The sequence below is a fragment of the Falco punctatus genome, assembly GCF_963210335.1.
Source record: "Falco punctatus genome assembly, chromosome: 3".
NCBI classification, from domain to species: domain Eukaryota; kingdom Metazoa; phylum Chordata; class Aves; order Falconiformes; family Falconidae; genus Falco; species Falco punctatus.
The window spans coordinates 62,770,238-62,914,416 of NC_137582.1; the positions used below are offsets into that span (position 1 = coordinate 62,770,238).

Genomic DNA, 144,179 nt, shown 5'->3' on the forward strand with positions numbered 1-144,179 from the left:
CATCTTAAAGCCATAGTGTCCCTTCAAGTCTAAGTTTGTTGTCATTTATCGCAACCTATTATCATTAATCTACTGTCATTCCTTATTACATTTGGGTACAGCACATCTAGTCTTCAGATGAGGTCTACTAATGAAACACATGCATTAGTTTGTTAAACGCTTGCATATTAAGTATGCTTGCAAATTATGCAGAACACAGTGAAGTGATCTCTGTGGCGTGTAACAGCAGCTCCATCAGTTGCTATGGAATGTAGTTTACAGTTTGTAAAAATAAACGCATTAAACGTCAAACCCAAACTGCCAGGCTTACTCCACAAGCAGTTAATGGTTTCTTTATAATTCTGTTAAGTATTTGGACATTCCATAACAAAACCTCTTCACCAAGCGGACAGAATTTGACTCCCTATTGCCATGACCAAACATGGTAATTTTAAATGAGGGGAGAATCAAAAGTCCTTTTTCAAATGGTAAAAGTAATCTCCTGATAAAGGTGGAGATACAAAAAATGTTCTAGAAAAGGTCTGAATTGGACATGAATCAAGAGAATTTGATATGTCTGATTTCAGGAAATTTTAGATTTTATTCTCTTCCTTAATCACTTAATATATGATCTGGAAACTGCATCGTAGCTATAGGGCAGTGAAGGTGTCCTAATGACTTGAGTAGTTTTGAAACTGAAATAAAGCACAGTTAAATACAAGCGTGTTTGCTGTCACTTATTACCAGCATCATAATTTCATTATTTGTCTCTTAAATCTACTAATTGCATTATTACTATTTGGATTGTAGCAAATTAATTATTATTTTTCCTTTGTCAGTATTTATCATTGTAATTAGCTTCAGAATAGCTAGTAAATACCATGGCTTACAGATGAAACGTGCCTTAAAAACAAGACAATGGACAAAACTTGTGCTCAATGACATGATGAATGAACGGTATTTAAAAAATACTAGCAGCAAGAGCTGCGTGATCTGGTGTCTGGTGTGTGAGCTGATACTGCAGGATACAAACTAGAAGAAAGGGCTTCTGCTACTGAGGGACTCTCTGGAAGTTGGTGTTTCAGTGGTGAGAGTACTGAGCCCTCAAGAGCTCGGCTGCTTTGGTTAATCTGTTCGGTGCAGCCTTGTGACTACGCACTAGTCGTTAGTGGTCTACAGTTCCCGCCCAGACCTCAGTCACTTGTGATGTGTTTTCTACCTCGTGCAAGTCCCTGTTCTGCTTCATCTGCTTCACCCTCCGTGATGCTAGCCAGTATCTACCATGCCTCACTCGGCGCTTCCAGATGGACTGTGGATTCCTTCACTGTCTGCATTGTATATCACTTGCTTCACCCTCCCTACGAAACCTTCCAAATTTAACCCCTACACACCTGTCCTCGAGAAGCAGGTCTCAATCTTTTGCACCACAGTATTCTTGACAGAATTGTTTACTTCGAAGAAGAAAAAAATGTAGAAATCTATAATGGAAACCAAGAAAAATTTAAAAACAGAGGATGTTAATTAATCCTTGCAAATAGTTAACAAGACATGGCCTTGGAAGAAGGAGTAGACATCATAAATAGGTCAAGCTAAGCTCGAGGAGAACCAAATAGTTAATGAGACCAAACAGAAAATTACTTCAACTATGTGTGAGCTACCCTGATTAGCATACTAAAAGATCCACCCTTGAGCAAAGAGCCTCCCCGCTAAGCCCCTGGAAAAAAAACAACAAAACCACAACCCCAAACCACTGTACCTTTAAATGGAGCGAGGCTCGTCAGAGCCAGTGATAATTGTGAATAAACGTAATTGTAAACAACTGTTCAAAGCGTATAACATGCTTCACGATGCGTTAAGGGATGTGCTGGCGTTGTGGATTACCGCTGAGCGCCCATCTCCGTGCAGACAGGCAACAGACGAACGTCCGTGTGTGGATCGCCTCTTCCACACGCGGCGACTTCACCCAGATTTGGGGTGACTTCACCCAGATTTGGGGTGACTTCACCCAGATTTGGGGTGACTTCACCCAGATTTGGGGTGACAGCTTCAGGGCTCATCTGACGGTACTCGTCAGTGCGGTCAATCGTAAACTGTAGGTCAATGATGTAAACACTACGCTGCCGTGTTGGCAGTTTCCTCTGCCCGCTTATTGATTTGCATCATTACAGCGAGCTCCAACGCTGCAGGTAAGGTGAGGTAACTGCGCCCAGCCCCCACGGCGCCTGCTCGGCGCGGGAGATGGCGACGGCCCCGGCGGCAAGAGACGGGAAGACGGAAACGGCAGCAGCGCCCCTCAGGCCCAAAGCGCTCCGGAGGACAGGGGCGAAGGGGGGACAGCGGTAACACAAGGCAACCGCGATCACCCGGGTGGGCTACATGGCTGCGGAGGGTGCCTGCGGGCCGGGCCAGCCGCAGCGCCGCGGGGAGGCGGCGCACTGCAGCGCGCGCGGGCCCGCCCAGCCCGGCCCCCGCGGTAGCGCGAGCCTGTCGCTTGTCGCCCCCTGCTGGCGCGTAGCGGCCCCGCCAGCCGCCCGGCGCCCACACCGCGGCAGCCGGCCGCTTCGCGTACGCCTTTACAGGGGCAGGTAGCAAAAAACCCTTCGTAGGGCCCAGCCGTAACGAAGGCGGCAGAAAGGTGTCACCTCAGAGGCGACGCAGGCCGGGGGAAGCCGCCCGGCCGGGGCACCCCGGCTCTCGGAGCTGCCGGGGCCTCTGTGCCTCCCCACGGCAGCCCGCGCCCCGCCGTTACCTGCGGAGGAATTAACGCCCCGACGCACGCGAGCGAGCGCTCACGCGGCGCTGGGCCGCTTTGCTGCCTCGCACGCCAGACTCGCCGTTTGAAGCCGCGCCGGGCGGCCCGACAGCCCGCCCCGGCGCTGCCCCCGGGGCGGAGCGGCCGGCGGGGGAGGCTCCCGGCGGCGGCGGGCAGAAGGGCGCACGCGCAAAGCGGCGAGGGCGCGCGGCGGGCTCTGGCGGCTGCGCGCGAGCCGACGGCGGCCGTTGCCCCGCCCCGCCCCGCCGCGTGAGGAGGGCGCGTGCCTGGGCCGGCCGGGCGGGCGGGAGCGTGGCGGCCGCGGCGCGATGTTCGTGGCCCGCAGCATCGCGGCGGACCACCGCGACCTCATCCACGATGTCTCCTTCGACTTCCACGGGCGGCGCATGGCGACCTGCTCCAGCGACCAGAGCGTCAAAGTGAGCGGGAGCCGCCGGGCCTTGCGCGGGGGGGGGCGGGGGGTGCGCGGCGCCTGCCTGCGCGGCTCCCGCGGTGCGCGGCCTACCGGGCGGCGGGGCCGGGCCGGGCCGGGGCGCGGCGCAGCCTTCCCCCGCGCAGCGGGCCCGCGCCTCCCGGCGGGAGGGGCCCGTACCGCTCCGCCCCGCCGTGCCCGGGGAGCGAAGAGCCGCGCTCGGCGCCCGCGACCCGCCGCCGTGGGCACGTTCCGCCCGAGGTCCCGGCTGCGGTGCGGCCGGCGGGGCCGGGGTGCGTTCGCACGGGGCGCGCCTTGTGTGTGTACGCGCGGCTGCAGGGACGCGGCTGCTCCCCCGACCCCGTGCTGAGCTGGAAAACATCCTTCAGCTGCTGCGGCTGCAGCGGTGCGGCTTGTCTTGTGATTCAGCTGAAAATGCGTGTTTATTGACGGGCCCAGAGGGAAGAAGCTACTTTTTCATACTGAAGTACCAGTAAGCAAAAGGCTGAAAAGTTCTGCGTGTGCTCTGGCAGACTAGGGAAACTGTAGAATACTAGAAACCTTTATTTTTCATCCCTTTACGGGAAAATAAGTCATAGTAAATGAAAAGTTAACTGCTTTTATCGTTTTCTCTGCATAGTGGGAAGTTAAGACAAAAATTGAGGAGTTGCAGAGTTAAGATCTAAGGAATGTAATTTGCAGAGAGCAGTCATATCTTTTGTGAGGTCTTTTCTGTAGAAAGTTATGTCAAATGCATATCAGGTGTAAAACTAAACAAGCAACCCTTCTTCCTGAGGTTATATTTAAAAGTGACAACAAAAAGTAAGTCAAAATGATGTCACTCTTTGGTCTGAACTGATCACTTAAAACTTGCAGCCTCAAATGAATGTTCTTAAGCAAGTTGCCAAGAGGTAGGTAGAAATCAAAATCGATGTTCTTTAGCGAAATAACCTTACTTTTGCATAGTTAAAATATACTTTGTGAGACTGCCTTGTTAAGTTTCACTCTAAACAGAGTTTTGCAACACTTGTAAAGCAGTGCTATTTGTGGCGTAGGTCCTGTTCTCACTAGGTGCGCCCTGCAGAATAGCAGGCCAGGAAAATTTACGGAGTTGGGCCGTGATGGTCACAACAAGGGTTGTGTTAGAGATCCAGGATGGCGCAATGAGGTGACTTTCAGTAAAGTTATATAGCGAGTGAATTACAAATGGGAGTGGATGCCAGACTTTTAAAAGTATTTTTCATGTGGTTACATTCATGAGTGACTTCACAATTTTTCAGAAAAGAAGTCAAAAAGGTGATAAAAATATATGGGAAATTAAGAAAAAGGAAGGTTAAATGGCTTGCGTGTGGTTATAAATCAAGGCAGAAATATCAGTAACAGAAACAAGATCTGTTCCCCCAGCAGTGTCACTTTTTGTTATCCTGCTCTGCCTCTGGGATGATTGCCAGGAGCCATACCAGGGGTTTGTGACCAGATGTGAGCACGTGCGGTGGTGAGGACTGTGGGAGCTCTAGAGTGAAACTGGCCAGTGCTGCTCATGGAACAGAGCGAAGTGTTGAGATCTGTAAAAATTTGTCATCTGTGAATAATGTATTGTTTAAAAAATGAAAGCTTTCATACAGTAGTGGATTTTGTAGGTGTATGCCTCTTCTCCCTACCTGTAGTAGGGATGTTTTTGAGTGAAGTGCAGTTGTGTACTGAGCCAGGTAGAGTTTTCCAGATGAAAATGTTTAGTGATATATATATATATGTATGTATGTATGTATTACTTCTTTAAATGGCTGTGTTTTTTAGTACTACTTGGTAAGCTTTATATACAAATTGTATGATTGTATTTTGATTTTTCAATAGGTCTGGGACAAAAGTGAAAATGGGGATTGGCATTGCACTGCCAGCTGGAAGGTTTGTATTTATAAAAATTACATCGTTATAACCATAATTTCTCCTTTGTTTTTGAAAAAACATGCTTAATTTTTGCTGACTTAGTAGAGCAGAAATACTTCTGATTTGTTGTAGATCCTGTATTTCTTAATGGCAAAATATTTTTTCTCTGCTTTTATAAAACAGCTCTAATATCTCTTACCTAAAGCAGAAGCTAGCATGCAGCCTTATATTAGCACTTAGGAATGTTGGTAGACTTTGTATCAGTAAACATAGCAGTAACTGGTGTTTAGGGAGTTGGAAAACAGTACCTTAATTTTTAATTGAATATTTAATTTTTGCATATTGTAAGACTTAAAAAGAAAAAAAAAAAGCCAGACCTCTTCCTATTAAATGTTACAACCTCTGACCTCTGTGTGCTTGTTGTTTGTTTTTTTTAACCAAACCTTTCTGAGAACTGTCACGTACTCTGCTTCATCAGGGTAATTAGTGCATTCAGCTTCTGAATTGTTTTTAAACTTACTTTTAAATAACACCGCGATACAGTAATCCTTGTAAGTGGAAATGCAAGTGAAGCTTTTGAATTTTCCTTCTCTAAAAAGAAAAGCATTAGGTTGACTAGGTATGAAGGATGAGTTTCATGTAAAAAAGGAGAAGATAAGTAATGCTCTGCATATGCTTTGGAAGAGTATAGACAAGCTAGAAGTGAGCACGGTAATGGATGAAAATTGTAAAATGAAGGTGTACTTTTGTGTCAAGGCAGAATCTTATCTTGGAAGTTACGGTTTAAAGGGAGTAATAAGAAATGCCTTGAAATACACTTGTAGTAATTACCTTTTAGCTATTAATTAATAGCAACAAAACTTTGCAGTGCTTAAGGAATAAATGCAAGAGCTGCTGTGAAACTTAGAGCTTTATAAAAGAACACAGGTTTCTAAGGATTAGTCTTACTACTTCCTAGAATTTAATTTTGCTTCTGCAGAAAGTAATGAAAATGTATGATCACTTGGACTAATACAGTAAGTACATTACTCTGTAGCGTTTTGGTGTTATCTTGCAGACACATAGCGGATCTGTGTGGCGTGTGACATGGGCCCATCCTGAATTTGGGCAGGTCCTGGCTTCCTGCTCTTTTGATAGAACAGCAGCTGTATGGGAAGAAATAGTGGGAGAGTCAAATGATAAACTCCGAGGCCAGAGTCACTGGGTGAGACTTCAACATATTAATTACAGTTTATATATGTGCCCATATAAACAGTTTTACTGTGCCTTACTGATTTGTTTGCTTATCATAATGGGCTGAAGCTGCAAACTGTTGAAATTTCAGAACTAAACAGAAGACTGAACATGCAAATTGTTCTAATTACCAAGTTACTGGACATTACTGGTTTTGCAACATATTTTCTATTTCTGAAACAGAAAAAGCACACTCTTTTTCTTCTGTTAATATGGAGTGTCCCTGATTTTGCCTGAAGTATTTGGGGAAAACAGCTAGATGACAACATTCAGGCCCGATTAGTGTCACTGCTGTTGGTGTTTCTTAGTAGGATGTTCCCTGGCAAGCAACTTGCAGACATGAATTTCCATCTGCAGTAGAATCAAAGTTGTACATTTTTTTCTGTGACAGGAGCTCATCTGAAACTGTCTCATGCTGTTCTTTTTCATCTTTCAAACGAGATCAAGTTTTGAGGGGAAATTGTTTGCTTGGAAGTGGATTTTCTAGGTAGCATTTCATCAAGAGAATTTTAGATTTAAACAGATTTTCTCAGCTATTCTTCATGTGTACTCTTATATAACTCAGTATAATATTCCTGCCTCAAACATTTTGTTTTAGATTGCTAAAATATCTGCAGTTTTCTACTGAAGTTTTCTAACATTAAAATACATAATTACAAAGACTTAAGTTGTCAGGAGTCGTGGGACCCGGTGGGGCGTGGAAGCTCACTCCTGGGTGCAGTTGTGATACATAGCTTTCAGCTCAAACTCATACTTTCTTGGCCAGGAGAGGATACAACTTGAAAAACAAATGTTTATAACTTTTTCCTCTTTCACCCTAGCTAATCTTCCTGTCAAATGTCTGCTGTACTCACCCATTCCCTTATCAGAAATAATTGTTTTGATGCTTCAGTTGGAAAATGTTTCATGGTAAACTTCAGCAGCACTGAAATTAAAAAGCAGTGTTGCTAGGCATTGCAGTTAATATTGTCACCGGTATGAACGAAGAGGACAGTTTCAAACTGCCTGTGGCCAGTATTCTTCTATTTTGTGCTTTTGTTATGCGGTTGGTGGTTTTTTTTTTTCCTAAAAAGCGTAATCTAAACAACTCTTTTTGGCATCAGAACTTTGATACCACTATGAGTATATTTCTTGATGCTTGAAATGGCATTAGTGCAATGACCTGCCACTTTTCCACTTCATTGGTGTATAAAGACTTGTTTTTTTAAGTTCTTGATGGAAGAGGTAAGTGATCCTATGAAATGGTGTTGTCAGACTTTCATTAGGTTTCCTTAGGGGATAATTTTTTAATGGAAATTTCTAGCATTTCCTTCAAGAATTTCTGCCTTTCTTTGCAGGTGAAGAGGACCACTCTAGTAGACAGCAGGACATCTGTTACAGATGTGAAGTTTGCTCCCAAGCATATGGGTCTTATGTTAGCAACCTGTTCAGCAGATGGAGTTGTAAGGATCTATGAAGCTCCAGATGTGATGAACCTTAGTCAGTGGTCACTGCAGCATGAAATCTCATGTAAGCTAAGCTGCAGTTGTATTTCTTGGAATCCTTCAAGGTATGTTATTAAAACTGTAGGTTTTGCTTTATGACTGTTTAAGCAGAAGATCTAAAGAGTTAGTTCTGAAGTTTTGTAGAATAAATTCTAAAACTGCATGTAGAAGATTGAGTGTACTTTAGTCAGATCTTAAAGAAAGCTGCTAACAGTTCTTTTAATAAAGCAAGAGCCAGAGGAGTGTTTCAGAAAGCCCTCTTGTGCTCTGTGAGGTAATAGTCCCAGCTTAATTATTTTTAGCAAGTAATGAGCTAAAGAGCTATGGAGTGCTCTTTATTTATCCCACAAAACTTAACTTGGATTTTCGTAAGAGAAAGTGTTTATAAAGGGACAGTTACATTCTTAGGAGCTCAGTGATATACTTAACCTTCTTGAACAGGAAGGAATCAGAGAGGAGTTTGGTTGGGTATTCCTCAGCCAGAACACATACATGTAGAGGTTCTCCTTAGCTTTTCATCTTGTATCCTCCCCCAGCAATAACAGGAAGGGAAAAAACAATCAGAACTCCTTTGGATTCTGTTTGTCCGGAAGCGCTTAGTTGGCTTTCCCTATAGGCGTAGTGGTCTGTGGCCTGCTGATCCAGTTGATCTTCTCTTCGTTGGTAGTAGTCTGTCCTGAAGATTGAGAGTACAGGCTTTCACTTTAATGCATGGGATGGGGTTAAAAGTTGATACAAAAACTAGAACTCATCCACGTTTAGCTTTTGTAATCCATCTTCCAAAACCTGAATGAAATCCCACTAAATCAATCATTAAAAGTACTGCAAAGAATGCAGACTGTGCCATGAAACTTGTGGCAAATACTTGACCGCAGATGCATATATAAAATCAATCCTGTTCTCTGGGACCATCATCTTGAATTGCTAAATAATGTTTCCTAATGATTTCATCTTAGTGGGTGTATAAAGTGGGCTTTCAAATCAACAGAACAGAGATTGTACCAGTAACTGTGCATAGTACTTATTTCTGTTTCCTTGTGATCCCCCTGCCTTGTGATATTTTATTTTTGTTATGTTTTGATTTCTTTATAGATTACACATCTAAAATTTAAAACAAGATTTGGTGTACTTTCTGTGGAATCACCTGTAAATATAACAGTATTTATTTTCACCTTTTAGCTCTCGAGCACATTCTCCAATGATAGCTGTAGGAAGTGATGACAACAGTCCAAATATACTGGCTAAGGTTCAAATTTATGAATATAATGAAAATACCAGGTATGCTAAATGACAATGTATAACACTTCTGGGATCTGAAAGTAGTTTTTAATTTATGGCCTTTCATTTTTTTCCTGTTAATAGATGTGGAGGGGGTTAGTAAACAGTAATAATACATTAATTCTGTCTCTGAGCTATTAGATGGAAAAGGAGAGGGAGACCTCGGAATGGTAACTGATGTTAATCAGACATGATACTGGTAATTTTGTTCTGTCATGGTGCAGAAATGCCAGTGTTCCTACCAGCATTTTAACGGGAGGCTTACTCTGCTTTTGCTAATTTATATGCTTAATTTTGCACAGGGAATTAATAGGGCAAAGTTGAAATTTGAATTGTGTTGCACTTGGCACCATTTTGTTCAAGGTGACCTTAAAATCCTTTTAAAAGCACGTTTATAATGACAGAAAGTCCTGTGAATTACCAGCATTCTGTGAAAGTTCAGTTTGTACAGTTAAGAATTCAGAAACCGAAAAGGCCAGGAAGTGTGTGCACAACCACTTTCAACTAAATGATGAGAGACAACTTGTGTTTCAGTCAGAATGATTGGTGTGGGAAAGGAGCCAAGGTGTTTTGTGGGTTTATGCCTAGCTTCAGACAATGTTCTCTGTGCATTAACAGTAAAGAAAAGTTGTTGTAACTTACCTGGTAGTAAATAAAAAAATGGGACACATGTTTATGATAACAGTGGAGGAGGCAGATAGTGGTCTGCTTACAAGCACAGAAAATGTAGTAAGTTACTGAGATGCAAATTTCCTTTAGATTTGTGAAAGGGAGAATGTCTATGTCCCTTTTTCAACTGTAGACAGTAATGTTCTTTGTTGTACGATTTAGCACACTGTGTTGTTAGTAGTTACTGTATCTGATGTATTCCATTTCTGAAGAAATCTGCTTGTAATTGTTACTTAAATTTATGTTAAGAAACTTTTTATTTTTACAAGTCTCATTGTGTATACTAATCCCTTTTCCCCTGTTCTACTATGTCTGGTTTATATAACTTGCATCACTGGTCATTTTGATGGTGTTAAAGGTTAATTTCTTATGCTGTACAGGAAGTATGCAAAAGCAGAAGCTCTGATGACGGTCACAGATCCTGTACATGATATTGCATTTGCTCCAAATCTGGGAAGATCTTTCCACATCTTAGCTGTAGCAACTAAAGATGTACGAATTTTCACACTGAAACCTCTAAGGTGAGCTTAAAAGGAAGATTATTTGGTGCGATGTGGTGCATACTATATAGTCTTATTTTAATAGTATCTGCAAAGCAAAAGTAGTAACAAGTGCAGGACTGTTTTTAGCAGTCTGATTTTTAAGGTGACAAGACTGTGAGCAAGTCTGTTATTTTGTCTGAATATCTCAATACTCCTAATGTAGTAACAATTGTGATATAAACTTCTTGAAAGATGTAGTCCTCTCTTTTTGTCATCATGTTCAAGCCCAGACCTTTGAGCAGTTGTGTGCAGAAATGTCACTTTTTTTCTTAAACAGGAAAGAATTGACTTCATCAGGAGGATTAACAAAATTTGAAATTCATATCGTGGCACAGTTTGATAATCACAACTCCCAGGTGTGGCGAGTGAGCTGGAATATTACAGGCACAGTGCTTGCCTCCTCTGGTGATGATGGCTGTGTTAGGCTCTGGAAGGGTAAGGTCACCCACCTGAAATCCATTAGCTTCTTTGCATGCTGAATACACTTGAGAAATTTTACTCAAAGAAATAACCTTGGAGTAAAAGTTCATTTTAGATTTGTGAATGATAAATATTTTTGTATTTCTATTTACATGTCAGAAAAAAAGGAAATAACTTTCTGTGGTGGAACACTTGCATGATTTAGGCTGCTGTGAATAGTTTTAACTGTACCCTTAAATTCTTTCACCAAACTATGTAAAATTGTCATTATAAAAATTAACATGGCTACTGCATTACTAACTTTGCCTGCTGCCAAAACCAGAAAATCTACATTCAGTCACAGTGTTCAGGGAAAATGGCTTTTTTCTGTGTAAATTTCCAAAATCAACAACCACCACCCAGTGGCACTTTTCCTGGACTGTTCTCGTTTGTTTTACAGTATTGTAATTACTGTAAAAAGGAAAATAATTGCCTGCTGAACAAAACTGAGTTTTAAATTGTGGATAGGCAGAGAATGTCAGACAGCTAAAGGGCCAGATCCTCAGCTGTTTAGAATTTATATATTGGTATTGAAGTTCAAATCTAATTCACACCAGGTGCAGAGCAGTTGAAACATCATAGTTGTATCAAACGCTGAGCTTCAGAAGAGAAACTAACACTTCTTGTATGTCTGTATTTGCAGCTAATTACATGGACAACTGGAAGTGTACTGGTATATTGAAAGGTAATGGGAGTCCAGTGAATGGTAGTTCTCAGCAGGGAATTTTTAATGCCTCTCTAGGTTCAGCCAATACGAGTCTACAGAATTCACTAAATGGATCATCTGCCAGCAGGTAGGTTAATTAGTAGACTTACTTTCAGTAAATAGTCTCTTCTCTGAATCATCTCAATTTTACTTAGCTTTCGTATTTGTTTTATAATTTCTTTATTGAAGTGCACTGTGATTTATTGCATGAGTACTTCTACAAGCTCTTCTAGTGTTGCTCTGTGATGGTGTCTGTTATGCCAGCGTTAAGAGAAAAATGAACAAAACCATAAGCCATACTGAATCATTCCGTATAAATAAGCAATGTCATCAACTATTTTCACTTTGAGACCTTTCACATTATTAAAAGTAACTTTCTGAAATAGTTTCAGACAAGGAGAAGCTTGATTGTACTGCTGTGTAACTGCCCTTTTGTTTTAGATGCATGTTAAACAGTGAAGCAAAAATACCAGCAACAAATTTCTGTTCTTCACTGGGATAATGTAGCAGAAAGGAAGGAGGAAAAGATACTCCATAATGTATGGTTTCAACAATCATATACTAATGTTAGTTTACTTGCATTTTTGCAGGTGTACTATCAATTGAATAAAAGTTTTGGGTTTTTAAAATCTTCCTCATACGCAATTCTTATTGCAGATTAACTTGTTCTCTTTGTTATGTTTTTATTCTGTAGTAATTGCTGTTCAGTAGGTAAATTTCATTGCCTCTTCTGAAAACCATTTTGATCTGTGCACACTGAAATCCTGATATCTGAGGCCTGCATTTGTATGGTGGAGTGTGTACAATCAACTTCACAGGATGTGTTCTATGTAAGGACTGGATGTGGCCAGATTCCATAGCAGCAGCTTCCAAGTTTTGTGGCCACCTTTTATATCTTTCAAATGCCTTGGGTTAGCCTCCATTCTCATCCACACAGAGCTACTAAGATGGCTTTTTTTGAGTTTAAAATGCTTATCGTAAAGTACTATGACAGTTTGCTTTTGGAGAGTAGCCTTCAGCCCCTGCCCTTCAGCAGTCAATCCCGAATGGCAGTTCTGGCTTCCAGATCCCTAGCTGTGTTGAACAGAGAAGAACTTTCACATTTTCATCACAAGATAAATGGGAAAGCGAGAAATGGTAGTGGCCCAAGCCTGATACTGGTCATCTGGTTCCAGGTGCTACTTCCAGTGTAGCAGAAAAATGCTGAGATGCAGTCCTGTCTTGGAAGTGTGATGTCCAAAGCTATGTAACTATTTGCTTGGGCTCCATAGGGAGATACAGGATACTTTATACTTCCCTAGCACAGGGTGTGGTTGCACCGTCTCCTTGTCTAAGACTGCTGCTGCCAGAAGGACTCCCTGAAGTCGGTAGTAAGCCGTTGTAAACCCGAAACTTTTAGCATTATTTTAGGCTCCTTCCATTGCACTGTATTTCGAAAGTGGGGTTTTTTTTCTGTTTTATTGTTTGCTTGTTTGTTTTCATAAATTATTCTTGGCTCCAATTTGGAATTAACATTTTGTTACAGAATTAAGTCTGTGGAATTTCAGAATACATGGTGTCTTGTCCTAGGATTGAGCCTTACTATACAAAAAGATGCACTTAACTATACTTTCTTTTGTAATTACATTGGCTTGAATTGCATAAGCACAGTTGCTAACTTTTGTCTTAGTGTATTAATGCTTATAATAAAGACTCATGTACTGACACTTGACTAAATTGGTATGCCACACAGCGTTTATTTGGTCTGTGACTGTGGATGCTATGTTTCAGTGTCTATACATTTAAACGCTTAGAACAGCTGAAGTATAGGCAGATCTGGAAAACTTAAAGCACAGTTACCAGACTGGATTTGTAATCAAAATAGCTTCCAAACTGATGATGTAGAGTGCTGGAAAAAAAGTCAGTAGGGCTGTATTGTTATGTTGATGTAATTGTGTGTCTAGATCTATGATACAATTTCCATTCTCCATTTGTATTATGTCCTTTTTAACAGAAAGCAGAGCTGATACCAAGCTAACTGGAGTAACTTTGGTGTTTTGCTGCTTGTTGCATGCACACAGGAATGGAAAATGAACTCCTTTTTCCCCTCCCCAACGCCGTTTGACCTCTCCCAAGACACCAGCAGCCTGCTAACTACTAAATGCTATTCAAAAAGCCTTTTTAAAACACATTGTGTACGTTTTTTGTACTAGCCTGCACAGTTTGATACTGTTGGAACTCCTGATAGAAAAATACTTGGAGAGGCTTCTTGTTCGGGAAAAAAAACCACAGCCAACCAACCCAAACCCTAAAACTTCCATCAAAACACTTTTTTTTTTGAAAGCTTGTCAAATTAAAAGACTAGTTCATGACTAAAAGTGAGATTATTTTTTTTTGTCCTTAATTGGGATGGGAGGAGGGAAGTGACAGTTAAGAGAAATTTCATTAAAATTGTTTTGATAAATGATCTGTTTCGCATTTCATAATGTTCATTGTTTAAGATTCCTAAACATCACAAGTTTGTAACTGCTTTGTAATATATGCAGCTGTTAGTTTTAAAGGAATAAGAAAACTGTGTTTTGACAATTGTACAGATGGTAGCTTTTGATAGTTTGGTATTGCTTCATTTATACCTTAGTATGACTTCAAATAAATGTTTTGTAAGTACTGTCATACTTTCTTCATCCTAAGAGAAGTACTTTTTCTGATGTGTATTTGTACATTCCTATGGTAATAATTCCATGGAGTAACTAAAATTCTCTAAGCGTAGTATCCTAAAAAATGCAAACACTTGAGCCATACAAACATAGAAACCAAAATGCAGCTTGCTGTGAATTGTCCCTTAATGTCATTAATTGTATAGCTGTTTATTTATGTAAGACCACAGAACTGTAAACAGGACAGAAAATATCTGTAGGTATCTAATATAGTTATACTAAAATGCACAAGTATTACGGGTAAGTTCTAATAAAAACAGCAGAAAAATGACATGAAATGGCATAATTCTGAGTCTTGCATTCACCAGGAATCTTAAATTTACTCTGAGGATTTTGCAGAAAAATGTAAATACATACAAAGACTGTATTTCACTGAAAGTAGTTATTCTCTGTAAATGTATATTATTAATTTTAAAGCATTGTAAAAACAATGATGTTTTTACATCTATTTTGGAAGCGCTGTGAAGTTAATCTGAATTAGATGCATATGCAGAAAATGTACTTAAATAATATTTAATGTATATTTTGTGTCACAAATGAAGCGTTACTAAAAGCTCTGTTAACAAATTGCAGGAATTTTGGGAGAATTAAAGCCTGTTAATAGCTGTGCTACAACATCCTTTTGATTTCCAAAGCAATCTGTTCTTTTGTAAAGATGTATACTAGGATTCTTTTTATGGTATTCTTTTCTATGAATTTCAGTGGAAAAGACTGTATTATTTTCCTTTGAAGAACAGTTTCCAGATTTGTCTTGTTTTGAATTACAAGCCTTGATTTCTGCTATTATGTTCTATTGGTTTTGGCATGGATATACTAAAGCCTTTTTTTTTTTTTTCCAGCATGTCTTTTCTCCTCTTTGGTTCTCCTTGTATTTACTACCTTTCTCTTTTTCTTGTTTTGTTTTTTTGTTTGGTTTTTTTTGGTTTGTTTTTTTGTTTTGGTGTTTTGTTCCTTTCTTAATTGTTTCAGGTATTTCTTTCCCCCTCTGGATTCCCCACGGGCTGGATCGAGATGGTCCAGTCATGCCCAGCTCCTTCCTCCTCCTCCTCTGATAGAGCACTCTTGCGATGCTGACACTGCCAACCTCCAGTATCCTCACCCTCGCAGACGATGTGTATCTCGGCCTCTTAATCTATTACCTGAGAATGAAGGGGTTTAACATGTTACTTTAAATAAACTCTGAAGGGCCTTATTTTGGTGTTTGTGAATGCTTCCATTTCTGGCTGCCTTTGATATTTCTTCTCTCGTACAGAAGATTTTTAAAAAAATTGGGAACTTCATGCATGTTTTGCAAAACAAACTACAATATTTGGAATATGTTATTTATGTTTGTGTGTCAAAGGAACATTTTATCAGTACCCTTTGAGCTATGGCAACACATACAAACAATATTAACCACAAACTATGGAGTAGCTGACTTTTAATATGCCTGTCTTTTTTTGTCTTTTTTTTTCCTTTTTTATTTTTGGAATCAGTTTAGTATGGTCTTGGATTTTTTTTCTTTTTGTATATTGCACTGACAAATGTGAAACGTACTCTCAAAATTAAATATGCCTTCAAGAAGTTGCTGAGTAACTAAAGGATGATATTGGATCAACTTGTAAAAGTAACAAAACCATTCCTGTGTATACTGCAGCAAAATAGTTTGGAATATTTGGTGACTTAAGAATTCCATCTTGCTGTATAAATATTTAAATTTTATAATTGTGGTTGATTAATAAACTTATTCTAAAAGGTCTGTATTGGTATGCTTTTTCTTGTAATAGGCTTTTTTTTTTTTTTTTTAAACTGGCTTCTGATCAATGTGCTTTTTTGGTCCAGGTGTCCATTCTCAGCTTTGCTTTTGTGCCATTCTGGATGTGCCATTGCCTGTTAACGTTTTTGTGCCACAGGGTGTGCTCAGACTTTTCTCATGGGTGTGTGTTGAAGATCTGCAGAGACTACTAGAGTCTTTAGGTTTCAAAATACCGTGTAATTCTTTTTCCTGTGATGGAATAATTTACTTAGGACATTGTGAAGAAATAGTACTGACTTGAAAGCCCCCTTTTTGATGTGTCAGCATGAACATCATTGCTGTGGATCAGCATGCTGGCATTGGCTCAAGCTTTGGCTGGTGTGGGACAGGTGAGAGGCAAAGACTGGACAATGAGTGCGTGGTATTGCTAGGGAGTAGTGTTACTGTGCAGGATGTGATTGCTGAGCTTGTTCAGCTAGATCTTAGGGGGAGGAAGCATAAAGGTGGGCTCTGTGCAGAAGAAATCATGTATTTCAATGTGCCTCAAAGTGGGCTCATGCTACTTAGGGCTACAGACCACTGGCATAAAGAGAATGGAAAGGGCAATGTGTGTTCTTCTAAAATGATAGCAAGTTCCTGTGAATTTTACTTGTATTGTGGAAAAAACACTAGAGGTAACAGTGATGTTAAGAGTGCTTGCTGACTGTGTGGAGGTAGGCTGCTGACAGTTTTCACCAGCAAGAACAGAACTGGGGAGTGGGGCTGGAGGTAAAGGTTTAGACCAGGGGTCCTCAAACTACGGCCCGTGGGCTGGATACGGCCCCCCAGCGTCCTCAATCCGGCCCCCGGTATTTACAGACACACACACCCCCCCGCCGGGGGTTGCAGGGGGAAACCAAGCAGCCGCAGATGGCTGCCTGCCACTGCATCCGTGTGCCGGCCCCCTGGTTAAAAAGTTTGAGGACCCCTGGTTTAGACCTTTTTACCAAAAAGCTAACTTTTATAAAACCATGCCACACTTTGTATGGTAAACAACAGAAATGTTACATGATTAAATGTATGGTTTAAAGGGGGGTTGGAAATATTATTTCTCTGAGGGAGAATGAGTCTGGGAAAATTACTTTGGGGGGGAATTGAAGAAAACTGGGACCTAGCAGAAGTGTAATAATACCGGAAGTTTTTTAGGATAAGATATAGCTTATCACTTTCAGGATGGTTGGTATGCATGGATTCTACCCCAGCTCCCTAAGCAACACATACTACCATCTCAGCACCTGCAGACAGGAGTAACTTGGAAGGGGAACTTGGTGGTCTGGTAAGCTGTACAGTAGTTGTCACATGAAGAATATATGAGATGTTCGCTGCTGAGCCAACCATTGTGGCAAAATTACTTTCCTCAGATGAAACAACCTCACTGTAATACTAATGCACACCTCCATCCCAAAGTTACCCACTTCCCAGGTACTACACCTCACTGGGCATGTGATACCAACCAGTAACAAAAATATGTACAATTAGAGTCACTCAAGCTCCAACTAAATGTAAAGAAAGTGGACTGGTCCTGGACTGAAATAACTCTAAAGGCTGGGGCGGGGAGGGGAGGGATTTTTGTCTACACTACCGAATTGTGTTGAACACATCTGTGCATGAAGTTGGGTCAGGCTGACCCACTCGTAAGTTGTTATGAGTGAAGTGACTTCTAATCAAGGGAGTCAGCCTTGGAAAGGATGGGGACAAAGAACGGATGGTGAAAAGACAACCCCTGTACATCAACAGAAAATCAGTTGAAAGTAGGACAAATGTAATTGTGGTAGTGGGAGATTGTGACTTCCAACTCAAACAGCCCCCCCCCCCAAAAAAAAAAAAAAAAGAGGGCAAAACCCCACTTGGGGAGCATGCGCAGTTAGTGAAAAACTTCAGCAGTGCTATCTGAGGGTGCGCGCTAATCAGCATTAAAAGCCAGAAACTTGTAACCAATCCTGTGTATGACACTGGATATGCAATGTACTACAAAGTATAAAAAGTGAACAAATGAGGAGAGGAGTTAGGGAAGACTCCATCTGGGATCAGTCAACAGGCCAAGCCTGTCTTCTCCGCCACTGAGACACCTACTGGATAAGAACTTTATTCTATGACTAACTCATGCTAGCTGTTATCAGGTGTATTATTGTAAGCTCGCTTTGCAGTCACTCTGTTATCACTGGCAATCTTTGAACTTTAATTCTGTCACAAGCTTGATAATCTTCAGCTGAAGTTAACTTTGTGTAAGCCTCCAGAAATCTGAGTAGTTGTGATAAGGGATTTGACTCAGCGATGCTGTCAGTGGGGGCCCCTGAATGGGTCAGTCAAATCACGTTCCACCCCCCTCCCCTCCCCGATACCATGGGCTGTCAAATGCAGGTAGCGGGCAGGCTGGTTGGACACAAGGGTCTCATCTTTCTTGGGAAACTGACAGGCTGATCAAATACAAAGGGTTTGAGGAAACCCCTCTTCTTAATGTGAGAGTAATTTGAAAAAAAAAGACAATTGAAACTATGATACTAAGACTCATTCCTAAAACAGAACAAACTGGTTTTGGGTATGCAAGGAGCAGAATACACTTTTGAAGGTTTAAGCCACTTGCAGAATTTCTGTCTTAACCATTTAAAAGGTCACTCCCTTCAATACAGTAATTGATCATTTTCTTACTGTATGTCTACTTGTACCAGGAAAAAACCGTAGGGCTCCTTCCTAAGCAGCCATCAGGAAAAGCAAGGTGGCAGTGTCTACACACACCGTTGTTTCCCAGTGCTAAAAGTTTGTGCTAAGACCCTACAGTGTCTGTTGGGTATGCCTTAATTACTGCAGTGTAACAAAGTGTCAAATATATTCAAAGATAATTCTTTATGTGTAACTATCCTTGATATGGCAGATCTATGGGAAAGATTCCTGCTTGCATTTTTTTTTTCATTAAATTTGCTTCTGTTATTCTTTTGGAGCCCAGAATAACCAGTTATGATAATAACATAAATGACCACTTTTTGCAGCTTTCAGTGTGTGTTTTTATAGTTAATTCAGCATGGTCACATTATTTTCCTCTGTGCTGAACATGTATTATTAGATATCCTGACTAATCTCTGTCAGACTCCTGATGGAAAAACGCTGTTACAGTTTCAGCGCAAACAAGTCGCATTTCCAATGGACTGGCCAAGTATTTTGACTTCAACAAATGAACTTAATGCTGGTTTTGTTGCCAATCCTTGCCTTTCCCCCTGCCTGCCACTTCCACTGACATCTCTCCAAACCCGGACCTTGCATTCCGTATCCTTGACCTTTGCTTCCTCAAACTCATGCTTTCCTCTGTATTCCTCTGCCTTGCTCCCATGAGTCAGGATTGTGAACTGGACTTTTGTGCAGGATCTGGGCCCCTGAATGTAAGCAACAGAACCCCCAGGAGGGAGATTGTAGAAGGGCTTAGAGAGGGGTGATGAGAGCAGGTACTTGCAGTATTTTAAATTTATCTGGCACTTTGAAGTCTGATGTCCCTTTTATTCTTCTGAAAGAAGATATGCATTATCTTGTATACTGTTTATGGGCTTGGAGCACATCTCAGCTTGAACTTCCAGGGCTAGAGGGGTTTGGGTCTTGCAGTAGTAGCCAGGAGGTGGCTTTCTTGGGTTGTTTGGTTTTGTTGTCATTTGTTTTTGTTTTGAACATATTTGAACACAGTATGAACTTCTGATGAGGCTGAAGGTGTGAATGTTCACTCTCTTTCTAGCTTTTTGCAATCTTCATACCAGGAATATGACTGTAGAAGTGCACTGTGAAAATGTCCTGGAATAACACTGAATTTGATCTAAATCTTTTAAAGCTGTCATACACACATACACGTGTTTGGAAGGCATCTGCTGCCTTCTCATCTATCCTCATAAATGTGCCATTTTTGCTTCAAAATGGAAATAAAATTTTCCATGTACTGTGTATAAACTGCACGTTGCTCAACCTCATTTACGTGACTCATATAACAACACCACGACAGAAAACATAGCCAGTTAATACAAACAGCGCCTGTCATGTAAATACAAGCCGTCACCTAAGTAAATCCCGCTGAAGCTTTTTCCTCTTCACACGGCTCTGCCCTGACCGGGGCCGCAGGGCCGGGCACGCAGCACCGGCGGCTCAGGGGCTCCGCCGCTCGCCTGCGCGACCCCGAGGTACTCACCGGTACCGGGATTCAAACTCGCCGGTCCGCAAGGAAATACTTCAAATAACCGATCGCCCCCGCCGCTGCCGAGCGCCGCCCCGGGGGCACGGAGGCACCGCGCCCCGCCCCCGGGCCCGCCCCCGTCCCGCCGAACGGCCTCGCCCAATCAGCATTCCCCTCTTCGCCCCCTCCCAAACTTTTTCTTCCTGCCGTCCCCCGCTGGCCAATCGCCGGCTCGGGTTGCGGCTCGTCCATTGGCTGGCAGCGGGGCTGGGCGGGAGCGGGCGGGCGAAGCGCGCGCGGGCTCGGGAAAGTTTGGGAGGCGAGCGGCGGCGCTGCGCACGCGCTGCTGGCCAGCGGTTGGTCTGGGCGGCGGCAGCCGGGGGTGTGTGGGGCCTGTGTCTGTCTCGCTCTGGGTGAGCGGGTGGGGCCCGCCCGCCCTGTAGGGGGCGCTGCGCGGCGGAGCGGAGAGGGGCGGGACGGGACGGGGCAGCGGGCGCCGGAGGGCGCGTAGCGGCGGGAGCGGCGGTTTGAAGTTTTGGCGGTTGGGCCGCGGTTCCTCCCGCTCCTCTCAGGCGAGTCGCGGCGCTGGGGGGGCGGTGGCGCCAGCTGGCACTTCGGGCTTCCCGCGGCAGCTACGGGTAGGGCCGGGCCCATGCGCTTCTCTGGGGGGAAGGGGGTCGGTGCTTCGAGCCGCTCCCCGTCCCGGCCTGCGCGGCCGAGGGTGCCGGCGGCCGCCCCCCCGGCGCAGCCATCGCGGCGTTCCCGAGCCGTGGCGTGGCGGTGTCTGCGCGGGGTGCTGAGGGGGGAGGGCCCGGGCCCAGGCCTTCCGCCCCGGGATCGGCAGCGCTGGGCGGCCGCCTGCCAGGTAGCGGCCCTTGATGGTCGCGTCACGGGGTTTGTGCTCCCCAGGTGCTCGCCGCTGGGGAAACGGAGGGGGGCCGTCCTGGTCCGACTAGCTTTATAGGCTAAATATAGGCTGGCACGTCGTGCAGCGTCGATACTGAACGTGTAGGGCTGTTGCTCTTTTTAGAATGTCCAAGAAGGCTGTAAAACTGTGGCCCCCAAAAGACTTTTGGGGGAAAGGATTGGAAGTAATTTTTAAGCACGTTTGTGGACAAAGTGGGGCGACTGCCAAAGAATATTGGCTGTGATGTAGAAATCACGCATTTTTGACAGCATTATTGTGACTTGTGTAACTGTATAGTTGTTTTGTTCCAGCTTTCAGATGTTGCTGGGCCAGGGCTGACGGCGTTGCCAAGCAGAGTGCTATTTTGAGCAGCTTGTGCTGGATGATGGAAGGCTTCAGAAATATTGCTGATGAGACGTTTCCAAGCTTCTTGGGCCAGTCATTGAACAGCAGTGCAAGTGTCATTTTGGAAAATGTTACTATTTCCTCAAACCCTGGCTTACCTGTTGCAGCTTCAACTGTTGCCAGGAATAAAACGGGCTGTGACAACAGGTGAGACTATCAGTTAATACCTCTTGGTATAAAAAACCAGTTGGCCAGGTTGAAGCATTCCACTTTGGAGAGGAAGAATTCTTTTCACAGATTATTTGGTAGATGATTAAAACTATTTGGTAATTAGTAGCATACTAATCAACAAACATAGAATTGATTGTATTAGTGGTGAAAAATCTGCATTTAATTCATAACTCATAAATTCCTTACATTAAAATTATCCTTTAAAAGAGTAATTTAGTTTTTAGACTGATAACAGTCAAGTTTAACTTGACTCTTCAGCTTAGTATATTCAGGTTTGAAGCTGTATAGAGAGTAATACATTTTTTACATGTGTATTCTCTTAGCTCTATTAACTACTTCTTTAACTTGCCTGGATCTGGCTCATTTTAAAAAGGGTAGTGTAAGAAATAGTGTTATGGATACAAATTAACATTTAACACAATTTATAATGATTTGTTCAGCAAGGAGTAGAGTAAAGAGTAACAGTTGGAAGCATTTGCTTACTTAACTACTGTCCTGTGACTTGACAAGGAGTAAGATCAGACTTTAAACCCTTTCTTTCCAGAATGGTGTGTTCCAAGTGGGACAGCGCTAGCCACTAAAAAGGATAATGTGGTATTTCACTAAAGAACTACGGAAGACTGGAGAGGATCATTCTGGGTACATATGTGTACCTTTAAATACAGTTTGGCTTGAAATTGCTAAGATATTCAAATCGGTGAACTTATAGGAGATGAGTGGCCATCAATATGATCCCCCCCCCAGTTCTTTGGAAAACAGGAGTGGTGCGTATTAGAATGATTCTGTTGTGTGTTCCTTCTCGCCCTTTACAGGCTTTCTGATATCTGTGCATCCTATTTAGAAGGGAAACATTCACCTCTGTCAGGATCTTCTTGTGGTAATCAGTCAGATCTTGAACCAATGGGGAGATTTGCCCTCAGCTTCCATGAAGACATGTAAGTGAAACAGTTAAAATCAAATTCTGTCCCAAAATGCACATACCAGTATATAGTATGTAGATCTATACGTACTATAAGCTAATTATGGAATACTTCATAATCAAATTGCCCACCTCAGCAGCAGCTTCTACTGTTGGCCTTTTGATGGCAGTAACTGGAGAGCTCAGCTGTGCATTAGTTTGTTAGCTTACAGTGTTGGGCAGCCTGGGCAGCTTTTCCTGCTAAAACGCTGCATGCTTTCAGAAGAGGGATAGTGGCAGGCTACCTGTAAACATCCTGTGCAGTGCTACAGCTTGTATAGCCCTATGTAAACAGTGTTTGGCTGTTTAATTGACTCATTGGGCCTCATGTACATGACAGGAATGAATCTTAAGTGGGTTTTTTTTTTCAACTACGATGTTTTGTTTTCTGTCACACTAATTAAGAATTTTCTAAGCGTGATTAATTGACTTACTTGAATCTGGCTTGTATTTACATAGTGTACATTGCATAATCTAGAATTAAGCTAATGTTTCTGGTTCATGTCATGTGTGTAAATAATAGCTTGCTCTGATTTAAATCTGTTCCAACTAAATAACATGCAGTGTGCATACAGAAAGGAGCATCAATTTCTATTAAATTTAGCTTCCCTACAGCATCAGTGATTGCTATTTCTTAAGAAATAACAGGTGTTAGAGAAATACTTTAGCGGGCATTACTAAGTGTTGGAAGTTGTTGCATAGGTTATTCTAATCAAGGTTGAATTTGTTCCTATTGTTGTGATAGAAACCGCAACATGTTTCTTTTTGAAAAAAACTGCATGATAGCCAGTATGTCCCTATAAAAACAATATAGGATTTAAGTGAGGGAGTCAGTGTCTTGATTGTACTGCAGTAAAAATACTACAAAACATAGAATAATTGCATTTTAGACCTTTTAAAATGTTAGTTTCATTTATATATTTAAAATACTACAGCAAAAGTGTGGTTCATTTCTCTCAATGTGGAAATTTTAACGTCTTACGTGATTATCTTATCTGCCTGTATGGAAGTCCTGTGAAACCAGAGGTGAAAAATAACTTTTAAACAGAATTATAAAAACTGTTATTTAACAGAACTACATGGAATTTCAGCAAGTTGTGTTCTTTGTGATTTAGTCCCTAATTTAATGTTGCAAAAGGCATGCGGGTGTTATGGACTAAGGAACATCTTGTCTAGGGTTTGACTTGCTCTCAAATGGATCATGGAACTCGCCTGGAATAGACCCTTTTCCCCTTATACTTCCCCCCCTATACTTTTTCTCCTTTTTGCAGAAATGGGAGAAAGAAACAGAAAGAGAGACATATGTTGCATTATGTTTCACACTTCAGTGAAACTGAAGCCTTTGTAGTCTTGATGTTTACTCATTTATTGTAAAATGACAAGTAATAGGCCTGTACAATCTATATTAATGGGAACAGCTGAGTTCCTAGAGACAAAGGCATTAAAATCAGATAATTTATCAAATTTTTATATGGAGAGATGTTGTATACTAATGTTGATCTATATCTTTCACAGTGATTTTTCATTGAAATAATTGTGTTTCTAGGGAACTCGCTACACAAGTTAAAGAGCAAACATCTCAGCCAACATCTGTTAGTTTGAAAGAACCCCATTCAGTATATGGAGAGCAAGATCAGAATGTCATTGAGCATTCAAGTCACAGTCAAGATACCTTACTTGAGGTGTTGCCACTTCAACGATTGGAAGGTATTAAAATCTGAGGAAAATTGTATACTTACTCTCAGTGTAGTTAGCTTTTCATGCTGTAGATGTCTTCTCTTGACTCTTCACTGTTTTATGGCGTAACATAAATGAATTTTGAAAAAGAACCTCTTAATTTTGAACAAACTGAAAACAGAAAGCTTGTGGTTGACATTGTTCTAAGGTTTCTTCCCAAAGTACGAAGCTAGACAGGAAGCTGGTGAAAACAATGTTTGCTATAAAATACCATAACTAGAATCTGGATTAATTTCAGGAACTTCACTTTTAGAAAAGTATGTGTAAGCTGTTTTCTACCCCTTATCTTTCAGTAGGCTTAAGTCTATGACACTGTTTTAACTTATATCTCTTTTCTTCCCTTGTTCCAGCCTGAAATAGATGATCTTTAACAACAGCTATAGAAACTGGAAACATACTTTTCTAGTGAGATAACGCATGAAAAAGTAGTTTGGTATACTTTCTGTGAAAACTATGCTTTTTTTTGAAGTATGACTATATAGTACGGGAAGCAGAATAATATTCTGTAACTTACTTTAAGAGCTTGGCTAGTAATGTTAAATTTGCTAGGGTTTTTTGCTGATGCTAGTCCTGTGATTAAATTCTGCTCATTCCTTAAAATTCATTAAACATGAAGTCATTACCAAGTATATTTAATCTTTTCTAAGCTTTATCTGAACATTTGCGTAGGTTTTTGTGAGTTGACTATTAATAATTTAATGGAGAACATGTTTGATTAGAAAGTACTATAGTTTGTAATACAAATGTGCCCTTATAAAACATGCTTCTAGTGGTGAAGTGTTGGCTTCAGTCGCTTATTGTAGTCCTGGGGAAGTGGCAGTAACTATGGCAACAAAAGTCATGATGCTTTTGAAAACTGGGACTGCCCAGTGTTTGGACTTGATAGCACCTAGTCATATTTAACTAGTTGGTTTTAACTTGATGTTTAATCAAGATTTACGATTCTAGTCTGGAAATTGCCTTTTATTTCCATCTATTACTTAGGAATTAGGAACTTCTTTTGATAAAATTTGTATGTGCATGTCTAAAATGTTCTCTTGACTTGTGGGACTTGCAGTTGGATTATAGGTGGATATAACACAAAGACAGGTAGAAGCTGTTTGCAAATGATCCAAAAAAAGAATTGGCTTAGTAGATGAAGTGCAACAGTGGAACAGAACACTTGTTTCCCACTTCTGCTAGTCTAACCTGGGACTTCTTACTTGTTTGCACTGCCTTATAGAAATCCTGAAGGCAGTATTTGTCTTTCATTGTTTTTACAGTTTTAGCCCTGGTGAAGCCCTGCCTTTTTAATTGTTCCCAGATACTTTAGATCATTGCTATAAAAACACGTGAACTTTGGCTTTGTGATAACGTGTATGTTTCAGGGTTATTTTTGTGGTGTATTTCAGACTTTCAGGAGGCCCGGTCTTCTATCTTGTAGAATAGTCAGCACTTAGTAGTGTAACATGAGAACATACTAACGTTATTGATTTGATATGAACTGATTACGCTACATTGTTTTGTTTCAGATTTGTCAACTGGAATGTGTTTGCTTCCAGACAGTAAGAATAACAAGGTGAAAGCTTTTCTAAATATGGTGAAATTAAAGGTTTTCTAATATTAATCTCATAATAGACTTACTCTGTGAGAGGAGGAGGGAGGCAATTGAACTGTGTTTATTGTCTTATGTATCCCTTAAGTTTGTAACGATGCTAGCATGCTCAGCCTGTGGTGCCTCACTTTTGCTTCCTTCTTGCAGATCATTTAACATAATTAGTACTATGGGAGCATGTCTCCATTTAATCTTTCTCAACTGTGAAAATTGTTTACTCCTAGTTGTAATTCTTTGTCAGTGTAAGGAATTCACATTTTATCCCAGTTGTAGTTTAGCTTACTGAAAAGCCAGGTGAAACTTGGTGAAAAGTGAGGAGCTTTTTGGAATGCTTTTGGAAATTGAAGTAGACAATACCAACCTGATTTGACTTGTTCCTGTACTTGTTAATTACTTTGAGGAATATTAGTTTAGATGACTTCTTCAGTGTACTCAGCATTAAAAACTGCACCATTTGGAAGAGCACAATCTTCCTGCTGCCTCTATTTTTTTTTTCTCTTGTGTGTGTCTGTCCCAGAGCTAGCAAATAGCTGCAGGTATTGACAGGTAGGGCTGTGCTTCAGCTGTTTTTACCTACTGTGTTAGAGAAGCTGACAGTTACGGATACAGAGATACAAGGCAGACAGGAATGGGAGATCTTGTGGCCTTTATAGAAAATGTGCCTCAGGCTGCAACCAGATGCTGTCCGAAATGTACACCTTAATGTGTCAGCTGGTGTTTACTAAAGTGATTTCATTTTCTTTCATTTGATTTTTTTAGGGGCCACAGGTGTCAGTGAGTTGCAGCTGAATGCTCACAGGCTGTCATCTGAAAACCATAATTCAAGTTCTTTTAAAATTCTTTGCTTTCTGAACTTTAACATTTTTGCTGTCAAACGTGATCTGTTAAGAGAATGTGAGAGTAAATCCAAAACAAATGTTACATGGTGCTGTTTTTAAAAATCATTCAGGTATATAAAAGATACAACATTAACAGTTAGATTCAGCTGAAATACTACTTTATAAATAAATTAGTACACTCATTTGAAGACGACATCAACAAAAGTTTGATCTGGCTGTACAGCTTCTGAAGAAGCACTGTTTTAGCAGCGTAGGAAACTGTTGAGAGTTATTTTTGTACTTATAAGTTGTGATTGCAGCTTAATGAATGGGGAGCAGTGTTTTATTCAAGTGTAAATTCTTTAATGCTATGGTTTGGTACTTTATTTTTGAGGTCTTGTAAGTTTGGTGTCTTTCAGATGCTTTTTTTCCTCTTTCCCCTTTATGATCCCTGTATTTCTTGCATGTGTCCACTCTGGAAGCTAGCAGGCAAAGTCCATTGGAACTAAAATGTCTGCTGGAATAAGTAGGAAAAAAAAAAGGGGGGGGGAAGTTTTGGAATATTATTAACCTAATGAATTGTTTATTATTAACTGAATTTATGCAATAGCTAGTTACTTCTAGAAACATTTCTGTATGGCTGCTTTTCACAGGTTGGTCCATCTGAACCTTCTGAAAAGCTGGTAGAAGGCGAAATTTCAAGTGATCATCTTGGCAATAACCTTTCAAGTTTTTTGGAAAATGAGAAACTCTTGTCTCTTGCAAGCTCAGCAGAAGATTCTACTGGTGAGTGTGTTTATAACTCTGGGTGATTGAGTCTAGAATTCTGACTCAATGTTATTGCGTACTTGAGAAGAAAGGTATTGACAGGTCTGTAGTTGTTCAAAAACTACTATTAGGAATATTAAAGAAAACTATGTTCCTTTGGGAAACTGGCTGTTATAACATTTTAGTAGGAGTAGTTGGCTATGGAATTTGTCAGAGAAGATCTGAATTAGAAGTTCAATCTCGGAAGTTAAAGAACAGTCTTCAGTTACTGTGAATCAAAAACGCAGGTAGAAATGTGATCATTCATTTAATGAAATGGTAACCCTAGCTGCAATTTCAGTTTAGATCAATAGAGATAAGCTTCTATGATGAACACGTACGTGCAGTTAGAATTAACTTTTACTTGAGTTTTGGTTCAACTCTCTTTAGATGCCACACATGCAGGATGATACCCAAGTTGGAAGTCTAGCTTACTCACAGGGATAAAAGTGAGACCTTGAGTTCTGTGCAACTAAACAAAACTTTTGAAATTTCTGTGCCCTTGCAGTGGCTGCTGCTGAAGGACAAACATGCTCTTCTTTATTGATGCAGTTGACTTTGCACATAATGTGAAGGTTGACAGGGTATGTAGTCAGATGCAGCAAGCATGAGGGACACAGTGTGATAAATAGGTTTACTGCTCTCTTGAGATCAAGCAGTCCTGCATTCAAGTAGGGTTACTCAGTTCATCCCATGACATCTACAGATGTCATGACTGCCTTTGAAGTCATCTTGTTCATTCTTGTTGTCACTTCACTTCTTCACTTCACAACTTCACTTGTGCATTAAGCATATAAAAATGAAGTTAATAGTTTGCTGAATAAAAATACTGGGTTTTTTTTTTTCACCTGAGGGGACAGAATTACTTTTAACTGCCCTCCTAAGGAGCTGGAAGTATTTGCCTATTCAAGGTTCCAGTACTGGTGGAGCTAACTGATCTTTTTATCTTTCCTGGTCAGTGTGCAATGTACTAATTTTTGTAACGCAATTCTGTATTCAGGGTAAATTTTGCAGCTGATTATTTCTAAAAATAAGGAGGAAGTCTCTACTATCTAAAGTAAAATACATGAATCAACTTTCTCATTACTTGGAAGGTAGCAGGTTATTATTTCATGAAGAAGAAATCAAGACATAGGTAATACGATTAAAACAACTGTTTGTGGTGTTAATTTCAGTTTGAATTGTAGGTATTTGTCTACCATTCAGGTAACCAAATAATCCTCCAATAATTTTTGAAGCATTCTATAGACATTTGTTCTGAGGATAGGTATTAGTCCTCTTTCAAAGACTGAAGAAACTTAGCCTGCTGCAATCCCTTCACCTTCTCCAGTGTTATATATGGAAACAGCACCATGATTCAGATTTTTCATTTATCGACTCTCAAATGTAACAGATGCTGATTGCTTCACTGTAATATCAAAGTGGCTGAGCATCCATACCTTCCAATTCAACTAAATCTCATTTTGTTGAAAGAATGTGCTTCTGTAAATCAGGTTCTGTACAGGGCACTGGCGAAATGGAACGCAAAAGTAATGATGACTTACCTGTGTGTGTATAGATGTACTTTCTTCCTGTACATTCTTGGCATTGTACAGACCTCTTTGGCAGAAGGAAATAAGAAGAATATTCTTCAGAATTATCTTTTTGAGGTGAAGAATTGAAATATACTCCAAAGCCAAAAATTGGTGGAGAATTCTTAAACAATCACCAGCAACCTGAAAATGAACATTTTCTTAATTACGTGGGGAAAAAAAATATGTAGTTTTGAACTTATAAATGCTGAGTTTATAAAGTTTGAGTAAACTGGTTTTTTTTGTATGGGAAAACGCAAACAAGGTACTGTTTCCTAGAAATGAAAGAGTGAAAAGTAAACATGTCAAACTTCTTGGAATATATTTTACAATGGTTTTAAGAGTGTTTTTAACAATGCCCTAAATGCCTGACTGGTGTTTGAGCCTTAAAAATAAACAAACATAAGCCCTAGAAACTCTCCTCTCGCCCAGTCTCCACAAATGAAAAAAACTGCCCCAAACGAAGAAAAGTTGTCTCTTGGAACATGTCTCACTTGCCAAATAGGAATAATACTGTTCTTAGTAATAAAACTTAACCTGTTTCACCGTTGAAAGATAGAACTATGCTTCAGCCATGTTCTGTGAAGTTTGAGAAATGTTACACGTATACATACTCATAAATGAAAAGTGAAATATGATTTGCTAGTTGGAATGTTGTCGATTATAGATCATGTGAAGGAACATGAATCACTTGATAACCTGGGAGTTAAAATGCTAGTTTATGGTAGTCTTGTTTTACTGTGTATCACTAGTCACAGAGTAAGACAATTATATGTTTCTGTGACCCACTTATTTAAAGGGAAAACCAGGATAATTATGCTCTGAGTGTGTGTGTGTGTTGTGATACTCAATGTATTAAAAATTATGGAGTTAGTTTGATAGTGTCAGGTGATATAAAATGTCCATGAAAGGTGGTGAATAGGATACTTTCTTCTCTTTCAATAGATGATGATATTGATGATGAAGAGTTCTTTGATAACCAACTAGAAGCCTATTTTGAACAGCTGATACAACCAGAAATGACAAGAGGAGACACTGACATACAGAAGCTCTCAGAATGCAGTACAGCGCTGAAGCTTTCTCAAAATGGCTTACTTCAAGTAGGTTTAAAGTTAAGTTCAAAGCTCAGCATGCCCAATGGCCCTTAAACACGTTAGCATTATTGGGGATTGTCTGCCATGGTGAGCTAGGTTTTATTTCTGGCAAACCTAAATACTGTCCAACAGGTAGCCTGTAGAGCAAAGGATTCATTTTAAGTTTAAAGATGGGAAATACAGCTCTAAACTAGAAACAAAGTTGTTTGATCTTTTGACTTTTTCTGTTCCCTCAGCAAGGCTTTCCCTGGGAAAGAAAAAATGAAAGAAGCTAGGTAGCTATTTTTGTATTTCTTTTCCTTTTCCTTGTAGTGCAGAGCTAGCAGCTGATTCATCTGCTTGTTACAGAAGGTCTTGGTGTTTATGAGATAAGGTGGAATTATGTAAGTGGCTGGCTGTCCCAAGAGTCAGGAAGGTTCGCAGCAAAGCTGAAGGAAGTTACCTATTATGGTGTCTCCTTTAAGCTTCCATTCAGGTTTTCCACCTCTGTCTAACCCTGCTCCTCACACTTAGTCCTGTGCAGTCTTCTCCTTTCTTCTGAGAAGTAGCTGTGGTAGAGAACCTTGTGGAGTCAATTCTGTTATTCAATCTTGCAAAAAGGAAAAAAAAAAAAACAACCCCAAATCTGCCACCCCACCCCAAACTTCTAAGACTGGATTTCTGCCCTTTCTCTGGGGTGATGGAGATTTGTCCTCAGAGAAATCCTGTAATTAATATAGCATCAGTAGTACTTCCTGAAGATGGACTTTCTCTGCTGGACTACTTACTACTGTATTTCTTAGTCTGTATTAGAAAAGTAAATTGCTTTGAGAGTTTTGGATTGTTGATGTTTATCTGAACTTATTGTACCTCTGAGGCATTCTTTTGAATGCTTTAAGGTGTGAATGTTTCTTACACACCTTGCTTCCCATCTCAGATTCATAATGGTAGCTTTTAGTGTCAGAGATGGTAAAATATTTGTAGATAAGCATTTGGGATCCTCTCAAGTCTACTAAGGGAAATTATATCAGTAACGAAGCAGAAGCATCTACTGATAACATTGTCTTGTCATGGCATGATACTGATTTTGATTAACAGCTTCTGAACTTAGACTTTTTGATGAAAGGTAAGTGCCGATAAAACAGCTAATGCCTATAAAATACTTGCTTTACCCTGTCCCCTCCATCCCCAGCAAGCTGGTCAGCTAAACTGAAACTAAGGTTGTCTTTTGATCTCACTTATAATTTGCTTGTAATAAATATCCAGGAGATGGGCCTATTGTCTGTGTAGGAATTGCTTAATTTTAATCTGATGGTTCTGTGACAAAACTACTTTCAGTATTTTAACTTGTTCCTATTCTTAATTGGAGTTCCAGTTTTAATTGTAACTGGTTCTAGTTTTGTTTTTTGTTTCTATAACTACTAAGTTAACATGCTGGCGCTTCTTTTCTATGACACAACTAGTTTATAAAATCTTTTTAATCACTGGTTTATTATATTGGATAGCAACGTCCAAGCCTTGAAGTGTATAGCATCACAGAGACTCGGTTTTCCAGGAAAGTAAATAAATCTAGGTAATGGGTCTGCGTGAAAGATTAGCATAGAGCGGCAACTAGCTGGCTTGTGGTTTGCCTTTGAGCAGCAGTTAGCTTCATTGCAAACAGATTGCTGGGGATTTAAGTGCCTTTTCATTTTCCTGGCTTTGCAACAATGCATGCAATCCTGGCAGTTGCACGCTTGACCAGAATGGGAAAGTGTGATTGATTTAAACAATTAAATGAACTGTAGCTTCTGAAATTTCAGAAAATTCCCAACTGACATTGGGATTTCCAAGCTGTGGAAAGTTATATGTTAGCCCTATAAAGTAGTCTGCGTAGGCTGCTAGTTGCTGATCTATGGCTGTATGTGAAGAAGGGGATGGGTGGAGGTTTGAAGAGTGAGAATAGCACAGTTCTGCTGTCTGACCTCAGGTCTCTTCTATTTGTGTAAGATGTTCCTGCTTCTTTGCTATTGTAGATAGGCAGTAGGTTAGGTACAACAGGTTCTGAGTTAGATTTGGAGTCCTCATCCAGCAGTGGGTCAACCAGAATGGGAAGAGGAGTAGCATGGTGCCCTTGTTAAAGGGAATGAAAGGATGTAGAAGGAGTAAGAAGAGATCGTCCATATTCTTGCTGTGTATGCCTTTGGAGGCAGATGTGTGGATTGGTGTAGCCAGAAACCATTATCCTTGGTGGTGGTGCTAGCAGCTGAAGATGCCTCTGGCAGTGGCACAGAAGCAAACAAAGTATGGCAATTTCTTTACTAGTGAATTTTTTAACATTGTAAAAACAACTGTAGCGTTATTTTTTTTTTCCTTTGGTGTAGTTGTTCTAGTGTAACTTGAATCTTCCCCCCCCCCCCCCCCCCCCCAAAGGAGAACTTCCAGGTTCCTGACACTTACCAGGCTGTGACAGGAGTAGATTCTGGAAATGCTAGTGATGAAGATTCACAAAATCAAGGAATAACTGGATATCCTGTGCAAAGAGAAACGCTGCCCAGAGCAGTACAGCAAGTGGTATGAAATTGTCATTTAAATTTCTGTTTATCATGTAAAGTAAGACTGTAGTAGAAGATGGCAGTTTTTTTGAAAACTTGCTAGAGGTTGAACTAACAACCCAACCGTCCTTTACAAAAAATTAACACCATCACTTTGTTCTTAGATGTGTTTTCCAAATTTTTCGTAATAGTTAACTTGGACTATTTTGTACTAGAACTGTTACCACAAAAGGTTAACAACTGCACTTCTGACACTTCTCAAATGATTATTGTTTGCTAAGAATTCCATGACTATTGGAGATGGGCTACATTCCTGTGCTGCTGCTGAGGTTTGCTCAGATTCACTGTGCCTTCAGTGCATGGACAGCAATAAAGCTGATGTCTTGGATGTCCTTCCAAAGCAAGAAGTACTGTCCTCCGAGTGTCAGGCTGCTTCTGAAGCAGAAGTACTACATGCAGCAAGAGGACTTTTGGGGCACTACACCACTCCTAAAGTTCTTGGTGCAAATGCACCTCAGACAGATGCAACTGAATGTGAAGCTGGTCTTCCCGATACCTACCTGTCGCCATCTGTAGACAGCTGTGAGAACACAAGTTCAGCTACAACAGACAAAGGTAGGTTGCTTTGAATATAACCCATCTATGCAATTATGACAAGACTCAGTTGCATGGAAAAACAAGTAAAATTGTAAGCTATGCATTTTTCTTTAGTTGTGCAAGTTGGTGATAAAAAACAATGTATAATGAATAAATTTTGACTTGCTTTTGTTTTAAAAATACTGACACTGTTTTATATTGCACTTAACTGTTGTTTATTTGATGATGAAACCAGTTTAAGCTTGCAATTGCAGCAACTTGAGCTATGTTTTTTTTAACTTGTTGCTGACTTCTGGCAAGTGAATCTTAATCTATTCTTAATCTAGACTTAAGCGACTTTGCCATACTCCTTTTTATTTTATTCAGCAGTGTCGCATTTGATATATCTTTCAGGTGACTTACCCCACAGCATTGTCTATCAAAATGAAGAGGGCAAATGGGTGACTGATCTTGCATATTATACTTCGTTTGATGAAGAACAAGATCTAGATCTGTCTGAAGATGATAAAATAAATGAAGAATTCATTACTGGATGTATGTAATCTTTTTCCTTTAGTTAGCTGTTGTTATTTGTAATAGTGTTAAGTAAACTTTATTCTTTTTTTTTTTTTCCCACTTCAGCAAATCAGTATTTGGTGTTGCTAAGCCTCCAGGTTTTACATACTACAAATCATTTGAAAGCTGACGTTGATAGTAGCCTATAATGATATCATCATTAGTTATAGTTGATAATTTCTTTCCACGTTTCCTACTCTTCCCATGAAGAGTCTTTTGTTTCAAAAAGCATTCTAACATGTGTCACTGGTACCTATTGCATGAGCAAAAGTAACTCCTGTAGCTGTCACTTCCACAGTTTTTCTTTTGGACTAATCAATTCCTTGGCAGCAAAATGTCATCGGTTCTAGTAGACAGATTCAAGCAATGTGTGCTGCAGCATTTCTCCTAGTCTCTAAAGTTGACATATGGGTGGGCTAATGTATTTTAAAGATGTCCGTGGTCCACTCAAGGTGGTTCTTTCAAAAATAATGCTGTATATGTTGCTGCCTAGAGTTGTTTATTTTGAATGAGTAATCAAACAGGGTTGGTGGGTTGAAATAGTTTTTCAACACTAGGGGTTTTCTGCTGGAACAAGCAAATACAATTCAGTTTGGTAGAAACTTCCTTATCTACTATGTCAGTAAAGCAGATCTTCTCCATTATTTTTCGAATGCCAGCATATTTCAGACACTTCCTGCATCTCAGACTCAGGTTGTCGAGTGATTAGAAGAGCATATTAGAAGATACAGATACTTGACTGTTGTAAAATTTTCCATGGCTTTTTAGCTTTTTCCTACCTGATGGGTTTTTAAAGCGATTTTGCTTTCAAGCAGATTGGCTTACCTCTTCACACAGTAGAAGACGTGCTTACGGATTTAGTATAGTTAACATTTTTCTGGCTGCTACGTTGCCTGTCTGTCTGCATTGCTCAAGCATGGTGCTTGACAGCTGAGAAATTTTATTTGTAGGGACAGAAAGGAAATGTTACATTTGATGCTTCTGAGCCTCATTTATGACATGTCTATCTCTGTCAGCAAACTGTGTGCACAGTGTATTCTTTTATAGAATAATGCAGGATTGCTCACTTGACAGAGTTTGTTGCTTCAGTAAGTCTTCAGAGAGCCGTATGGCTTATGGAGAGGATTAAGTAAAAACTGATACTTCAAGTGCAACTGTATATAATGTGTCATTGATAGTGCTAGGTTGCCTTTAGCAAGTGTTGCTGGATTGCTCAATGAAGATGTATTCTAACTTTGTTTCTTTCCTCAGAGTATGTATTGTGACTTCCCATAGGTAATTTTATGGACAACAACTGTTTTCACTGTATGAGTTTGTGTCCATTCTTAACTTATTCCTCCATTTGCTCTTTGTCCTATATGACGAGGGATTCTGTATACACAAAGCTACATATTTTATAAGTTTTGATGGGGTTAATAATACATTAACATTGAAATAAGGTGGTAGAGCAGTATTTCTTGATCAGTAGTTTCTCACATCATTTTGGTGAAGAGATTTTAAGTGTTCATTGTTCTGTAAATGGTAACTGCGGAAATAATACAAGCATTTGAATTTAAAAGTATTGATTTATTTGGCCTGTTAATTTGCACAGGTATTTAATGAACTGGTACAAACCAATTTGTTGCTTTTGCTCCAGTTCACAGGTACCACTTTCATGAAATTTTCAAAACCAGATGTAATGAAAGTTTTGTTTGGAAGTAGCCATATGATGCTCAATTCTAGCTACATGGGTAGCATAACCTATGAAAAATCATAGTTTGGTTTGGGGTTAAGGCTGTAAGCGACTTCATTCATCACTTGGTTAGCTACATGCTGATATTACTTTGGCTCCTGAAGGTCCAGGAAGTACTGTTTTTAAAATGAATTTTGTATCAACTTTTTATTTACCATAATGGGCTGGAATAACTCCTAGTGTGTCCCAAACTCTGAGATGTAGAATTAAATATTCCAATACCTGTCCCTCAAAATTTAGTGATAGAAAATAGTAATGACAGCACTTAATAACTTAAACCTTATTTTAATAAACATTCTTTTTGGTTTTAAGCTGAAGCAGCAGCTATGATTGCGCAAGACCAGGAAGAATTTGAGAAAGCTCACAGACTTGTGCAGGTAACTAATTATCTCAATGTAAACAGAATAGTTTAATTTATTTGCAAGTTACAACTTCTGAAATCTCATTCTCTGCAGGCAGAAAAAGCAGATATTCTAAATGCATCTGAAATAGCAGATACTTCGTGGAAATCTGCCAGTAGCTGCATTTTGCTGAGAACATCTGATCTTGATAAAGATGCCAGTTATTTACGTTTGTCTTTGGGGGAGTTCTTTGGTCAGAGATCAGAAGCTCTTGGTTGTCTTGGTGGAGGCAGTGATGTGAAACGGGTATGTATCTTAATGTTAATGTTAGCACACAAGGAAAAGACAAGAACAACAGCCAGCACTACTTCTCTTCTTCTAATATTGTAACTAATTCTTCCTGAGAACTACTTTTCTGAGTTTACTTGCAAAGGAAATTCTCTGTGTGACAGATCTGGTTGGGCTTTTGTTTCACACCTGGAATTTCTGATGTGAAGGGCTCGCTGGTGTTAATGATGAATCTTGATCTTGGTCTTTTGGTCGGGAACTAATTATGTGTAGTGTTAGAGAGAGAAAAGTACAGCATATACAGGGTGCATGTTAGAGGTCTGAGCAAGTGATCCACGTAATGGAAATGAAATGCTGCTCAGACAGGGGTATTTGAACAGTGAGTGGGTATCTTTGAATGGCTGATGTGCTGTCTAGGAAAATGCCCAACTTGAGTAAAAATGTAGTCGTCTAGACTCTTAACTTACCAACATACTTCTGTATGTTTTTTGCATCTGTCTGATACTTGTCTCTTTTCTTATCTGCTGTTGGTAGATGGTATCTCATCTGCAATTGCAGACAAAAAGAAATGTGGGGAAGTGTGTGCAGTGGGAGGAAGAAGTCGAATATGTTTGTGTATTTCAGTTGTGTCCTGGTGAATTGGTAAAGTTGGCAGGTTCTGTCCTGCTGCGTTCAGAGGCTGAGCGGTAGAGCATGCCTCCAGGCAGAGGTGATGAAAGCATATGTACTTCCTTTTGTCTAACATATAAGTAAGTTGTTAGTTTATTTTATGTTTACATTGGAAGTGTATGTATTTGGATTAGGCATTTGCAGTGGTAGGAGACATATGTTATTTTTCAGTGGTATGAGAGCCAAACAACAACTGGGGAGGCTCTGTGGCTGAAACTGCTTTGCAAGCCCACTGAACTATTTATTAATGATTAATTTTACTTATGCTGTATTCTGGGCTATTTTTTTTTTTTAGCCATCTTTTGGTTACTATATTACATCTCCGAAGAAAAGGCAACCTGTTGCTTTGCTGAGGCAGTCTGATTCATCAGGAGGTGACACCGTCCAAGAAATTTCACAATTGTCTGAAGTGTTTCGAGGTAATTCTAGAACAGAAGGGTCAGCCCTAGACACTGGTTATAATGGTAGTTAAGAATTACTTGTATATAGCTATTAAAGACAAATAAGAGTAATCTGTGATAGGAATACGCTAGTTCTCATTCACCAAGTATCGTTTTTTGCCGTGAGCACCTCCCCCACCCTGCTTTCCCCTAGAAAAACACAGATCACTTACAAGAGAGAACATTCCAATACCAAGTACTACCCTAAATTGTCTTGCATATTTCAGCATTTCCAGATAATGGATGATTACCAGAACGTCTTGTAATAATTTAAGTCTATTCAGAGTTTTCATGTTGAAAAAGCTCTGTAAATGTGTTGCCAAAAAACCAGCAACCCCCCCCGAAAATTGGTCTGTTTGCTTGTATAGGTATAGAGGATATAGAGAAAGAAGGAAAACCATTTGGGTTGTAGCTGAGCTGAGAGTGTGTGTGTAAAACATCGTCTACAATTTTTCCTGCCATCTTTAAAAAAAAAAAAAAAAAAGTACACTCCATGGTATCTGCTTAACTTGAAGTAATAATTTAGGAGATTCCTCCAAAAGTTTATATGTAAACATCACAGCATGCATTTTGGTGCATATCTATGCCTATCAACTTAATTAGGTATGTATAGGAAAGGATGAGTTCATTTTAAATCATCTCCACTGCTCCTCATAGAACTGTGGCAATGCCAGTCTTTGGGAACTTGCTTGTACGCTCAGTGCAGTGACTTACACTTTTTTGCATTGGTGAAAAATACCATCAGGCTTTTGTGGAACCCGCTTCACTGGAGCAGCTTTACAGCTATAATTTTCCTCAAATATTTTTATATTGCAAATATTTTTAAGGGTTCTCTAATGATTATTATTTCTTTAAATCTAGTGTTACTGTGCTTAAGTTCACTATACAGTAGTCTGGATTTTTGTCAAAAATTACCAACAGTTCATTGAGTTTATCTCTGTCAAGTTAAATTATAGTTGTAATTGTTGCTTTGAATAATAGAAAAATATACCAATATAATCTGCAGCTCTTTTGATAAGAGGGTTGCTGTAAATGCTAGAGAAAGTAGGTATCTGGATCACTTGGTGGCTGAGATACTAATAGTTACCTGCCATTTGGTTTTCAGTAGTACTGGCGATTAATAATCTTTATCAGCAATAGCAGAATGCAATCCCTGCTTACGGAGCAGCAGATGGAGAGGAAGCTGAGAAGTCAGCAACCTGAGAAGGGTGTTACTTGAAATACAAAGTATGACCAAACCCCAAATATCTACTATAACAACAGAAGTAAAGAAAAACAACCAACCAACCAACAACCCAAACAGGAAAAAAATCTACATCCCCCGACTCCCACCCCCCAAAAAAAAGAAAACCAAACATGTTTGTTGGTTACTTACTTGTTTTCTCACTGATTATAGCATCTTTAAAAGTTGGTTTTAGTGTTCTAGGGAGGCCAGATGTTTTCCTTCAAGGAGGAACTAATTTGTTGAAACAGTAGCTTCTAGATCTCATGTGAACCATACCTCTTAGTTTGGGTTTGGTCTTATCAAGGAGATCGTTTGTGGTTTTGATGGTTTCAGAAACATACCTGTCCATCCTAAACATAATCCTTCAAAATCACAAGTTCAATGCTCTCTACCTCAGTCAAACCCTGTCTCTAGTATAAGAAAATGGGCTTTACTCAAATTTAGCTGTTCCAGTTTTCTACTGGAGTTTGGTTTAAGTTCATGTTATCTTGCAAACACCATTTTATGAAAAGGTTTGCTTATCTTATGCTAATATGATAAGCTACCTGAAAATAAAATTTGTACGGTGTGAGCATGGTGTTCATAATGCCAGCTTATTTTATGACTTGATTGCAAAATTAGCAGTACTTTACAGGAAACAATTGATGCTTACAGTGTTTGGATTTATGCCTTTATGACAGCTTTTTTCTATAGAGCATTAAGGGAGCATGTGTATCCCAAGAATGCAGGTGTTTAGACAACTCACTCACTGTAAATTAATTCCTTGTGTTTGTCTTTGTTCTTAGATGACTTAGAAGCACAAATGAAAGAAAATGTAAATTCTACCAGCTGTGAAGGTGCATGGCATAGGATGGATACGGCAGCTGGAATACATAAAAGCATTAATATAGAAGCTGCTGCCGAAAGTAAACCAAAGGTATTTCTCTTGTCTTTTTCTATTAAGTGCAACTATGAACTTGAACAAAATGCAAGTAACTTGGACTATTATTGTTTCTTTGAATATGGTGAAATTTGGACTTCTGTGTCAGCTCACTGTTTTTTTTATTGAACATTTGAATCCTAGCAGGTGCCACTGTTTGTTAGGGTAGCTTCATTAGAATGCCGTGATCCAGCAGTGAGTCAGGTCTTACTATCAGCATCTCATTTCTCTTTTTCTTCCTGCTTCATGTTTGGAGTTGCTTGGTCTGTCAGCCCACAGTTTTTCAGTTTTTCAGAGATTCCTGGGCTGTTGATGTTCTGTGATCAAGTTTCTGAATTTCAGCTGTGGCTTTCACTTCTGGTTCGGTGTTTGGGTTTTTTTGGTTTTTTTTTAAGTGACTTGTCTTTGGCATGGGAATGAAGTCTTTTACTTGATAAAATTTAAAAATATCGACATGGTGTAAGTCTGAAAAAGTGTGTGTTCAGTTTGGTAATCCTGGACACCTGCATTCTCTGTCTTGGCACATCATGTTCTTTTTCTGATCAGGCAGAATATACACAGACCCATTCAGTTACAGAAACAGCCCTTCTGTGCAGTCACTGAATGGTGTCAGTCACTAGCAAGATTGACTTGGTTTAGCTGATCAAATTATGTAAGCTGGAGACTTAAATGCAGAAGGACTGGTTGGATTGCTCATCTGACTATGTACTGCCGTAATTGCTTTTCTTTCTGATTTATCCTTATCCTTATTCTAGATACAAAATGCATGACTTTGGGTTTCGATGATGTATATCCAGATTCTAATCTACCCTACCCTTAATTTGTACAAGTTCAGGTCACCCTTAGTCTGATAAGGATGCTAAAATGTTCTCCAATAGAGACAAATCACAGAATGGTTGAGGTCAAAAGGCACTCCTGGTGATCATCTAGTCCATCCCTTCTTGCTCAAAGCCAGGTCAAACAGAGGAGGCTGATCAAGGTCTGTTCATGTTTTGAATATCTCCAAGGATGGAGATTCTATAGTTTCTCTGGGCAACCTGTTCCAGCGTTTGATCGTGTTGATGTTAAAAATCTTTTCCTTATGTTTAAATAAGAATTTTCTGTATTTAAAACTGTGCCCTTTCTTCTTACTGGATACCTCAGAGAAGAGTTTGGGTTCATCTTCTTTACTGCTCACCTTCCTGCTCCTCTCCCCATCAGGTATTTATACACCTTAATAAGGATTCCTCCTAAGCCTCGTTGTCTTGAAGATAAATAATTCCAGCTCTCTCCTCAGATGACAGATGCTCCAAGCTCTTACTCAGCTTTGTGGCCCTTCACTAGACTCTCTCCAGTATGTCCATGTCTCTCTTCTATTGGGGAGTCCATAACTGGTCACAGCACTCCAGGTGTGGTTGCACCAGTGCTGAGTAGAGGGGAAGGACCACCTCCCACAGCCTGTTGGCAACTCTTTCTTACTGCAGCCCAGGATGCTGTTGGCTGCCTTTGCCACAAGGACACATTGCTAGTTAGTTGTCAACTTCATGTCTACCAGGACCTCCCAAGTCCTGTTCTGCTAAGCTACTTTCTGTCTTCTTGGTCCCCAGCTTGTATGGATGTGTGGGGTTATTCCTCCCCAGGTGCTGATCTTCGCTTTTCCCTTTGAACTTCATGAGATTCTTCTCAGCCCATTTTTCGGGCCTGTTGAGGTCTCAGAAAGACAGCCTGCCTTTCTGATGTATCAACCGCACCTCTTGGTTTTGTATGATAATTGAACTGTCTGAGGGATGCACTCTGCCCCATCATCCATATCGTTAAGGAAGATGTTGAAATGGTGCTGGCATCTTTCTTGATCCCTGGGGTGCTCCACTAGTGAGCAGGTGACTTCCTGCTGGACTTCGTGCTGCTGATCACAACCCTTTGAGCCAGTTTTCAGTCCAGTCATGGTCTACTTAAATACTCCATACTTCATCAGTCTTTTTACGAGGAGTTGTGAAGACATGCCTGTGTATCTACAGGAGGACAGATGGGGTTTTTTTCTTCCTGACTGTATGTATATCTGAGGGAGGTGGGAAGAGATTGTGGTCTGGACATGACTGTCTACTTATTCCATGCCTTTTGCTAAGAATAGCCATTGTGAAAACTGAAGAAATCAGACTTGAGTGGTAGAGAAAACTGTAGAAATATCCTTGTCTTCCCCCTGTAGAGAGGCAGATGATTTAAAGTTAATTGGGAAGATACTGTGTATTCAGTCATGGTGGTTTCTTCTCTGTTATTTGTTCTCAAAGGGATTTCACTCCCCGTTCTTCCAACTGAATTAAAACATTTTAGGATTCTGAAAGCTTTACAGGAACTAAGGCTTCCAAGAAGGCAATCTTTATTTAATGTTTAAAAAATCCCAAACAACTAACTCTGTGGAGTAGACTTAAAAAATCAGTACAATGAGAATTATGCCTGCTGCAGTGTTTCTTCTTGACAGGCAACTAAAAATGTGGCAATTAGAAATGTTAATATATTATCATATACCAAAAAGCAAAATAATACAAAGCACTAAACAAAAATGTATTGCTTTGGTCCTTAACTCATTTTGGTTTGTTGTAGGACGGAATTCATAAAGACAAGTTTGAAGATGGCTTATCTACTAATTTTGACTCTGTCCTGAGTATTAGCACGATTGCATCTGCTATTGCTAATGCTTCCTCCAGTGCTGATCCTTCCCAGCTAGCTGCTATGATGATGGCACTCTCTAATAAAAGTGAAAGAACATGTTTCCTTCCTGGAATTGTTAAAGAGACAGAAGTCTCTGCTAATCAGGTATTATCCAGCAATGTGGAAAATAGTGTATTTGATATGGAAAAATACCTCAAAAAAACAGATGAGCTTGGACATGAAAGTGAATGTGAGAGTATTGTGAAACATGAAGCATCTGTCCAGAACCTTATATCTGATACCTTTGTACTGGATAAAGATAAAAATACGGATACTCTTGCAGAAGACTTGATAAATAATCATAGCAATCAGCAAGAAATAGAGGAGCGAATTCTGCAATATTTTCATGGAGAAAATGATATTCAGAATTTGTCTAGTCTGTCTGGTGTTCCCAACTATGGAGATGTAACTGCAAATAATGTAAAATACTCAGAAAAGTTATCAAATTTAGTAAGTAGTAAACGTTTACCGTCAATGAATGCCTATATTAGATCAGATATGCCTGATACCCAAACTTCACCTATTGGAAATGAAGCACAGACGTGTGGAATTCCTTTAGCAGCAAAAATGGAAGCGGCACCAAGAAGTTTGCTTGCTCACCAGGGCAGTGATCTCACTAGTAGATGTTGTATCAGGGAAGACACAGAAACTGTAGATCAAGTAACAAATGCTGTTCTTGAACCATGTAACGATTTGGTGGAGAAAAACACAGGAAATACTCTGTCACTCAACAGCTTAAAACCTGACAAGCAACCTAGTAAATACGTCTCTGTAAGTCCTACAAAAGCAAAACCGATGCAGAAATTGAACAATGATGAAAAGAAGCAAAATGCAGAAATAGAGAAGGGAAACAAAGATGCCACTACTGCTTGCAGTGGTAATGTGAAACGTGTAACTTTTGAGAAACTGTCCCTGACTTCCCAGAATAGTACTGGTAAGTAAACCTATATAAATGTAACCAGTTGTTCGAAAAGGCTTTTCTGGACAGTAGATTTGTTGCCTGTGCTTAAATAAATACTGTTATTAAATTCTGTTTTATTTACCAGAGCATAAACCCATTGTACCTGAATGTGACCTGCTGCCTCTGGAGGATGAGCAATGTAGCTTCAGACCTTCAACTTCACCGCTGAATCATTCTTCTCCTAGTGAGGCTTCTGGAACAGCATTTTCAGGGTAAATGTCTTGGTGCAGGTTATAAAGAATTGTTAATGCTTCATGGGGATTTTTGAGGGATCAAGGTTTAGTTTGCATGTTGTACTTGATCTCTGTTTATAGAAGATCTTTATTAAGTTGAGACTTCGTTCTTAGACTAAGCTTTCTGTTTGCTTTTATTATATGTGTGGGGAAGCAGTATTAAGCAATTGTGGACTTCTCATTTTCCTCACTGGCCTGATGAGACAGAGACACTGGATAGGAACATTGTTTCTGCTCAGGATTATCCAGTAATGTAAGAATACAAAATATTCAGCCTGTTAGTGAGTTACACCTGATACCTAAAACTTTGTGTTGATAGAGCTATAAAATCCCATATTTATTAGTTGTTGTTCCAGTGTAACTCATCTATTACAAATAAAGCTGGTTGGGGGCTATGCTGTTAATTATATGATAAAGCTTGACATTGTATAGACCAATGAAGATGTGGGTTTTTTTAAAGTTGTAAGTAGTTCAGTCACTTTGATTCTCTGATTCATACCACTGCTTGGTGTGAGAGAGGATGGGTGGAGGTATTTGTATTGCTTTTGTCCACTTCCTATTTTGAAACCACAACTTGTATCTAAGGTTTAAGGCTTTCTTAATAACTGAAGGGCAGTTTTTTTTAAAATGAGTTCCTGTAACAGTAAGTGTTATATAAATGATAAGATTACAACTAAGTTGATTATGTAGTCTTAAACATATAAATATGGCCAGTAGCCAATGGCTATGTATATCCTCATAAGAAGATGAAGGCAACTGATTTCTTTGCTTTAACTTTTAAGTTCACTGTTGGATATTTAACTATAGTTAGTGTTGTACATGATGTTAGAATTACAGGCTGGCATTTCTCGGAAATAAAAATGTGCAGAAATATGTGAATTTTTGCAAGAATGTTACATTAGACATTAGGATTTCTAATTAAAATTGTCTGTAACTTAGTTGTTTTTATGTAATCTCTTTGACAAAGTGGTGACAGATCCTGTGTTTTCAGCTGTGTGAAATTAGGAGAATCTCAGTAGTGAATAGGAAATACTAGTGTGTGATGTCTGGGATGTTGAATGAGTTGATTTGACATTCTTCTACATAGTTCCATACAATTATATTGATTCAGCTTTTTTCTTTTAGTAAGGTGTTGTGTTGTTTCTGTGACCTTAGCATCTGAGTTCAGTTGTGGAACTCCGATACTTTGCTTTATGGATTTATATCCCATGAAAATGAGTTTTATGTACATCAAAGCCAGAACTTGTAAAGGTTAATTGAGAGATGATTTCTCATTTCTACTGACTGTACTAAACAGAATGGCTAAGTAAGTTGATTTTCAGAACAGTGTGGCTACTCTGTAGCATTGATTTTCTTAGGGGCAGCATGAGAAATATGTTCTAATGCTGACATACTCTGAATCTGTTTTTCAGGTCTGAAACTGATTTTACTTGCACACCACGTTATCAGGAATCTTCTTGCAAAGAGAGTGTGCTACCTCAGTCAGTTTACTCAAGTCCTAGCATGAGCAGATTAACATACATCTCTGCATCTGGCAGTGCCCTTAAGAACACGGCTGTAATATCTAATCCGGAGATATACTGGGTAAGAAAATCTTGAACTGTACATATGTATTTATTCAGTTTCTTTAAACCAACCAAACAAAAGAACACCTCCCTCTCACCCAGAAACCAAACCCTTAAATGGCCATAATAATTCTAAATTACAAAATCTGTAAGGATTGCAGAACAGTTTAGGACATGCTGTGTGTAGGGAGAAGGTATTGTGCTTCTTCACCACTCCTGAGTTTTTTTCAGAAATTTAAATTCTGAAATAGATTGTGTTAAACATACAATCTCAATGAATATAAACACAGTAAAATATTCAAAAACTACTAACTTCTGAAAAAAGTTAGTTGGGATATTTTTCCCCCTCTCATTTTTTCCTCAATTTCTTGTTAAGTCATTCTGTTCTTGGGAGTGCAGTGTAGTATTCCTGCAGTAGTTTGCAGGATCTGTATCTGTTTTCATCATTCCTGAGGCTCCCTTTCTGCTCAGCTTCAGCTGTTAGGGGAATATTCTCCCTGTTGTTGGTTTTTTTTTTTTTTTCCTGGAAAAATGTTTATAGGTATGTATTTTAGCTGTAAATTTTCAGAACTGAAGCTGCCATTTTCTACTTCTGATGTTCATTCTGACTGTTTTTACTGCTTTAGCAAAGAGTGCACTCTGAGAGTGAAACTTTTGTTCAGACTTGCAATCTTATGCTGAATAAGATACTTGACATTCTTCTACCTAATCCATGGGTTCCTTGGGACCTGGAATCTTTGTTATGCCCCCCCCCCCCCCCTTCAAAGTGTGTGGAGATGTGGATGGAACTTTAAAAACCAAACAAGCAAAAGCTGAAAAACCTCTCTTGAGTACATCCATATGTAATGTATAAATCTGAGTGGTTACATTTCTTTTGTAATATCTTTATCAGTTCTGCCTTTCTCTACCACAGGAAATAGAAATGCCATCTACTATGGGGTTTTTTTTGATCAGTTTGCAGAGGATGAGGCTTTTCAGGACTAGTGGCTAGTGAAAGCTTTAGTGAAGCCTTCTCTTCCTCCTATATGAAGACCAAAGCAATGTTCCTTCATGCTGAAAGCATCACGAGGAAGGAAGCCTGTGTTATGGCCTATTTTGTTCTACACCTAGTTGCTCAAGTTACAGTGGGAATATCTGTTGTTTTTCATCTTGATGTTTCCAGTGGGAATCACAGTCCCATAGGGAGGAACTCAGGGGCAAATTTAAATGGGTATTTGCTTGCAGTCCATACTGACATAGCATCAGCTCTTGTGTCTGTTTCACATTTGAAATGCATGTGGTTCTGGATTCCTGTAATCTCGTGCAAATGGGTGGCTCTTGATGCTTTTTTCTAACTGGATGCATACTAGTTTGCCTCTCTGTCTTGAAGAGGTGTTACTGTTTGAGTAGTTCGTGTTCCCCGGGATAGTTCAGCAAGGAGATCCTCAAGTACTTTACCAAAGCTTTACATTTGTATTACGAGTATGTTTGTAAGTCTGATTTATAATGCTGCGGTGTTAATTTATTCCTTTGGGTTAGTAATCTTTTTATGCTGTGTGTGTGGAGAGAGAGAGAGACTGAGAGATCTTAATCTCATTTTTACTTATTAAAAGCCACTTTCATGTCCCTTGCCTGAAGCTTCTTATAGACAACAAGAATGTTTGTATTGGTGTTACTTCAGATAATGTTCAAGAAAGTTATAAAGAATATGGAAAGAAATAATCTATACTGCAATTGAGTGCTGCTGTTTAGGATTGATTCATGCATTTTTAACTGTGAAAATCTACCTGGTATTGGATCCAAACCCAATAAATAAGACAACTCACTGCAGGTCTCTTGTTTTTAGAATAATAGTATCTGTGTACCTGTCAATGACTTTAGGAATTTGTTGGGTTTTTTTTTTTTCATAGTACAGTTGCCTTCCCACAGAATGGCTTTATGAAGTTATAGGAAGTCCAACATTTTTGACCTTGTGGAAACTCATGTAGTCAGTGGTAACTTCAGAGAGCAGAATATTCTTCTGGTGTTAATGCCTAGTGTAGTGGGTTGACCCCAGCTGGTAGCTGAGCCCCTCTTCCAATTGCTTGCTCACTGCACCCTGGGTGGGATGGAGGAGAGAATTAGAAGGGCAAAAGGGTGGGGAACTTCTGGGTTGAGATAAAGATGGTTTACTAAGTGAAGGGGGAGTGAGTGGGTGGATGGGCAGGCAGAAAAGTGATGGAAAAGCAATCCCTTGCTATCAGCAGACCAATGCCCAGTCAGTCTCCAAGCAACAGCTACTTTGGAAAAATGCCCCCACGGTTTTATTGCTGAGCGTGTTATTTGGTATGGATTCTCTTTGCTCAGCTGAGGTCAGCTGTCCTGACTGTGTGCCCTCCCTACCTCTTGCCCACCCCCAGCTTACTCTGTGGAGTGTCCGGGTGAGAAATGGAGAAGGCCTTGACACTGTGCAAGCACTGTTCAGTGATAGCTAAAACACTGGTGTGTTACCAGCACTGTTTTGGTCACAAATATAAAAATATAGCACCACAGGGGCTGCTATGAAGAAAATGAACTCCAGACCCAGTACACTTAGGTAGAATGTGACTTCAGATAGTAAACAGGTTGAAGTTGCAGGTTTTCTTTTTCAAGGTGAAGAGCCACATATACTGTAACAGCAAAGCTTCAAACAGGACTTTACAAACTTTATTATTTATATTGGATAGCAGTACTAGTATTAAGGTCTGTCTTGTTTTATGTATCCTATTTGCTTTTCTAAAACTTGCAATTCTGCATATTATTTTTGTTTATTAGGATGAAAATGCTAGTGAACTAAGTACAACAATAATACGAGCCAGCCCAACTTCTTCGCTAGAACATACAAACAAAAATCCAGGAGACCACGCACGTCAAAGAAATAGAACAGAAGCACTGCTTAGTATTGACCAGAAATCAGAAGAAAATGCACTTGCAGGTCTTCAAAGAAAACTTGATGATGTACTGGATCAAGAACTGTCTAAAAAAGGTTATCCGAAGAATGAAAAGCAGCTTGCATCTATTCCTTCAAATGTAGCAGCAAATCATGAAGAGCTAGACTGCGTTAAATCAGCTGTACCAACTAAATTATGTATCTTTCAGCCACTTTCTTTTAATGTTGATGCACAAGAAGCGTGGCAGGATCAAACAAGCAAAGCACAGAGACAAGGATTACCATCCTGGAATATATTACCGGTGTGTCCTGGATTAAGCACTTGTATGCCGTTCAATCAAAACTCATCTGGTGAACAATATGTCCCTATTTCAAGCCTTAAATCCCATCTCACTGCCTCTCATAGTCAAGCAATTTCTTCTGTTCCCACATTGCTTACAGGACATTCTCTTGCAACGACTCCATTTGCACAACAGCATCTGGGAAATAAACCATCTACTGGAAATACTGTTTTGTCTCAGTTACATGGCTGCAACTCTGCAGGTTTTGGTCTTCCAGCAGGGCTTCTTTGTTCAGGTGTCCCAGTAGGGCATTCTGAGAATCCAGCGATGATAGGAATCCCTTTAGGTTCAAATACTGGTTCTGACTCTTTGGGTGCAGCTTCACTTCATAATCCACACTCTACTTCCTGGAACAAGAATATCCTAAATATAAAATCATGTACTGGACAACCTCTTGGAGCTGGTAGAAATGAGTGGGAGTTACCAAAGTCACCTAGTATTGGTAAGTGTGTTTTTTCAAGCGTGTTTAAAATACAGCTATGGACAAGAGTGGCGATAGTCATGACGCCAATGTTACAGTAAATAAAATTAAGAAGACTACTAACTGTAACCATGACTATTCTTTATGCAAGCTTTCTTATTTTAAATAAAGGTATTACTAATTTTCCTTATTTAATGAAGTCTCTAAATTCAATGTCTATTCTTACAGTTCCCCTGATGGTCTTAAAAGTTTTTCTTAATTTAGAAGAATTTCAGCATTCAGTGGTTTTGTGTTTGTTTAAAGGATCTAGATCTGGCTTTTGTAGAAGGAAGAGAAATCCTGGCTGCAGTTCATGTTGTGCAAGGCAGGTCATGCTCTGGAAATTCAGTTTTATTTTATCTGGCAAGTAGATGACATTTCTGTCTGCAGCCGAACTTGGTGTTAGTCAGTTAAGCCACAAAATCCAAGGAGGGGAGTGGAGGGCTTAAGCTGTTTTCTGGTTATGAAGGGGAAAGACAAGTGGCCAAGTGCCTTCGGTACATTCTGCTATTTCTCTGTGTCTTGACTTAACTCTAAATCTAAGCAGTGCAAGTTACTTTTCATTTTAAAGACTTATTTTAACCTATGATCTCTTGAAGTATTTTTTGCTATACTTTTTTCTGGCTAATTCTTTCAGACAAAAGGGCAAGCTAATGGGGTTGAAGGTTTGAATTTGTGGCAGTTTATAGGTTATTTTCTGTTTATTGATTGTTCTAGATCATTGGTCTTGCTAGTGCATTTTAAAATAGTAAAATGTGAACAATCTTACTCTGCCTATTTTTATATATGTAATTGCTAGGTTTTTAATGCGTTTTAACTCTGAATATCTATGTAGTCTAAACTTGATTTTTGGCAAATGAGGTTTTGAACTTCATTTCCAGTGATGCTAGTCTTAGTTTATATTTTCATCTTATTTGTGCTACTTTTATTTTTCTGAGGGGAATAAGAATGTGTGGGTTTAAAATAAAGCTTGTGGCTCAATTAACAAAAATTTCAGGTGATTATGTGTGTCTCTTCTTGATTTGGTATGAGTACCTGTTAGTTTGTTTCTGGATGTAATGAAGATTGATCCTCATTTTGTCAGAGAACTGTTAACTCCACTTTTTTGAGTTATCATTATAAGGTTCTGATTCCTCTGAAAGTTATTTTGAATACTTTAGAAGTAAGGACTTCCTGGAAGCAGGATTTCTTTTTGGTTTGGTGATAGCTTTTGATGACTGCACTTACATAGCAAAAATCTGTTCTGGGAGTACTTGGTGTTTCCTGTAGCAAAAAATGCCTGAACAGCTTTTTAGGTGAGAGTTATATTCTGTTAATTTTTTTTTTTCCTTTTTGCTTGGTGTAAATATTCTAAAGATGTTGTAATACTGATAGTCACATTTTCTGAGTTGGCCTAGTACTGATTAAATTGTGAATACTGAGTATTTCATATAAGGTGTGTATTTATATAAATATGCTCTGTGGGTTGGTGTCTGAATGGGATGTGCTATTTCCATAAGTATTTTTGTTCATGACAATAGAACTCCAAGTAAGATGCAAATTAGAAATGAATGAAATTGAGTATCACACTTGTGGAAAACATTCTTATGAAAACTGTGGGAGTCAAACATTTCCTTGCTATAACAAAGCATTTGTCAAATTAGCTTATAAACTTGTCATGGTGGGAGCCTGAGTGCTGATTTGCTTCTGGGTACTTGGAACTAACAGGAGTGTATTTTCTTCCAAAGGACATGTAAAAGTACCAGAAGAATTGAAGTTCCCTAATGCCTGTTGTGTGGGAATTGCATCACAGACGGTTCTTAGCATTTTTAATCCAACGGAACGGTGGTTGCAGGTCAGCGTTGGAGTACTCAGTGTTTCAGTTAATGGGGAAAAGGTAAGAGATTTTTTTAAAACAAGTTTGTAGGAATAATGCTGTATTCTTACCAGATGACACCTGTAAAATTAGAGCCCTCTGTCAGACTTGTAGGTTTTTTCCCATTTTATAGTTAATATGCACAAAACCAGAGCTACCTTCTTTCATCCAGGCCACCTGACTTGTTCCAACAAGTAGTCATAGAGAAGTAAATGCCATATCGTGGGATTGACTTTTAGAATTGTTTTGTGTGTGTGAAGTGTGGTAGGTTTGAGTTTACAGCTTATTCATGGACACCTTTGTATGCAGGAGAAGTTTACTCTAGAAAAGAAAGTGTCCACGCTGAGGACTGTTGATGCTAAAACATTTTGTGCAGTTTGCTCCCATTTCTTTTGAAATCAGGAGATCTTGAATGACAGAGCATGAGAAGTAATTGGAACAGGCTTCAAGCTAGATGGATCATTCTGTGGGTTATATGTAGCTTGTAGGCCATAGACTGGGGGTGTCTTGCATTTTAATTTTATGAAGTTCTATCTACTTCAGTTGTCATAGTAATAATTCCAGAGGTAAAAGATCTCAAGAACATGAGAATGAGTTAGATTAAAAGTCCATCAGTATAATTTAATTTCCTTTACTGGTGGATATTCTTAGAAGAACATAACGGAATGAACATAACATACTCTGAGCTTCTGGCAGTTTGGTACCTGGGAACTTGAGCTAGACGTTATTTCTGTTCTTAATATTTTTTGGTGGACTGCTCTTTATCTAGTTAATCTTGTAAACTGTGTAGTGTTGTACACAGTTTAGTTCAGTTGTGGATTCTGTGTGCTACTGTTTTTTTCCTTTTTTAAATGTAGTTCTTGCTGGTTTTGTTTGATCCTTATTACTGAGAAATAATGGGCAATGATTCACTTCATATATTACTGCTTGTAAGTCTTACAAATACGTATCATATCACTCCTTAGGTGTATTTTTCCAGCAGATGTAGCACGTGTCTTTCCAGGCGTATGACTTCTGGTTTTACTCTCATCTTCTCTGAATGTTTCCTCTTCAAAAACCACCAAACCACAGTTCTGTGTTTATGTATACATACATGTATATACGAGAGTTAAGATTTCTTCTGTATTTTTCTAGTCACTCAGTATCATGGAGCTTTTATGCACTCTTCACCCCTGAGATTATGTTGTACCAGGAGGTGATTTTTTTCATGAAATTACTTTACAGTTGATAGTCCCATTTACAGTTGTTTCCATGAATAAATATATACACTTGTTTGCTGCACAGTATGATTAAAAATTTTTTTCAGTTAACTTAACTCTGGGCTATACTGAATGTGACTTGCAGTCTCTTTCCTACTTGAAGATCATCTATGAATATGTTCACAACAGAAACTTAAGGCATCTGCATTAGAGTTTACTGGTGATCTGCATCCACTGACCTTTCCATTACTCTTCCATCATACCTCTTTCTCCCAACTTTGATGGCAGAAAGCACCAAGTACAATTGGCTTTATTTATTTTGCTGCTGTTCTTTCTCAAAAATCAGGGTTCTACTTATGATTTAATTTTCAACTACATATCTATACTAAATATAGTGCACATATACTTCATATTTTATATATATATACACACATATTACATTTTTGGTTTTTAATAGTATATATTTTCAACTGTATATGTACAACTATAAATACTATAATCCTAGTGTTAATCTTTCACTGGATGCTGGAGAGAAGCCCCAGCAACTTTCAGGCTGATTTACCTAACTTTAAAAAAACCAAACCGATCAACCAAACAAAAAACCAATAAAAAAAAACCTGTACAGATGAGTGGAATGGAAGTGGGACGTGAATATGAAATAAATAATATTGCACAAAACCATATAGAAAATGTCTGTGCTGAGCAGTGGTGCCAGATAAATGTGGTATTTTGAAAGATACTGTCTTCTGGCAAGAGGCCTGTTAAAAATGACACAGACTTTGTTTTTCAGATGGATCCTGTGAAATATCAATGTCTGGTTTTCAAGAACAAAACCATCGTAGGATCCTATTCTACCAATGATCTGAAAATACTTTTCTTACCTTGTCATTCGGGGATCTTTCAGTGTGTTCTCAATGTTTCATCTTGGCCAGTTTCTGCAGATGCCGAGACAATCATTCAGGCAGAAGCTTTGGCAAGTAGGGTAGTTCTGACAGCAGTCGCTGAGAATCCTAATTTAGAAGTAAGTAACTTCTTGTTGTGTTCGGGGTTGTTTTTGTTGTTGTAATTTTATGAATAGTTTAATGACACTGGAAAAGAATAGGAATGCAATGTTGTTCCTCAAAGGAACCTGGAATTTCTTATGTTTGGAGTGGGGAGGCAATATAGGAAAATATTTATGAGAAGCCTGTACCTATCTAGGAAGTTTTAGTTTTGGAAAAGCACCTGGATGGAAATGAAGAATTGTCTGAAAAGAATAATTTAAAAGGTATTACTTTTTCTTTAGGAAGGGAATGAATGATATCTTAAACATGTAATGCTTTTTAAGTGTCTACTGTGTTGGATACCATTGAGCCTTAAAATGTAATAAAAACCATTTATTTCCAATTGTAAGGATTGATTTATTTATTACATAAAGTAGCCTTTATCTTGGTTTCTTATTACTTTCAGCTTTATGGTGGTATAGAATATTTTCTTATTTTGGACCAAGTAAAATTTGAAAGTGGATGTGTAATGTGCTTTGTCTTGTCTTGTCATAAAGAACAACCAGGTGTGAGACAGTATGACATCAATAATTAGATCTGACTTTATGTAGTCCTAAATTTAGGAGTATGGACAGGCAGAAATGGGCTTTGGTGGTACTTTTGGAGGTCCTGAACAAATTATGTGATAGTCTGTGATGTCGCTGATAAAAGTAAAATTTTAATGTGGCCTGTTAACTTGCTTTGGGCGAAGTATGTTTTAAAGTAATGATACTCTAGTTTAATACACATGGATATAATTTTTAATGCTTCTTTCATAAATTTTGATTTAATTTTTAGTACTTTTTTTTTTATATGTAGTTTAGCAAAATCCATAATTCTCCATGTCTTTCATGGTACAGTTCATTCAGAGTTGCTTCATATTTAAATTAAAACTAAACCCTATGCTCTGTCTCTGCATGTCTTGTTATATTCCTGAGATTGATAAAAGTACCAATTAAAAGCTGTATTTTGCTGCAAATCATGACAAAGAAGTGTTTTTATGCTAAGAAAAACCCAGCTACTCCTTAAGTCACTTCCTTAACTTTTTAACTTGCTAAAATGACATTTTAAAGTACCTAAAACTGACATTTCGTATTTGCTAACAATAATCATAGTTTAAATTTATTTTTATTATAAATTAGCCAAAATAATTTGATTGTGTACTAGATTTTGGAGGATAAATATTGCACTAAGATTGGCTTGCTTGACTGAGGCAAAATACATGAGAGAGAGCCAATTGGATGAAATGCCTTTTGATGTCAAAGGAAACTTGTTTCTTAGACTCTTCCTACACCTGGTAGGTAGTGTGTGTTGCTTCTGGGTGTAGCACGAAGATGATGGAATAGGCGAATAATATCCTTACTTTCCTGGTGCTTTTGTATAGTAGTGTGTTTTGGAGGTCTTCCTTATAAGTTCTGCTTTGCATTAAAACTAGGTGGAAACAGGAAAAAGAGGTTCTTTGGATTTTGGTGACTTGACTTCTGGGAGTTGGAAAGCTCTTCCACTAAAACTTATCAACAAAACCCATGCTTTTGTGCCAATTAGACTTATTATTAATGCAGTAAGTACAATAAACTTACTATATGTGAAAATTAACTTTTTATGATACCGAATTTTAATACAAAACCACTTTGTTGTATGTCATTAAGAAATATACCCTGGACACTAGATGTAGGATTCCCAAGGAATCTTTGGTTGGTCAGGAAATTTCTATTTTTATTTTTTCAGAGTGGTAATCTGATTGCGCTGTAATGGTACCAGCAAAAATGCTTCTGGGATAGGTGTGGGGTTTTTGTTTGTTTGTTTACAGCCTAGCTAGCCATGGACTATGTGTTGCTTGATTTGATAGCACAGGGAAGCAGATAGCAAAAGGGTTGTGTTGCCTAAGCCTTCCCTCTGGAATGCTGGGGATGTATTCCACTGTTCAAACAAGCAGCCAAACTTGCCTTGTAGGAAGTTTAACATGTTATTTCTTCCTCTGCAGAAGCAAGGGCAGGACTCTGCTTTGTCTCCCACTAGACACTAGCCTGTATTATAGGCTAGAGTATTCTCCTCTCTGCACCTTTGTGACAATGCAAATTTCAGGTTTTTGGCTAGGCTGGCTGCTGTTTTGTGCTGTGGGAAGGACTGGCCTTATTAAGATGGATCAGGTCATCATGGTGACTAGGGAGGTTTGTTCTTGAAAAGCCAAACTTGAAGGCTTAAAACTGACCAGTTCCAGCTTGTGTCCTTTTACTGCAGAAAGGTTTCTGACTGTTTTAAGAGGGTTTGCTGGGCTGTCACATAACAGCTGAAACTACAGGCTAATCTTTGATGATTTTTTTTTCCAAACTGCTTAGATTCTTCAAAACTTACCTTGCATTTCTCAGCTTTGTCAGCATTATTGTTAAGTAATAGTACAGTAAGAGATTTAATACTTTCAATACTTTTTCTTTGACAGAATGCAGTAGCTTGGCGTTGCTTCACATTTTCCAAGGAACCGGTTAATCCTTCTAATGAACAGTTGCTCCAAATGGATGGAGTTTCTCAGATAACAGCTCCATCAGTTGTAAATCATGTGATACATGCAAGCTATGATGGACAAGTGAGTAATTTGTAGTTAGCTGTTCTTCCTGTTACTTGCAGTCTAAAGTGGTGGTTCTGAATATTTGAGTTCACGGTGATGATTTTTGAGGAATTTACCTATTTGAGCGTTATAGTTTTGTTGCTAGATTTTTTTCTTTTTTTTCGATTTATTAATTCTGTCCCTCCCGTAGGGTAAGTCAACCAATTTCTTTTTCAGGATCCCGAAGCTTTAACAGTTTGGGTTCTGTTCCATGCACCTAAGAAACAAATTTCTTGTTCAGGTATAGCAATTTGATTTTTCATTTCAGCTGAAAAAAATTTGACTTCCAATGTATGCATGTGTTAGTATTGCAGGAACAGGCTGGAAACTTGAAACATTCTATCTTTAGTTTGTGTGTCCTGATACTTCTGGTATCGCATTCATTTTTAGTAACAGAAGGAGGCAGAATATATCTGGGTCTTAATCTTTTAGATATTAACAGGAATGTTTATACTTTAGTATCAAACCGTACAAAGTGGATATCTACTGCAAAATATGTGGAATTTGCTTTATTCCTTCTGCTGAGGGAATTAAATCATCACTTAAGGAAACATTGCATTGGATTGCAAAACAGAAAAGAAATTTGAAGGAACCTCTGAGTTTTTCTGTCTTTCTAAATAGTGAATAGTACTAGCCAAACTAGTTGATATGTATATGAGAATATGTCTTTTTGTTTGCTTTAGGAACAATTTCAGCCCCATTTGACAGAAAGGTAAAACTTTTAAATAAGATTCTGTGAGACCTTATTTGAAAGAAGAAAACATGTTGCCAGAGTAATGGGAGAGCTTTTAATACCACCACGAGATTAATATGTTGATTGGACAGTAGCAGAAGACAGACATGCATCCATAGGAATAGCTTTGCTGCTAATGGACTTGCTTGCTTTTGTTGCACGTGGAATTGTTCCTAGATTCTTTGGGTCCTGCAGATGAATTCTTGGCAAGAGTTGATGTGGAAGTTGATAGTCCAGGACCTAGCAGTGTGATTAAAAGTATTCCTCTCCGAGCAAGAGCTGGAACAGCGAGGATACATGCTCCAAAGGACTTACAGGTTTGCATGTATTCACAAAGTGTGTTTCAGTAATAGTTTGCCTCTCCTAGCCTACTTTTTTTGTAATGTTTGGTTTTATTATATATGTATATATACATAGATACATACATACAGACTTCTTTACTTTTTCCAGACAATGCATCTGTCTACTAGTGTGGGTTCAACAGCTAAACAGCAACTGCCGCTGAAAAATGCTGGAAATATTGGTGTATATTTGAAAGTTAAGGTAGGTTGACTTCTCCCTGTTGAAATCATGAGTTTTGAGCCGTTAATAATATTGAAACTAGAGCTGAGCCTTGGGGATCCTAGCTTAACTGTGTGATTTGACAAAAGGTTTAAAAGTTTACATAAAGAGAGTGGAAAACAGGAAAGAGATTAGCTCACGTTATTGGAAAAAAGTGTATGGAAGTTTTGCTGCTTGACTTCAGTTACGTTTTTTTAACAAACATACTTTAATGATTTTTAATAAATAAATTTTTAAGAAGTGTATACAAATACATAAAATTTTGTGGTGAATCCTGTGCTGTACGGCAGCTGTTAACTAGCTAGTGGAGTGAAGCCCATTTAAAGCAAAGAGGAATATTAGCATTGGGAAACATCTTTATTTCCTAACAGAGCTGCATTAGGTTTATATGTGATGTGTGATCTCTTTACTCATTTTCTTGAGGATCCATGGAAAGCATGGTCCTAGACTGAAGGGTGATGAGACACATTAGAAACCAGCATTTCAAAGTCAACGTAAGGAGTAGCCGGTCTCCTTTTACATAAAAAAAAATAAAAAAATATTGAGGTTTGTGAGCCCATCATTTCTTAGAGCAGAGGTCATGGAAAGGATGCATGACTAGTATCACAAACACCACATTAGTGTGATACTGGATACTAATTGATACCAGTAATAGTTGGTACCAGCCTCGAGACTAGTGATATTACTTCATGTAATAAGTACTACTTTTACTTACTGTTAAATTCTTTAAATCTCTTTATGGGCCCTTCAGTGATGTACACACAGTTGATGTCTTTAGTACAAATACCTCTAAGAGAAGCATCTGGAGTGTCTGACTTTAGAAGAGTTTAACTCTTCTAGTAAACTAGTGCAGGCTTATGGGAAAGTTCTGAAGGTGCCAGGTGTATTTGAATTGTCTGAACTGCATGTACAAAAGATGCACAACCAAATCATATTACATCTTGCAGAATTGTTCGTTCCCTTAAAATAAGTAACCAACCCTCCCTTTTCCCCTTGTTTGCTTTCAGACATCAGATCAGGACAGCTGCTTTGCTGTTGAACCAGAGGATCTTTTCCTTCTTCCTGGAGAAGAAAGGGAAGTGACTGTCGTGTTTTTCCCAAAAAGCATAACTAGTACAGAAAGGTAACAACTGATTTTATGCCACCTATGTTAAAAAGAGTTACTTTTGACCTTAAGGTCATGAACAAATTGAAAGTTCTACCCACGGGGGAAACTTGAAACTTTGACTTGGGTTGCTTTTGCTAGAGTCCTCATTCATTACAAAGATTTTTGCTGAGGTTCTTCTGTATAATAGATTACCTGCCTCTCTTGCTGTACATAGCTTAATGACCAGACAATATTTCCCATCACAGATCAGCAGGTGTCCTGAGACTTATTTAGTGGGAATAAATGGAGTAAGTTTCTGAAGCCCTTTATATGGTACTTGTTTCTAAAGTACAGCAAAGCCTTAAAATACTTCAGCAGCTCCTTCAATTGCTTCTGCTCATCTTCACTCCACTGAGACAAGGGACATGTTGTCTCTATTTTACATACAAAAATCTTGAGCACAGATCAGGATTGAAAGTGCTCATTAATTTTGGCTTCCATAATTAAATAAAATTTCAGCTGTAAATCACGTACAACATTAATGTACATGTTCCTCTTGCAGATGTAAGCATTCATATTTTTGCACGTTAGCACCTGTCAAACTTCATTCTGTGAAGTAGATTTGGTTGTTCCAAGTGACCATTCTGGTGTCATGTAAGATTATTTTTTTTTTTTGGCAATAGCAGGGTTCTGACTGATTTAATCAGAGCAGCTTTTCCTCTTGTTACATGTTTTCCAGTTTCTGCTCTAGTAGAGCAAGAATGGACAAAGGAATGTGTCCAAAATATGTTCAGCTTCACTGTCTAGTTTAAGTAGGCCTAGCCAGTGCATTAAATAAAACAATGAGTTGTTCTGTGCTAATGACAGCATGATCCTAATGGATAGGCACACAAAATGATTTCTTTGCTTTCCTGTAGCTTTATGCATAACTGGTTTACGTTACAGGCTCAGGGTACTGAGTAGGGTTGGAAACTTTGCAGTCAACTTGCAAGTGTTGCCAAGGGACTAATGAACTAACTAAACCAGTAACAGGAGTTCATGTTCCCTACTGGTGGGATGCAGGACTCAGTCAGTAGGCATCATAGGAATTCAATGACAGCTAGAGTGAAGGATGTTGAGCTTCATTCCTGGCTCTAAGTGGGTCTTGTGCCATGGCAAATGCTTCAGTCTATTTTTTAAAAGCTTGATTTCCTTCCTGCCCTGTGCCTTTTTTCTAGTTTTTTTCTGTTCTGTTTTTCTGATTGTGTTTTCTATTTTTCCTGTTATCATTGGTTAGATACTTCCAATCTCCACTTCTTCCATATCTACTTCATCCTTTTATTTTTCTGTTGACTTCTGTCCACCTTAATTAGACAGCACTGTCTTTTTCTGTTCCTCTTCTGTTTTGTGGTTTGTTTGTTGTTTTGTTTTTTTTTTCTTCCTTTGGTGTGCCTACTTTCTCTTCTGTTTTCTTTGCTAGCTAGGTTCAGCTTTCCTATTCAGTATTAGCCCATTTCTTTCTACTTCATTATTTAAATGTATATTCCTGATGCTCTCATTCATTTGTTTCTCTGCTCTGCCTGAAGAAGGTGGTAGTCATCTGGACAGTGCTTGTGTCCTATAGGGTAGAGACTGTATCATGAGAAGGTGGCTGATTCCTTGTCTGTGGTTTCAGTGTTCTTTATCACAGCAATTCCAGGAAACAAAGTGAGGAAAAAAATCTTAGGTTTATGGCTTAGAACGCTACCATTGTTAACAGGACTCAATTTAATTTTGATGCTCCTGGGTATCTCACACTTGTAAAACTTCATTGAAGTTTCACAGGTGTTTCAAAAGGCATTTATTTAATCTATGTAGAGACCGCCAGACTTTGTTTCTCTCCAAAATTAGTCTGTCAAAATAATCAGAAGTTACCATGGGCAAAAAATAATTTACCTAGCTGTAGTGAAGTACTTACCTGAACCATTTCCAGATGAAATACTTCAGAAGATTGCTTGAGGTACATGTGACATGCATATTTACAGCCCATAGGATTATTTTGCTATGCCTAAAGCTGGCCTTTGTCATAAAATAAGAAAAAGTATTTGTATTTTCCTCTTAAGAAGGTAGTTAAAAAAGGTCTATCTATAATTTTTTTTCTTTAGTTATGTTTTGTTTTCATCAGCTGATCTTGTTCTGTGGTGGGATTTAAATGTATTTATTTATTTTTGAAGTACTTTGAAAATCCTTGTGCTGCCATCTGGGCCTCAGTATGAAGTGGTGATAAAAGGTGAGGTGGAGTCTAAGGAAAATAGACCTGTGTCTACAGCTGCTGCCTGCTCGGACATCCCACCCATTCTGTCCAACAAGCAGTTCATTGCCTGGGGAGGAGTACCACTTGGAGCATCAGTGTAAGTATTAGTTGGGCAGCTGTTCGTATAGAATATAATATTAAGTATAGGAAATATACTTAATGGCATTTATTTGAGGTAAAGCTTCCTATTCACATTGAGCATCCACAGGTCATAAACTAAGCTATTGTATGACTCAAGTGAGAGAAGCAGTGTATTACAATTAATTTTTTTTGTGCAAGAAATTTTTGGAAACAAACTGTGATCTTGTTTGAGCTTTTTGTATTCTTTAGGAGCCTTTAGTTATTGTTAGAGTAATAACTGATTCTGTAAGATTAGTGTGTTATGTAAGTAGAAATGTAGTGGTAAATGTTTTCCAAGTAAGTTGATGGAAAAATTATATTGGTTTGACACCTGTCTCTTGCTAGAACTAAATCTCTGTGCGTGTTTTTCTTCAATTCATCTATTAAGACTAGAAGAATCCAATGTGGTAATGTAATTTGACCATCCAAATAGCATAGGTTGTTGGAACATCCCGTAATTTCTATGCATTTGAATGTGTTCCAATGTTAAAAATTTTAGTGATGGAGAACCCATTGCATCCCTAATTAAGATTACTGTATCCTTCAGACTAGTTCTTGTCTGAATTTCTTAGTTTCAAGTTTCCAGCTTCAGTATGACATGACTCAGTGAAACTGTTCATAGTTGTCTAGATACACTTTGCTGCTTTTGTATGTAAAGGCTGCAAGTTTTGCAGATCTCTGGACTACTGTTAAGTATCACTGTAAGGACTAATCCAGAGTTGTTCTGATACTTTTTGAGGAATCCAGTAATGTTCCTGGTTGTTTAAAAGTGATCCACGTTTGTAGCCAACAAATGTTTTTAATAGCTATGTTCCTATATTCCTATATTTTTCTGCTTTGTTAAGACAGTGTATTTTTAACATAGTAGTTTTGTCTGTTTGGTGTTTGAGAATTACTTTCTTTTCTTTGTATGCCGCTACCTTTTTATTTCCTGTTGCTCCTGAAAAATAGTTTTTATGCATCAGTGGTTTTAGGAAGCTGAAATTGTTTTAAGAATATTTGTTCCAACAGAGTACAAAACAGTGTCTGCCACTGAAAATCAGGGAGAGGCTTTGCTATCCCTACGTCCTTCTCTTTGATTTTTATTACATGATCCTTCCTCTTCTTTGTGTTTTTTAGCAGGTTTAAGGCTCGTCACATCCTTCTGTGGTTGTTTTTTGACTGCAAAATGATAAAGGCACTTGCTCTGCTTGCTGGAGGTGTTTCCTTCCTTAACAGAGGAAGGATCTGAGTACTGTAAGGCTGATCAATGCCAGGATATATCAGAGAAGAAAAAAATTACTTTTTGGTCAGCCTGACACTGTGAAGTGGCCATAACTTTCTTTGGTACTGTCATGTTGAAAAGTACATGAAAAGCAGAAGTTATCCTTAATTTTGTGCTTTAAAACTGCTCCAGTGAATCTGGGCCAGACTACTCACAAGACTCTTGCTTCTGCATGACTAAGTGTCTCCGGATAATTTAATTGTAACTGTCTCTTAAAGTGGGTTTTTTGAAGGAATTTTTGTGTTGACACAACTGCAGCTTGCATTAAAAGTTCAAGCTGTTAAGTACAATACTTGAACTTCAGAAGAGCTGTATTTAGATATTTTGAGGTGGGTTTGCTGTAAGAGGGTTGATGTGTAATGGTATATGACAAAGTAAGGTCTTGTAAGTTTGAGCATGCAGAAATAATTTCATGGCTAACATTCTTTTGTTCGGAGAGGTGATTTTTTTTTTTTCATGAAATTACTTTAAAATTGTCCCATTTCCATTGTTTCCGTGAATAAATATATTTTACAACAAATGTAAATTAACTGCATATAAGTAAACTTCATATTTTTCAGCCAGCAGAAGTTAACTCTAAGAAATGACTCTCCGTCTGTGACCCAGCATTTAAGACTGTTGATAAGAGGCCAGGATCAAGACTGCTTTCAGGTAACTACCATGAAAAATTCTCTTTAGTGCTAGTGATGATTATCAGTTGATGTGTGTAATAAAAATGTCTTTGGCCTGAAGTGTTGTTCCCATATAAATGTCATTGACTAGCAGGCTGCAGGAGTGCTTGCTGCCAAGATGGGCATGGCAGCAGAGCTTAAGCTACAGTGGTAACCTTAGGAAGAGCTGAAATGGTAGGAGTGTTGCAGCAAACTGGAGCTCAATTCACAGCTCCTTAAGCTGCTGTAACATAACAGAGTCAATACTTGGTGGAGTGATCCATCAGTGGCCCTTCTTGCAGGAGGGAATCCAGACCTCACTTGAAGGGACTGTGTATGTGAGTGAGGGAGGAAAGAAAAACTGAAATTAGCCTTTGGGAATTACTGTAACTAGAGGGTTTTTTTGGTCAGTAGTCCACATACGTGTGTATCCTCTTTTCTCCTCAAATGTTCAGATTTGATATCTAAAATCTTTGAGAGAATTAATGTAGTGCTGGTTAAGTTCAGCCTTACAGTATTGTGGATTGAAGGAAGAAACTGTGTGGTCTAAAATGAGAAGCATCGGTATGCTTTTTGTGGGAACATACAGTACTTGGTCTTTTTTGTTGCATATTAAGCATTACAACTTTCAGTTGACAATGCTGTATGTTTAGTTAATCCAGATTTTGAGGAAGTTTATTTTGAGTTACTAATGAAGTAAGTCTTACTGCTATGTGGTTTTCCTATTGTAGTCACTTGCTTCTGATGTCTTTGTTTTTATAGCTGCAAAGTATATTTGGATCAGAAGAACGCTTAACTAGTAATTGGGAACTCAAAATTCGTCCCAGAAAAGATACTAACATATACTTGATGTTTACACCTACTCGAATAACTTGCTTCTTTGCAAAGCTGGAAATCAAACAAGTGGGGATTCGATCACAGCCAGGAATTAAGTTTACTGTAAGAGTCCCAACCTAACTTCTAATAATTTGAAATATACTTTTTAAATGATTATTGAATCTAGTACTGAATAGCTGTTTCTATTGAAAAGCTGAAAGATACACACAAGAAAAGTTTAGAAGATACACAGTGTGCTTATCTGTATACTTGTTAAAGATTGTATGGGTATTAAATGTTACAGTTTCAACACCAGTCTCAATTTTGCATGCAACTTTCCCCTTGTCAAGGAAGAAGAAAGATTTTTATATACTACATTAAAAGTAGCCTAAGATTTTTAACTCTAGAACTGTCAGAAAATCTGAACTTTTCTTGTTCTGTAGGTAGGTCTTTAATTTTCAGTAGAACCTCAAAAAGATTGAATAAATTTAGGCTTTTTTGTGTCACTCTTGATCTATTTTACCATAGTTGTACAGAAGTTTTAGTTAAGAAGCTTTCTTTCATTGAAGTACTTTTTTTGTGTGTGTGTTTTTCTTTTCTTTTCTTCCCTGCCCCACTCTCCCCACAGATACCATTATCTGCGTATGGAGGAACAAGCAATATAACTTTAGAAAATGTTAAAAAACTGTCAGATAGTTACATAGTAACACTGGATGGATTATTGCCTGCAAGTTTAAGGAAAGCTTCCTTCCTCATAAGAAATACAGGTTCTCGGGCTGCCTATGTTAAAGCACTGTGCTTTGCAAACCTACGAATGAAAAAAGTTATGGATCGTCAGGTAATGATGGTATCTCCAGAAAAGTTTGTACTGAGAGAAGGAACGTATGAAGTAAGTATTACACGTGATTCTGACCAAGTTTTATTAATGTAAATTAAAATAAATGTCATCAGTGAGAATGTGTCTAACTAGTCCTTTACTCAAATCTCACTTAACTTGTGTTAAACCCTGTTTCACTTGTACTGCGGCAATTTGTTGACTCATAGCCCAAATGTTAGTACTAACAATAAGATTCTTTTTCTGATTATGTATGTTTATTTTATCAGGTGATTACTATAACATGGAATCCAATGGAAAAGGAAAAGAGCTTCCATAAAACACACACGTTGGTATCAACAGTATGTTTTTTTTGTGGAGATGAAGTTTCTAGACAGCAGTATCGTAGGTAAGATGTACTTTGCTATTGAAACAGACACAGATGTTTAATAAAACTTTAGAACTAGGGATGTGTGGTATCATGAGTATGGTTTTAACATGCTTCCAAAAATAGTAACAACCACCCAAAAGACAGGGATGATATGGAGAGATCTAGTAAGTCTTACATCTGGTAGGTTGTTTGGTGGAGGTTTGATTTGATTATTTGTGGTTTTGTTTGCATACTGTAGCTACAATTCTAGCTAAGGGTTTTATTTCCTGTTTGCATTTTTGAATTTGAGTGTGTTGGGTTTGGGGAAAAATTTTTGCTTTTGTGTGGAAGACAGTTGTGTTCTGTCTTAGTGTCTCTCTTTCCAATGTGTAGTTTTAATTTTTAAAGAAAAGGCTCATAAAAGGAGTAATACTCAAATTCAGTAGTATTAAGTTTTGAAAAAGATTCTCATCTTGATTTGCTAAATTCTGTTGATGAAGATGGTGTTGGAGTAGTTGTGTATGTGAGAGGAATAACATCAACATATGCTTGTAACACACTGAGGAAATTTGTAGAATATATCTTATGGAGCTTAAATAGAGGCTGTGCAGTATGCTGGCATACTTTGCTTTTAATGACAGAAGTGGCGTTTTTGACTTATGCTGTATGTGGCGTATAGCGATAGTGCAAAATGTTAAGAACAGGCAGAGCACTAAGGTGCTGATGATCATTGTTCAGCACAAAGTTTCAGAATGGCAGTATTTCACTATTGCTTTTAAATGGATTGCCTGAATTTTGTGAAGGTAATTGTATTTATTGTTACCCAAATAAAGTATTGAGCATATCTGAATTTAACTGTATGACTTCAAATATAAAGCTCATGGAACAGCTGCATTGGCTTATTTTAGGTATCTTGGAAGATGCTTGTTACTGACTTGTATGAACTCCTTTGTCTAAGGCAATGTTCACTATCATTGAATCCATCTCAAAAGGCAAAAATATTTGGGGAATAGCTTTGATACACTGATCAACAGAAAACCCATTAGGAAGCTTGATACACTTGTATAGAGGTGATGTTGGAAGCTTTTTTTGTTCAGATTCTGGACATTGGTACATGAGTGAAATTATTTGTTGCTGATTTTATTAGTCAGCAGGCATGGCATTTGCTTCTTGAACATAGTAGTCGGTTGTTTCTTGGTGGGAGCTTCTCTGAAGTCTGCCATGATAATTTGAAAGAGTTGCTTATTTCTTGAAATTACTTGAGTACTCTAAGCCAGTCAAAACCCATTCTGTAATTATGTACTAGGAAGGGAATATGATTTGGGACTTAGAGGCAGGAATGTGAGGTGAGTAATCTGCCCAGTCTGCCAACCTGTGGCTCAAGTTCTTTACTCCAAAAATACACATAGTCAGTAGCCTGGTAAGTAGCTTAGACCTGAGAGTTACTATTGCTGAGGTAATATTCCCACTCGCACGGCTTTGACCCTATCTGATTGCCAGGTTTCCTCTTACTGACTTGTAGATTGCCATTTTACCTAGGACTATTTATATCCCTACGCCTCCCAGTCTTTTCTGCCCTATTGGCAGTCATGCTCCTTGGCTCCATGTTCCTGCTGTTTGCTGGCACCTGCTCCTGCTGCTGCTCTGCCATTTAGTCAATTTTTTCCCCTCAAAAGGCTTTCACTCGTGACCAAAATAGCATTCTTCTCCTTCCTGTGGTGATGGAAAAAAAAAAAATCACTCAGATGCCTGATGTACTTACCAGAAATCTAAGTAGGTGTGACTGACAGCAGAGAACAAGTATCTTGGAAAGACAAGTGTATGGTAGCCATTATTTCAGTGATTCCTTTTACTGTGCAGCAATAGAGAAAGTATTTCTTTAAACATTCTAAGATTATGAAGAGAGTTCAGTTTTGAACAAATGCTCACAGATTTGAGCTTGGTGTATGCAAGAAATGATGAGTTAAAATTGTGCTGGATTCTTATCAGTCTTTCCAAATTGTTGTTTTCAGTACTTTGTGTAATTTAATTACTCATGTTTCTTTAACAGAGCTATGATGTATAAACCTGAGGTAGAAAAACACATAATCCCAGAAAACAGCTTGTTGAGAAACATTATATTTGATGAAGAATTTCAAGGGGAGCAGCTTGTGACAGAAGGTAAACCTATGACTTCTTAAAATTAAAATGTACTAATTGTTTTCAGGTGGAAAAATATGCTTTTAGACTTGAATCCTAGTTATTTTTCCACTTTTTTTTGTAAATGTAGAAGCAAATATCTCAGTTTGGGTTTGTGTGGCCAGGTTTTGGTAGCAGGGGGGCTTCCCCTGTGTCCAATGGAGACAGTACCAGCCGGCTCCAAGACAGACCTGCCGCTGGCCAAGGCCGAGCCCAACAGCGATGGTGGTGGTGCCACACTTTAAGAAGTGTGTGGGGGATTTGAGACAGGTAACAGTGATTTCAGCCAGTGAGAAGTTTAAGAATATGTGAGAGCAACAGCCCTGCCAACACCCTGGTCAGTGCAGAAAGAGGGGCAGGGGGGCTCCAGGTGCCAGAGCAGAGATTCCCCTGCAGCCCGTGGTGAAGCCCACGGCGGGGCAGGCTGTGCCCCTCAGCCCGTGGAGGGCCCGATGTGGAGCAGATCCCCACCTGCAGCCCGTGGAGGGCCTGACGCAGGAGCAGGTGGGTGCCCAAAGGAGGCTGCAACCCCATGGGAAGCCCAGGCTGGGGCAGGGTCCTGGCAGGGCCTGTGACCCTGCTGGGGACACACGCCGGAGCAGTATGTTCCTGGAGGACTGTCCCCCATGGAAGGACTCAAAACTAGTTAATGTCACATGATTTACACTCTTTTCAAGTATTCACCTACATTTCTGACTTGTTTGATGGCATTAGAAGACCTCACAGCAAACCCTATCGGAGGAAAAAACCTGCCACCTATTGCCACCGAGTGCCTGGAGAAAGGTAACTCCGTTTGGCTGAGACAGTGAATGCATCAACCTGACAGTCACCGGGGGCGACAATCACTTGGAATACTGTGAAGCAAATCACATGGATGAAAAAAAAGCAGTTTTATATATGTGGAATATCTTCTCTTAAGTGGTTTCACCTTAAAATGCTTCATCATAAAGAGCTTCACTTGTGAAACCACCTAAACGTGGAAGGAAGAAGTGGTAACTGCGTCTGATTTTTTCAGCATCTTATACAAATCTAAACCATCGGTCTCAAAATGATACCAACTGCTAGAAGATCACAGTTCCATCTGAATTGTTTTAACCTACTAGTAACACTTTAAAACTATTCTATCTTGTCGCAGCATTTTCATGTTTGCCTTTTCTGACGTTCATTTAACAACTTGCATTTTCTGATGTTCATTTAACAAACCGTTCCAGACAGCTGTCAGTTTTGCTAATGGTAGCTTATTTTTTCTTTCTGTAGAAAACAAGACCTACCTCTTGCATTTTAAATGTTTTTCTGTCTGTCTTTCAGATGGAGTTTGTCACGTATAGCTTATTTTTTCCTATTTGGTCACATTTGTGTTATTTGCTCAAAATTATTTATCTTGGTCATAAAATGTCCTTGCCCTCTTATGTCCTACTTTATCTACTCAATGTAAGGTGAGGACCGTTGTTTTTTAAAAAAATGAAGTGAGACAGACTTGTATAACACTGCAAATATGCCTTCAAGGAGGTGTGCTGGAAGGGTAGCTCTTAGAAAAATAAACTAGATTGTTCTTACTCGTTTTAGCGATGTTACAGACTTCATGCCTTTCCTTACCTTCTTGTCACCCAATGATGTCTAGTGTGAACAGTATGCAATCATACAGATTAGTGTTCACTGAGTTTTCGATGGGAATATCCACAGATTTTTTTTTATGTTATGTGTTCTTGTAAGTCAAATACTATGCAGGAACTAATAGTAGTACTTGGAATTAAGAAATCTGATTCTTTTTTTGTCCTTTCTATAAGATGCTATCTTTTAGGTGAAAAGTAAGTTCTTTTTTCAACATCTAAATGCTTTTTAAACTTTTTTGCCTCTTAAATGAAAGACTGTTAAAGAGATGATGCAGGGGAAAAAAAGCTCAAAGCATAAATGCCTTGGCTGTAAGAATTGCTTTCAGTATAAATTTGGTTCCCTAGACTGTTTAGGCCTCCATTCCTCATTGCCTTAGTCCACAGAGCTATTTGAAAAACCTCTTAAGAAATTAAATAGTAATGTTAGATATGAAATAGTGTCGTGTTGGGTTTTCACCAGTCTGCCCACTTGATGCATCATTGTGGTATGGTCCAGGGCCAGCAGGTGGAAGGATCTGTGTTGTATGTTTGTGTGTTCCCAGTAAGGAGCCTTCATCCTGATCGGCCAGAGAGGGGAACAAAATGAGGCCATTGTTGCTGCTTGAGTTTGCATGAGTGCTGAGTGTTTCTGTCTGTGTTGGTCTGTGTGTGTGCATGCGTGTGGGGTTGCTCACTGGGAACATGGGCTCAGCCTTGCTACTGGTTGGACCTGTGGCAGCCTCACCTCTTTATCAGGCTACCAGATTCAGTTACTCCCTAACACTAATGTGGTTTGCTGCACTAATTGAAGATCTTTTACAACCTGATCTAATGTATTTCTAGGTGCCCAGGTATGCTTCAGTTACTAGTTGAATAGGCAGAGGTTGTTGATATTTAACATCTAGCAACTGTTTATTCTAAGGTAGTCTCAAATATTTTGTGACTTCTGTACTTGGGTTGTCAAAATGAAATTGGTTTCCAATGCATATTAGCATCTTATCTGAATATCAATTTATTGTTAGAGAGGAGGGAGGGAATTCTGATCAGGTATTCTTTGCAAGATCCTGTTGCACATTTCTAAGTATAATATGACATACTTCACTACGTTTTTTAGGATTTAAGCCTTTGTATAAAATTGTTTTTGTCTGTTGTGATTGTGAAGATGGCATCGTCAATCTGTTTATGTGCTTTAATTTGGGTCTGACACTTCTGGGTCTGCAGTTGTATGCACTGTGGCCTTGGCGTTCAAAGTTATGATATCATGAACTAGCCATTTTGATATTTGAGTTGGTGAAAATGAGACAGACTGTAAAAGTTAAGTGTTTTATTAGGGGTTATTTGAAAACTGGGGTTTCCAAACTGAATGGAATTCAGTGGGGGAGTGGGGGTGGGAATAAAAGAAACTTAGAGTAGAAATAATAGTCATCCTGAAGAAAGAACATATTTCCATACTGAATTTTATTATGACAGAATAAATAAATAATTTATTCAGCCCCCCACTTTCTGTTAAACATTCCTTTGCAAGACTTAGCTTTGTTAACAAGTTTCAGGATGCATGTAAATTCTAACTAAAAATGCTTCTACAGCAGATGTTGCTTTGTCTTATCCGTAGTTGAGTTGTAGAAGCTATATACAAATATTAATAGTCTCTGGTATCTACTGTGCAGCAAAAGAAATAATGATTGGATCGAATGTATCCTGTGTGAGAAGTGACCACTTCTTCATTCTGTCTATTCAATGTGAAATGGCTTGAGGCAAAGGAGAAAACTTTGACTTGATTATTAAACATTTTATTATCTTTGAATTATACTCTTACGTTCTTGACCTTTTTGATATTTACAGGTATAATAAATTAAATAATGTGTTAGATTGAATAGACTGAGTAACTGAAAAATAACTTATCAAGTTGAATCTCTTTCTTTGAAGCCTTAGGAATGTATTAGTCTTATTTGTCAGGATAAAGAAAAAAAAGGTAAAACAACTTTAAATTGGTATAGATTCAGATTATCTTATACCATTTGTATAAAGATGGAAAATACCTATCTTAAAATCAAAAAGTTAAAATTGATGTGTTTAGATTTATTCTACATTTCACGTTAATTTTGATTTATACCCAATAACTGAACTTGTAGTAAGTAGTTTTTTGAATGATCCTAGGATGTCTTAGCCAACAGATTAACTAGGTCTATATCCTCAATCTCTGTTGTGTAATTTCTGAGTATTATAGATTTGTACTTATTAGAATTGCTTTATTATTCTCATTTTTAGTATGTGATATCCCACGGGGAACAAATGATATCAAGCTTTTCTACACAAATATGCGAAAGATTATCCTTTCTGTGGTTGGGTATTCCACTTCTGATCAGGATGGTTTTCAGCAGTCTCCTGGACATCATTCGGAACCGGACAGGTAATGTAACTATAAGGTTGACTGTCAAATAATGTCTAACTGAAGTGAATCTCCTTTCATTGAAGATTTTTGTCAGTTGAAAATTGACTTACTTTACAAGTGAAAGAACTGGCTGTATAATGAGAATGAATCCAATGAATATCTAGGTGGCTCTTCTCGCTGTTTTTCTCTATATGTATAAAGTGTTACGATAACTTTTAAACTATTCTCTCAACTGACACCATTAATTTTATCTGTGACTTCCTAGTTCATGTGAAGAAACTGGTTTTTTTTCCATGGACACTTCCAAAATGCATTTGTTGTAGTCCTAATAGGACTATAACTACTTCATTCCTTGCAATGAATGTTTGATGTCTGGCATGGAAATAGAGAAAAATAACAAAGGCTTAGTGGCCTTTTCCTTGCCCAGCCCATATACCAGCCTTTCAGTGTAGTGTGTACTGCACTCATCAAAAGAACGATCAGTGCTGAGGCTACCCCTACCCTGTCAGTCCCTTGAATGAAATGGTCTGTTACTGGGAGGATTTCTTTGCAGCACTGGCAAAGACCTGGTCTTTAAAATGTACCTGTCACTTTTTATTTAGACAGGTCGCTGTAGCATTTGGAGCCCTGAAAAAGGAAAGAAATTCAAAATCCTATACAAGTCCTAATTATTAAGATGGCAAAGCATAAAACTGAAATAAAGACGTGTTAACTTTTAACACTATAATGAATATATTTTGCATAGGTTATTTCTTGAGTCTTCGTGTTTTTCTTCTCGGGATCCTGTTACATAGGTAATGAAAAGATCCTACCTAGTCCTGTTGTTTTTAGCATCTATGTATGTAGATGTTGTCTTGTAATTGCTTGTACCTCTTGAACTGTAGATGCTGAACACTTTGGGACACTTAACAGACTTTTTGACTAGAAAGGTGTTTGTCAGGCATAGTGGGGATTGTGAGTCTATCTGTATCTGCAGCAGCAAGCAGGACATTTCTTTATTTGGTAGTTGGCATTTGTTTGTTTTTTCCACTTGACAGCCTTATCAGTTCTTCTAGATTTGAATTTATTCACTGGCTAAAGATGATGAGGATCTTAATTTTCTGAGTAGACTGCAATTCTTAGAAGAGATCTGAATGTGTTTACTACTAATCTGACTTGGGAAGTTCTGTGTCAAGGAATTATGTGAATCAGTTGACTTCCTAGTTCCACTGCTATCTTAAGGGATGAATTCTCACAGGTATTAGTTCAGCTGTCCTGAACTGAGTCAGGATTCTCAGAAGCATTAAAAATACAAATAGAAATTATAAGGAAGAAGAGCTGTATGTTTGCACAGTGTTGTATGGAGCAAAAATTACCCAATTTTTTCTTCTTCAGCTGTTGATTTCTGCTTTTATTTCTTTTTGAATTTAAACTCAAACTTTTTCTCAGTTAAGCTTTTAACTTAAGAAAATATGCTGAATCCTAAAATAACAGCATCATAGCTTTCATATATGAGCTTATCTGCCATGTATTTTGCAAGCCAAGGTGTGAAATGCTAGGCCGTGAAGGGATTGGAGCATCTGTCTTGCAAGGAGACTAAGAGCTGGGTTTGCCTAGTGTTGAGCAGGGGAGTATCTTACCAGTGTTTGTAAATACCCGACAGGGAAATAAAGAGGAGACTTCCAGTGGTGTCCAGTGACAGGACAAGAGAAATTCAAAACCTGATTGGACAATGTCCTGAGTAACCTGCTGTAGCTGACCCTTCTCTGAGCAGGGGTGTTGGACTAGGTGATCGCCAGAGGTCCCTCCTGACCTCCAGCGTTCTGTGAAACACAACTTGCATTGCCTTCTCCCTGCAGTACTTTCTTAATCTGAATAAAATATGTAGAGAAAAAGCATTTCACTTTATCACCTGAAGATAGTTGTTTATTTTAGCACCTTACATTCTAAACAGTACCTTCCACTGCTAAACATTCTGTGAAAAAGCTGTCACGATATAGCTGCTGAATTAATTTTTTCTAAAAATGGAGAATTGAATTAATTTGAAGGCACATGTAAAGAACATTGTATTTCAGTATTAAATTTTGAGGAAATACTCAGTGTAGGCTATTATAATTACTCATAAGTTAATTTTATTGCTGCTTTTGCTTGATGCAATCTTATTTTCAGATTTGAGAACTCTGTCAGACATATCAATGCGACTTTGGATGTTCTCCCTGTTAAAGGACCTCAGGGTCCTCCATTACTTGTACAAACCGATGATCTCGTTCAGAATAAATCAGATGCTCAACAGAATTGGACTGTTAACCCCGAGCATTTGACTTTGACATTTCCTTCTATTAGTAAGTATTTTTTGAAGTTAATAAAATAACCACTCCAGTATTAAAATAACTGCACTGTGTACTATGTTTGCAATTATTTTGTCCTTGTAAATGTGGCTTGGCCTGTGATCTTAGTGCAGTAGCTTTACATCTAAACAGTAAACTTTGTTTGGACAGACTTTTTGTTAAATTGTCAGAGGGTGGCATGCTCTGTGTGTGTACATGTAATATGCATTTTAAAGCATTGTGAAGGTAAAAATAGGGCAGGCAATGCTTTATCTTCATTGGTGCATCTCTGAATCTTGGGCATTTCGGTGAATTTTTGTACGTGTTATCTTTTTATAGCTTTTTCTATATTACAGGTGGAACAGCAGGTACTGGACGTGTAGAGGTTGTCAACAATTCTATTAAGATGTTGGCATTTGAGCTTTCGTGGCCAGCTCACTGCCTTACAATAACGCCACAACATGGAGTTATTGAACCAGAGTAAGTTTTTTTTCCATAGGTTCCTTTATGTGTGAAAGTGTGGTGAGGTTTGGGAGGAATTTATTTTAGTTATTTTTTAGGAATTCATTTTAGTTTGTTTAGACTATAACCTGGAAGTAACTATTTAGTTAGTTCCACCGTATAGTCTTTTTGTCAGCTAACATGCAAATCTAGCTTTTCTATTTTAGTACCTTATCCTTTTATAGTTCTGTATAAAGAGAATGTTCTTTTGTCACCTATGACATTACCTGGAGGCCAGGAATTTTCTGTGCCTGGAAATACTATTATTATTACATAATTTTCCAGGAGCTGGGTGGGTTGACAAAGCTGAAGCTTTAAAAATCTCCTTTCGCAGTAGTGTTTTTTTTTTTTTTTTTTAAATAATTTACTTGTTTAAAAATAAAAGGGACTTCTTCCCCTCCCCACAACAAACAAATGAAATGAAAAATAACAGTTCTTGTAGAATGCTTCTCTTCTGAGGACTTACGGTTTTCTTCTGCAAATGTGCTGATATTCATCAGAACTTGATTGTGGGTTGGTTTTTTTTGTGTTCTGACAAAACTGTTTTTTGTTACTCGATCTTTGGCTTCTCAGTATCTGTAGGTATGAAAGAATGACAAACCAGTATCAGATCACCTGTGTCTTAATTAGCAGTATTTTGGAAAAGTAGTCAAAATATCACTGCGTGTGTGTATGAGACTTCTCATGGATGTCAGCAAAGCTTTTCACAATAAAATGCTTGAAAATTCTGACCACCTGTCACTTCTAAATTTATCAGATTTTTTTTTAAGGTCAGTTCAGAAGGGCTTTTAAGACCCGCTTGTTAAACTCTTCTCATCTTCCAAAAACTAAAAAAAGTCTCATGTTCCACAAAAAAACATGTTTTGCTTTGTGAGTTTTATTGAGGTAGTGTCTTTAACTTGGTAGATGCTTGCCCAAACAGGTACTTTATTTTCAGCAGATACCTGCGTCACTGTGCAAGACGTGATACATGTAAACACTTAATTCTGTATTCATGTAGATGTAAATTTTTGGATGTACGGCTGAGGAACTTTCATCACTAGTGAGAACCAAATAAAGAGGATTCTCTGGAAGGGCTAAGATATTTGCTACTCCTTGCAGGTTCAATCAGTGCCAAGAACAATGGTTTCAAAAAGAGAACAATGAACAACTTTCCAGTAGCTGTTGACAGTAAGGGCACCTTGAGTGTCTCATACCCTAGACTTATGACTGTTTGCAGAATGGTTTCTTAAAAAGAGGGAATTGAAGGCCGGCTGCAAGCAATTTTCTTGCACTGCACAATTTTAATATATGTTTCTTTCACTGGAGAGAAATTTGCCGAAACCTCACATGTTGCGTCCAAGTAAGCAGTCTGGATCCAGAACAGAGGCCTGCAAGTAGGGAACAGACCCGTAGGAACAGCTGACTGAAGCACAGCGAGGTGCTCTTGCCTGGATTTCTACTTTTCACAACCATCTCCCTGCGGTGATGGTGAAAGAAGATCCTAAGATCAAGAACTGACTCTGCCATGCAAGGGCAAGCAGATCACCTCCTGTTTCACCTTGACTATGCTCCTTAAGTTCCATGAAATGAGCTAAAGGCAACTTCTAACCTGCCTGAATGTGGAATAATAGAGTCCCAGGTCCCTGCTGAGCTTGGTAGCATTCTGAGAGATTTTCTTGTGGAGGCGAACTGAAAATAGCCTCTGGCATGTCGCTGTGCCTCAGTGTTGGGTGTATTGGTAAATGCTGTGAAGGGAATTGTGCTTTTGGAGCAAGGACTGCTGGAATCTCCAAAGGCTACAAGAGCCACCTTTAGAAAGTGTTTCTTCCCGAGGCTTTGCTCCTTTCCATGGCAATGAAAATACTGAGAGGTAGTGTCTTTAGGTTCAATATGACTTTTCAGAGGCGTGTGGTTTGTGATCCCAAGCAAGCTGGATTTGCGAGAAGTTTGCAGTATATGTCACAGACAAGCTGGCAGGAGCAGAGACAATGGAGTGTGATAACATAGTGTGTGTACTTAGTAAGTCACAGTCTCACGAACACAACTTGTACATGAGAGAGAGAACCATAAGTGGCAAGTGTCTGAGAACTGCTGAGATTCACAAAACCCCCACAATTCCTTAAGGACATACCAGTGTCCTGATTTAATATTTTAAGGCCATTAACATCTTGTAGTTGAAGTTTGTAGAGATGGTGATATTGGGGCAGTAATGATGGGACTGATCTTGTTCCTACACTAAACTTTTCAAATGCAAAGTGCTGTGCTAATGACACTCAGCTAATTTGGGTGTAGCTTGAGTGCTTTTGCTAACATACAACCAATGACATTTCCTCCAGTGATTTTGTACTCATTTTTTTAAATACTTCAGCACTTAATTTCTCCCCTCCTTTATTTAAATGTCTCCACCATGGAATACGGAACATTTTAAATCAGAATTTATGTTCTTATTGGTGAAATTACTGTATGATGCCATAACTGCCTCAAGTAGGTTTAGAGTCTTCAGTGTCCTCTACTGTAAATAACTATAGAAAACACTGATAACATTAAAAGGCTTTTTTCTTTCCTCCAAGATCAGTTCTGCATGGGAGGAAGGAAAGCAAGCTTCTCCTCTGAAACTAGAATTAGTTTAAAATTGAAATGCAATTTGTGCAGTATACTTAGTTTGAACAGTACAATTCCCTTGTTGACTAGTATTAAGCTTATTTTTCTGAAACATATATAAACCTGACTGATTCTATACATTAACAATAGATAAGATTTACCTTTTCCGTATGACCCCTTATACAACCATCAATGACAAATTTATAAAGTGTGTTAGTGTTAAGTTTCTGACTACTAAGGCTTGATAATATATTGGATATCTGAATACCTTAAATTTAACTATCTAAAGATTGTCTTCTCTTACCTGCTGTCATAAAGTGCATCCCTTTTTTAAGGTGGGCTAGCAAGATCTGTTGTAGATAATCATTCTAATGCAAAGATCATGGTAATATTTTTTTTTTTCTTTTTTTTAGGAGCAGTACAGTAATTCTGGTGAGTCCTAATCCATCACTTGCCACAAAATGTTCATTAATTCCTTGGAGTGGCCTCATCTATATTCATTGTGATAATGGACAAAAGGTATGTGACTTGCTTGAGAGTTGAGGTGTTTATTTTACTTTGCTGGCTAAGGTCTAGTAACAGTGCTAAAACCTTTTAGATATGAGACAGCAGTTCTTTCAACTTCCGTTATTCTCTCTGATTAGTAAAGTTTCTTAAAAAAAAACTAAACCAAAAAAAGCCAACAAGAAAAAAGTGTAGTTGAGATGGTGTTTTGCAAATTGAGATTCTTTGTTTATTTATCTCTGAATAAATACTATGATGTGAACACGTAGACTGAATTGTCAACAAAATTGCATCTGTACACCCAGCACTGCCTTATGCATAATCTTCTAAATTGCTAAATATTTATGTGTACACATGCATATCTAAAAATAGCCTAGTATATTTTAGAATAAAACAAGTTAAGGTTATCGGACAAGTCACAATAGCTCCTTTTGAGCTCCTTTGTGGTAGACTTAACCTTCTGGCTGACAAATCTATGATAAAAAATGCCTAGAACAGATTCTTGCTCTTTGTGGATTTAAATCAATGACTTCTCCCTGATTAAAATAAGGCATATAAATAAAATTTATGAAGCTAACAGTTTCTTTTTTCATCAATGTAAAAGCAGAGAAGACTCCTTGGTGATCTCACCCAAAGAAACAGACACCATTTCCCAAAGAAATAGACACACATCTCTGCTTTCCTTCTTGATGGAGGAAGGTGAGGTATGACCTCAGAAGTGGAAACAGCCATAAAAAAACCTGAACAAAACAAAAAGGGAAGTTGTTAAAAAGAGTGATTTGAGAAGGAAATGGAGATTGTACACATAGTTAACTCTTACGTTCTACAGTATGAGAAAAGGATTTAAGAGAAGAAATCTACTAGGACAAAAATAGAATGTAGCAAAATCAATCAAATTGTGAGAGATCTGATAGCTGATAATGCTTTTGCTGTTTCTTTGCTACGTTTCCAAATAAGCAAAAAAATATGCTAAGGTTTTTCTAGCGTTATCTGTAACATTAGCATTATAAGTGCTAATTATGTAGCAGAAGTGAACACAAAGCTTATTCTGTGTGAGGCAGCCCTGTTCCTGTTCTCTGCAAGCAGGCAATATTGTAGGAGTTGTCAATTAAATGTAACTAAATTATTATTCCTATTGAATTACAATATCTAGGTAGCAAATTTTCAGTAATTTTCCTCTTCTCCTAAATTAAACTTGTCCTAAAATCTTTAAACTTTGTGAAGTTAGAGAAAACCTGATGATTTAATATATGAGACTCTTTTTCTATTGGAATGTAAATCTGAACGACGTGACCTCTTACAGCTGATGGAAATATAGCTAAATAGCTTGACTTGTTGATATGTCACTGTTCACTATTTAAATCTTTCTTTTTCTCCAAATTGTGCAAAAGTGTATAAAAGTGCAAATTCAAGAGGCAGTCACACAGAGCATGTCTGGAGCAGACTTCCCATCTAGAAGAGAAGATCTGTTTACCTCACAGTCCAAAAGTCCTACTGTTCATGTGGCAAAGTCTCTCTCAGCGCTCCCTCTAACAAAAATGGAAATAAAGAACAGAACCATTGTTTTTCCTAAAACGAGACCTGGCCAAAGCTCAGGTAATATTGCTTACTTAGTATATACAATATCTGTAGTATCTTGTATTCAGGGGTTTTATTTACTGTACTGCACGTTTGTGAGCTGGAATGCCATGAGTTTGGTTTTGTTGTTTTAGTCTGATAAATGATTGACCAGTTCCCCTCTTCTGACCATACTTTGAAATATTACTCCTTGTGATGGAACTCTTCTCAGAAGTCCTTCTTTTTTTTTTCCTGTTTTTTTTTTTCTTCTTCTCCTCCTTATGCAGTATAGTCACACTTTTTCTCACAGATAGATTTGCATATAGACAGGTAGTTGCTGATCTTTTTTAAGCAACTATGATGAATGCAACCATACTGTGCTTGGGAAAGAGGACGCTGTGAAGTTACTGCATTTTGCTGAAGCTCTTTTGGGTCAGTGCACTTTTGCAGTAGATCCATTTTCATCTATGTGTGTCCCCCTAAGATGTGTGATAAATCCATCTGCATGTAACAGAGAAATAAATGTTCTTTCTTAAGACAACAGCAATGTCAGCTATGAGTCTGGTTATCTTTGTCCTCGCTGGATCATTAAGTACTTTTAATTCTGGTAATGCTTCAGATTCTCCAAATTACTGTAGAAACTGTCATTCTGTTGTCTAGATACCAAATTTTGTGTTAGTGCTTAGCGTTCTTTTCTAGGTAATGAGGACTTTTTTCTAATGATTCACTGATGCTGCATATTCATTTAACAGACTTTAGAAGTTTTAAGGCTTAGTTTATCAATTATATCTGGGGGGGTAGGTTCGCTACACTTATGAAAGAGGAGTATAATACTCCTTTCCTTTCCTGTTTCTGTAAAATACCCGTATAATATATATGCAGCTAAACTTCCTGAAGTACTACTCTAGACTGAGGTAATCTTACAAATGCTCTGTTAATTCTTGGCTATTCTGTTCTTATTGATACTGTCAAAGCTGAGACTTTCTTTTAATGTCAGTATTTATTCTTTCTGCAATTCTCGCATAAGTTTTTTCCTGAGGTTTCATACATATGTTTGTGTGTGTGTGTGTATATATGTATATATAATATATATATAATATATAATTATGCTGAGTAACAAATCCATACTAGGGTGAGAACAGGTTTTGATGCAACTTTATTTAATTGGTCTCAAACTAGAACACTGTCAGTGCTTTTCCCTGAACAGTCAAATAATAGCTTGGGAGGGAGTTTGGTATCTTGAGGGGCCTTGAGGGGTTTTTGGATATGTTTTTGTATACTGCTGCGTGAAGGTATCTGCCAAAAATCTGAATGCAATAAAATGAGACCATTGGAGGTGACTTAGATGCTCTCTCTGCTGTTCGCCATGTTCTGGATTTATGGGAAGCTAACTTCCTACTACCAGCAATCCATGTACGTAACATTCTTTGATATACTTCAGGTTCTTTTAAAGAATTATCTGTTATTGTTGTAGGGTTATTGAGGGTGAGAATTAGGTCTCACTTTGTTTTTTGAAGCATCTTCAATATGATTCTTCACTAGAAGACTTAACTTCCAAATTTCTTTTGTATAAGCTTTCAAGAATTTTGTGACACTGTGCTTTGTTTGAGTCTGCCCTTGGTGTTGGCATCGTAAGAACAGTTTCCCTTAAACCTGTGTGTCTTGAAACATAGTTTCTCTTTAAACTCTTCCCACTAAAGATACTTGAACAAAGACATTTAATATACTAGTCTGATGTTTTTCTTCTAGAGAGTTACCTGGAGATGGAGAATAAAGGGGATGAAAATATGAAGTGGTATTTGTCATCTTTTGCACCACCCTATGTTAAAGTGAGTGAATGTTTATATTGGCAATTTTATGCAAATCTCTTGTGGGTGGTTTTTTTTCCCCCTTCTCTCTTCCTGCTGCTCTCTTCCCTCTCCATCCTCTCAAGAAAGAATATATATTGGCGCATGAACTTGGTTACAAAGTTTCTTTTTGATTCTTTTCATAGCAGGGAAGTGTTTTGCTCTTTTTTTCATCTCTAACGTGCTCCTTGAGTGTGAATCAATCCCTGGTTTGCTTATTGGTTTATAGAGTTTTCTTGTGTTCATCCAGTATCATCATCCAGACTGCATTAAGTAATCAAGTGTACATGAAAGGCCCATGTCCCTTTTGGTTCTAGAATGCTAGACTTACCTTGTTTTGAGACTTGTGCTGCTGGGATTGTGCTGTACATGGTATCTCTGTAGGTAATTGAAGTTAGATTAAGGATATTTGAATTACACTGCTGTCACCTGTGCAATTACTGTAGCTGTACCATTGATATTTGTAAATGCTTTCCTATTATTTTTGGTAGTTTGAAGTGCTATAATGGTCATTTTAATTTTATGCTAGTATTATTATGGTCTGTTGTTGTGAAGTGATGAAAAATGGTTATGTAGCACTCCTAGCTGTAGCCCAGAAGACTGAATATGCCATGTTCCAACCAGTGCACCACCTCTAAACTGGAGGTCAGTATCATGGTGACTGCATAGATGTAGTAGTTTTACTTTTTATTAATTTGTTTTTAGGGAGTCAATATTATTTGTTCACTTGAAAGCAGCTTAATTGGTTGCATTTTTTTTTTTTAGTCCTTTGCAAGAGTAGTGTGTGGAGTGGGTGTATTGTTTGTGTTTGGTTTGGAGTTGTGGCTTGGGGTTTGGTTTAGTTGGTTTTTTGTTTTTTTTTTTAACTTCTGAATCTGACTCATAACTTTATTTGCAGGATGTGGATGGAACTGGTTGTGTTTATAGGGTTACTTACTCTGCTTTCATATGTTCCCGTGTTTCTGGGACTCTTGAAGCTCATGGAGAAGAAAAGGTAAACTGATATTTATAAATATTTTTGTGTATATTAGTGTATCTCAAGACTAAATGGCATCTTACATGGGAAATTCTTTGAAATAACAGTTGAATTTTTGAAGCTGGTAATATTTTATCTGATAATATAAAATACTTGCCTTCCAAACTTGGGTTCTGGGGTGTATCAGGTAGTCAGTATCTACTTACCACAACTGTTACAATGTCAACTGCGTTGATTCGAACTACTCATGCAGTTTGTTGACTTCAACATGGTGGTGTTTGTGTTCTGTTTTTTCTTTTTTTTTTAAGATAAATTTTTCTAGAACAGAAAACTAGTTTTTAAATTTTTTGTAAAAATCCACAAGAAAATTGCAAATAATACTAGATTCTTATGAAACTATTGTGGGAACTGGTTTCCCTTCCTTAGAAGCAGTCTTGTCATACTTGTTCAAGAACAGTTTGAGTTGTCTGTTCCTAAAGTTGATTTCATTTGAGTTACAATTTTATCTCCTGGCCAGTAGAGGGTTTCATAACCACAACTATAAAGCATGTCCAAGGACATACCGAATGGGTTTCTGTGTGGCTTTTGTCCCTCATCTTCTCCCTAGATGCTACTTCAATTCTACCCATTCATCTTCATGAACATCTACCTTTTAATCATTATGGATTATTATGATATTCCTTAACTACATTATTTCTATGATGTTGCAATTTGTAATCTGTTTGCAAGACACAAAAAACTTACTCCTGTCCAGTTTCATAGTTATTTTGTAATACTCAAAACCATTATTTGAATTTAAACAATTGTCTTTGCCTTAGTAATCCTAGTTCAGGTCTATTTGAATAACATTTACACTGTTGCCATGTCAGGCTGTTGGCTGGAGCTGATAAGGTACAGTGCTATCACAGTTTGCTGTTTTTTGCAGTGGGTATGATAATATTTGGCTCATTAGATATAGTTGTAGTGACTTATTCTAATCTGCTGCTCCCCTTCTCTTTTTTCCCCCAACCTCAACTCTGAAAACAATGCAAGTTTACTCTTGAATTAGCTTGGTACAGGCCTATACAGAGACAGGCCTTTGTTATATAGGTGACCTTTAAGGACGATCAAAAGGCATAGCCTGCAAGTTGATTTACATTTCAGGTCTCCTAGTAAATGTAGCATAGTGTGCTTGCAGTCTTGGAGCTGGGGGAGTACAGTTGTTCACAGGTTAGCTGGCAGATCAAAGAAGATATTGCTGTCTTTCAGCTGTGCTTATTTCCCCTCCTTGTCCCCTTCTCCCCCATTTTACTAATAGAAATAATTGTGCAAGCACTTGCTGAATTTGCTTGAAGCAGATTAGCTGAACTCGCATTTTGTTCAAGTTTGCTTACACAACCTATTTCATCAGAACTTTTTCTCTTGTGGGCAAAGGAGGACGAGTATTGTTTTCTGCAAGATCACCTGTGTGTGGAATGTATGTTCTGTAGTGTGTAAATTTTGTGCTGGCCTAATTGTAACTTTGTGTTGCTAAAATGGTGAAGATGTATACATTATTTTCATAAGGATCTGCAAAACCTTTCTCTTGGTTTTGTAGGTTGCTGTAATCTTTCTACCTAGAGATAAAGGTGATTACACCCAGTTCTGGGATCTTGAGTGTCACCCAGTTGAAAAACCTAGTTGGAAACACAAATTAAGATTTCAGCTTTCTGGAGCAGTAAGTATATAAATGCTATAAATGCTGTCCTGGGCATAAATTTTTTATAATGTCTTAATTTTACTGTACAGTACTTTCTCATATGCACTGGCACATTCTGAAAAAAAAAATGCTGATGTTTTTGTTGGACTAAAGTGTACTGGTTTTCTTATGTTACAAAAATACTTTTTTCATCTTGCTTACGTGATAACGCGTTATCTTTTGCCATTTAAGACATAACATTTTACTTTGCTCAGAGAAAGTAGAGACAAACTTACCTTCTGTGGAAATTGTCTGTGGAGACACAGATTTGCTTGTATCGGACACTTAAGTGAATTGGTGTTATTTTTGTAAAGAAGTAGTGAGGTAACTGACCTTTGCTGTAATATGTGACTTAATGTAGTACTGGAATTTTCAAATATCCATATTGGAGATACTCAGATTGTTAGAGACATATCTATTATTTTATCAGAGTAACAACGTAGGTGGGCGTGATTTAGAGATTCGTACATGGGAAAAATTGAATTTGAACTCTCCTTTGCTCCTCTATTGTTTTTCAGCTCTAACTTATGGTGAGGCTTGGAAGGAGGGCTTTGGGAATTGGAACTGGTTTTTCTGTGCGCTCTCTCCTTACCTTGCTTTTAATCCACACCTCACCATCCATACAGGAGGAATCTACGTAGGACAGAGAATCTATAACTATGAGGAGAAATTCTAATGATTAGTTAAATGAGCGGAACGTAAAGAGCTTTGTATGTTCAGTGTTGTATGTTTGCTATGTATGCTTTGCTGCCTTCTCCAGAGAGTTTGACTTCTTTATCTGGGCTTCTTAGAAAAATATTTGGGATCTTTCTTTAGAGTACCAAACCTGTTTCAGTAGTAGGAACCTTACTTACCCTTCTTGCTGGGGTACCTTACCTTTTATTTTGCAAGGTTCTTGTTCTTGCCAGTAGGTAATAGTGTTGAAAAGGGGACTTGTTAAAAAAGTGTGTTAAATAACTTCTGATTTTGGCGTGAAGAACAAGACCTGTATAATGTTTGGTTTGGGAAGAGTTTTTTTATTCAGCTTTCATCTAATTCTTTGAACACAATTTTCCTTAAAATGAGGACAATGTCTATGTCATTTGTCTGTTTAAAGCTAGTTGAAACTGAGAGAAAATGGATTCTTTATCAGAAATCTATTGAGTTTTGAAGATTTCTCTTTTAAAAAAATGTGACTAGTTGTCAGACAAGTTGTGTAAATCTTTGAGTGGCACAATTTGATATTAATGTTTTTGAACTACAGTGTCAGATGTGTTCCTCTTGATTTTTTCAAAGCTGTTAACAATTAGATCTTTCTAGCATCTCTTTGTGTATATGGGGAAAATTTTGTAGAAAATACTTGAAATGTGTCACGATCATTTTGAAAAAGAGTTTGAAAAGGAAATACTTTATCAACCAGGTAAGGAACTATACTTTTCTTTGGAAGAGGGGTCAACACAGAACCTTTACTTAGATTGTTGCAGCTTTTTAATCAGATCCATTGTTAGTCAAGAAGACAAGTCAATTATAACCTATTATGTCCTAGGGATCAAGCATTTAAACTGGGTTACTACAGCTTTGAAAAGGACTTGGTTCCTGCTGGGTTTGCTGAGGCAGAGGGCTATGGCTCTGGTTAATGTGATGTTTGGTAGAGTGAACTAGGAAGACTGACTGACTTGTCACTCAGAGTGACTGAGTGATATTTATTCGTAACACCACTTCAAAAGAAATAAATTTGGGAAGGCTTGGCAAAGAACTAAAAGAACAATGTGAAGTTAGGAAAATCAGTGGCATTTACCACTGTCGTTTTTTTCCTGAAAAGCCGATCAACTGTGACTTTGATTATGCTCTGCATGCATTGGCAGTCCCCACCACTGGAAACAGTAGTCAGGAGCTCAGAAGATCATGTCTCCAAAACTGATCCCAGAGACAAAAGGAGGCATTCTGCATGTGCTCTGCAGCCCCAACCTCTCAATGCTGGCCATTCAAACTTCCATTTTTCTTTTCCTGAGAAACATTTGTTAGGCTGCTACTGGGTATTTTTCTAAGTTCATTAAGTTAAGAATGATGTGCACAGAAGTCCTGGATTGGTATTTTGGTCAGATTGTTGGGCCCTTCTATGTGAAACTGGAAACTATCAAGAGCTTGATTGAAGGCTGAGGCAGCACCTAAGTTCTGATTGCTTCTAAAGCATGGAGAATGTTGAGGACTTTATAAAGAACCCCTGCTATCATTTGAAGATATTGCAAACATTAAATGCATGCCATTTTAAATTTACACAGGTTATGTACTTCAACTGTGTAACTATGAACTGTTAATGTATCGTTTTGTAGCAAACTGAGCTGAATTTCTTCATCCTTAAAGCAAAACATACTCCTAATGGAGTCCTGATTTGATTATTATCAGCTTTACAAAGGTTCATCTTCTTTGAGTATCCCAGAAGTGAGAGGAGGAAAAATCTTTTTAAACTCTGTGAGCAAAATAATTTGCATTTTAAGGCTAAACAAATTTCTGTGCTCCTGAGGTGGCTTTGGAAGAGCAGCACTCTGCTGTAACCTTTCGGACAGTGTTAACATACTGATTTCATTTGAAACTGGAAGAGTCAGTACAGGCTATGGTAAAGCATGCAGTACTTCAGGATGCCCTTAATAAAGACTGGGGGAACTTCTGATTGTTTCCATAAGGTGCCTTATTCTCATGCAGTGAAGTTGCCTTGTTGATAAATTAGAACTCGAATGATAACACTGAGGCATGACACCCATCGTTTTTCACTAAATGGAAAACTAAAAACTTTTGAAACAATGTGCACATGTACAGATCCTTTCTTGTCTTTATGTATTGGGTTCATTCCTGGTTTGCAACTGAAAAATACTCTTTAAAATTAAGATTTTTTTTTTTTGGCTGCTGCTCTCTCTGACAGACTGATTAGCAGCTCTTTCAATAGAAGAAACAAATGCCTAAAGGACAAGTTTGTCATAGCAGCTCTATTGAAGATTATTTTCTTTTTTCAGTCTTCCCTGTGTAGGGGAATCAACTTCTTATCTAACATCAGCACAGTTAAAAAAAATTGAGATAATGTTGTGTGACTGTAAGTTTAGGAGGTTCTTTTGGCTGTTTTAACTTTGTTCAAGATGTTGTGACATCAGGGGCTCCAAACAGTATCTGGCTAGATGAGTTAAGCAGAATTTGAAACTGGCCATTTAGCAAAGTATTCCCTTAGGGTGATCTGGTCATCTTGTGTTAGAGTATACTGAACTGGGTGGTCCTGACAATGGTAAATATTTTGGCCTAATTTCTGATTGTACAAGTGCCATATCATGCATTATCAGATTCTGTCTTTCTGGAGAGACCTTTCTTTGAGAAGCATGTATTGTTCATATATAATAATAACAAATATAATAATAACTAAATTTTTACAAAGCTTTTTTCTCTTGTGAGAATTCAAACTGTGATGATGACTTAATGCCTTCTTTCTGATCGGTCATTTAGCTGACTTTGCTGGTTTTGAGGCATATAGGCAGAATGTCTGCAGAGGAATTGTTTTTTGTTTTGGCTTTTAATAAAATCTCTGTTGCTAGCAGCCTTCTCGAGATTCCACTTGTGCTGCTAGTTTGTTGTGAACTGGCTTGTAGCAAATAAAGTATTCATAAGACACAGAAGCCTGTTAAAGTATTCCTCCTAAATCATTGCTTCTGTCTCAATGAACCCAGACTACTGTTCCTGAAAAAAAGTCTTAGACCAAGGCAAATTATTTACATACTTGAATACTTAAATACTTTTGAATGCAAAGTTTAAATGCTTTTCTTCTTGCCAATAGGGTACTAAAACAGAAGATGAAACTTCAGTTGTGAAAGCTACTGCAAGTGCCCTCACAAAAACTGAGCTTCCAGTTATGCAAGGAATGAACGTTTACTCTGAAGCACAATCAATCATAGCAGGGTATGTAAGGACAAAACTTGAAACAGGAGAGTCTGCAACCAGGTACAAGGCAGGGGAAGGGTAAACCCAACTCCACAACCCAAACCTTTTTTTACCATTAGGACAGTTATGTGGTGGAACAGGCTGCACAGAGAGGCTGTGCAGTGTCTATTCTTGAAGGTTTTCAGGATCTGACTGGAAAAAGCCCTCAGCAGCCTGGTCTGCTCTCATAGCTGACCCTGAGTGGAGCAAGAGGTTGAACTAGAGATCTCCGCAGTCTTTTTTGACCTGAATTGTCCTATAGTCTATGTTAAAGAGTTGTAGCTGCAACCACAGACTTGCCAAACCTCTTAATGACTTTACATTGTTCATTCTTCCATGGTTTTTCTTTTCAGTTGGGTTTCTGAGTTGCCTAACCATGGTAAATCAATTCTTAGCAGCAGTACAATCTTGTGTATGCTTTTTCTATACTCCCCTTTTGGAGACTCCATAAAACTGTAAACTTGCTTCTGAGAAGACCACTGTACTGCATGTCTCAACCTTGCTGTTCTTCAGCCTTAAGTTAATTTCTAGTTCCTTTACTATGGGATGATGTGAACATGGGGCAGGGGAGTAAAATGTTTTGGTTAAACGTAACATCTCGGAGCCTAGTTCTCTAGTAAAGCATATGGAGGAAGAATTCAGGTTGTGAAAGTGTGTATAAGTAAATGTACTTATGTTTATGCCACAGTGATGCTTTCATTATTCTTTCTGGCTAAAATGTACTGCCTGTAAAACTTAGGGTGAGAGAGTTGATGCCTTCAGGACCTTTCTATTTTTCCCGATTCAGTCTCAAAATAACACCTGTTGTCTTGAAGTATGATAATCCGTATATCTAGCTTATATAAGTATGAAATCTTAATATCTTAAATCCCTTTTTCAAATCAGACAAAATGAGGTAATTCGAGGGGTGTATGCACCAGAAGACCTGTACACTTTTCCTCCAACTAGAGTTGGGGAATCATGCACGTTGAAGGTCAACTTGCGGAATAATTCCTTTACAACACATATGGTGAGTTTGACAGACTTTATTTTAAATAAATGTTCGTAAGTCCTTCTAGCACTTCAACTGCACTGTTGTTTTTTTTTTTTTTTCCTCTGCACAGAAGATTGCAAGAGTACAAATTTTAGTTTGTTAGTTTCAAAAGTCAGTATTGTATTGGAAGAATGTTACTTTCCTGTAATTTTTCTTTCCTTTTGTGTGACTGCATCAGAGTGTATTTATAATATATTTGCACCTGAAAAAAAAGTAGTTTGCATAGATTTGTTATCTGTTATTATATAAGTTATGTTATATATATAATATATGTTATTTGTTGTTATTTATATTATTCATGTATTTTAACTTTAATTAAAATAGTGAGTTGTAAATCTTTCTTACTATGCACAAATGTGGGCATGCTTTATTTTTAAACCTCGGGTCTGTGTAAAGCTGTATTTGTAAGTGACCTGATTTATCTTAAGCATGTCATAAATTGAATATGATAGGCTTAAATCTAATGCACTTTTAAGCATTCTGTATTAAATTGCAGCTGAAATTTCTAAGTCCCAGAGAGCCTTTCTACATCAGGCACTCAAAGTACTCTCTAAGGTGAGTAATGCATATGCTAACATTCTCTCCTAACAAAAAAATTAAATCAGTAATTCAGTAATAAATACCTTCTCTGTATGTATGGTGCTAAAATGTAGATATAAATATCCAACATTCTGGCTGTCTAGTTACAGGTTTTTGGTTGGGTTTTTCTACTAAACTGTACTCTGTAATCTTGGTTAGAAGCAGAATGAGCCCACACAGTTATTCTTGCATCTGCCAGTTTCTTCCCTGCAAATTGTTTCTAACAGTGCTGCTGCTTTTAATGCTAAGCCTAATGCTTCGTTTAACCATTTGGCATGCTGTGCACAATCAAGTCATTCCTTCCATTTATACTTTCTGCACAACAGACCAAGCAAATTGCCTTCATCATGCTTCTAATTTGACAAACCTGCAGAGCTGCATCAAAGATTCTCTGCAAATTCAAAGTCTGAGCAGTCAGTGGAATTGCCCGGTCATACCAAGTATTTCAGCATATTACCTGCATAAAAAGAATTTTCAAGTTAGTGATGATAATCCCTCAAAATAAACCCAGTCATCTTTGGAGTTCATTACAAGAACTATATAACAGTCATATTAGTCATCTCTTCAAGAAATATAGCTTCTCCTCTGTAGCAGTGGGATTGTCAAGCAGACAGAAATACAACCATTTCATAGAAGTCATACAGCATATATTCTCAGTGTTTAAACAGGTCCCTGTTTTAAAGGTAGGCAGAAATTGTGAGTGAAATCGTAAATGGAATAGATACTCTGGCTCCTAATTTAATTTTGCATCTGCCAGTGATACTTAGCATTTATTATGCACCTGGGCTGTGGTGCTGTTAGCCACTGGTATTCAAGGTATTCATAAGCCTACTTCTCAGTACCTAGTGTTATAACTCCACTTAGCATGTGTTCCAGTGTTTCTATTTAACTGGCATCTTTTTATTAAGTATGTCACATCAGACAACACAGAAGGGTTTTTATGGAGGCAATGACCAAGATAAAATCTATCCAAATAAAGGTGACTAGCTACATCTGTCTGAGGCTGTACAGCTGCAGACAAAGGACAGGATGACTTGGTTGTCCTTGGAAAAAAAAGGTGAGTAACTTCACTGGAAGACACTTGGATATTTCAAAAATATTCTTGAGGAATGCTATAAAAGCTGTTTGGTATTTTTTCTGAGAGATGATAAACTGCTATTGCTTTTATCCAAAGTAGATGTAACAAGTTTAGAATTCAATCTACTATTTCTAAAGGTTATCAACTGAATATATTGCACCTTCTAATAACATTCTACAGCCTTTTTTTCTGGTAACTTTGCTGGTTTTTCTTCAGTTGTAAATATTGGCCTTTTGTAGCTCTTTTAAAATTAATTTACCTGAAGTCAACATAGCTGTCTGAAAGAGCTCTCCCATTTAAGGACATAAAGCACAGAATTACTTGACTTGGATAGATGCTTTTAGAAGTGTTAAAAGAACTTCTTTAAATCATTTTTATTTGAGAACAGCATCAAAGAGAATTTCAAGTAAGCCAGTGTTAACTGTTTCCTTCTGAGCTAGGTTAACCAGACATCTTACAGTGTAATGTTCAAAAGTAATTTTGAAGAAATAAAAAAACTGTTTGCAGGAACTTGGAATATTAGACTGTAAATAAGAGTGTAAAAAATAAAGTCCACTTACCTATATTTTTGGACCCAAATTGTGTCATGTAGTAAATGTGGTCTGTTGCATGCGCTTCATTTTGAGGGCAAAATTTGAAAGCAGTCCTGTGCAATCGAGTTTTTTGGATAATGGAATTTAAAGTTTGTATTTGTATTCAATATCAAGAGTCTGACCTTCAGAAGTTGGTATAGTGGCTTGCCAGTTCTTGTTCAGTTTGGTTATGGCATCACAAGTACCAATAGGTAGCACCTTTACCACACTTTGCGCAGTTGAAAATAGTAATGGGTTTTATCCAAATACAGTATCTTGCAACCATAACTCTAGCAAAAAAAAAAAGAAAAAGTTAATACTGTTCACCAAATATCTTAAAGCATGTATTCTGTTTTTTTTACCAGAGAGATGTCATTTAGCTAATATTGTAAGTCCTGCAAAGAATGGGTGGGAAGAAATTCTGTCTGGAATTCACATTCAAAAGAGGAGTTCTATTTGTTGACAGTGTAGGGTTTTTGTTTGGTGGTGTGTTTTGTTTTGTTTTTTACTGCAAAGAGATTGTCTTTAAGAAGATTACTTTTAAGTGATGTAAAGATACAGATGAAACATTAAAAAACACTTGCCTTTTAAAAACCTTTGGTTAAATTCTGTTTCTGGAAGGACTACCAGACTATGTCTATCTAAAAAAAGTTTGAAAACTGAGGTGTTTGTATTGCCTTCAGAAGCCATCTGAAATAAGTTGCTTACAGGGTAGTATATATTTCAGATATTACTAAAAGGTGAAACTATTTATTTTTGCTTGACTAATTATTTTTGTTTCTGGTAGTCACCATTCTGGATGTCAGGAGTCAATACCCATTGATATTGCTGCCACTCAGCACTTCCAGCTTGTTGCTTGTATACCCTATATTTTATAACATTCACTCTAGGCTTTTGAGAATTAAGACAGCCACTCGTTATGTTTGGTATGTTTTTGTGCAATCTGAGTAGTAGAGGAATTATGTAACCTAAAAAGATGCAATGTAAAATTTTAAACCACTGTTTGAGGATAGGTATACTGACTTGCAATGATTCAGTGAAGTATTTCTTAATGTGGAGGCAATTAGAAGTAATTGAAATTATTTTACTAGCTTCAAATTGGTGGAATTTAAAAAAGAATTGCAAATCTGTACTTGTCACGTGACTTCTGAAGGAAAGAAATGTAGTGACTTTGCTCTAAAAGTAGTTTTGTGCATTGTCAGTCTTATTGCAAAGAGGCAAACCAAAGTTACCTAAGTAAAACTAGCAGCAATAAAGTATTGTAGTACTTGTATAATCAGTAGGAAAGAGTGACCTTTATAGTCAAAGTCCCTGAGAAGAATATCAGATGATCAAATCTATAAAAATAAACTTGATGATCTCGTGCACATCCAATATACCGTTTCGGCGATAATCAAAACTAGACAAGAATTGCTTTATCTGGTAAGATTTACTTGTTTATTAGCAAGTATGTAAATAATTGCCTTTTTACAGATCCCACCATTACATCAATGTGCCAGTCCAGTTCAAGCCAAAGGCAGAAGGAAGATTTGAAGGGCTCTTTGTTGTGCTGACGACCAAATATGACTCAATTAATATTCGGCTCTGTGGTAAAGCTATTGAAAAAAAATAGAACAGTTTTATAAACCTTTGTAACAATTTATTAAAGTTCATGCCACTTAAAATATTCAGAGATTTGCTACTATGTTTCCATACTAACATCCTACTTGTTTTGCCCTGTGATGCTGCTTTGATGGAAAGTTTTCTGTAAGATGAATTATGGTGCTTGTTTTTAAAAATCTGTTTTCATAGTAAAAACACTGAGAGATAATGTTGTATGTTTTGAAGTTATCATGTTCTAATTTATGTTTCTGCACTTCAGTTGAAAAGGGAAGTTTTCTATTTTTGCATTTATTAGGAATAGTTAGATACTGATATATTTTATTTTAAGCATTGTAAATACAGAAATAAAATCTATGTGTTAACAGTTGATTCTACCCTATTTCTGTCTTTGGTTAGAGGATTCCTTGCTCTGGGTAAGGGATCAAGCTGCCTACTCCTAGGCAGTGCTAATTTTCTGGGGGGCTTTGGGGAGCAGGGGGAGGGATTTCGGTACAGAAGCTGACCTGTTAATATTATGTCCTCATCTGGTAAAGCTGGGACCAGACCTGACAATCAGCCCCTAACTTCTTACACAGTTCAGTGGAAGGCGTAAGCATTGTTTTTAACTCTAACAATGTGAAAACAGTGTAAACATGACCAATACTGCCTTCAGCCCTCCAGAATGATACATCTAACCCAGTATTCTGACTCTTAAGTGGTGAAAAGATGTTGCCTTGAGAGATGACGTAAGCCTGGCTTCTGTCTTTGGTTCACTTTGCTTGCATTTCCTCAGCATCCGGATTAGGGGTGGGAGGTACATTCCCACCTGTCTCCCCCTTTTTTTTTCCTCCCCATTTATAGACCTGTTTGTGAATTTATCTGTTCACCTTTTTGAACCCTTTTGACACCTTGTTTTCACAACTTCATGTGGCAGCGAGCTCTAAAAGTTCACTGTGTACTCTTCTAACAAAATTTGTTTTTTGTGTGCTAAAGTGTCTTCTTTCTAATTTTGTTTAGTACTCTCCGGTTCTTTTATTGTAGGATTCAATGAACAACAGTTTCACAGTCAGCTTTCCTGTTGTTACCATGCCCTTTGTACCTTTTGGATTTGGCTGCTATTTTATTTCTGTAGCGTGGAGCTGTGTCTCTGAAGTTGCCTTAAGTGAGAAATGTAGCTTTTTGACAGCATGGTTCTGTCACAGCATATGCACATTATTCCTTTCTTCAGATTGGTAGAAGTGTGAGAGAAATTCCTTTCAATATGTGATTGATTATTTAACTGCATTTTCAAACAACTGGAATTTGAAAAAACTGGGAGGAAAATTCTAAAATACCCAGTGCATTGGCTTTAACATAATACTGGTGGCATGTATCAAAGAATACTAAAGCTGCTCTTTCTTCACAAAACCTCGTTTCTCAGCAGTCTGGAGAAAGGAAGAGAAGATTTACTAAAAGAAATCAAACTAGACATCAAAAGACTTGCCATGTCCTTATTTGCCTATAAATGTATAAGCTCCTGTCTACTAGATACTGTGACCTTGTTTTTTGCCATCTCTCTGCCAGATGTTGCTTGCATGTTTCCCTAGTTGATGTGATGCCTGTGTACTCCTGAATACAGAACTGGAATGGAGGGAATCTTCTGTCTGCTGCCTTACCTCAGCAGGCTTGGCAGCTTCATTTGAGAAAGACTTCACTGTCCAAAAGCCTGTGTTGGTTCACTTTTGGAAGCATGATCAGAAGGCTCTTCTACAGCTGGAAAAAAGACTGAGCTCAATGTTACTATCTTCAAAGCCTTTGCATTTCCTAGTTGAGTATCTGCTAGCTGCCCTCTGTTGTAAAGTTGCCCTTGTCTCTTGCTAGTCTAGAATAACCCTTGTGAGATGCAAGTAGTATGGATTTCAGGTCATTAGTTCCAACTTCTACAGATTCTGTTCTGTTGCTTCATGTCATGTGTTAACGTAGCTAAAGTTTTACTGAAGAGAAGGCTTGGGATTTATTGTTCATGAAAGTCGTGCTTGCTGCTCTAGCAGCTGTTCTTGACCATCCACTTAAACCTGACATTTTAATAAGCTCTGTGGTTTAGTCTTATATGTTCAACTTGATGGTAGTAATTTCTGAACCAGTTTCTGGAGGGATTGATTAACCTTTACAGTTTTCTCAAGGACCTAGGTTTCTCAGTAGCAATTGTCTTTAGATGACTGGCTGGTTAATAAGGAAACTGGATCTCTGAGGAGGAAGGATGGATCGCTGTCTGTTAATAAGAGCTGTGTGGGGTTTGGGGTTTTTTTTGGTGCCTTCTACTATCCATTGGGACATTTTTAGTAGTTGTTTCCAGAAGGTTATATGACCACAGATCTGTGGTAAGATCCTTTGTAACATTGGTTTCTCTAAAGATAAAAATAACTCTTTAAGTTCCAAAATTTTTGTCAAAGATTGATGGTGATTTTCAGTTTATTCTAGATTATTTTACTTCTAAAATTGAATTTTGCAGAATTAAGCCTTCATGACTTTGATGCTGGACCAGTCTGTGTTCCTCATATATTAATAAGACAAGCCTCTTTAAAAAAAAAATGCATTGTTGCTGTCTCTGCCTAAGGAGTTGAAACAGCTGTCAGTATTGTCACAGAGAATTTCCCCCTAAGTAGTGGTCTTTGTACATGAGCGCCTTTGAATTGGTATAAGAAACTCCAATTTTGGATAACTGTTTATTTGGTCTAAATTCAGAATTGCCTTTGTGTGCTGTTTTTGTGGTAGGCTTCTGTCCGGGACTCTGTTCACCTTTCTGTTACAGGCTTTTCTTGAATTCTTGAGATGAGAAGATGAGAAGAACCGGGAGGAATGGTTATGCATTCTTTCCTATGTTGCCACCTGGCTTGAATGCGTGTATAGGGGTGTGTGTGTATACATATGGGTGAAACACATTTTGAAGAGTGGGTATGAGCAAATGACCTGCTGTTGTTATTCAAGGGAATCCTGGTTTGCAGGCGATGCTAAATATTTGGCATCTGTTTGCAGCCTGTTTTGCTTGATTCATTTCTAACAACAATGACTGACTTCGCAGCGTGAAGAGCAAGTTACAGGCTGACAACTCCATGACCAAACTCTGTGCTGGAGAGCACCCCTAGAGCACTTGTCCCAGCAGTAGTTTTGGCTCTTTGCATCGTATTACTATACTAGTATTTTGAAGAAAATTCTAAGTGATTCCAGGCGATGTAAGAAGGATAGGTAATCTTCTAATATTTTAGCTGTTCTACTGCTTAGTCTCTTGTTTCACAAATGTTTAATGGGATTTTCTGTTAGTATTATATGATGTGTAATTAACCCACCTGCTGAAGAATGAAATGTGCATGACTTTATTCTCTCCACTCTCCTGCAATTTAAGTATCCCCCTACTGTTTTGGTATGGTTACAACAGTCATTAGACATATTGGCATCTGTGGACATGAACCTTGTCATATTTAGGTAAAGCAAATCATCTCTAGGAAAAGATAGGCTCTAATGTGTGCAATGCAAATGCAAAGACAGATTTGGTTATTTTTTATTTTTGGTGGGGTAGAGAGGGTGAGGAAGAGGAAAGGAATACTTCAGTGGAAGCGAAAATCTGATAGACAGCTAATTCATCAGTTCTAGATGAAGTTCTTCCACAGTAGTGAAGGTGCAAGAGCTGGAATGTAGCCAATGTATTTTTACTTGCAAAGTGAGAACATCAGTGGGACTTCAAAAGTCTTGAAGAAGTCACTTCAATCTGCTTCCATTCCTAGTCCATAAAATGAGACTTGCTTCCTTTCCCTGTGGTTGCTTTATCTATGTAGTAAGCCTTTGTAGTCGAGACCGTCTTGCTTTGAGTTGTCCAGTGGTTACTGTGAAAGCCCTGATCTCTGTGTCTACATCTTTCAGGGATACAGAAAAGTGAAATAATTTTGACCAAATCTCAAAGACTGCAGATTTGGTTAAGAGTTTAAACCATGATACTTTTGTTAAAATAATCAGAATTAGCTTTGGGTATAGTTCTCTCATTTTAATCATTGTCAATTTTGAAACTTTTTTTCAGTTTTTCTCCTGTTGTTGGATGCAATCCTTTGTCTCGGACTGGGAAGACTGGCTCAAACATGCCAAGCAGGCAAATTTAGAAAAACCAAACCAAACCCCAAACAATGTCTCTTTAATTATAGTAATCTTACTTGTTGGTTTTAAGACCAGTCAGAGAGAAAATTCAGAAATAATGGCTTTTAAAAAATAATTTAAGTGTCTAACACTGGGAATGTCTGTACCTGCTCAACCTAATTGGGATATTAGTAATCATAATTATTCAACAGCTTCGGAAAGTTTTCACATCACTGACTACAAATGGAGTTATAATACATTCTGTACACGTGCTTCAGTGTGTTTTGGAGATTGTTGCCCTGGCATCTGAAACTAATTAGTGTTCAGAAAACCTAGCAAAGGTACATATCAAGGCCTGGCTGTCTAGAAAATTACTTTGATTGTATAAAGGTTAAAATGGTAAAGAGAATTTTGTGAGGGTTTTTTGGTGTACAAAGTAATTTACCGAGGGCAGTGGTGGCTTTTTGAAGTAGAGTATTAAAGACTTTTGGACGTTTCTGTGGTAGGAATGCCTGTCAGGTGAAATGCTGGTATATTCTTGCTCCTATGATTTGTGGAGGAGTTGGGAGGCTACAGGGCTATCAGAGTTTGCTATGAGGTTAGTAGGTAATGTATCTTACATATGTGAAGTATATTAGCTTTCTATATTGTAGCATCTTCGGAAATGAGAAAAGGCATTATAGGAAGAAAAGTCCATGGAAGCTAATGAAAGAGTGAGCATTTGACATAAGATCAGTTGTCCCTGGGATTGTAACTGAATATCCTGACTTCTGTTCACAGCTGTCTTGTTTGTACTTTCCCCCTCCCCTGCAAAACTAGATAATAGAAGTTAATGCCTTACTGTTTTCATTGTATAGCATAGGTGAAGAGTATGCATGTCTTCTAATCGATGACAGACTTCAAATATTTGCGTGAAGAATCCACCTACCTGCAGTGATGCCTCATATTCAGTAAGATGACTGTTAATAATTTAAGTAGCAATGTTTGCATCATGTCAATTTTTTCACCAAATTTACCAGTAAAGTAGAATATTGGTTCTACCTTCCCATTTGAAAATCTGAGTTTGCATTAACAGTAGAATGTGCTTATTAACATTAATGATTTTTTTTTTTCATTACAACATTACATTAGTTCACTGATACGTTATGTAATATGGAATCTGCATTACAGGTTCATAAGGTATGGTAACTTGAAGTACAGAATGAATAAGTACTGCAAGCTGGAATATGATGGATTAAAAAGAGGGGTTTCTTGAAACATTTTATTCATTGACTTAAACTGCTCCTTAAACCTTTTCAGACTTAATGTAATGTTGTGCTGAATCTAAAGTAACAGCACAAACACCTTGCAGCATAAGAAAGTTAAGACAGAAGATGAACAATGCAGCTTTCAATAGCATACTGTTTGGCTCCAAAGTTTTCCTAAGCTTATCCTTCAAGCTTGCTTGTTTTATTTTGGCTGTATGATTGTCTGAGGAGGCTCTTAACACGGGCAGTTTTAGATGAAAACTCAGATGGATATAAAGCACTTAGATTAATTTTCTGTAAACATTACCTGATCGTCTCTGAAAACTGGGTGCCTGAGTGGCACATTTTGGCTCTAGACATTGCAATTTGAAAACGTTAGTTTGATTTCTGCCTCTTCTCTCTGATTCTGGGAATGTGTAATTTCTGAAGCTGCTCAAAAGCTCAGAAAGATGCAACTAATTTTTTTTTGTTCTGAATATTTAGTATATTTACAAAAACCTGCTTCATCCCTATTACAAAAAGTGATGAGAATTTTGGGAACGGGAGGAAAAAATACAAAGTCAGTGCTGACAAGATGAAGCCTTTAATGTAGAAATACCACTTAAAAGGCTGGAATTTTTAAAGTATAAGCACTTTCTAAAGCCCTCTACCTTAATATTTTTCCTAATTAGCGTAGTCATTACTGCTATTGTATTAGCCAGTTATTTGTAATACTACTACATGTCTTTATGGCTCAAAATGCTGAATTCTGAAATAATTTGTGCTTGATTCCAGTGGCAGCTTGTTGTCTGGGAATGACATTTTCAGGTATAGCTTTCCTCACAGGCTCTCATCTATTGCCACCTGCCTAAATCTGACAGTTGAGCACCAGCTGGGAGTTATGACCCAGAGAAGTATAAAAGGGCTGGGGAGAGACAAAATGATCCATCAAGTCCTGCTTGTAAGTCAGGTCTCCAAACATGCATTTTCTACCCTATAAATTCAAAATTAAAATACTAATGGGTGTTCTTTTGTATTCATCCAACAATTGGTTCATTAGGTAGGTATGTACAAAGAGGCTCTGCTTGTCAATGCTGTTTGGCTCTAAAAGGAGGAAAAATCGGTAGGGGTTAGTCTAGTCGTGAAATGCCCCCACCCCTTTTTTACCTTCCTTCCATGTTTGTTCTATGAGGCTGGCGGTAGGTAATACTCATCCTGCATAGAGCTGGTTTTCATTGTGAGTATTCTGTCACTAGTCACAGCTGTCAGGTATGTCAGTCATGTAGTATTGTGGTGGTGTCAGAGACATAATCGGAGAGATTAGGTGGACACAAAGAGCTCTGAATGAGGTGGTAATTGCGTTCAGGGGGAAAAGAGAGTTAAAGAAAGAAACTTTCTTTTCTCACAAGATTCATTAAAGAGGTGACAGCTAATATATTAAAGCTGGAACAAGATAATTGTGGTAAGAATCTTTGTGTGTTCTCCCTAAAATGCAATGTGCTCACAATAAATATTCAAATGCTTATTTTGTGTTGTGAATACCAGATAACCATTTACAGTGAAATGCAACCTCTTTCAAAAAGTTTTAAATTCATTGCCAAGAATGTTCTAGGAACAGTTATAAAACTCAAAAGGAATATTGGTGCTATACTGAATCACAAAAATGCCATCTTATGAAAGCTTCTTTACAGGGATTTTCTTCAAATTGGTCTAAGTGATGGAAAAGAAATACCGAGATGCCAGCCATGGGCTATGTTCTTCCAGACTTTACTCTCTTTGAGTAGTACTTTGAATAGTACCTCTCCCCCTCCTCTCCTTTCTTTTTTTTTTTTTTTTTAACAGTGAGACTACTTGAGTATCTGTTTACATTATACTTGAGCTGTATTAATGCCATGCTTCAGAATTGTTACTTACCTGTAGGATCCAGGAAGGAATTCCCCTTCCCTTCCCTTCCTGGCTTCTGAAAGGGTTTTTTTTTGGGGGGTGGGGGTTTTGTGGTTTGTTGTGGTTTGTTTGTTTTGTTTGGGTTTTGGTTTTAGTGTGGGGTGTGTTTTTTTTCTTTTTCCCCTCCTCATTTCCCTCTCTACCTTCTTCTGAAGCACTGAAGACTGCTACAGGTAGCCACACAAGGTCGGCAGAGTACACTGGTACTTTCTTTGGCAATAGAGTCTTTAAAGCACCTGGTCAGTGTGTCTTGCTTCCTGTCACTAGATCTGGGGTCAGGTCCTCTGTCCCCTCAAGTCCAAACAGTCAGAGCTAAACACTCTTCTTCATGGTTTGAACCTTTTCCTTTGTACCTCTGGAAGCTTTTTAAGATTTCAGCTGTTGTAAGGGCTGTGGAAACTGTTGATCTGTACTCTCTCCTGCTGTTACGCTAGGGCTCGCATATGACAGATTTTAGTAATTTAATGTGGGCCAATGGATTCCTAGCCAAATAAGATGCTAGGAGAAAACATCAACAGCTTCTGAGTATTATATGTTAACAGAAGAGATGTTACATAGACCTTCCTGGCTTAGGAATTAATTCCGTGGATGCTTGTGATTGTGGCAATTTAAGCTTCCCTGACCAACCCGTGTTCTTTATGATCCCAGTGAACAGCTACATTGATTCCCTGGCATGGCCCAACTGCTGACAGACGGAATGGTTAATCTGAAATCAACACCACTGCTGAGTGTTCTTCACTACCAATGAGTATAAAATCCTAGTAAAGGAGTATAAAAGCTAAAAGCAACTATTAGCGGCAAAATCAGTCCCACAACAAATTTAAATGAAATCGAGCATTGCCCATCTACTGCACCACTTTCAGAAAGCATGGAAAAACCAGTTTAATTTCTGTTCATTAACTTCTTTGTGTCGTACTAGAATTCAATGCTGATTAAAGTAAAAATCCAGTCTGACAATCTTTCCTCTCATGGGCTTCAGTGACAACTGTGTATGTACAAGAAATGCCATATGAGACCCTATTGTGATACATTTTTCACGTCTCTCTCAAATATTCAAAACAATGCTTTTCCATTTTCTTTTGCAGCACCAAGTTATGCTAAACCTGACAGTGTAAAATGAGAAATTAGTAATAGCGAGGTAACAGTTAGTCAAAAAAACTTAATTTGACTGATTCTTCATATAAATGAAAGTAGTTTGACATTTCTCATTATATTTATGGGTAGCAGTGGTGGTTTTCCAAGCCTTCTTTTCTTGCTGGCTGTTCTTACTGATACTGATATGGGTTGAGAAGAGTCACCTCCAAAGATGGGGAATTTCCATTGTAACAATTCTGCAAGTGCTTTTAGGATATTTGGGCCACCATGTGTTGGTATAATGGATTGATCAGTTTGATTCTTTTGATACAGGTAAATCACTTTGCAGGTCAATTCAGGCTGTGTTTACAGAGGTTACTCTGATCCGCTTTTCAGTCTACTATATATGTTTTCAAAGAAGCAATATCCAAAAACCTTTGGAGAATGAAAACCCATTCCTCCCTATTTACAGAATAGTATTTTTCTTTCAAGCTGGAAGCCTACAAAATAAGTCTTAGGTTTTCATCATAATCCTTTATGAGTTTTAAATCTATTTTTTAAGTTCACAATTTTAAATGGTTCCTGGTGAGTAGAGCCCTGGTGAGCTTCAGAACCACACACAGTTTCAATGAAGCTGTGTGAACCTGCTTCAGAATCTCTGCAAGTTTTCCAAGCTTTTATACTCACTTATGGTTTACAGACAAAAACCTACAGGGGTCCCATTTAAAGCCTCCTAGCAGCTAAAAGATAGAGAAAAAATGGCTTTTAAAAAACCTGAAGTACCCTCTTATGAGTGCATTAAAAGCAATTTTGTTTGCTTTCCACTTTCAAAATGCTTCAAGCTGCCAAAGATGTGATGTTAGAAAATGACTCATGAGTACTAGAGAGAAACAGTCTTTGAAAGTTTTTTTCATAGTAAAGGATGATAGCTAGGCAAGTGGGGTTTCTGTATTCAGAAAGAAATATCTTGTGTCATCATATTATAGATTTTTTTTTTAATAATCTGTTCAGATGTTCTTCACCTTTATCTTGCAGGTTTTCAGCAATTGTGTGAAAATCAGATCAGAACTTCTGTTTGTTTGTTCCTGTGGATGCTATCAGTGTTTGGAGACCAGGGCCTCCATGGAGAGGGAAGGGAATGCCAAAGCAACAAAGGCTCGTAATTTAACCCACTGGCATATGTAAGATCCAAAGAGCAGGAAAACTTTTCTCCCTTTAAGGTAAATCAGAGTGTGTCACCCTGTTGATTTTCCAAGAGTATGTCCTGTAGGGTTTAGGAGCTTTTAGTATTTGGTTGTGGTTTGGGTTTTTTTTTAATTTTCATTGCAGCATTTGATATTGGAGGGGTTTCTCCATTTATTTTCTCTATGGGAAACATTGGGTGCAAAGGCAAAATATTGAAATGTCCTCCTCCCTTTGCTACTGGTACAGCTTCTCACAGGTTTCTCTCTCTCCTAGTGTAAGTAAAGACAACAGTGTGGATTACACTTTCCAAAACACAAGAATATTTGGACCATGTGTTGTGTTCTAAGCTTGTCTTGGATAAATATGCTTTCCTCTCTAAATTGTTTTGCTGAGTGCTAGCAACAGAAGATTCATTTAATGGAACCTAGAGATGACCTGGCAAAACAAATTTTAGTGAAATGTTAAATTTTCTAATGATTTAAACAGATGGTGCCTATAAGAATCTCTCACAAAGCCATGCCTTTTGAAGGCTTACCTTGCGTAATTTGTGGTTTCTTGTCCATTAGGATCAGAGGGGCATTTTGCATAGTATGGTGCAATCTCAGTTTTATTGCAAGTAGTTACAGATGTATATTACATAGATATATGTTATTGTTATCTGAGTGTAATTCTGCGATATAGTAAAAAACAGGTTTTGTTTTTTATAGTTGATAAAATTCAACAATTCAAATAAGTCTGTCTTCTAAATGTAACATATTTGTTATGAAAAACCATGGGGGAAATGGACTAACAGCATTAACTTTTAATGTTTTTAGTTTTAAATCTTCAGACATCCACCAGCCCCTTAGCTTTGTCTCTAGAGAGTGAAAAAGAAGAAAGGAAAATTTGATGCACTTAGTTGTTGACAATAGCTGAAAATTTAATAAATTCAGAAAGAATCAAGGAACTAAAAGAATTAAATGAAGAGACAGAAGTGGTAGTACAAAGCATCTAAGCTGTATTGTCCTTGTGATAAAACTGAAAGTAGGATATGTGTGAACAGGATGTGAACATAACCTAAGATCATGAGACAACGATTCTTACCTGGTTTTAATTGTGAAAACATGACTGTGAGCTTAAAAGCTGTCTCTGGAAAGAATGCTGACTTACAGGCTAGCAACCTATTGTGTAGTTGAACAGTAATTTAAGAGGTTTGGTATTTTTAGAAATGAAGTAAATTAAATAATGGGATGGAGTTTTCAAAGCGTTTGCATACCCAGAACAACAGTTGGTGCTTAATCTTGCCATTTAGTTGCATAAACCATTTAATGTAGGCAAATTATGTATTTCCCCAAAACTGTTTTGCTGCACCTTCACACCTGCATAGCTTTTCCTGGGTTCAAACAGTATGTGTTAAGCAGCTGGTGTATGTTAGGAGGTCATTTGAAAGCGTCTTCCATATGCTACATGTTTCTTGCACAGTGTCTATAGTTTCTGTGTACCCCTCTCCCTTGTGGTCACCCCTGGAGTCCTCAAATGAACTACTGTCATAGCTCCAGGCGTGTGGCCTGTAGGAACTAGTCTGTCAGGATTTTCAGTACTGCTGTAAACAAGAAAAGATGTTTGTGAGTTTAAACAAAACCACCAAACTCCAAAACAAATGAACAAAAAACCCCTGCAGAAGAACTGAGGCTGTTCCCCAGAACTGCTGTAATATACAGAATTACTTAAAAGAAGAATAATGACTAGCATCACCAGAAATGAAACCAGCTATGCTGCTGCAGTATAGTAGTTGCCCTCTTAGGAAGGATCTAGGTAAGATACTTCTGCACCACTTCAGTAAGCAGGTTATCATGGATCTTATTTTATGGCATGGAGATTCTTATCCAGTCTTTTGTAGAAAGATGAATTTTATTTTGTGTAATTGCAAAAGCACATATGAGTGTAGTATGAAATACAGATTCATAGACTGAAATGAAGCTTGCATTTGGAACATTAAAAATAATTTAAACCAGTTTATTTTGGTGCAGTAGAGACTGAGACAGGTGAAAAATGTTAATTTATTTTGAAGGTAAGGACGTTGCAAGGTCTTTTTAAGCAAAGGTTTTGGGAAGAGACTTTGACACTTCGCTGTGCAGAAAGAGTGTTTGGATTAAGTAAGAGATGTGAGCTTTAGCAACACAGATGAGTAATATATATATTTTTTTGATTCTAGCAACGTATAGGAAAAGCTGTCTTTTAGAAAACAAAATTATTGTTTAATGAAGTCATGGTTAGAAGTTACTGTCTGGATCTTGCTGCACTTGCAGAAAAGGCAACCGCTCCTCAGCTGCTTGTCACCATCTTTTCAGCTGGTGATTATTGTAGTCTCAGATGTTGTGTGTGTTGTCATTTTTGAATTTGTCTGTCAAAACGGGTTAGGTTAGAAAGCTGCGTTGTTGGTTTTGTATTTTTTTAAAGTTGAGTTCACATTGAAGGCAACAGATTATGGAACATCTCTAAGAGCCCCTCCATCAGATAATCTCTAGCAGAAGGGTGATGACAGGAGGTTGTAGGTTGTAACGTCTTCTGAGCTGGAGGAGTATTTTTAAGACACTAGTTATTTCAGAACTTGGGCGGAAGCAGGCATATCTGCTGCAGGGGCAGGGGTCTTGAAGACACCCTCATTCTGGAAAGCTGCTTCTGGCATTTCCACAGCCAGGAGCCACTGATGCTGCTGATCGGCTCCCTTTGTGTGACTTGGAGCAGGGTGTCAGTATTTAGAGCCTGTTTGGGTCAGGAAGACATGCTAGAGTGGAAAGCAGACCAGTTTGGAACAGTGATGCCAAGTATGAGGATGCCTTTGTCAGCTTAACTGAAGACTAGCCCAGCTACAGGTGCCACTTATTCTGAACTTCATGATACTGGTTTGAAACCCAGATGCTCTTGTCCCCTAACTGCAACAAAAGGGGGAACAGCTGCTGCAGCAGCAATGGACTAAACTATGGTCTGTTAATGCCCTTGAGTGTACTGCTCTTGAAAAACCTGCTTCCACTGTAATCCAATTTATATATGCTGAAGTGATAACATGAGGATTGTCCTAAGATGCTTTTTTGTTAATTTGGTAATGTGGGAGTTGCATGACAATTCCTTTGGGAACAGTGAGCTTCATATGTTGCACTTTTTGATGGGCAAAGCCCGTGCTGCTTGCTTAGGCAGATCCTTGTCATGTGAAAAACTGTCGTGTCAGAGAGTTCAGGCATGAAGAGGTGCACCTCTGCACCACCAATACTTGCTGGCCAGAAGTTGGTCCCTTTTCAACTTTAACAAAATACTCTTTTAGTCACTTTGACACATTGAAACAAATATCCAAGGAAAAAGTCTGCTATCGCTTGGCCAGGTCTGTAAACAAGATGGCATCCTGCTTCTTAAACAGGGAGGGAGGCAGCCTGTGGTGTGATGAGCTTTTTATGAGCAGCAGTTTTCAACAGATCTGTAGGCAGTGCAGGAATAAGTCATGTGCTTCACCTAAAACAACAAAGACAATGCAGGTCAGTGTGCTAAAGCATCTCTTCTTCTAGATGCCTGACTTGAGGACTTACAGGTCTGGGAGGCAGTACTTCCTTTCTGCACAGGAAGAACTCCACCTTGCTTAGCCCTGTTAACGTGTGGATCTCAGGGTATGAAACATCATAAATATAGATACCTAGAAGAGACAAGTTTTGGTTCCCTTTGCCAAGAGTTTACCCCACTTGATCATCCAGGGGTAGGATGAGGTCTGTTTTCTGTGTTAGTATTATAGGCCTAAGATCTAGCAGGTCAGACTAACATATGGTCCCTCAGATGGATCTTCCTGTTATATAATATGAAGAGATATTTGTATTCAGTCCCAGAGTCCAAGAAGTCATGCCAGGAAAAGCAGATTAACAGCCTTGCCTGGAGAGTCAGGTGTGTCAGACATGAACTGAAACAAAAAAGGCAAACCCAATTGTTTAGATGAAATACAAGTGGAAGTGGTGGCTGTACAAGGGTAGGATTGCAGTCCCAGGGCCACAAGAGTATGAGCTAGGGGAGAGGTGAAAAGTCTGTTCACCTGTTCTGGCGTAGGAAGTGTTGGTGTGCACCGCTACACCCAGCTGAGGAAAGTAGAAGTATCAGTGGTAGAGACAGTGTTTTACTTGCTCTTACCTTCCGTAGTGATCAGGGTATGGGCCTAATCTTGTAACTCCACATTCCTGAATCTCTGGCTTTAATCACCAAGAATAGTTGTATAACACAAGGACTTCAGGCTTCTTAATGAGACTTACAGAACATGCAGGCTGTTTAGTGCAGCATCCTTGCATCCAGATCAGTACTGCTATTTTGGCATCCAGCTTCTCTAGATTGTCAGTCTTGATAAATTGAAACTCAAAGCACTGAAGGGTAACACGTTTCTAGTGTAGCTAACTCTTGTGATGTTTAAGAAATGACTCAAGTACTCATGTCAGTTCAAGAGTGTTAAGTTGCTGAAACAATCTACTTACTGGGATGCATCTGAAGGAAAGGATTTTTCTTTCATACAGCTATTGTATCTGATCATGTCTTATGCACTTTGTTTAGAACTCTGGAAGGAAGAGTGACTTGGAAGAAAGTCACTTGCTCAAGAACTGTATTGAGTAGTAGTATCTATTACAACAGAGAAATCTATTTCTTGTATGACTACAATGTGGTGTTCTAAAAAAAATCAACTATAATACCATTTTCTTTCTGAAATCTGCCTTGCTGTGACTTAAAAATCTAAACAATCTTTAATCAGAAACCTGCAATTGAGCAAAAAGCTACAATATAGTATGTCTTTGCAGAACTTCTAGAAGACTGTCCAGCAGAAAATACCAACACCAACCACTGAAATAGACAGGTGTTCCTGAAGGTGCAATTGAATGTTCCTGGTTAAAAGACATCTCTAATCCCTTTCTGAGATGGAGTTTTACAAGGCAACTGGGGGCAAACTGATCATAAAAGGCTTATTATGAGGCTGAAACATTGTTGGGGCTGTATATTCTTTGAATGGCATCTCAATGTCAGCCTAGCTCCATGCTCATTTTTCTTTCTTTCTCATTCGTAGGGAATAGCTAAATGACACACATTCTTCTTCCTGTTGATGAGGTAAATTGTAAACATCCCTCTAGACTCCCCAGATTCACCTTCCAGAGTGATCTGTCTCAGCTGTGGCAATGCAAAGTTTCTTTCACGCAATTAATGGGACAATTATATCAGAATGATGAGATCATGCCTTTTGCTGAAAAGAATAGAGATCTTTCATGAACAAAGACAGCTTTATTTAAATCTTTGCAAATAGAGCACCATTTTATTCAGTGAAAGTGGGTGACTGCTACAGTTTTGGTAGGCACAGCATGACATGGAGGTGAACTCACTCTGTAGAGTGGTAGGTAAAGCTTGGGGGTGGCTGTCTCAGAACAAAATACGCAATGTGGTTTTTTGGTCGTGTCCCCCCCTTCCCCCAGCTTACACAGACTGAGTAGTGTGCAGGCAGTTCTAATACTGCCAAAGAAAATCTAAGGCTGTTGAAAGTCATTTCATTCTTTTGATAAATAAATATAGAAATCCCATCTTGGTCTTTTCCAGGTATCAAGACTTTTCATGTAGGTAGATACTGTGCATGTAAATCAAACTATAGTGGTGGACAGCTCTATGCTCTGGGGGAACTACTGTGGCTCATAAACTGATCCTGAGTTACGAGCCATATCCAAACAGAAACATGGAAAATATTTCCACTCTTAATTCTTTAGGCTTATGTGTTTGTACAAGGGAAAACCCAATGACATTACTAAGAGAAATACACGAGTCTAGGAAATACTTACAATTCTTTCTTTGAGCTGCAGAGCATATTTTTTCTTTAAAAAAGTCACTTGGTGAATACTAATTTTAGTCTGACTTTTGACACTGTTTTAAATGACATCTGGATATCATATAAAATCATATGTCTGGTACAAAGCTGAGACTGCCCACTGACAAATAAATTCCTATGCTCATGTAATTCTCTTTAAGAACAGACAAATCACAGCTATCCTGACTCCAAAGTGTTTCTGATTTTTATTTCTGGTGGCAGATGTGATTCTGATGTTCTCAGAGGCTTCTTTAAATGAATGCAGCACCTAGCCCGTGCCTGGATCATTACAGTTAACTGCTATAGACTCTATTTGGTAGTTAGTAGAGTGGGGAGAAGTCTCCTAGATATTGGTACAACCTTCACAGTTACCAGTGAGTGGTCTGTGAAACCAGAGGGGCCCAGTAGGTGAGAGGGTCGCTTGGAGCCTCTTCCAGCAGCAGCTGTGCAACCTCTGGCTGAATGCCCCATGCAACTGTTCAAATGGTCTAAGCGCTGATGTCCCCTGCCAAGATTTCCGTGCTGCCCTTGGGCTGCAGTGCCAGGAATGGGGTTGAACAGAACAGTATCTTCTGTGCTGTGCTGCCTTGCCCCCAGCAGAAGCTCAGGTATTTGGAGGGAGAAAGGGCTTGGAGATAACATATTGTGTCTGTTTCCCTGGGGAGGCTGGGGCCTCGCTGCATGTGGTGTAATTCAGGTTTTGCTCATCTCTTGTGCTTTCAGGTTAACAAATGGAGTACTGCAGTGAAATAAATAAATAGCACCATAAAAACAAAGATTAAACAAAAGTAAACACTAAGAAGATAGTTCTAATACCTGTGAGCAGGAGCAGGTTTTATTGTCTTATGAATGTTGAGTTTTGAAGCAATACAGTTTGGGATAGTTATGTGCTAAAAAGATGTGAATGGCATACAAATAAACCATAAGCAGGTATTTATTTCCCCATGTGCGCACACTGGTGAGAAGTCTCAGGTTTGAGGAATAAAGATTATTTCAGACTTTTGTCATCTTGCCAGAAAAACATAGCTTGAGGAAGTGATTTTTTCTGGAATCAATGTAGTTTAGATTGGCATAAGATATAGGTGTGGCTGTATTTTATAAAAATGTTGCCAGACTGTCTGATGTAATGTCAGTGCACATATATCGAGAGTATACATAAACGAATAACCTGCTTGGTCTCTTAACTCCTTATTCTAAGTAGATTACTCCAAGTCAGCTGTTTTGCATTAACTGCCAGCATGCAAATTGTTATTGTCAGGTCAATATGAGCTAATTCAAAGCCATTTATTTTCTTGGTTAAAGACCAGCTTCTTTTGCATGCGTTGCTGGGGCACGCAATACATTTTGTAGAAAATAATTGCAGATTAACTGATTTGTAGTAAATTTTACATCCTTGCTTAACTTGTGACAATGTGTTCATGAATTCCTACTATTACAGTGTGGTGTAGTGTGGATATGCTAAACGAAAGTAGTATGTTCATTTGCACAAGTGAGGCAGAGCTTCTACCAAGGGGACTTACTTTCATACATATTCCTAATTCATCCTTTGGGAAGTCTCCATTCTTTGCAATGAATGGAAAACTACTGCAGAAATGGTAATGAGTAATAATAGAAAATAAACAAAAATAGAGGTTAATGCCACAGTGTAAATTTACTCATATTTCTGCAAATGATGATATTGTGTCAGAAGAATTTCCAAAGTTGCATTAATCTGCAACAGGAGTTTTTACATGTTAGGATTGAAACTGAATCCTATTTAACGTTAATCATTTAACATTAACACCCCACCCCCCGAACTTCTAGTATATGACATCACTACCTATTGTGTAAATAGTTTCCTAACCTAGGAAAACTATTTCCATTTTTAATTGTGAAAGTCTGTATTACACAGTGCGTAATGCATAGCGTTTCTAACCAGTTGCAGAAGGCTATCGTTGAATATAGTACTTTCTCACGCCTTAGATTTCAAAGAGAAGTACAGCATTTTTTTCTTACATCTCATTACGTTACAGTTCTTAATCAGGGTATCATTTTTCCCAGGGTGACAGGGCACGTCTTGGTACTTTAGCACTCACTAAAGAGAGATGTGAATGACCTGTTCAGATGATATCTAGAATGATGATATAGAGCTTTGGAGTTAAAATTTTGAGATGTAGAAACACTTCTTTTTCCAGAAATTTTGAATGTATTTTTCTAGTTGTCTCTTAAAGCGGTTCAGCTGTCAGTGAAGAATGCTGAAGATGCCAGCCAAAGGAATAGTCAGTCTGTTAAAAGGAAAAAGATGTAAAAAATCTATCGTTTTTATGGATTTTGCATTCTTGCAATTTGTTACACTGATGCAAAAGTAACTGTGAAAGATCCTTTTTAACATTTTTTTAATTGACCTCTGTTCTTGTTGTCTGTAAGGTATGCTAAGATCTGTAGGTAGCCTGTTTATAAATAAATGAGTAGCTAAGGATGTATCTGAGAGAAGAGACGGCAAGTTATTGGAGGAACTCCTGTTAATACAGTCATACAGAGCTGAGCATTAGAGAATGGTTTGCCTTTTTTCAAGCTGTTGGTGATCTAGTGGTTGGAGTTTGAATGCAGGAATGAATTCTGCCACTCAGCCCTCTCTGTAGTTGTTTTCTTGTCTATAGAATAGGAATAATGCTTGTGTGCGTCTGGGTTGGTGAGATGGAACTGATTAGTGACAACAAAATGTTTTGAGAGCCTTTAGGGGAAGGCATTAAACAACTGTATGCTATGCAGATTTTCAATATTAAAAATATATTACAGACGACCAGCAAAAGCAGGGAGGTTAAAAAAAAGTCGCTAGGATACAGTTAACACAGAAGAGCAAAGAGACAGTTCCCAAGATCCCTTTGGGAGGAGTAAGCTAGAAGGGAATAATACAACAGTCTTATTTGCAGTATTTCTGTAAACAATTGTAGAAATATTTTTCCAGACATGAAAAAATGCTTTTGTTCACAGCAGCAGATGAAGTAAAGCAGGCATACAGTCAGCAGCAGGTTCCATTTGTTCTCATTCTGGACAACACAGGTATCTAATTCAGTGGGTACTGTTAGCCTGGGATGCCTGAAGGTGATGCAGAGTTGCCTCTTGGTCATGAAGAACACTCAGCTACTACTTGTGTGACAATATATGCAATTTGAATTTGAGAAGTGTAATCTGTCCAACCTATTTGCTTTAATTTTAATTGTCTTCTGTCATAGTAAAGCCTTCAGATTTTTCAATGCTACATTAATGCAAAAGCCTTAATTTAAAAGGAGTCCAAAAGCAAAAGGGGGGGGGGGGGGGGGGCAGTGGGTGGAGAAAAGTAGTTGTAGTAAATTCCCGCTGTCCACTTATCGGAGCTCTTCAGCTTTATCCTTGGGGAGAGTTGAAAGGCAGAAGTAAAAGTAAAATTATTGCAATGTAGGGTTCTTAAAATGAAGGCAATTATGTTTTAAAGTTTAAGCATTGACCAGGTGCTGTGTACTGTATCAGGGACACAGTGAAGATGGTCCTTAACACAAAAAATGAGAAATATTTTTTTTCTGTGTAAATAGAAAGATGAAATTATGCTGTGAAGCTCTAAAGAGGAACAGCGTAGTTTTCAAACACATGTAGATGTGTCAAGTTATTATGAAGGATTTGAAAGCTAGGAGTATGGGCAGCTGAGTACGAATGATTATATTAGTGAACAGGAAAGACAGAAGCTTACGGATTGTAATACTGATTCTCCCATTACAGTTAAGCATAAGATGATGATGCTGTTATTGATAATCTGTTCTATTATGCACCCTTTTCAAATGACTTCCCTCTTTTCATGTAAGACTATACAAAGTCTTGGAGGTTTTGGGTCATATCTTCATTAGCCTACTAGATGGGCACTGCATTCTCTATCAAATGCTTTTTCTATAGGCTTTGTGTGTGTAAAATGAGTCTGATCCTGGTCCTACTGAAGTCAGTGGGATTTCTGATGTGGACATGAAAAGTGTTAGGATCTTGTCCAACAATATTTGGCAATTCTTTCATTTATAAGTGCTTTGCAAACTTACTACTTCCCTCACAATTAACATAAACTGGTACAGTAGGACTGGTAGCTAAGAAAGTAATTCTGGCTATGTTTTTGGAGAAGATGGGATTTTGGTAGTACTTTAAAAATTGTAGAATAACAAGCAGTGAATGGCTGCTTTGTGGTCCAGTAGACAGAATGCTGTGGAATAAACGAGGAGAATTTGGATTGGTTCTCGATTCTGCCTGTTCTTATAGTACATTTTTAAGGGAAATTGTATTTCTTTTATGGCTTAGATTCTCTGTCTGTATCATGGAAATACTAAGGCTTGTCCTCCAACACAAATCCATCTGAGACTTGGGAATGAAAATGAAAACATTTGGGAAGTTATATTGCAAAAAAGAATCTTGTATTTCTCACATGGCAAAGACTTTTTTTGCAAAGCAGATACACCTATTTGTAAATTGATAATAACAGAGTACATTCTGTGTATTAATTCATTTGCTAAATTAGTGAAGCAGTATCCAAAGTGTGTTAGTGCTGTGAGAGAGTTTGGAAATAGCATTTTATTATCACTATTAATCTGCCTACTGGAGGCTTCCCCCCAGTCTGAAAAATTTACTGACTAATTTCTAAAGCAGATAAATGAATATGAAAGCATATGGAAGTTACTAAATATCTTTCTATTTTAATGTGATAGTGCTATTGACATTTCAGCAAACTAGACAGTTTGGTATTTCAAATACCAAATAAGTCAGGGAATCAATTCAGAACTGTAGTTGCCATTTTTATTTTAAAGCAATGCTGTCAAAAAAGAAAAACTCTGTTTCAAGTTAGGATTCTGTTCTTTCAGTCTATGCTGCCTCATAAGACACTTGCTACATGTATAAAGATCTGCTAACTCCAAGAAAAATGGTTTGAGGCTCTTTCATAACAGAAGAATAGCCAGGTTAAGACAATAATTTGTTTCTTATTTGATGATCAAATACTGTCTAACTGCTACACACATTATTGGCTATATAATAAGATGTTGATACAGAACTCCATTTTGATTGCTTTTCAATCATCCAGCCCCTCTTAACAGGGAATGCAATTTCTCTCTATTGTGGTAATGTATGTGATACTTGGTAGCTCATGTGATATGATCAGATTCCAGTCCATTTCTCTTGGCTCCTTGCGGAGGGTTTCCTTGCCATCACTTTCTTGGCTAATTTATCAGAAGCTAAAGGTAGATCTGGCAACCTGATCTGTTCTCATTCGCAGTGGAGGTTTTTTTGCATTAGGCCTTCTTTTGGGGAAAAAAAGAGGAGGTTGCTACTGCCATGAAAGTTTGGAGAGTCTTAGGTGCCAGTTCTGTTCGCTGTGTGTTGATTGGCCACTCTTACTATCTCAGAATTTATACAGAGCTTGTCATCCTCTGGTTTTTACAGGCTCCAAATTCACTGGTACCTTGGTGCTGTCTTCAGGAAATGTCATAGTGATCAACAATACGGTTTTTGAAATTCAACAACAGATATAGAGAACGTGTGTCTAACTGAGATTTCTTCTGTGTCTCTTCCAAGCTCTTAGATTACATACTGTATACAGATTACTTAATGTATATAGTAGCTGGGGGAGTTCCAGTTTGGACTCAGCTGATTGCCATCTCTATAGTACTTTGTCTAATGATGTCCTTTGCAAGCCTTTTTTTTTCAGTCAAGAACAAAGAAATGCATGTTCTGTAATGTTACCTTGTTGTTAAAACCTGAGGATGCAATCCAGATATTTATAGTGCTCACTAAGTTTATAGTGTGACATAGCATTTTATGTAGCGTGAAAACCATTTTAGTTATGTCCATCATGACAAGAAGACCAAAAGGTCTCTTTTCAAGATTTGTGACATTTTCTAAAACTGAGGTTTAGATCTAGTGGAGGGGTCTGCAGGTGTGTGGGTGAAACTGGCAGTTGAACAACAAATTGCAGAATGACTCTGTGTGTGTACCCATGAACAACAAACTAGCTGGAGTCTGATTTTGGTGAATGACTAGAACAGACAGAATTTTTTTACAACAGCACAATCTTACAAGTAATCTTCCTTGTGCTGCCTTCCTTACGTCTTTACATAATTTTTCTTCCCATCATTGCTTTAATATGTACCACCTACTTCACAAGGCATACGAAGTGGTCCTTTTCTGTGATGGCAGTCACTGGAGTGACACAACTGCACACCACTGTAACATGCTGTTGGAAATACAGTTGGGGTCCCAGGACCCTGTGTGTTTGGTCAAGGAGACCTACAAATCCATCTGCACGCATCTGCTTGGGCATTGAGGTACATGTCAAGACCTTGCACCTACTCTGAAGCTCAGTGCAGGCTGAGACCTCCATCCCTCTATGACCAAAACATTAGAATTTACATTAAGATCTTGAACCGCTTCGGAAATTTTCAGTCTTTTATTAAAATATCTGACAGAGGTTTTTCCTTTGAAATGGCCAAAAACGTTATGGCAAACTTGTGGTTTGGGGTTTTTTTTGTATGTTACTATATTTTAAAAATGTTGAGGAAGTTTGATTGATTTGCATTAGTTCCATAAATCACCAAATAAAGAAATCATCTTCCCTGATGTACTCTTGTTAGTCTAATCAGGAAAGAGAGTGGAAGCCCTTGAAAGGAATGACCACCTTGGAATTGTCCAAGAGAAAGAATATAACTTCTTGGCTTTAGTGAGAGAGAATTGCCACCTCTTTCTCCATTGTGATGTCTTCCCTCACTAGATTCTGCTATGCTAAAACCCCAAAACAGTAACAAAAAACCCCACCAAAACCCAGCCCCCACCCCAGGGGCTTGATTGAGTAGCAGTGTCTTTTGGAAGTTAACATATTGAAGACTTTTCTGTCCTTAGGTACTGCAGGGGGCCAGTAAGGTTGCAGTCTGTCTTTGCAAAACACCAGCAGTTTAGGTTTATGAGCAGTGCTTATCTGCTTGTGGTGGTCAACTGGGAGATAAATCTGGATGACCTGCTGGGTAAAAAAACCTACCAAATACTTTTCTAAGTAGCTTTAGGTGGTGGTTTATTTGTAGTGTGCTTTTACATGTAGCTTACTAAGACTGGCTTATTACATGTGCCCGTATGTTACTTGACTATGTTCTTACTGCGATTTGAATGTTTTTAATTTTTAACTCCTTGTTCTCTCAGCGGCGTAACAGATAGTAGGAATCAGTAATACTTGAGATACGCTGATCTGTGACTTCCTGGTGGGAAACAAGATGAGTCACCAGTAACTTAAAACCAACAGCCATTATGTCCCTGAATTAAAATTTTGTCCCCTCAGTCTAATTGCTCAAATACTTGCATTCTCCACTGGCTTCCTCCCTAGCAGTGTGGCACTTCTTGAAGACTGCAAGACTGGGAAGGAAGAGGTGATAGCAGTTACACCATGTGTAACAAGCCCAGAAAAGGGGCCCTGCCAGGGATGGATATGGACACTCAGACAATGTGCTTTACCAGGTTATGTGTCTCCTACTATATCTAATGGCATTATTGGGTCAAGTATTTATTATAGAGTCAACAGAGAACCAGTCCTTGAGGTTTTCTTGGGTCTTGCATTAGAGTTCTGGATACGGCAGAGGTGAGTGGCTGCTCCTGTTATTAAGCTACACCTTTAGGAATGCAGTACCATGCTGTCTACCGATAACATTGAAGTTAATTTTACTATCAGGTGAATGATAAAGCAGTAAAAAACCCCGATACGCCACCCCCTCTCAAATCCCAATAAAAGGAAAAAACCCAACAACAACAATTCAAAACTCCAACAGCCCAAGTATTAATTATATCATTACTAGATTTAGAGAGGATGGTGAAGAAAAAGAAAATCATACACAGATCTGCCTATACTTTAAATAAATTATGAGAACTTCATCTTATTTATCCAGGAAACAAATTGTCAGGATGCCTATGCAACCTTATGGATGTGAAACCTCAGTATTTGTGATACTGTGAGTATTGCTTTCACTGAAGAGGTTTTTGTTTGTTTTAAGGTAAGTTTCTTCCTGTAACCAGACTCTCTTTGGAATTCTTTTTACAGTGAGACCTCTACACAGCTCCAAGATCTCGTATGATTTATACCTTTATTTGAGTATAGATGTTAACACTTCTCTTAAACTGTGTCTCTTTAAGCTTCAGAAATACTGACATTCTTCAGATGTGTTTAAGTGGAGCTAGATACTGAATAGAACTTGTAATAGTGATTTTGGTGATTAAAGGGAAAGGAATTCATGTATCTGAGGACCTGTTGTCCTCTGGCAGCGGCCAGTATGTTAACGATTGCAGATTATCTTTGGTTGCAGGTTGTATCTTCCAGGGATACCCTGGATAGGAACAAGAGTACCACCAGTATTACACGTTCTCTGTGTTTCACCTCCAAGACATGTATCCGTGCATAGTGCTTTCTGAGTATGTGTTATGAGCATATGCATTTTCATTGGGTTTTGCTGCCCTCCTCCTACATGCTCAAAATAGCCCAAATTGCTGCCAGGCAAATTTTTCCACTCAAGAAGTATTATATAGAAATAATTTTTTACTTGATAGGTGATTCTTTCTGCTTTATAAAGTTCTCCATGGGTTAGGGATATTCCTTTGCATATGGCAAGAATCTCTGACGGAAGTGAATGACTTCCAGTTTTCCTTGAGGTCATGGCAGGGAACGCAGCTGAAGCATGTCAAACTCATTTGTTATGAGGTGTGTACAGATTACTCGGGCACTCTTGGAAATGGAGAGCTTGACTCCTGATGGCTAACTGTAGAGCAAGCTTGAAATCGAGTTCCTCCCAATTTGTTAGGTTATAAATAAATTACAGTTACCAAATTATGGATTATAAATAGTTGAATATGGTGATTATTTACCCTGTGACCTTTTGATGATTTGTGCAACTTTCAGGACAGGTAGCCCCAGTATGTCATCCAGATTAGTGGAAGCTGTTCTGTTTGATTTTGTTTGATTGTTTGATGTTCCTTTGGCTCCTTGTGGCTTAATTCAAAACATTTGCTAAAATCATCTTTCACTGCTGATCTGACACTGTCTCCATTTTGGAACTACTCCACTGGTTCCCTGTTTCCCATCTCATCTGGTGCCCTGCAGCATGAACTGCAGGCTGTCACCTGCACCATCTTGATCGCTTGGTGCTCTGAATTCCGGGTTGGCAGATTCCTGGCTCCTTCAGGCCGACTTGCCTCTTCCTTCCAACTTGCGAACAGGGAGAGGCGAGGCAGGAAGGGAAACCAAATACACTTAGAAAGCACATTTGAGTCAAAACTGTGGATGCTCGAAGTTGGCAGCCTTTACAAATTCCTTGTGTTACTTATTCCTTGCTCGTTTCTTGTAGTCGTCCTTAGGGTCACAGGTACCCCTGGGAAGGGAAGGTGAGGGAATGTGGACTGAAGCTGATTTTCTGTTAGTTCAGATGGAGGGATTTTATTTTTTTTTCCTTTGGGAATAGTGCATATAAATATTTCTATGTTTAACCATAGAGCCACAGCTTCATTTACGCTTGTCCCAAGCCGCCGGGGCGTAGCTGAGATTAAGGTGGCCGGTTCACTTGGTCCGCGCCACCACACTACATCCCCGAGGATATTCGGAGTGGGAGAGGGGGAGGCTGATGGTGGGGGGGGGGCTGTGTTAGTGCCTCCCAGACGACGGGGCCCAGGCCCGACCGAAGCCTGCCCGGGGTTTATGCCTGCTGGGCTGTGACTGGAACTGGGTTTTCCTGTTTTACAACATTTTTTTGAAACGTCAAAAATTCTGCTTGTGACTGACTCGCTGTACTTCTTTTTTTTATTTTCTCGTGTCCGTCCCCGTCCCCCCCGTCCTTACTAGCGGCGGCGGGGAGGCCGGGACGGGCCGCGGGCTGGTGGGTGCCGGCGGGGCCGCCCCGGGGCCGCTCGGGAGCTGCCGCCTCGCCGCGCGTTCGCCGCGCCCCGTGCCGCTGCCCCTGCCCCTGCCCCGGGGGCCTGGCCGGGAACGGGCGCGGCCCCAGGGCAGCCACGGCCCTTCCCCGCGGCAGCTCCGCCGCCGAGCCGCCCCGCCGTCGCTCAGGGCGCCCCCGGCGCTGGCGCGGCCCGGGCCCGCCGCCGCCGCGCACATCCGCCCGGCAGGGGTCAGTGTGGGCTGCGGGCCGGGCGGCAGCGCCGAGGGGAGGGAGCGAGGCAGCGCCGCCGCCCCGCCCCCACCCCCCCCCGCCGGCGGCCCCCGCGCCCGTCCGCCGGAGCCAGACTCGCTGCAGACAGGCGGCAGCCAGCGGAGCGGGCAGGGCGGGGGGGAGGAGGAGGAGAGGCTGGGGATGAGTTGGAGGCAGGCACAGCCTCAGCGCAGGGAGCGAGGCTGCCGGAGACAGGCGGGGGGAGGCGGCCAGGCGCCCTGTCCGCTCCGGAGGAGGTCGGCCCGGCGCGGGGGCGAGCGGCGGGGGCCGGGGGGAGGTGAGTGCGTGCGGCCGGCTGCCCGCCGGGCCGGGGCCGGGGCCGGGCGGGGGTCGCCGCGGCGGAAAGTGTCGGGGAAAGTGCGGGGAGGCCCGAGTTGAAGGTTCGGGAGGGTCGAGGCGGCGGCGGCTGCCGGGGGGCTCCGTCGGGGCTCGCCCTCCCTCCCGCCGCGGGGGTGCCGCCGGTGCCCCGGAGCCGCCGCCAGAGCGGGTCCCTGCGCGCCCGCCCCCCACCAGCCCCCCAGGTGCCGCGGATGGTGGCGCCCGAGGGGCCGGCGGGCGGCTGCTGGCCGGCGCCAGGGGCAGCGGTGACAGGTAGCTCCGTTAGCTGGGGCGGCCTGGCCGCCGCTGCCCCCTGCTCCGCCCGGCCGGGGCAGCAGCCGGCCCGGCAGCGCCGAGGGGAGCGCGGTGCGGCGGCCAGCGGGGCCGGGGCGCCAGGGGAGCGCGGGGCGTGCGGCGCGTCCTCCCGGCTGCTCCCAGCCGAGTACCTGCGGCCCCGGCCCCGTCTGGGCGCTCGCGGCTGCGGCTGGCTGCGGGGGCCCGGTGCCGCCGTCCTGCCCGGTGCCGGGCGGGACCTGCCGGGGCCGCCTGGCCGTGCGCCCGGCGCCGTGCGGCAACTTCCACAGCGAGGAGAAGTGGCGGTGTGGCTGCCGGGCTCACGTACCAGCGCCCTGTGCTTAATGAGGTGCCTTTTTTAGAAAGAAAAAGTTTATTAGTAGGAGCCTAGCTTTGCTTGTCTGTGTCTGACGCCTGCTTGCGTTGTTTGCATTGAATCGGCGCATCCCGAATTTCTGAATGGCGTGCCAGGTTTTCCATCGCGTGGGTGGGTAGGTAGTTACGCGCAGGTTACGATTTGCTGCTCGCTGAAGAGCAGTTCGAGCTGAGTAAAGAATAAACGGAGAATGGCTAAAATGCAAGAGTAACTTCTGTTTTGTGTGGAAATCTGAACACCTAGAAGGATAACGGGTTTTAGTGGGGCTTTTTTATCATTCAGAGCCTTTTCTGAATAGCAAAGGATGGTTGTGCGAGAGAACAGAAGTCAGGTGGTTAATTCTATGTGGCACTGGAAAATAGCGCTTCGTGTTATAGAAGTTTATTGATCTCAAAGATAGGCATCTACTTGTCAGGAAGGAAAACTCTGTTTGTAAGAACAGGCAAACCTCTTAAAAAAACCCCCTCATGCATTAAAATGTTTGTGGACTGGAATTGTGCACCATGTAACATGAAGAATAAAAGGTATGCAGCATCCTACATCCAAGCCTAGCCAAAAAGGGAGAGAGTTTTGCTGGTTAGAAAGCCTGAGGGGCAGTTACTGGTAGGTGCAGATGGGGTAAGAACATAGATGTTGCATACGTACGCTTTCTGGAAAGTGTCTTTTGGTTTTCATCTCTCAACCCCCAAGTATGTTGGTTAGACAAAACTTCTATTCTGCTTTTCCATTTCATTTTCAGGATAATTTTTTGGGAAATCGGGTCTTTCCAAGGATCTGGAGTTATTTAAATAACATGTGAAGCATTGTTGAGTAGAACTTAATAACTGTGCGTGTGGTGCACACGTGTATGGTTCCACTAATGAGAATATCAATATTACGGCTACGTGGCTGTAAATAAAAGGGGGAGTTTTGCTGGAAAACCAGTGCGCTGGTGGGAAGTAGTCTAAGCAACATCTCTTGTCCACATTAGCTGAAATAGTGACTGTACTCTGAACATCTATATCCGTACGGGTGTTTTAGCACCAGGTATTAAGTTACTGTGATACATAAAGCGACCAACGTGAGGAGAACTTAAATCGGAATGCATCAGCTATATGCAGTTACATATAGAAGATACATCTTTTTACATAATCTGTGCTTATAGCAGCATATATAATTCCGACTCTTAGGTATGGTAAGATTACTGTTGCATACACATAAAGCACATCGGTATTCTCCAGTAAATTCAGATGCCTATGGGGGCCTAAATGAAGATAAATGTATAACACAGAATGAGTTAACAATGTGAGACGGTATATTTCAGACCATTGGTTTATGTTAATTGAAATATTACGGATGCTGGGCAGCATTTGACTGATGAAGTTTGAATTTTGTCTTCAGCATCTTACACTTGTTATAAGAAAACTTGTGGAAGTAGAAAGAAATGGGGATTCAACATGGAGGCACAGTTGCGTTAAGTTTGGTAAGATCAAAACTTGAATAGTAGCTTAACCCAAGAGTTTGGAACTAACCTGTCCCTTTGTTATTTTTAAGTACATAAAGTGCTGTTTTATCTGCATAGGACATGTAAGATGAGACTTGAAAAGATGAATTGTTCTTAGTTTTCTGTGCGCTGAAGGTACCATGTCTTTTGGTGGGGGATGAGGGTGGGGGAGAGAAGTTTTCTCTCTGATTTTCTTCACCAGAATTGGGTTCTCTTTCTCACGGCTGCCCTACAGTACTCTGTCAAGTGGCTGCTGCACTTCCACCAAGAACTATTTGCATTTCAGTGATGCCATCTAAAATAATTTGGAGTACTTTCAGGATATGATGTGCCAGAAAGAAGTAAATGATTGCTGAAACAATAGAGAGGGATCTGAAAAGTAATTTAATTCAATATAATCTCTAAGAGAAATGAACTGTTAAAAAGTGCATGCTGGCCCAACAACTCTTGCACCAGCAGGGCACGGCTGTTGCATTTAACTTGTGAGTGGTCTTGGAAAAGGTGTTTTCTGTCTGGTTTCTAATAGTTTAAAATGGCTCCTTGAAAACGAATTGCCAGTTACGGAATACAAATACTTCTAGGAGTTTAGAGATGATTTTTTTCTGCAGATTGGTTCTGTGGTAACCGTGAAATTCTTCAATGGCACCAAGCTAGTATCAGCTGCTCGTTAAATGCACTGATGCCAGAACAGTGGTGCATCAGTTGCTGGGAATCCAACCCTGTAGTGAAATGATTCATACATACAAGTTTTCTTTTCTCAGTTGACAGCTATTTTTAAGAATAGCCATCTTGCCTAGAAGGTTTATATCTAAGCAAAGGCAGCCTAGATACCTAAAATTTTCTTTCCCACCAATCTTATTTTTGCCAGACTTCTAATATATACACTAAAACATTTTAATTGGATTGATTTAAATGGCTTCTTGCTAAATCTCTGGTGCTAATTGGTCATTATAAAAGGATCATGACATTTTGGAGCTACTGTCAGGAAGTCAGCAATTTCTTGCTCAGACCACTGTGATGAGTTTGAAGTCAGTGTCAGTTTGAAGCAATTTATAATAACAATGGATATCAGTATCTAAATGATAGCAGATTACCTGAATAACTTCTTGAAATGAGTGGGATTCTCTAGATATGTAAGTCTGCAGAAACAGTCTCAGAACAACATAATTACGCATTTGTCCCATGTACTTTAACTTTTTCTATGTGCTGCATAGGCAGACTATTCCAGTGAAGGAAAGTTACTGACTTTTTTTTCCCATTCTGTTCTTCTGAACCTTGTATTTGAAAGAGAAAAATGTCAGTTCTTTATTTTAGAGAGGAGGTTTGATTTGCTTATTTCTGAGACTTTCAGTTGAGTAATAGTAACTGTAAAGGGACTGCAGTAGAAAGAGTGCTTGCAATTGAGTAAGAGTGATCACAACATTACAGTGTGTTCTGTATCTCCTGCTGGCAAAACGTCTTTGTATTCATCATCTATATTTTTTTAATATATGCATTTCAGTAGCATGCGCCTTGATTTAGCATATTTGGAATATGCTAAATGTAGATGAATTTTACTAAATGCCTTTTTCTTATTGTTTAGTTAAGCAATGGGAATTTGCAAGTACCCGTATCACCATTCATTATCACTCAGCATAATAATGGGCAAATTTAATCTTTCCGATTAAGAGTATTTTAGTCACAATAGACAAGGGAATGAAAATGAAGTATTTTCTTGATGTTGTGCTGCATCTGTGGTGTTCATATCTGCCTTCATTTTCTCTAAAATCCTACTACAGACAGCACTCTGACCTCTTGCACTGTTTGGATGATCCTGCTCTACATCAAACTTTTCTTTCAGATAGGAGGCAGAAATTAAGAAGAATCTAAATGCAGTTTCTCTTCTTACTGCCAATGGAGAGCTCTCCTAGATTTGAAGGAAGTTTTCTTTGTGCCAAATGGTTGACTTTTCTAGAATAAAATTTCTCTAGGGCATGCAAAAAGACCTCTGGTTAATATGCTGGCATTCCCAGAACCCACTAAAACTTAGGCAGGTTGCCAGACACCACTTAATGAGGATGCCGAATGTCTGGCACGAATCTGCATGAAAACCAGCAAAGAAGCTGGGGGTGGAAGTGCGTGCGGCGGGGAGAGGGCTGGGAAAGCGACATATCCACACCCATGATTTATTTTTAATGCCTGAATTTTGCAGAGAAACTGATCAGAAGTCCTTACCACTGGATTTTGAAAACTTGATGGGTACAGGAGTCTGAATGCTCCAAATAGAGGTAGCTTTGTTCTCAGGGAAGTAAGAGTTTTATTATGAAAGTAATTTATGAGTTAGGGGGGTTAGTTTTTGAGAGCACCAAAAGAGGATGAGAAATGATAGTGATTTTATGTTTCATTATCTGCTAGAACTGAGAAGCATTTGAAAATGTGGTTCGACAATTTAGGGGAAAATGGAAGTCAGTGATTGTCAGCATCCACGCAGAAAGGCTGTTAAAGTTACATGGCAGGGATGAATAAAGTACTGCTGCTAGACCACTTAATGCCGAGTAGTAAACCTGTGGTGTGTGGCTCTGCCTGATGCCACTGTGCTTAGGTTTCGCTACATGTTAAGTAGAATTTTAGGCTCTCTGATGGCTAGATAAGTGTTAAAAAAATTAGTCATATACCAAGCTGGAGCATTTTTCCATTCCAGCACCAAGAGAATATGTTGTCTTGTGTCAAATCAAATGTTTAGTCTTTAAGGCTGAAACTGATTAAGCAAACTTAGTTGTATTCTTAAATGAACATTATTTTAGACATTTAAAGCACAAACATTTTCAGCATTTTTCCCAGGCTTTAGTCTCTCCCCTACCCAGCCAAAAAAGCATTACTCCTATATAGAAGAATTTATTGATAGACATTTGGTTGGTAGACGTGACTGAAAATATTTCTTTTTTTTAATCCACAATAATTCTAATAGGAGTTTTTTGAACATGGTTGAATTTGGAAATGTGTGTGCTTGTTACTTGCTTTTCGGTACAAGTTTCCGTTGTGTATTTTACAGTTTTGGAGAGCTGTTCCTGTTACGAGGAATTTTACTTACTTGAATAGCAGCACCTACTTGATGTGTACTTTTGGGTAGGACTAAATTGTAACCCACATGCTCCTGTTTGGTTTTATTTGATTTCACTAAGATGAGATGATAAATGAAAGTATTGAAGTCATTGGACTTTAGTGCTGTTTGCAGTGGAAAAAGCACAAGTGTATTTTGACAGCTGTATGGGAGTCTTTGGAAAGTTTTATCTGTGTTGACAGTGAGTCCTAGCTGTCTGTAGGATAGGGTGGGCAAGTGGTGAGAGTGGTGGACATTGTACCCACCTTTTTAAACTACCATGTATTTAGGATTAGTTCTAAAAGGCAGGGCGGTATCTCCTAGAAAAGATGCAATGTTCAAATGCTGCACATGAGAATGGAGTGGGCTGATGAAGTGTCTGTAGAAATTTCATTGTGTTTCCATCTCCTAGTGCTCATGGTTTCTTCCATGCTAAACACCCTGGAACCCTTTTTTGTTGAAAACTGACAATAAATCAGCTTCTGAAAAAAAATCTAGTCACAATATTGAACTTGCTATTGCCTATACAAGATAAGTTTGGAGATTTCTGTTGTTTTTGCATTCAGTATTTTTGTTCCTGTGTTCTGACATTGTGAAAGAGGTACTGGCATCTCGGGAAGACAGCCTTTTTTGAATGTTTGTATGATAAATATCTTGAGGTTTGAATGATTTTATTGTAATCTTTGGCCACTGAACGTGTTTAAGTCGACTTTAGAGGACAGTACAAAATTCCGTTGAGAGTTTCTGTTAGAATGGACGTTAATGCTTAATAAAGTAGAATCTAAAATCGCTCCCACATTGAGAGAAGACTGGAAAACAGTGTTTTCTTCTGGATAAACCCTGTTTTTTACTCAGATTTCTAAAATAAGAGTTGACTCATCTGCCTAGTATTATCTAGCATATGCCAGTATAAGGCTTCTGTGCTTTGTCTTTAATTTTCAGCATCCAGTACTTGCAAGCATCCTCAAGCTGTACTCTATTTTTTAAACACAACTTCCACTCCTCCACTCTTGATTTCAAAGGTTATTAGAAGGAAAATTCTTTTTTAATTACCTCTTTACGTTGTATGGCTGAGCCTATTATTTTGGTTTCTCACACCTGTAACCTACTTGTTCTCTGTTTCATAGAGGGAAAGGAGGGGGCAGTCTGTGACTGAGATATGAAGCAATCCTTTTAACAACCACCTTCTTCCACTGAGACTGTCATGAAATTTTTACTGTGTGTTAATTAAGGGTGATCCATTATTACTTTGGACTTGTAAACACCTTTAACATTCCATTAGGTGCTAATGACACATGAAGCAAGAATTAATATGAATTTGTTAGTCCTGTATCTAGTAGGGATGCACTATACATAATTCCCTAAATATAGCAGTGTTACTTAAACTGTTGGGTTTAAATGGTATTGCTTCATTTTCTGCTTTTGCTTAACCATTAGTTATTGAATCAAATGGTGCTCATTCATAGAGTGTGTTTTGACCTGTATTATATAGAATTTCAACTGGACATTTGCCATGGTTTGCTTGAGATTTTCATAAGACAAAAGTAAGTTCCCTGGCTTCTGCGCTGTGGGTCAGAGTTGAGGAGCATAGCAGAAAGCGCGGGAGAGATGATGTGAGGAATGCTTACAAATAACCTAACTTAATCGCTGCAACTGTTGAACTGGTGCCTTCTGTGAAATACCTCATCGGTGTGTGTTCTTCTCTTATAATTTCACCTGAATAGATGATTGGCTTTGTAGGTTTTGTTTAACTAGTGTTAAGCAAAATGAAATTGAGCATTTGTAAATATACGGGCAGATAAGATACAGTACTTGTAAATTAAAGATTGCATCTGGTGATGTAAGAGCTAGACTTGGGCTGACTAATAGCCTCTGTTGGCCAGTGAAGTTCATGTGTTGACGTTTTCTTTTACAGAAGGTTTGTGTTAACTGTAATTCCTTGCCAATCTTGTCCGGGTAGTGGAAGTGGAGAGGAAGGGGGTTCTGTGAATATTTCCCGCATGGCTGTTTTCTGTGTTTGTGATGTTTTCACATTTCTCTTACTGTTTTAATAACCTTCCTAGCAGGTTTTTAGGAGAAGCACATTGGAGATCAACTTTTTGCATGTACCCCATTTTCACTTAAAATGTCTCAAATTATGAGTTATCCTTATTTAATTGGGAAGCCTGACGTGATCCATCTATCCAATCAAAGCAACTTGCATAATGTTGAATACAGGTACTCTTTGGTGCCTACTTTCACATAGCGTATAATAATATTTTTTTTTTTAAACTACCATCTGTTGGTGAACAGAAATACTGCGAGTGTTTGTCAAATGTGTGCTTTATCTGACCTGTTCTACTTAGCACCTTATGGCAAAGCTTTCTCATGAAATAATTTTGCAAATGTCTTTATTCTTACAGTGCCTTATTAGATTGATAACAACAGTGGTATCACTGTCTTATATCACTTTTAAATGTAAGGATTAGTGTAGCAAGGATTAGGGAGATAAACATCTAACTGCAAGAGGAAGTCAACTGCAGTGGGTACAGAGATGAGGATTCTAACTCACAGCTGTAGGTGAAAATTACTGTTCTGTTCTAATGATCTTCACAGCCTTTTGATGAGAACAACTGGAATAATGTAAAGTTTTTGCAGCAGAAAGCTCCAATAATTGTGTAGATTGGTCTCCTTTTTTCATAGGTGGTGATTAGGTGAATAGTTAAATTTCAAGAAAGAAATACCACAGTGATGATGTGTGTTAGTGCTGATAGTGCACAGTAATGAGTTAAGAAGCATTTGGTTCATGATTCTTTTAAATTTTATTTGAAATTACAAAAAAAAAAAAAAAAGCAAACTAAGGAATTAAAAGAAATATAGAGAGGAAAAAGAGGGCCTCTGTGGGTTGTAGGGTGGGAGTTGGACGTGTAAGATATTCCAAAATTGTCTTTTGAAACAATGAGTTCTCTCTTCAGTTGAACATGCACCAGCAACAGACTGCCTTCTCCCGTTCCCTGTTTTCCCCTGGGTATTGTCAGAGGTTTGAGATAAAAGCCTTTAATAATGTCTATGTGGAGACACCAAAGCAAATCACTTGAAGTGTCAAGCCAAGATGTATATGTTAAAGTATGTTAAACTTGTGTGTGAATGCTCTGTTGAATATAGAACAGCTTTATATATTTAGCTCAAATCAATCAAAGGTCATTTTAGATCTGAAGGAGAACATCATTCAGAACATAAGTTAAATTACTGTGATCTAAACCCATCTGTGTATGAATGAGAGCCTCTTGACATAGATGTTTATCATGCGTTAACTTCTGTGTTTTATACTGTACTTGATTTATCTCAGCTTTCCTCCGTGTCACTTGTTATTGATCAGTTTTGATGATGCTGCTATTAAGAGGCATCTCAGATGGAGCTAATTGCAAACTTTCAAGTGAACATAATTTAGCCGGAAAATGGCAGTTCATTGAACTTGGGATGTTTCATTGCAAATATTTCAGATTTGACAGTTTCACTGAAGTCAAAATAAGACACAACCACTCTTTGGTCCCTGGTGAACTGTTTTGGCCAGAGGCCTGGTGTTTTCAGGGTCCTCACATGGAGCTAAACTGCCAAGGATCCCACTTTGTGACTAGGGATGCTTTGTTTCTAGGATCATGTGGTTTCCTTGGACAGCCTGCATGAGAAGTCTTGCTGCAAAGTCAAGGGCTGAAGAAATCCCTGTGGACCCACCTCAGATTTGGGGACCTGCTGTGATCCTCTGTATCTACATATTGAAGATATAAGTCCTCTAAAGAGTAAAACTAAGAAAAAAATCTGTTCTATTTGACAGTTGCAAAATTTAAGCCTTGTGTTGGTAGGAAATAAGGAGATTTTTGGGGTTTGTCTGCTTTGAGACAAATTCATAATATTGGAAGAATGTCTTGCAGCCCAGAAACCGGCTAGTTCTGTTCTGAGCTGTGTTTCATTATGCTTTCATAGATGCCAGTTAGTATCTTTCTTCCCCTTTCTTTTCGATCTGGAGTTCATCTGAAGGAGGATCTCAAGAATACCAAGGCCTAAAGGCGTTAATTTACCCTTTGTCCTGTCAGTCCTCACCACAGAGGTTTGCAAATTGCTCTTCCCTATGTCTTGTATATGAAGACTTACATAAAGACTATCGGGAAGTTTTTATGTTCTGACAGGTTGAGATGAACGGTGAGGCATGTATTCTTCCAGGTTCTGAGGAAGAAGGGAGATGGTTGTCGTGTTTGTTCTGGTTTTGTCAAGCTGAACTAGTCTCCCAGAGGGACAGGTGTATGCAGAGAAGAGGAACTGCCCACTTGAAGTAGTTGCTGATGCAGCTGGAAATTCTGTTCTACCTATGCCCTTTTGTAAGCGATCCTTACAAAACTGAGACTTTTCCTGGACATTTCAGTTGAGGTCTGTGATGTGGTGGAGGTAGAGATTATATTATTTCTGTAAAGGGGAAGAGGATACCTTTGACTCTATTTATAAGCATTCCATTTTATAAGTTTATTCAAGGATTGCTGTATTCTCCCTACAAAAAAAATCTTTCTGAACTTTCACTTGATCAAGAAGACAAAAGCTGCACCGAAAGCTGTGAATGAAAATTGGGGAGCGACTCTGATTTCAATCCACTGAAATTGTGTGGTTGAAGATACTGAAAGCACAACTGTTCCTTTAGAAAATGAAGAGAAAAATGAGTTATATTAGCTGTTGTATATTTAGCTGATGTTTCCAAGATGTTTGCATACTTGTTAAGTTTATGGCCACTGCAGTAGAGGCGTATAAATTTTAGGAGCTTAAGCAATCTCCCTGACTCCTGAACGTACAGAATTCCTAACATATTGCTGGGGTCAGTGAGTTTGTTTTTGAAATTGAAGTTTTGTCACAGAGTTGTAATAGTCTCAGAGATCAAACTTTCTTGGTCTACATGGTACAGTAGGTTATTAGAGACAAGAGAAAATGCATGTCATCTTCCCAGTATCTGGAGTCTTACATTTGGGTGAAGGAGAAGAGTAAAATTCTTAATAGATGCTAACGATACTCTCTTTTCACAGTATAAAAATGTACAAGTAATATTGTTTCCTTTTTCTCACCTTGATGTCTAAAATAGGCCATAGTCCCCTCATGCACTTGAGATGTTCTCACGTGTCCCTGACATCTACCAAAAACCAAAGGCTATATGCAGCTGGTTCTGTTATCTCCAACATACTTCTGCCAGTTTTCCTGTTGCTGCTGTAGTCCTATTTCTCTCTCCTTCCCCCCCTCCCCCCTGTCTCTCCTCTCCCCCCCCCCCCCCTTTTTTTTTTTCTTCTCCTTGGTAGTCCTTTAGTGTATCCTAAACTATCCTAAATCGACATTTCAGAGACGTCATGCATCTGTAATGTCTAAATGGCTTCCTCTCCTTTCCCCTTCCACCCCAATCAAGAAATTCCAGATGGAAGCTTTTTGGTGTTAGTAACAGCTGCAGAACAGACAAATTTTTGCATCCTCAGAGCTGTGATAGTTGTAACTCCATATATGTAGTTATGATACACATTTACATGAAGGATCCCCCAGTCTTTAAGTTTCTGCAAGGCTATTCTAATCATCCTTGGTACAGCATTTCCCCCTGTTTTCTATTCCTGCATAGAAGTAGCTTCTTTCAATAGAAAGAAGTTAAGATACCCTGTTGTAAACTCGATTTTTTGGGAAGTCTGAATATTTCTGAGTCCTGTGTTGTGATTCAAAAATTGTGCTCCCTTCTTTCCTCTCTAGGGTTTATAATAAGGTGTCAGCAATGATCTAGTCCATCTGCGAGCTTGCATCAATGCTTGGGAGAGCCATATGTGTCTGCCTCAAACAAGGCTATAGAAAAGTGTTCCACTAGCAACCAAGATGTCATCCATCTGCTAGACAATCCTGTAGTTAGTTAGCTTAATGACGTATTTATTTGAGTAGATGTTTCTGCACAGCAGACTCCAGCTTTCCTCCCTGTCCAAATTAAGACCAAAACCTCCATGCTCTGCAGAAAAAAACCCTGCCCATTCTGGAGAATGTCAGGAAGTTTGTGGCCTGATGGGTTTGATCTATGTATCTGCTTGAGGATGTTGTACTCCCAAATTCCAAGTGACGGAGTGCATTGTTAGGAGATGGCTCCAGCCTTCCTGTGCAGGGAGTGCAGGTGGCTGGGTGGCAGAGGGATCAGCAGACTTAGATGCAAGACCTGGGTGACCTTAGATGCATATAGAAATCCAATCATGCTGTTACTACTTTAGAGTATTATTTTAGCACATGGAGCTGTGTGAGGATTTCCTCCTGCAGCAGTCCAAGCTGGAACTGTGATAGTAAACACTTTACCCAGCTATGTAGAATAAACCAGGTGATTATTCCACTCCGTGGCTTTAACAGAACTGTTTATTCAAGATTAGGGGTTCACAGTCTTCAACGTATACCTTCTAGATGTATTCTCAGATGGTCTTGTAGAGTCAGAGCTCCAGGAATTTTGGTGGAAATACACTCTGGGAAGAGAAGCACGTGGGGACTGACTGTCATAATTGGTTTTTTTCTTCCCCAGTGGCTCTAGCTACTGTTTCTTTTTAGTCCAAAGCAGCTAGGTCACTGTTGCAAGTTCGAGGCTGTTGGAATTTCTAATTTGTGAGTCAGAGTTTAGTTGAGAAAGGGGCAAAAAAACAGAAGAAATGCAAATCTAGATGAAAAGAATGGTTTATGTTAAAGGCAATAATGTTAATCTGCGTTGAGGCAGCCTGGTGAATTTAATGTGGAAGAACACATATGTGTATTCAGACAAACCACTGTACAGTTGGGTCCATAAATAAATCTTCATTCATATCTTGCAAGGGAGTTTACATGAAGCATCACTCTGATTTCATCAGGAATTGAGAGACCATCGCAGCTTTTTTTGTATACAGCTGTTTGTATGATTGGACCAAACACAGTGCTATCTACTGAATTTGGTAAGTTTTACCTGACAGTTGTTTAAAAATTAGTGGACATGGATAAAAATACTTAGTGAACTTCAAGAAAAATTTAGTTGTCTATGCAGATCCTAAATAAGCCCCCCCCTCGCCCCCCAATTTTGTTTCTTGGCTGTACACTAGAGGCCTCCCTTCTTTCAGGTGTAATTTTTTTTTTTTTTTTTGTGGCCATAATAGCAGTTCTAAGCCAAAAAAGTAGGTGAAAGTAAAATCAGGATAATTCCATGGAGGAGTTGTTCAGGCAAAACAGAGATTGAAGAGGTGAACTGTACTCTTGTTTCATCTTCTAATGATACAAAGAAAATCAGAATAATTCAGGTCAGAAGGGACCTTCTGGAGTTCATCTAGTCCAACCTGCAGTAAATAGCACTAAGGCTTTTTTGAAGAAATACTCTTGAATCTAGAAATCAGTTATTTAGATCTTAACTTTCAAAACTTGGTATTCGTGTGTTTTCAATTACTTATTTTTGAGCAGAAGTGCAATAAAGGTCAAGTGGAAGAAAATAAAAGTATGAAAAAAGAGCCTTAATTCTAAAGATTCTGAGTGAGTGCCAAAAAAGAGCAAAGTTGACACGAACTCTTGTTGCAAGCTGGAAGCTGTTCCATGTGTTTAATCAACACTTTTTTCCTTGAGATGTTCTCTTTTAAGTGTTGTCTACGTAATTAGTAAAGAATCTTGCAGTTTACTTTTTGAGAAGGGAAACAGCTGACAGTTCTTCACTGATGCGAATATATGTATTTTGATTTGCATTCTTTTTGCTATGGGGCTACCATCCATTGTTAAATAAAACACAATCAAAGAATCTTTTCCACATCACCTTATAAAATCATAGAAGTCCTCTCAGAGGTAGCTCTCTGGTGGGTTGGAGTAACATTGAGTAAGCTTTTGGTGAGAAAGGAATTTTACATCATGCTGGAAAGCTTGCAGTATCAAAACCTGATTGTTTTAAAACAGAACTGAAAAAGCATTTTTGTGCTTTTCCACCAAAATTATATTTACATTGGATTGATGTGTTCTTCTGTAGACTTGTATGATACCATGCAAAATAAAATAATTTAGAATGAAAAGTCATAATGTTATGAAATACTGTAGAATTTCTACCTTATAACATGCCTATGTCAGTTTTTGTTTCATGATTAGTGTCATCAAAAGGATACTTCACAAGAAATTTTTCTGGTTTGATGTATTGGATTTTCTGATGGAAAACAGATCCACAGGAGTATTTCTGACAAGAACTGAAAGCTTCTTGTTTGGGAGCTTTGGTTTGTATTAGTTAGTTACATTTATGGGTTTTGGGGTTTTTAATTTATTTATTTATTTTTAAGTTCCTTTCTTCCATACTTCCACGGCAAATTTTGAACTTGGTTAGGAAGATTGCTAAAGTTCTGTTGGTTCTGATGCTTTGTTCTATTCTGTTGCGTCATTCCTTTTCATATTTTTTTTACACCATACAAGAGTATATATTACTGTATAGAAGATGTAGTATCTTCCTGATTCTTCTCAGCTATTGAATGTGGTTTTTCTAACTCTATAAGTAGCAATATTAATCTTCTTTTCTTCATTTCTTACATATACAGGTACTGTACTAGATCCTAATTACTTTGTGGGGTTTTGTATCTCTTACTGCTGATTTCTCAGTTTTGTTTACCGGATGCTAATCCTGTGTAGTTTAATGGTTCCTACAAATGGAAGAAGACTTCTACAGAAACCTAATAATTTTGAACCCACTTGATGTTTCTGTTCACTTTGAATTTGAGGCTAATAAACCAAATTTTGCTTCTGAAGAGCATAGTACTGGCTATGTTGAGTCTTTACCCCATTAGCCAAGTGTTTTCCTTCCTCCAGCGCTTCATATGTGTTGATGGGTATATGATTTTCCTGTCATTAAATGTTCCTGTCCAGTTACGCAGAAGTGTCACAAAAGAAGATTATGTGCTTGACTTCTGCTGAAGTAATTAACATAAAATTGGACTGTCTTCTTCGATTTAGTTTATGAATACTGAGGTAGCTTTGTAACACATAGTGACTGAAAAAAAGGGGATGCAGAATGGTGGTACATCTTCCTGGAGTAATTTCTAGAATCTGATGCTTGGGTCTCACAGTGACAGAGTTTTAAGTCCTTGTCTTTGTATTTGGATATTCAGAAGCAGGGAGCAGAGGAAGCACATACACAAATACTTGACTTGGGAAAGTCCTTATGCTTGATGCTGAATGGTTTCTGTTCGGCACTGTTTTGTGTTATAATCTTTATACTACTTTAAAAGGCTTAGAAGATAAGTGAAAAAAATGACTTTCGCCTTCAGAGTTTCTTCTGTGAGCTTGAACATGTGATAAGCCTGAATGCTGTAGAAGCCAAAAGGCTTATTTGAATATTGCTCAGCTGGGGCTGGGCCTCAAATACACGAGGATGGACACACTGTCTTAACTTTAGTAGTGGAACAACCTACAGTGAGTTATCGCATCAAAGTCTAGCACTACACTGGAAATGGTAGATTATACAAAAACACTGATTTTATTTTAAAGTACTTGCTATTTAGGTCTGCCGAAGCAATTAGCCACCTTTTTAATTTCTATTTAGCTGTCTGATTGCTGACACAGCGTAGTAATTTTTGTTCAGAGTTTTTCATATTGAAGTAAATTACATGCTACGGAGTGCATTTGTTTTGTGAACATCACTTTTACAGTCAAAACCTTATATGCTGCTGGATAAACAAGTCATATTGTAATTAGGTATGTCTGTTTTCGCCACAACTATGTCAGAGTGTAAAACCATAAGATTAATTAGAGTTTGATTAAAGTGACATGAGTATCGTGCAGTCTTCCTTGCACTGGTTTGTGCCTAGGCTATGAACGCTCTGTTCTCTTTGTAGTGTCAAATGGTCCTGCGAAGAGTTGACCACAAAATATTTTTTGCCTTTTTTTTTTTTTTTAAGAATAATTGTTGAGCAAGTACTCATGATCATACTTGTCTGAAAATGTTGTTTTATCTGGTAATGTTAAATAATTTTTTAAAAAAGTTATGGGTGTTATTAATCTTATTTTTAGATTTTAGATAGCCTGTAAACAGTAAAAATACGATACCCCATATAATTGAAAGTTACTGATAAAATGAGGTAGAGTAAGATGGATAATGTAGAAATGTAAACATGCTTATAATGCATATAAGTACATTAATTATCTTTACAAATGTCTTTTCCTCCGTCTAGGACCTTTAAAATGAAGGTGGCATATAGAAAACTTGAAATGGAAATGAAAGTTCATCAATGTTTGAAATCCAGTATGAACTAGAGCAAGGGCTTAAAAAAGAAAACACCAGCAATGTGAAGTATATATTGCAGGGGCTTGTAACAGTTCTACAAAAAACCTCCATTATTCTTTTTCTTCTCTTTGTGTGAGCGGCTGTTAGATTCGTGCCGTCTCAAATGTTTAAGGAAGGAACAAGACTCCATTTCCTGTGTTATTTTACATGCTCTTGCTCCATACGTTATTTAATTAAACTGGCTGGTGTAGAGGACCATCTGCCATCCAGAACCACCAAGATGACGTCTAGACCTTCTTGTCACTGTTAATTTAATTTTCCTTTCAGTGCTGTTCAGACTATTTCTGCATCCATTTCCACAAACTTGGGGAATCTTAGCTTAGTAAGTTTCCTGGGTGCCAGGTATGAAGTTGACTTCATGAGTATTCAAGCAGCCTTCTTCAGTAGGTCACTTTTGGACTGTTGTCTGGGATATAAAGCTTATGTCATCCTCCTAGTGCAAGAAACCTTGCCAGGGTGGCAGAGAAGTGGCAGACTTTGCCCCCTAGTTGTCACCAACTTTGCTCTCACTTTAATTAAAAGCTGCAAAGAGGGAGAGACGTGAATTGCTAATGGACAATACGCTGTATTTCACTGCAAGACATCAGTTTGGTCCTGTGGTTTGAATTTTGTATTCAGAACTCCCAAACAGACTTTCCCTGTCCCACATGCCCAAGTTAACAGTTGTCATGAAAACGGGGACAGCAGAAGAGGTGAAAATGTCCTAATAAACCAATACCCAGTGGTGTGTTTCCCCTGACCAGTACTTTTTTAGTTTTTTTATTTCAATTTTTTATAAACCACGATTTTCCTCCCTCCCCAGTTCTGCTCAATTTATCAGATGATTGAGCTTAAATTAAATATTTCCTATATATGATCTTCAGGAAAGCAAATGTACTGGCCCCAACTCTGCAGGAGTCCTGTGCTGATGTTGGTGGCTGGCTGTGCTCACTGGCAAGAGTACTGCTCACAAGCCGGATTGTAACAAGGATAACTTGTTGACTAATCTCAAGACAGATTTTCCTTTTATATCTAAGTCTTGTGTTTGTAACTGAAAATGTGGGATATATTCAAATTTGACCTTCTGCTCGTGTCTGTGAGAAGAAAAATGTCTTTCCATCTTAAGTTACTGCATACTGTGTCTGCAAATGTAGGTCCTCTTCATGTGAGGAGAGTTACTGAACACATCGGGGTTTGCTGTCTGTAAAGGTTTAGGAATGCTCACCTTGCTGTTTTATGTTTTGGGGTGTGCATACAAAAAAAAAAAAATAATCTGCTTTAACTTAAGTTGTCAGCTGTGTAGAAGGATCCCAGCAGCTAGATTGTCTTTTGATTGTGGCTGTTTGAAAGAGAAATTTTGACAATGTTTACAGATCTGTGGTGATTTTCTTCTGTTTTATGCTAGATACAGAAGACTGTTAATTTGCAGACTTCCAGTAGGAAGGATTCTTTTCTGAAGCCAGGACCACAAGGACATTAATACAATGTGACAACATTGCTTACTGCACATGCTTAGAAGTTAGTATATTTTGAGTATCTGAGAACTTTGTTTTATTGTTAGGGATCAAAAACTGTGCAATGTCAAATGCTTAAATTTTGAGTTTTTATGTGATACCTTACAGTGTATTGTCGAAGGTACTGAAAGAAGCAATGACTTTTAACTATTAAAACAAAAAAACGAAAAATATACCCTTTAAGCCTTAATATAAACAATCCAGGCAACCGCAACCTTCCTTCATGATGTGTAGGGTTCAAACTGTGGTTGGGGCTAAAAATGGAAACTTAAAGAAAAGGAAACATATCTGAATAGATTATCAGTGGCACTGTTTAATGCAAACAAAATGATTTGTTTAGACATTATAGGGGTTAATTTGCCACATGTTGAAAATAACCTATGAGATAAAAATAAAACCTAGTACTTAAAAAGGAGAGGCCAGAAGATTTAATCCAGAAGATTTAAATCGGACAAATGAGTGCCTGCTGCTTTGACCGAGCTGAGGAGCTGTTCCAACATCGGGATGCAGGCAACAATACTTCTGTCTCCCTGAAAATGCAAATTTGAGAGAAATGCCTGTTGCTCAAGAGGACTGCTTCTAATTTGCCAGACACCTTCCCCACATATCCCTCAGTGTGATGTACTGAGGAGGTTATTTGTGCATCAGTCTTCTCCCCTCTCTCCCCTCCCCTCTCCTCTTCTCGCCTTTCCTTTCCACTTCGTTCTGCTGCCTGTGAGCTATTCTGGTTTCCTGCAAACCGAGTTAACAACAGCTAATGATACTTTCAGGTAGCTTGCTCCCATCTGTGCTTGCCACAAAATAAAGTGCTCTGACTAAATCCTGTAAGTATTTAAGAAGCATTCCATCAGAAGGGAAGGATTGCATCTGAGCTTGGGGTTTAGGGTACAGTTGCTTTCTCTTGAGTTAAAGTAAGCATGTATTTAGAGAAACAAAGAGATGAAAGGCAATGACTGCGTAGGGAGGGTGCATGTGCATGGATATATACATTATATATAAAGAAAAAAATCAGTCACAAATGAAGTGACTAATGATAACCGGCTCTAAATCCTTTGGAGTACTCCGTGCACAGTGACCCCTGAGTATACTTCCCTCTGTCCTTTTCTGTTCTCCTATGTTGAATGAATACCAGTGGGGTGGGAAAAATGCTGTGGGTAGCCAGTTATGCTGTAGTTATGGCTCAGTTAAACCTGGTTGGAAAAAGGGAGCAGATTACACAGCTGCCTTCCAAGGAGCCGTGTGTTGTTTTATCTGTGTACATGAGGCAGTTACACAGTGAGGAGTTTAGAGTGTGGGACTATAAAGAGGGTATCCACATTAATATGTTGGTCTGCTGTGGTGGTTTTTTTGTTGTTTTTTTTTTTTTTAAAATACAAAATACTTATTTTGAGAGGAAAAATAGAGCATAGGAAAGATAGATATAATCCTGAAGTATCTGGTTTTACAAAAACTAATCTGCATATTGACAGGCTTTCCCAGTGGTGACTTGTGGACATACAGAAACCTTGTGAATTACAGATTTTTGGATGTGAGTCATACTGCATTATGTTTATTGCTATCGTGCTTACATCACGTAGTCAAAAAAAAGTCTAGGTGTCCATTCCGTTTCTCTCACAGTACAAGGCTTGACCTAATTTCTGGGACCATGTTCCTTTTCCCCCCCATTGCTACATGGGATGTGTTCAGTTCCTAACACCTGTGTTCCTTTGACTTCCGTTTATCTTGTAATACAGATTCGTTGCACTATGATGTTTATGGGGTGGTTTTGCCATATCCTGAAATACCCCTGATATGTTAATCTGATTTTTCTTTATTGAAACATACACATTCATCAGTTAATGTTACACATACCATACTCTACTTTGGAGTGCCTGTTGTAGTGACATACTGCACAGAAGCCAAGTAGGGCAGCAGACGTTGGGTAAGGTGGGCTGCTTCTTGAATCCTTCAGTTTCTACCAGGTGGGTGCGATCTTTTAGAAATACCCAGTTTCCTTGTGTTTGATTGCCGTTGTTCCGGTGGCAGCCTGACCCTGCCCTAAGGAGATACTTGTCTTTCCTGGCTGTAGACAAGGCCGATCTGGTGAACTTTTAATGTTGACTGTGACATTTTGCTTACAGTTAAAGAATTTTGTAGAAGTGGAAACTGTTGTCTTGACAACTAAACTCCAGCTAATAATAGATAACTAAAGAAACCAGATGTTCAAATATATCATAATTCTCAGCAAATTCAAACTTATTCTTGAGGTTGAGAGCTGATCTCAAGACAAATAGGTTTGTGTTCTAGATCTGTAGTGTAAAGAGCTCAGACTTCACTGTGGCACAATAGTTTCATAGCATAGTTCATCTGTATCTATTTTAGATGGTGGTTTTTCTGTGATAAAATGTGTTTTCTATGCTAGTTTTCTGTAAAGATGACTATTTATTTGTACTGTAATGGCTCTTCCTTATATTTCAGTAAATAAAAATTTCAAAGGTGTGCTGCAGTTTGATAGGGAATCGTCATGTCAGTCCAACGTACTGTATACACTTCAGGAGAACCCTGGCTTTCACTTGGGGAGCCAAGTAATAGATTCATTGCGATTTTTAGCCTCCAGTAGAAGATTAACGCTTTCCTGTTCTTCCCACGCTTTCTTAACCATTTAAAATTTAAATTTCCAGTATGATTTGCTTTGTGATTGGGAGTTAATAGAGTAGAAGCAGTGGCATGTAATGTGACAGTTGGAAACACTGGAAAAAACTGTTTCTCCTTCAGCTGTTTAGTTTTACTGTTTAACTTTGTTTTAAGATGAAAGGCACTTACCCAGTCTTCAGTAGTTTGCACGTAGTGTGTAGTGGCAAGTGCTTGTATACTACAGAAGTATGCACAATACACAAACTTTTATAAAACAGAATGTTAGACTTTTACCTCTTTTTTCCCCCCCTTTTTTTCCCTTCCTTTTTTCCCTTTTTTTTTCAGAAGAGTCAGATAGATCTCCAGCACTTCTGTTATGCTAATACTTCTTCCCAGAGCAGCATGTGAATAGGCCTCGAAATTCAGAACTGAAGTTCTGATCCTCGTTCTGAGGAGGAGCAACACTTCTGGCTCAGCGTTAAGTTATTCCGCTGGGTATAGGGTGCTTTAGAGGAGGTAGCATGAAGAATTTGTATCAGAAATTACTTGTAAATGTCACGTTCGGTTACAGCACAAAAACCCAGGAAGAGTCTGAACATTTCTGGAGTGGAGAGAAAGGACTGTTAAACAACAGTAAAGACATCCTCTGTAATGAGGGACTCTGTGGGACCGAATTTTAGAGTGGGAGTTAGTGTAAACGAATTTGGACAAGCTCACTTGGTGTGGTTCCATCTGTGGTTTTGAAAAGAGAGATTTAGCAGTGGGATCTGTTTTTTTAACTATTTGTGAAAGAATAAACATTGTATTTAAAATCACATAGGCTGGTAACACTACTGTCCTGGAACTGTGAAAGATCGGCTCTGAGAAAAGCCTTTTTATTGCCTCAGAAATACATCATTCACCTACCACATATCGCTGGAGATGACTGGGGTATGAGCTGACACTGTACCTGTGTTTGTCTCAGACTAGAAGCCCCCCCTTGCTGTCCATCCCTTTTTTCATTCTGTTGCCTTCTGTAGGAGGCATCATGAATAACTGATTTATGCCTTGGATGCTGTTTTGTAAACCCTTTGTGGTGTGCTCTGCTGAACCTGGAAGGGAAGACTCTTCTGTAAAACTGCTGTTGTCCAGAAAAATAGCCCAAAAGCGTATTGGTGTCAATTCTGTAATCTGTAGTAATACGAATAATCACCGCAGATTATTTTACATAAAATTGCAGAAATGGGAGATGTTTTGGGGATGTGCTGCTCACTGTGATGTCCTTGCATTTAAATGCATGGTATAAAGATAACAGTTTTCCTCCTATTTTCTTGAAATATGTATCTTAAATCTGGTGATATTATAAAGAGAAAGCCAATAGTCAAGACTATTAAACTGATGATAAGAGGTTGAGATTCTGAGTTTCTCTTAGTTTATTTCTGGAGGATAACCTTAATGTTACGTACTTCCCACCCTCACACCCTCATGCCATTTTACACCTTGAGGTATTAGACTTCTGTCACTTGCTGTTGTTTTTCACTGTCTGAAGTATGGACGTTTGTGGTTTTGTGACTTCTCAGGTGGCACCGGAGCTCTGTCCTTCAGCTGCCTGCTTTGAACACTGACTGCTGTGCTTGGAATCTGTCTTGAGAAATTCTTATGGGAGAGAATCCTCTTGAGGTCAGGTTTAGCCAGGGAAGAAGGGTTGTGTGCTTGCTTTCCCTTTTCTTTGAACAGCTGTAAAAGCAGGCATTTGGCAGAAGTTAGAGAAACTGTCTATTTTGAATAAACTGTTCATCTTTCGGTTTTTGTAGATGATTTTTTGGACTGTCATGATACGTAAGGCTTTAGTGTCTTAATGAAGATAACTAAGTTGTATGGACAAAGAACTTAAATCTTCTGGGTTATGCTTCAGAATTAGTTTATATGCCTTTATGACTAGTATCGGTCTGTTTGAGAGAATACTTTTCAGATAAAGTGGCTCTAATAATAACCTGCACAAAACACTTTCTAGTCATCTTCAGGGGCAAAAATTGCAAAAACATAACACTGTATTAAATTAGTATAAAGAAAAAAATATATGCTCGATTTATAATACAGTGAGCATCTGTGGCTGAGGTTGCCTGTTGCTTCCAGTTACGTAAGACTACTTCAGTTGTTTGTAACTTTCTCAAATGTGAGCCATGGGAGCTGAAATTTTCCCCGCTGATTACCTGCTTTGGACTGATTCTTTTGGGCTGGAAAGCATTTCAGATGCAACAAGTCAGTTGTATTTCTGAGCATAAATTTAGGAAAAGAAACACGGTCACTGTTGTCTCCATGGGAAGGTCTCAGCCATTGGCAGCAGTCTCAGGGTGAAGACTTGATTGTCGGTGGTTGCCCACTGCTGGAGCTGTGCCAGTACAGCTGTTGGTGGTGCTGTGCTTTAAAGCAGGTTGCTGAAAGGGTCTGGCTTTAGACTAGCCCTCCAAGTAGGAATAGGAAGGGAGTTACTGTTAATGCAGATCGTTCCAGCCATCCAGTTTGATAGCAGCCCTGCAAGTGGTTGTTGAGGCACAACTGGAGGAGGGAAGAAGAGGGAGGGTCAGCAATCTGTGGGGCTGTGGATGGAGTGGCCAGCTGGGGTGGAAATCTCTCAAGCAAGCTCTGCTGCTGAAGCCAGTCTTCCATCTAGCAGGGGTACCATGTTATGTTTTACTTGGAAGCATCTTGTTTAAGAGGATAAACTGCTTAAATGGTGGTTTCTTCATAGGTTGAATCTCACTGTCGACACTTTGGGAGCACGCACGTATGTGTTCCGTGATCTCAATCTGCCCCCGATGTATGCAAATACAGAGCGCTTATTTGTTTGGGGAAAATGCATCTCCAGGGGTCCTAAGTCCTGTCTGCATGTAAAAAGCTGCAGGAGGTAGCACAAGGAATTTATAAGAAAAATAACAAGAAAAAAACTATTTAGAAACAAGGAGCCTCTATAAATGATCCAGTGTGGGACCAGTTATTATAAAAATGGTGATTTAATTGTGTCAGAAACTGGAAGTAGCTGGATTTGGGAGTGTGCTGAGGGAAGGGTGATGTGGCTGACTGGGCGATATGAAGAGTAACTATGGAAAAATAACTTTCCCTACCGTATTGCACGACAGCAATGGATGGCGTTGTTTCGTAACTTGACTTAAGAACAGATGAAAAAACATCCTCTTTGGTTGGAGTTGATCTGTGTGGTGCTGGTCATTGACTTCAGCAAGGGCAGGCTTCCATGTAAGTACTTAAGGTGCAGCTGATAAGATACATAGCTTCTAACTCTTCTTCCTGTGCCATTTGTCAACATTACGCTGCAGGTTCTTGCAGGGGAACTGCAGACTGCCAGTGGGGCTTGAAGACCTGCAGAATCCAGAAATGTGTGGATTTTTGTTGTTTACCAGAGGACATGGCTAGGCTGGGAGAATTATTTCACTTTAAGCCATCAGGCTAAATACAGAAATCCGCATTGTCTGAGAGTTAGGCCAAGGAAGAAACCAAAACAGTTTGCTATAAAGTTAGCCAGTAACCTGTGTGCTCATTCCCAGTAAATGATGACAACGTATGCTGTCAAATAAAAAGTGGAAGTGGATCTGGAATGCCTGGTTAAAGCAGACTTCTGTCCATCTGTCACACAGGCTAGTAAGTAACTTGTCTTTGTTCTTCTGTTAGTAAGGGTGGCCCCATCAAAATGTCAATAAATATTGTTAGGAATATAGAAGGACCCATGTGGTTTTGGGTGGGTCAGTGCCAGTGGCGTGTCTCCATCTTCTGTAATTATAATGGAGGGAATGGGAATACTGAAGTATAAACAGAAAGTTGTAAACCACCTTTTGGGTACTGACTTAAAATACAGTTTCATGTTAAGGTCATGGCTTTTGATGTAGATGCAATGCACAGAGGAGCTGGCTGTCTCTGAGTGTCATTGCCTTGCTTGGATTGGAAAGTGCCTGCCCACCCTGCAGCTCATGTTTGCTGCAGCCACCACTGTGTAAAGGTGACACTTTTAAGATTTGTCTTTAATTGTTTTTAATTTAATTTAAGCTCAGATTTTTGTCTTTAATTGTACCCAGTCATATGCTGGTCACTTCATACTGATTTTCCCCAATGCTAATAAAGTACACTAATTTTTGAGTATTAAAACTGTGTCTGCTGTAACACAACCTATGATAATTTCTTCACTCTGATATCTGATCTGTATTTCCATTAGAAATGCGTCCTATGCGTTCGGCTTTTTATTCTGCTTCGTTCCAGTAGTTGGGTAGTCTTTTCATGGAAAATGTCTGAAGCGCCAGGATTCTTGTTCACACACTACTTCCTATGATGAGCTGTGTAAGGCAACATCTGTGCAGCACAGACAGAGCCCCTGAAAGAATACGGGGTGCGTCTGCCTGCCTGCCTGCCTGTCTCAGCTTGCTTCTCTTCCCCCTTCTGCACTTCAGGTCTGTCTTCCCAGTGCCAGTTTGCAGACTGCACTAGCAGCTCCGTGGAACTGGGGTCAGTCTCTGAGATACTCCGCAGTGACCCGTCAGTGACCGCCTAAGGCATTAGTCGGGTTCATTCTGCTGTTGGTGAGACGTAAGTGAGATGGTAACATCTGGAGTGTGTACGCTGAAGGACTAGAGAGAAGGAGTAAGTGGAAGGAAAATTAACAGAGCAGAGCAGGGAAGAGATTGTCTGAGAGGATGCTGAAGGTCTGAGGTGGATGTGGGAGAAACTGATGGATAAACCAAAACCAGAACACAGGAGCGGCAAATTATGACAGAAAAAGTGTAGATAATGGTAAAAAATGCCCAGAAATGGTGGTGAGGAGTTCTGTTACATTGTAGTTGTTTTTAATGCTTCTCACTTTCTAAGTCAAGAAACTTGGTTATAGCTGAATTGTACTTGCAGTTTGGTCACATCCAGCCCAGGCCTGAAAACTCACCTTGTGCTGATGTCTTGCACACTGCGGGGCAGACGCACAGATGTGCAGAGGTGCTCTGCACGTTTAGCTGCTTGGCCATGGGGTGGATGTTGTACACTGGGCTTCGTTTGCCAGAGCATTTTGTTCGCTCTGCGTTGGAAAGGGGGAACTAAGCATGAAAATGGGATTCACAGCAGCCAGCGTTATGGCTGTGTAGTGGTAAATAAAACACCTGAAGAGGGCTGTTTTCATTGTCTTGACGGGTGTTGGCCGTTTGCCAAATGCTGTGCCAAAAGCCAGGAGTCTTGGTGAGAAGGACCACACTGGGGGAGTCTTCTCTGGTGGTGGGTATCGTTGTGGGCTGCCCCTCCTTTCCTCTGCCTGTGGCGCTGGTGTCAACTTCAGCAGGAAGGCTGGAGAGCCCTTCTCCCAGGCTTGTCCGTACATTGTTCATTAAGGTACATTCCTAAAAAGTAGGATTGGACGTAGGACTTGAATTTTGCAGAACTTTAATTGCCCTTTGATTTAATGTCTCTGTCCATTAGTGCAAATGTAATGGGTTAATGTTCTTTGAGGCTAAAAATGAATGCCCGTGGTGGGAGAAACAGTCGCCTTTCCCCTGTGTCATGCTGCAGACAGACTGCTACTTCTCTTGTCAGCCTCTGATGTAACTTAATTAATTGTAGTGGAATTACTCCTGATCTATAATTAAGTGAGAAGGAAATTGAACTGGACAATGTGAGAAGCTCCCTGTGTTGTTGCTTACCATTTTGAACAGAAATGGAAGAGTTCACATTTCATTACTTCCAGTCTGTCAGCTTGAATGTGAAAACCTCCAAACCAAGTGCTGTTTCAGAAAAAAAGTTACTAGATATGGCGTGTCAAGTTTCTTTTTTCTTTAGCTAGTTACTTAAGAACTGTTATAATCTTGAGAGGATACCAAAAAATATGTTGCAAGGTTTTATTGTGGGGTTTTTTTTTTCTTTTCTTCCCTCCCCCCCTCTTTTATTTGCTTTTAAGACATGGTGTGCTAACATCCTGCAGTACCACCGTGTAAACCTGCGGTTAGTTAATCACTGTGGGATCCTTATGGGCAGGGAGGTCATACCAGAGCCCTGCCTACTGACATATCTCTTCTGCCTTCTGACTTTTGGATGTTTCATGGTAAGGGGAGACTGTATTTCGTGTCTGGCTGGAGCTGCTCCGGGTGAGATGCTTCATCAGATTTTCAGCAGATCTTTGCTACTTACGTAAAAAGTTGTACCACGAGAACTGTGAGGACTTTCTTACCAGTGTAGCAAGGTGGTGGTTATATTAACTGTGAGAAACAGCAACCATTTTTGGTGTCCCTGGTTGGGTATGTAGCCTTTACAGGAGCATCACAGCTCTGAAAGTGGAAGCCTGTCATTCTCATTTGAAGCTAAGTATAAAGAAGTAGCTGGAAAGAAATTGCAGAATATCTGCCATTCCTCAGGGCTTGCATGGGGCTTGTCACCAAGAGTGTGCCAGAGGTAGTATTCCTCTGATTGCTCATTTTTCTTGAATGTTCCCTATGTTAGTTTTACTGTTGTTCTTGGACATCTGAATTACTTTTCCAAGTTCTTCTTTAAATCTTGGTTTAGGAGTTGTCTTTTTTGATAGCTGATTTTTTTACTGCGTCAAGGTAAGTTTCAGTGTTCCTTCTCCCCCACCTGAAAACTGTAATGACAATAGATTATCATCTGTGTGAGGAAAGAACGTGTATTTGACCAAAGATTAAATTAAAAGGTAACTTTGAGGATACAGTATGTGTTAGAGCTTAAAGAAAAATAAATACGATTGACAGAGCCTGTTGTGCATATCCCAAAGTACTTGCTTTGTTCTGTGTGCCTTTAGCCTACTTTTTGTTCCTTAATTTTTGGCATAATGAAGTTGCAGCCTTACTAATATTTTTTTTTTAAGATATTAGCAACAGTAGTTATTAAATATCGGGTGGTTTGAATTTTTAAGTTTCTTTTGAAATTCAGTTACTTTACTATGCCATGGCTTCTAAAATTCATCCATTCTAACTAGCTGTTCCTTGTGTTATTATCAAATACAGTCTGCAGTGCTGACACACATGGATTCCTCTTTGCATTTTTTGACATATTGTAATTATTTGATGTGTTTTCTAATTTAAAATACATGATGTAGTGAAAATGAGATTGTGACTCTTTACTTGCATGGGTAAAAAATATTTCTAGAATTAAAGGTGATGCTAAATATTTCATTTAAAAATAGAAATACTCTTATTTTGCAGTTCAGTTACTTAATTTTTGTCTTAAAATTACAATAGCTGTGTGAAATAAAACAAGTATAAATATTTGTTGTATTATTCTGTTTAGAAAAACTAAACTTTTTAATAAAAATTAAGTCAAGCTTTAAACTGATTCTTGGCTTCTATATTTTATTATTTAAAATTATTTGTTAGTGTGTTTTTTGATTTAAGGACTTATCCTGGACTGAATGCTGTTGAACTGTTTGCCACACTGAAGTGATCTTTTTGCACAAACTGATAATAATTATACCTTATATAGACCTAGAGAGAGAGTAAATAATTACCTGTATGTTACATCTCTCATCACTCAGTTTCTGGAACAGCAAAAATATTTTGTTGAAAGTTCCTTATAATTGAGGCAAAAAGGTCAGCTGCAAAGGGTGAATGCAGGCTGGATGGGAGAGCTAGCAGAGGGGACAGATTGCACTGGGAGGATCAGTTTGAAGCATAGTTCAAGTACTCCAGTTTCTGGTAAATAGGGGATCATTTACAACATCACTGAGGTGAAAATATGAATCTGGTTAAAATATAGCAGCAATCTTACTGAGAGTGCAGTTATTTGGAAAACAGTGTATATCCCTGTCTAAAAACTGTTCCCTTTCTTTTGACTTGGATAAAAACATTCCTGTCAGACTGATGGAAAAAATGGTATGTTTAACAGTTTACTAAAT

The 144,179-nt window shown here is 38.9% G+C and overlaps 2 protein-coding genes across 7 annotated transcripts; both read left to right on the top strand.

Moving 5' to 3' along the window:
* The first annotated feature begins 2,948 nt into the window (after positions 1 to 2,948).
* Positions 2,949 to 15,856, top strand: SEH1L (SEH1 like nucleoporin). 2 transcript variants are annotated; one of them, XM_080378110.1, is made up of 9 exons: positions 2,949 to 3,171; positions 5,019 to 5,069; positions 6,109 to 6,255; positions 7,622 to 7,833; positions 8,948 to 9,046; positions 10,096 to 10,236; positions 10,535 to 10,692; positions 11,360 to 11,510; positions 15,088 to 15,856. In XM_080378110.1, the coding sequence occupies exons 1-9, from the start codon at positions 3,061 to 3,063 to the stop codon at positions 15,275 to 15,277; spliced, it is 1,260 nt and encodes a 419-aa protein (XP_080234236.1). In that variant the 5' UTR covers positions 2,949 to 3,060; the 3' UTR covers positions 15,278 to 15,856. The 2 variants fall into 2 exon arrangements, with proteins under 2 accessions (XP_080234236.1, XP_080234237.1); XM_080378111.1 differs by having other exon boundaries at positions 2,953 to 3,171; positions 13,416 to 15,311.
* Positions 15,857 to 20,442: 4,586 nt separating this feature from the next.
* Positions 20,443 to 98,594, top strand: CEP192 (centrosomal protein 192). 5 transcript variants are annotated; one of them, XM_080378088.1, is made up of 44 exons: positions 20,444 to 20,611; positions 21,258 to 21,498; positions 22,335 to 22,457; positions 24,027 to 24,187; positions 25,729 to 25,775; positions 27,283 to 27,415; positions 29,953 to 30,107; positions 32,493 to 32,633; positions 32,896 to 33,229; positions 33,605 to 33,745; positions 35,811 to 35,875; positions 35,954 to 36,145; positions 37,092 to 37,215; positions 39,247 to 39,377; positions 41,961 to 43,002; positions 43,115 to 43,241; positions 44,675 to 44,846; positions 47,600 to 48,497; positions 50,243 to 50,391; positions 52,360 to 52,590; positions 54,027 to 54,152; positions 55,032 to 55,175; positions 55,374 to 55,437; positions 56,107 to 56,246; positions 56,380 to 56,472; positions 57,498 to 57,613; positions 59,770 to 59,946; positions 61,794 to 61,884; positions 62,646 to 62,822; positions 63,328 to 63,588; positions 63,804 to 63,922; positions 65,934 to 66,043; positions 69,922 to 70,063; positions 72,194 to 72,366; positions 72,708 to 72,831; positions 75,849 to 75,954; positions 77,331 to 77,535; positions 79,246 to 79,325; positions 80,242 to 80,337; positions 81,896 to 82,015; positions 85,833 to 85,954; positions 86,861 to 86,984; positions 87,505 to 87,563; positions 90,711 to 98,594. In XM_080378088.1, exons 2-44 carry the CDS (start codon positions 21,329 to 21,331, stop codon positions 90,847 to 90,849), a joined length of 7,644 nt encoding a protein of 2,547 aa, XP_080234214.1. In that variant the 5' UTR covers positions 20,444 to 20,611; positions 21,258 to 21,328; the 3' UTR covers positions 90,850 to 98,594. The 5 variants fall into 5 exon arrangements, with proteins under 5 accessions (XP_080234217.1, XP_080234214.1, XP_080234216.1 ...); XM_080378090.1 differs by lacking the exon at positions 32,493 to 32,633; XM_080378089.1 differs by lacking the exon at positions 20,444 to 20,611 and having other exon boundaries at positions 20,699 to 21,498.
* The last annotated feature ends 45,585 nt before the right edge of the window (positions 98,595 to 144,179 follow it).

What these genes read in the sequence shown, in the direction of transcription:
- CEP192 (XM_080378088.1), top strand. Translation starts at nt 21,329, where the DNA reads ATGATGGAAGGCTTCAGAAATATTGCTGATGAGACGTTTCCAAGCTTC. An exon ending in TCTGGAACAGCATTTTCAGG is followed by an intron (nt 43,242 to 44,674) that starts GTAAATGTCTTG and finishes TCTGTTTTTCAG; the next exon opens with GTCTGAAACTGATTTTACTT. An exon ending in ATTGTGATAATGGACAAAAG is followed by an intron (nt 75,955 to 77,330) that starts GTATGTGACTTG and finishes ATTGTGCAAAAG; the next exon opens with TGTATAAAAGTGCAAATTCA.
- SEH1L (XM_080378110.1), top strand. Translation starts at nt 3,061, where the DNA reads ATGTTCGTGGCCCGCAGCATCGCGGCGGACCACCGCGACCTCATCCAC. An exon ending in CCAGCGACCAGAGCGTCAAA is followed by an intron (nt 3,172 to 5,018) that starts GTGAGCGGGAGC and finishes ATTTTTCAATAG; the next exon opens with GTCTGGGACAAAAGTGAAAA. An exon ending in AATGGATCATCTGCCAGCAG is followed by an intron (nt 11,511 to 15,087) that starts GTAGGTTAATTA and finishes TAATTGTTTCAG; the next exon opens with GTATTTCTTTCCCCCTCTGG.